Raw genomic sequence first — 123280 nt, 5'->3', positions numbered from 1 at the left:
GTGCACGAGTTAGCACGTCTAGCTTTTTGTTGTTGTTATTATTGTGATTGCCTAGGAAAGAAATTGTTCTACTCTTTTCACACTTAACCTTATCCATCTCCTCTAGCCTTTGAGCTATATATTATATCCCATCTCTCTTCAACCCATTTCTCCCCAGTGCCATACTCTTTCCAGTATAAAATTATGCTCAAGCATTCCATTTCTTAAAAATATCAGTACTGAGATCCTGATTATCTCATTAGTTAATATTTAACTCTAACCCTATCCTGACCATAACCCTGCCTTATTCTTGTCCTTCCATTATGACATAATGTTGGTAACTCTAAGTAGTTTCTCAGCTGCTACTGGAACTAAAGTGCGGAATTCATATTTGAATGGGATGGTAATTAAAATCTACTAACTCCGAGATGCTATGCCTCTATAACTAAAGACTCTACGATTAATGAAAGTAGAATTGTCTCCTCATCATTAAAAATGAGTTTAGGGACATCAGAAAGATGGTGGAACAGGAAGCCATGGACTTTCCTTTCCCCTATGGAAAGGAAGCAATTCATGGACAAATTCAGCAACAATTCATGGACAAGTTCCTTTTGTGAGAAATTTAGAAACTAATTGCACTCCAGGAAAACATAAAACCATACTCATTGAAGCCAACAGGAGATTCAAGTTACCTTCTTGCTGGAATCTCAGTCCCTAGCACAGTGTCATACAACTGGGAGGAGAACCCCCATCCCAGCTTTCAGCTTCTCTTAGGGGAAGGGAAAGAGTTGGTCCAAATGAAAAGCACCCCAAATTTTCTGTGGGGCCTCCCCAGAAGACTGACTTCAGTTTTTCCAGTCTTAGATTGCTGATGGGACCAGCACAATCTAATTGCCTGTAGAAAAATAAAGACGGTGACTGGGGCTAATAGTCACCATAGCTCTTCCCCTAGCTGAGCACAGAGTGAGTGGGGGAAAACCCCTGTCTCCCAGCTCCTTCCTAGGGAGGGAAAGAGTGGGTCCATGTGTCCAATGCCCCAACTTTTATGGGGGATACACAAAGGACTGGCTTCTTTCAATCTTTCATGACTCAGAGTACAGATGGAAGCTGGCAAAATCTAGTAACCTAGGGGTTAGTGAGAACAGAGATGGAGGTTTGGAGGTAACCTACCTCCTCCCCTGGCTCAGTACAGAGTGAGTGGATGAAAAACCCCAGACCCAGCTTCTCCTTGGGGAGGGAAAAATTTGGATGGAGTGTTCAATGATCCAACTTCTCTGAGAGATGCCTGAGGGACCAGCTTCCATCTGACTTGTTCTGGTGCACTGGATGCTTGAGGGCTGCAAAAAAAACAAAGAAAGTGGATTGGACAAGCAGGAATGTTTGAAAGACCCTTAGAGTCTCTGGGCAGGCTGACCAGTGGGGGTCTTTTCCTGTATGAGGCCAGTCTATGAAAACTAGGAGAGGTGGCTGATTTGTCTAATGCAGTGACACCAATACAGAGAATCAAGAAAGATGAAGAAGCAGGCAAATATATTTCAAACAAAGGAACAAGAAAAATCTCCAGAAACTGACCCTAGTGAAATGGAGATATATGGTTTACCTCACAGAGAATTCAAAATAACCATCATAAAGATGCTCACCGAGGTCAGGAGAACAACGTATAGAGAAAGTAAGACTTTTAACAAAGAGATAGAAAATATAAAAAAGTACCAAACAGAAATCATGAACCTGAAGAATACAATAACTTAGCTGAAAAATTCACTAGAGAGCTTCAATGGCAGACTAGACAAAGCAGGAAAAAGAATCAGTAAACTTGAAGATTATCATTGGAAATTATCCAGTCAGAGGAGAAAAAAAAAAATTGAAAAAAGTGAGAAAGTTTAAGGGACTTATGGAACAACAGCAATAGGATTAATGTATGCATTGTGGGAGTCTCAGAAGGAGGGGAGAGAGAAAGAGAGAGAAAGAGAGAAACCAGAAAGCTTATTTAAAAAAAATGAACCTTGACTGAAAACTTCCCAAATCTGGGGAAGGAAATGGACATCTAGATCTAAGAAGTGCCATGGATTACAATAAAGATGAATGAAAAACAAATAAACAAACAAACACTGAGACACATTATAATCAAATCCTCAAAAATCAAAGACAAAGAGAAAATTTGAAAGCAGCAATAGAAAAGTAACTTGTCATTTACAAGGGAACTGTCCTAAGAGTACAAGATTTCTCAGCAGAAACCTTGCAGGCTAGGAGAGAATGGGGTGATATATTCTAAGTGATGAAAGAAAAAAAAAAACTGCTAACCAAGAATACTATACTCAGCAAATTTTTTCTTCATAAATGAAGGAGAGATAAAGTCTTTCCCAGACAAATAAAAACTAAGAAGTTAATCATCGCTAGACCTGCCTTACAAGAAATGCTAAAGGGAATTCTCAAGTTAAAATGACAAGACACTAAATAGCAACATGGTAGTGTAAGAAAGTATAAAACTCATTGGTAAAGGTAAATATGTAGACACATATAGATTACTTTAGTACTGTAATGGTGTTCAGTAATAAAGTATAATTGTTATACTTTTAATTCAAGTATAAAAGTTAAAATGCAAAAGCATTAAAATAACTATAAAATATGTCAATAGATATGTAATATAAGTAGATGTAAATTGTGACAACAAAACATAAAGTGGGGGGGGAGGAAAAGTGGTGAGTTTTTGTATGTGATTGAACGTAAGTTGTTATCAGCTTAAAATAGACTATTGTAATTATAAGATATTTTATGTAAGCCCCATGATAACCGCAAAGAAAATACCTACAGAAGTTATACAAAGGAGAAAGAGAAAGGAATCAGCATATCAATGTAAAAAAAATCAAGAAAACAAAAAGGGAGATGGCATTAGAAGAAAAGATAAAAGAACTACAAGACTAACAGAAGACAATTAAAAATGGCAATAGTAAATCATTTCTTATCAATAATCACTTTACATGCAAATGGATTAAACTCTTTAATCAAAAGACATAGAGTGACTGAATGGAAAAAAGCATGACTCAAGTATATGCTGCCTAGAAGAAACTCATTTTATTTTATTATTTTTTTAAGAAACTCATTTCTGACTTAAGGATACACATAGGCTTAAAATGAAGGAATAGAGAAAGATATTTCATGCAGATGGTAATCAAAAGAAAGCAGGGTAGTTATATTTGTATCAGACAAAATAGACTTTAAGTCAAAAATTTCATGAGAGACTAAGAAGGACATCCTGTAATGATAAAAAGTCAAGTCATTAGGAAGTTATAACAATTATAAATATATGTGCAACAAAAATCAGAGCACCTAAATATATAAATCTAACATTGACAGAACTGAGGCTGAAATAGACAACAATACAATAGGAGACTTCAATACCCCACTTTCAGTAATGGAACGAATATCCAGAAAAAAGACCAAAAAGGAAATATATCTAACAGACATATACAGAATATTTAATCCAATAACAGCAGAATATACAGTTTCTCAAGTGCACACAGAACATTCTCCAGGAGAGATCACATATTATGTCACACAACAAGTCTTAGCAAATACAGGAAGTCTGAAATTATAACAAGTATCTTTTCTGACCACAATGGGAGGAAACTAGAAATCAATAATGGAAGAAAAACTGAAAAATTCACAACTATGTGGAAATTATAAAACATATTTTTTAATTAAAAAAAATTTTAAACATGTTTATTGCAGTATAATGGCTTTACAGTGGTGTGTTAGTTTCTGCTGTATAACAAAGGGAATCAGCTATACGTATACATACATCCCCATGTCTCCTCCCTCTTGTGTCTCCCTCCCACCCTCCTTATCCTGCCCCTCCAGGTGGACACAAAGCACTGAGCTGATCTCCCTGTGCTATGTGGCTGCTTCCCACTACCTATCTACTTTACACTTGGTAGTGTATATATGTCCATGCCACTCTCTCACTTTGTCCCAGCTTACCTTTCCCCCTTCCCGTGTCCTCAAGTCCATTCTCTATGGCTGCGTCTTTATATCTGTCCTGCGCCTAGGTTCTTCAGAACTTTTTTTTTTTTTTTAGATTCCATATATATGTGTTAGCATACGGTATTTGTTTTTCTCTTTCTGACTTACTTCACTCTGTATGACAGTCTCTATGTCCATCCACCTCACTACAAATAACTCAATTTCATTTCTTTTTATGGGTGAGTAATATTCCATTGTATATATGTGCCACATTTTCTTTATCCATTCATCTGTCGATGGACGCTTAGGTTGCTTCCATGTCCTGGCTATTGTAAATAGAGCTGCAATGAACATTGTGGTACATGGCTCTTTTTGAATTATGGTTTTCTCTGGGTATATGCCCAGTAGCGGGATTGCTGGGTCATATGGTAGTTCTATTTTTAGTTTTTGAAGGAACCTCCATACTGTTCTCCATAGTGGCTGTATCAATGTATATTCCCACCAACAGTGCAAGAGGGTGCCCTCTTCTCCATACCCTCTCCAGCATTTATTGTTTGTAGATTTTTTGATGATGGCCATTCTGACTGGTGTGAGGTGATATCTCATTGCAGTTTTGATTTGCATTTCTCTAATAATTAATGATGTTGAGCATCCTTTCATGTGTTTGTTGGCAGTCTGTATATCTTCTTTGGAGAAATGTCAATTTAGGTCTTCTGCCCATTTTTGGATTGGGTTGTTTGTTTTTTTGGTATTGAGCTGCATGAACTGCTTGTAAATTTTGGAGATTAAACTTTTGTCAGTTCCTTCATTTGCAAATATTTTCTCCCATTCTGAGGGTTGTCTTTTTGTCTTGTTTATGGTTTCCTTTGCTGTGCCAAAGCTTTTAAGTTTCAATAGGTCCCATTTGCTTATTTTTGTTTTTATTTCCATTTCTCTAGGAGGTGGGTCAAAAAGGATCTTGCTGTGATGTATGTCATAGAGTGTTCTGCCTATGTTTTCCTCTAAGAATTTGATAGTGTCTGACCTTACATTTAGGTCTTTAATCCATTTTGAGTTTATTTTTGTGTATGGTGTTAGTGAGTGTTCTAATTTCATTCTTTTACATGTAGCTGTCCAGTTTTCCCAGCACCACTTATTGAAGAGGCTCTCTTTTCTCCACTGTATATTCTTGACTTCTTTACCAAAGAAAAGGTGACCATATGTGTGTGGGTTTATCTCTGTGCCTTCTATCCTGTTCCATTGATCTATATTTCTGTTTTTGTGCCAGTACCATACTCTCTTGATTACTGTAGCTTTGTAGTGTAGTCTGAAGTCAGGGAGCCTGATTCCTTCAGCTCTGTTTTTCTTTCTCAAGATTGCTTTGGCTATTTGGGGTCTTTTGTGTTTCCATATAAATTGTGAAATTTTTTGTTCTAGTTCTGTGAAAAATGTCAGCAGTAGTTTGATAGGGATTGCATTGAATCTGTAGATTGCTTTGGGTAGTATAGTCATTTTCACAATGTCGATTCTTCCAGTCCAAGAACATGGTATATCTTTCCATCTGTTTGTATCATCTTTAATTTCTTTCATCAGTGTCTTATAGTTTTCTGAGTACAGGTCTTTTACCTCCTTAGGTACGTTTATTCCTAGGTATTTTATTCTTTTTGTTGCCATGGTAAATGGGAGTGTTTCCTGAATTTCTCTTTCTGATCTTTCATTATTAGTGTATAGGAATGCAAGAGATTTCTGTGCATAAATTATTTATCCTGCAACTTTACCAGATTCATTGATTAGCTCTAGTAGATTTCTGGTGGCATCTTTAGGATTCTCTATGTATAACATCATGTCATCTGAAAACAGTGACAGCTTTACTTCTTCTTTTCCAATTTGGATTCCTTTGATTTCTTTTTCTTCTCTGATTGCTGTGGCTAAAACTTCCAAAACTATGTTGAATAATAGTGGTGAGGGTGGGCATCCTTGTCTTGTTCCTGATTTTAGAGGAAATGGTTTCAGTTTTTCACCATTGAGAATGATGTTGGCTGTGGGTTTTTCATATATGGCCTTTATAATGTTGAGGTAATTTTCCTCTATGCCTACTTTCTGGAAGGTTTTAATCATAAAAGTGTGTTGAATTTTGTCGAAAGCTTTTTCTGCATCTATTGAGATGATCATATGGTTTTTCTCCTTCAATTTGTTAATATGCTGTATCACATTGATTGATTTGCGTATATTGAAGAATCCTTGCATTCCTGGGATAAACCCCACTTGATCATGGTATATGATCCTTTTAATGTGCTGTTGGATTCTGTTTGCTAGTATTTTGTTGAGGATATTTGCATCTATGTTCATCAGTGATATTGGCCTGTAGTTTTCTTTTTTGTGTCATCCTTGTCTGGTTTTGGTATCAGGGTGATGGTGGCCTCGTCGAATGAGTTTGGGAGTGTTCCTCCCTCTGCTCTATTTCGGAAGAGTTTGAGAAGGATAGGTGTTAGCTCTTCTCTAAATGTTTCATAGAAATAGCCTATGAAACCTTCTGGTCCTGGGCTTTTGTTTGTTGGAAGATTTTTAATCACAGTTTCAATTTCAGTGCTTGTGATTGGTCTGTTTATATTTTCTATTTCTTCCTGTTTCAGCCTTGGAAGGCTATGCTTTTCTAAGAATTTGTCCATTTCTTCCAGGTTGTCCATTTTATTGGCATATTGTTGCTTGTAGTAATCTCTCATGATCCTTTGTGTTTCAGCAGTGTCAGTTGTTACTTCTCCTTTTCATTTCTAATTCTAGTGATTTGAGTCTTCTCCCTTTTTTTCTTCATGAGTCAATTTGTTTATCTTCTCAAAGAACCAGCTTTTAGTTTTATTGATCTTTGCTATCGTTTTCTTCATTTCTTTTTCATTTATTTCTCATCTGATCTTTATGATTTCTTTCCTTCTGCTAACTTTGGGGTTTTTTTGTTCTTCTTTCTCTAATTGCTTTAGGTGTAAGGTTAGGTTGTTTATTTGAGATGTTTTTTGTTTCTTGAGGTAGGCTTGTATTGCTATAAACTTCCCTCTTATAACTGCTTTTGCTGCAACCCATAGGTTTTGGGTCATCATGTCTTCATTGTCCTTTGTTTCTAGGTATTTTTTGACTTCCTCTTTGATTTCTTCAGTGATCTCTTGGTTATTTAGTAGTGTATTGTTTAACCTCCATGTGTTTGTATTTTTTTACAGATATTTTCCTGTAATTGATATCTAGTCTCATAGCGTTGTGATCAGAAAAGATACTTGATATGATGTCAATTTTCTTAAATTTACCAAAGGTTGATTTGTGACTCAAGATATGATCTATCCTTGAGAATGTTCCATGAGCATTTGAGGAGAAAGTGTAATCTGCTGTTTTTGGATGGAATGTCCTATAAATATCAATTAAGTCCATCTTGTTTAATGTATCGTTTAAAGCTTGTGTTTCCTTATTTATTTTCATTTTGGAAGATCTGTCCTTTGGTGAAAGTGGGGTGTTAAAGTCCCCTATTATGATTGTGTTACTGTCGATTTCCCCTTTTATGGCTGTTAACATTTGCCTTATGTATTGAGTTGCTCCTATGTTGGGTGCATAAATATTTATAATTGTTATACCTTTTTCTTGCATTGATTCCTTGATGATTATATAGTGTCCTTCTTTGTCTCTTGTAATAGTCTTTATTTTAAAGTCTATTTTGTCTGATATGAGAATTGCTACTCCAGCTTTCTTTTGATTTCCATTTGCATGGAATATCTTTTTCCATCCCCTCACTTTCAGTCTGTATGTGTCTCTAGGTCTGAAGTGGGTCTCTTGTAGACAGCATATATATGGGTCTTGTTTTTGTATCCATTCAGCCAATCTATGTCTTTTGGTTGGAGCATTTAATCCATCTACATTTAAGGTAGTTATGGATATGTATGTTCTTATTACCATTTTCTTAATTGTTTTGGGTTTGTTATTGTAAGTATTTTCCTTCTCTTGTGTTTTCTGCCTAGACAAGTTCTTTAGCATTTGTCGTAGAGCTGGTTTGGTGGTGCTGAATTCTCTTAGCTTTTGCTTGTCTGTAAAGGTTTTAATTTCACTGTCGAATCTGAATGAGATCCTTGCTGGGTAGAGTAATCTTTGTTGTAGGTTGTTCCCTTTCATCACTTTAAATATGTCCTGTCACTCCCTTCTGGCTTGCAGAGTTTCTGCTGAAAGATCACCTGTTAACCTTATGGGGATTCCCTTGTATGTTATTTGTTGCTTTTCCCTTGCTGCTTTTAATATTTTTTCTTTGTATTTAATTTTTGATAGTTTGATTAATCTGTGTCTTGGTGTGTTTCTCGTTGGATTTATCCTGTATGGGACTCTCTGGGATTCCTGAATTTGATTGACTATTTCCTTACCCATATTAGGGAAGTTTTCAAGTATAATCTCTTTAAATATTTTCTCAGTCCCTTTTTTTCCCTCTTCTTCTTCTTCTGGGACCCCTATAATTCTAATTTTGGTGTATTTAATGTTGTCCCAGAGGTCTCTAAGATTGTCCTCAATTCTTTTCATTCTTTTTTTCTTTATTCTTCTCTGCAGTAGTTATTTCCACTATTTTATCTTCCAGGTCACTTTTCCATTCTTCTGCCTCAGTTATTCTGCTATTGATTCCTTCTAGAGAATTTTTAATTTCATTTATTGTGTTGTTCATCATTGTTTGTTGGCTCTTTAGTTCTTCTAGGTCCTTGTTAAACATTTCTCGTGTTTTCTCCATTCTATTTCCTAGATTTTGGATCACCTTTACTATCATTAATCTGAATTCTTTTTTCAGGTAGATTGCCTATTTCCTCTTCATTTGTTTGGTCTGGTGGGTTTTTACCTTGTTTCTTCATCTGCTGCATATTTCTCTGTTTTCTCATTTTGCTTAACTTACTGTGTTTGGGGTCTCCTTTTTGCAGGCTGCAGGTTTGTAATTCCCATTGATTTTGGTGTCTACTCCCAGTGGCTATTGTTGGTTCAGTGGGTTGTGTAGGCTTCCTGGTGGAGGGGACTAGTGCCTGTGTTCTGGTGGATGAGGCTGGATCTTGTCTTTCTGCATGGCAGGACCACGTCTGATGGTGTGTTTTGGGGTTCTGTGAACTTATTATGATTTAAGGCCAGCCTCTCTGCTAATGGGTGGGTTTGTGTTCCTGTCTTGCTTGTTGTTTGGCATAGGGTGTCCAGCACTGTAGCTTGCTGCTCGTTGAGTGGAGCTGGGTCTTAGCATTGAGATGGAGATCTCTGGGAGAGCTTTTGCCATTTGATATTACATGGGGCTGGGCGGTCTCTGGTGGACCAATGTCCTGAACTTGGCTCTCCCACCTCAGAGGCTCAGGCCTGACACATGGCCAGAGCACCAAGGCCCTGTCAGCCACATGGCTCAGAAGAAAAGGGAGAAAAATAAATAAATAAATAAATAAATAAATAAATAAATAAATAAATGAATGAATGAAATAAAATAAAGTTATTAAAATAGAAAAAGATTATTAGAAATAAAAAAATAAAAAAGCAATTAAAATAAAAAGGAGAAAGAAAGAAGAGAGGAACCAAACCAAAATACCAATCCACCAATGATAACAAGTGCTAAATGTATACTAAAAAACAAAAAAACAGGGCTTCCTTGGTGGCGCAGTCATTGAAAATCTGCCTGCCAATTCAGGGGACACGGGTTCGTGCCCTGGTCCGGGAAGATCCCACATGCCACGGAGCAACTAGGCCCGTGAGCCACAATTACTGAGCCTGCGTGTCTGGAGCCTGTGCTCCGCAACGGGAGAGGCCGCGACAGTAAGAGGCCCGCGCACCGCGATGAAGAGTGGCCCCTGCTCGCCGCAAATGGAGAAAGCCCTCACACAGAAACGAAGACCCAACACAGCCAAAAATAAATAAATAAATAAATAAATAAAACAAAAAAAACCCAAAAAAACAAACAAACAAAAATACCAACAGTCAGAACCCCAGGACAAATGGCAAAATCCAAGCTATACAGACAAAATCACACAAAGAAGCATACACATACACACTTACAAAAAGAGAAAAAGGAAAAAAAAATATAAAAAATAAAAAAGGAAGAGGGGCTTCCCTGGTGGCGCAGTGGTTGAGAATCTGCCTGCCAATGCAGGGGACACGGGTTCGAGCCCTGGTCTGGGAGGATCCCACATGCCACGGAGCAACTAAGCCCGTGAGCCACAACTACTGAGCCTGCGCGTCTGGAGCCTGTGCTCCGCAACGGGAGAGGCTGCGACAGTAAGAGGCCCGCGCACCGCGATGAAGAGTGGCCCCCGCTCGCCGCAGCTGGAGAGAGCCCTCGCACAGAAACGAAGACCCAACACAGCCAAAAGTAAATAAATAAATTAATTAATTAAAAAAAAAAAAAAAAAAAAAAAAAAGAAGAGAGCAACCAAATCAATAAAGAAATCTACCTATGATAACAAGCTCTAAATACTAAACTAAGATAAACGTAAGACCAGAAACAAATTAGATGCAGAAAGCAAACCCCAAGTTTACAGTTGCTTGCAACGTCCACTGCCTCAATTTGGAGATGATTCTTTGTCTATTCAGGTATTCCATAGATACAGCGTACATCAAGTTGATTGTGGAGATTTAATCTGCTGTTCCTGAGGCTGCTGGGAGAAATTTCCCTTTCTCTTCTTTGTTCACACAGCTCCTGGGTTTCAGCTTTGGATATGGTCCCACCTCTGCATGTAGGTTGCCCTCTGGCGTCTGTTCCTCACCCAGACAGGAGGGGGTTAAAGGAGCTGCTGATTAGGAGGCTCTGGCTCACTCAGGCCGAGGGGGATGGAGAGGTACTGAATGCCGGGCGAGCCTGAGGTGGCAGAAGCTGGTGTGACGTTGCAACAGCCTGTGGCACGCCTTGTGTTCTCCCGGGAAGTTGTCCCTGGATCACGGGACCCTGGCAGTGGCGGGCTCCACAGGCTCCCAAGAGGGGTAGTGTGGAGAGTGACCTGTGCTTGCACACAGGTTTCTTGGTGGCTGCAGCAGCAGCCTAAGTGTTTCATGCCATCTCTGGTGTCCGCGCTGAAGCCGTGGCTCGCACCCATCTCTGGAGCTCATTTAGGCAGTTCTCTGAATCCCCTCTACTCGTGCACGCCAAAACAATGGTCTCTTGCCTCTTAGGCAGGTCCAGACCTTTTCCTGGACTCCCTCCCAGCTAGCTGTGATGCACTAGCCCTTTCAGGCTGTGTTCACACAGCCACCCCCAGTCCTCTCCCTGGGATCCGACAGAAGCCCGAGCCTCAGCTCCCAGCCCCCGCCCGCCCCGGCGGGTGAGCAGACAAGCCTCTCGGGCTGGTGAGTGCTGCTTGGCACTGATCCTCTGTGCGGGAATCTCTCCGCTTTGCCCTCTGCACCCCTGTTGCTGCTCTGTCCTCCGTGGCTCCACAACTTATCCCCCGTCCACCCCGTGTCCCCCTCCAGTGAAGGGGCTTCCGAGTGTGTGGAAACTTTTCCTCCTTCACAGCTCCCTCCCAGAGGTGCAGGTCCCATCCCTATTCTTTTGCCTGTGTTTTTACTTTGTTCTTTTGCCCTACCCAGGTACGTGGGGAGTTTCTTGCCTTTTGGGAAGTCTGAGGTCTTCTGCCAGCATTCGGTAGGTGTTCTTTAGGAGCTGTTCCACATGTAGATGTAGTTTTGATATATTTGTGGGGAGGAACGTGATCTCCACGTCTTACTCCTCCGCTGTCTTGAAGGCACCCCCCACACAACATATTATTGAGCAACCAATGGGTTGATGGAGAAATCAAAAGGGAAATCCAAAAGTATCTTGAGAGCAACAAAAATGAAAATCTAACACACTAAAACTTACAGGATGTAGCAAAAGCTGAGGGAAGTTCATAGTGTTAAATGCTTACATTAAAAAAGAAGAAAGATCTCAAATAAACAATCTAGCTTTACACTCGAGGAACTAGAAAAGAAAAAGACACTAAGCCCAAAGTTAGCAAAGGAAGGATATAATAAAGATTAGAGCAGAAATATATGATATAGTATTTAAAAGCCAAGATCTGGCCATGGCATGACCTTGCCCACCAGCAGGCTGTCGTCAACTCCAGTGTTCTTCTCCTGCATGGATGGATGCCCTCCTGGCCCACTTAGACTCTGACACTACATGTCAGGTTCCCTGGCATGGGCTCCAATAACCCATGCCAGGCTGTGCTTCCCCATAATCTCCTTCACATGGATGCCCTCTGAACATTGCTCAATCTTTGACTCCCCACACTGGGCCAACCCCCGGTATAGATACTTTCCTCATGCAATCTCCACATTGTTGGCCTCCTTAATCTGTTCAGATAATGATACCGTACAGTAGTCTGCTTCTCTGGGTAGATGCCTCTTTTACCTTGGCTAGATTCATCCTGCTCAGGTTCCCCATGACTACCTCCTAATTTCAGCATAAATAACTATATTTTTAAACCCCTACTAATGGTTTTAGAACAGAATTAGTCAGGAAAGGAAGGAAAGGGAAAGGGAAAGGGACAATTGTTCTCACTAGAATTTATCCCTAGTCCCAGCTTCTGCTTCCGGTGCAGACCAGCCTTACTCCATGTTGCCTGCTCGCTGAATCATGCATCTTGCTCGTTCATCATCATGTCTTACTAATTCCTACTTGTGGTTTGCTTGGCCCCTGTCTGTGCTCACTGAACATCACCTTGGCTTAAACTCTTCCAGTGCTGTAACCCCATCTCATCACCAATGTGCTAGATAGCAGTTCAGGGTCAGGTCCCTTCTGATTCAACATGCTTCTGCAGCAATCACACTGTTCTCAGGAGGAAAAGATTGGATGAGTGACACCAAACCAAGAATCATCTCTGAAGGGTGGTTGTTGAAACCATAGGTGTGGAGGAGGTTGAGAGTGAAGAAAAAGACAACTAGATATACCTTGGGAAGAGTGTTTATGTGTTTATGTTTAGGGAACAGGAGGAGGAAGGAAAAAGGGAGTTAGAGAAGGGATAACTTGAGCTAATCTACAGCCTGGAGAAAATGGAAGTAATTGCTCTAAGTAACTAATTTCTTAAGGAGAATTTGACTCAATGCTGTGTCCTTAAAAAATTTAAATTGGAAGATTAATGGTGTTATTATAGACCTGGAGTAAACTAAGAAATATGACATTATATAATGACTTGTTATGGTAAGAATGACTCAGTGGTTTGAGTCAAGCCAAGTGATTCATCTATACAGCCTATAAGACCATCTGACAACCATTTGGCCTGGCTTTGGAGTTCAGGGTCAGTTAAAGGGAGACTTGCCTTTTCTGTTTTAGTTAACTTTTGGGTGGATCGTTTGATAATAATAGTCTTGTGAATGCATTACAAAAAGCCTTGTGGGAGAGAGCCTTTGGAAAGCATAGAGCTGTCTCTTGGATTGCTTGGCTGAGTTTATTTGCTGAAAGAAACAAACCTTTGCCTAGGCAAGGTCACCTTTGCCTAGGTGACCTTGCTCAGATTGGGAAATTCTCTGGAAACATGAGTAGCATGTATGCTCATTTTATTTACCACTATATCCTCAGCAGCTAACACAGTGCCTGGCATATTGCAGATTTTTGATAGGTATTTGTAAAATGAATGAATGAAAGGAGATTGTTCTTCACGTCTTTGAGAAGTCATCATATGATGGTGAGAGAAACCATTACTGAAGTTTTTTTGAGATAACTTTGGAAAGATGGTCACGGCTTAAAAATTTTCCAAGACAATCCTCAAGGAACATTAATATGTAACATATTAAAGATTTGATCTGCAACAATGACTTTATTTACTGTGCATTCCGTTCATAGAAATAGATACTATTTTTTATTGTGCTTATAATTTAAACCTCTCCTAGAAGGTCAAACAGTAAATCACCAAAGAAACAAGTAACTGCATAAAATACAATATTTGGAAGTCCTTTTTAGAAGCAAATAGATGCAAGTGGATGTACACCATCCAGAAAGACAATTGTGCTGATTGGCTCTCCCATGACCCTGTGCCCTGCCCACCCCCCCAACATAGTAAAATTTTAAATAACTATGGTAATAAAACTGCAGCCATTTATAAGAAAATTATTGCAGTGATTAAGTAGTTCAGTAATAACATGTCTTCCAGATGGATTAATGAAAATTATTGTGAGATGGTCTTTCCATCACCAATTTCTTTTCACCCCTATGTTACATTAACCAAACTACCTTTTCAGTAGTTTGGGACTTACCTTTTTAAGAAAACAGCATTCAAACAAATCTTTCCCAAATGGGAATAAGGGAACTAACATTTATTTAGCTTATACTCTATTCCTAACAGTAGGCTATTTAATCTTAAAAGATTTATTTTTCTATTAAGTGAAGCACAGATAATAATTAGTGGATATGTTTCATTAAAGGAAATTAGTTGTAAAAAACCCTAATGATTAAGAGCTAGTGCTCAAGAGCAGACAGACCTGGGTTTAAATACTGACTTCTCTCTTTTCTAGATGGGCTTTTGGACAAGTTATCTAATGTTTCTTAAATTTACACATCAATAAACTGGATTTAATAATATTGCTTACTTCATTGAGATGTTTGTAGCATTCAAAGAGATAATGCATATAAAGCACTTAGCTTAATACCTGGCACATAAGTGCTCAATAGAAGGATTTGCTACAGATTTTCTTCAAATGCTCTGCTCCATTTAAATGAATCAACTTACATGCAACTTTCTAGGAATTCATATATTAGATGTCATGCAATGTGTATAGAAGAATTATATTTTTTATTAAGTTTAACCCATGGACATGTGGTTCTCAATGCAAATAGGATGGAGAAGGGGGAACTGCTTGCCAGGGGATGACTTTTGGAAATGTGTATGTTGTTTTTGGTATTCACATACTGTATAAAGATCTCAGGGTGAATGAAGTCTACCTTCCACAAAATAAAGAACAGTGTTATTTAGCATTGCCTTTGTCAAGAGTGTAGAATGATAGCCAGTTTCATAAATGGCAGCAATGCTCTCTTCCACTTAGGCATTTAGAGTGAAATATTGATAAGATTTGGGATACAGTATATGTTCTTATGAAATTACTATTTTTAATCATCATAACAATTTGGAATGATGTCTGATGAAATCAGTGGTTGACCAGAAGATTAATAATTTGTTGATTTTCCAATAGAGGAAAAAACATTTCCAAGATTCTTACATGTAAGGTTCATTTTTTCCATTCATAATTTATTCAACAAACTTTTATAGAGTGTCTGTTATATTTATTCTGCTTTGTTTAGTTAACATCTAATCCAATGACTGGTGCATATTGGGTGCGTAACAAAGGTAGTCTGAATGATGGACTGAGGAATGAGTGGGAGGTAAATAATATGCCTTGTAGGAGCTTATACACCAGTGGGTCAGATAGACGGTTTGGAGAACAGAAAAAAAGGTCTCTTTGAGAACGTCTTTTATGTCTTTTGTTTTTGCTTTAAACTTTACTATGTAATATGAAGCAGGGTAAATATGCAAATTCTAGAATATTATACACAGAGATAGTATTAATAGGCCTGGAACAAAGCCCTGAAATCTACATTATTAGCAAGTATCCCAGGTAATTTTTATGCATGTAGCAGGCTTTGAGATAATATCTTAGTCCTTGTATTAGATCCAGAGAAAAGTATCAAAATTATTTTCAAATTACTTTCATATTTCCTTTTCATTGCTGCTACCAACAATAAGAACAACAAAACAAACCAAAACAAAACACCCTTAGATTGCCCCAGGGAAGGGAGAGAGGGGAGAAATAATACAAGGGATTTTGTTGGCATGTGGAAGTATTTCTGAATCCAGGAGAATATGCTCCTAATCTCCTCAGTTGGATCCCCTTGGGGATGAGCATGGTGACATAGGGGCAAGCCTCATATTGAGCCATTTCTGCAACCTTTTCTGTATTATTTTCTCCATCTTTCTAGGGGGAGAAATTGTTGGTCATATCAGTTTTTACGGAACTGATGACAAGGGGCACAAAAGGCACTGAAGGCTTATCTTAACCTTTTCCTGACTTTCTGTTTCTCTACCTGTGGTTAACATTAAGAACAACTGGACCCTTAATGGCTATAGATGCTGCAAAGCAATCCACATAAGATGCGATGTTCACATAAACAACTTCTGCAAAAGGAAAGATACATGCTTACACAAAGGGACAGGCTCAACCATTTGAGGAACTGATAGCGAAAAAAGACTTTGACTCTTTCCTATCACTTGGTATCACTTTACACAGTCTAAGCGTAACAATGTTTTTTAGTTTTCAGAGTGCAAAAGCTTGAGCACACCACTTGGAAAGAGGATGAAATCCAAAATTTCAGTTTATCCAGGGACCCAGTTTTATTTGAATATTTTGGGGGAGACACTGAGTATTGCTTTTTAACATTTTGATTGTGACAGAGGGATTGTAGTGACTGAGTAGAGCTGGCCTTGGTGAATCCTAGTTTACAGTGGAGTCAACCATGAGTGCTAGAGCATTCACCCTACAGTATCTAATCTTTTGGAGATTAGGCTTCATATACCCTCAGTGTTCTGTTGGATAAAGACTAGGGAGTTTTGGCTGGAGGGGCAGTGCTGCTGGGCACCACTTTCTGGGCAGAGCAGAAACATGAAAGTAGATAAACCTCTCAAGTGGAACATACAAGGCTATTCGGGGTGGTGGTGGCAGTTGAGTCTGTCCAGCAGATTATGAGCCAAGGAAGACTGCTGCTGAAGCCAGTAGTAAAGTTGGGACCAGGAGCACAATGGCAGAGATTGGATCCTTGCTTCAGATGCTACCATGAGCATTGGATGAGAACCAGTGGGAAAAGATATTCCCTCAGTATTACACTTTGTTGTAAGACCCTGTGCAGTATCATGCATTATCCCAAGGTATTAGAGCCCTTTCTATAAGCTTTTTCAGTTCAAATTCCTAGCCACTTCCTAGGGGACAAGGCAGTCCTGGAATGCTGGGCTGGGACTGGTTTTAGAAACTACCACACCATGGACCTGGAACCATTGTTTTCTTTGCCTCTTTCAGCATTAGCTTTCTAAAGGATGAGGTGGATTTTCTCTCTTTTATTGTTTACTTTTATTTTTATCCATGTAAAATTCACATAGCATAAATCTCAGCATTTTAATATTTTAAAGTGTACAATTCAGTGGCACTTAGTACAGTGATATTAGTATATTCATAATGCTGTGCAGCAATTACCACTATCTAGTTCCAGAACATTTTCCTCACTCCAAAAGAACACTGTAAACCCATTAAGCAGTCATTCCATTTTCCCCCTTCCCCCATTGTCTTCCCCCAATCTGCTTTCGGTTTCTATAGATTTATGTATTCTGGGTATTTCATGTAAATGGAATAATATAATATGTGGCCTTTTGTGTCTGACTTCTCTCACTTAGCATAGCGTTTTCAAGATTCATCCATATGGCATATATCAGTAATTCATGCCTTTTAATGATCAAATAGTACGCCTTAGTATGAATATACCACATTTAAAAATTCCATTCATCAGTTGATTGACATTTGGGTTGTTGCCACTTTTGGTTATTGTGAATAGTGCTGCTGTGAACATTTGTGTACAAATTTTTGCCTGAATACCTGTTTTCAGTTCTTTTGGGTATAGGCCTAGGAGTAGAATTGCTGGATCATATGGTAATTCTATGTTTAATATTTTTGAGAACAACAAATTGTTTTCTGGAGTGGCTGCACTATTTTGCATTCCCACCAGTGATGTATGAGTGTTCCAAATTTTCCACATCCTCACTCAAACTTATTTTCCATTTTTAAAAATAATATTCATTCTAGTGTCTAAAGTGGTATCTCATTGAAGTTTTGATTTGCATTCACCTAATGACTAATGATGTTGAGCATCTTTTCATGTACTTCTTGTCTATTTGTATATCTTATTTGGAGAAATGTCTACTCAAGTCCTTTGTCCAATTTTTAATTGAGTTGTGTGCCTTTTGTTGATGAGTTGTGATAATTCTTTATATATCTAGTTACTAGATCCTTATCAGCTATATTATTTGTAAATATTTCCTCCTAGTCTATGGATTGTCATTTTACTTTCTTGATAGTATCCTTTGATGAAGAAAATTTTTTAATTTTGTTGAAGTCCAATTTATCTATTTTTTTTTCTTTTTGCATGTGCTTTTGGTATAATATCTAAGGAACCATTGAAAAATTCAAGGCAATGAAGTTTGACTCTAATGTTTTCTTCTAAGAGTTTTATACTTTTAACTCTTACGTTTGGCTCTTTGATCCATTTTGAGTGAACTTCTGTGTATGGTGTGAGGTAAGGACCTAACTTCATTCTTTTGCATGTGGATATACAGTTGTCCCAGCACTATTTTTTTATTTTTTATTTATTTTAATTTTAATTTTAATTTTATTTTATTTTTTTAACATCTTTATTAGAGTATAATTGCTTTACAATGGTGTGTTAGTTTCTGCTTTATAACAAAGTGAATCAGTTATACATATACATATATCCCCATATCTCTTCCCACTTACATCTCCCTCCCTCCCACCCTCCCTATCCCACCCCTCTAGGTGGTCACAAAGCACCGAGCTGATCTCCCTGTGCTATGCGCCTGCTTCCCACTAGATATCTATTTTACATTTGGTAGTGTATATATGTCCATGCCACTCTGTCACTTCGTCCCAGCTGACCCTTCCCCCTCCCGGTGTCCTAAAGTCCATTCTCTATGTCTGCGTCTTTATTCCTGTCCTGACCCTAGGTTCTTCATGACCCTTTTTTTTTTTTTTTTTTAGATTCCATATATATGTGTTAGCATACGGTATTTGTTTTTCTCTTTCTGACTTACTTCACTCTGTATGACAGACTCTAGGTCCATCCACCTCACTACAAATAACTCAATTTCATTTCTTTTTATGGCGGAGTAATATTCCATTGTGTATATGTGCCACATCTTCTTTATCCACTCATCTGTCGATGGACGCTTAGGTTGCTTCCATGTCCTGGCTATTGTAAATAGAACTGCAATGAACATTGTGGTACATGGCTCTTTTTGAATTATGGTTTTCTCTGGGTATATGCCCAGTAGTGGGATTGCTGGGTCATATGGTAGTCCTATTTTTAGTTTTTGAAGGAACCTCCATACTGTTCTCCATAGTGGCTGTAACAATTTACATTCCCACCAACAGTGCAAGAGCATTCCCTTTTCTCCACACCCTCTTCAGCATTTATTGTTTGTAGATTTTCTGATGATGGCCATTCTGACCGGTGTGAGATGATATCTCATTGTAGTTTTGATTTGCATTTCTCTAATAATTAATGATGTTGAAAGTTCTTTCATGTGTTCATTGGCAATCTGTATATCTTCTTTGGAAAAATGTCTATTTAGGTCTTCTGCCCATTTTTGGATTGGGTTGTTTGTTTTTTTGATATTGAGCTGCATGAGCTGCTTGTAAATCTTGGAGATTAATCCTTTGTCAGTTGCTTCATTTGCAAATATTTTCTCCCATTCTGAGGGTTGTCTTTTTGTCTTGTTTATGGTTTCCTTTGCCGTGCCAAAGCTTCTAAGTTTCAATAGGTCCCATTTGTTTATTTCTGTTTTTATTTCCATTTCTCTAGGAGGTGGGTCAAAAAGGATCTTGCTGTGATTTATGTCATAGAGTGTTCTGCCTATGTTTTCCCCTAAGAGTTTGATAGTGTCTGACCTTACATTTAGGTCTTTAATCCATTTTGAGTTTATTTTTCTGTATGGTGTTAGGGAGTGTCCTAATTTCATTCTTTTACATGTAGCTGTCCAGTTTTCCCAGCATCACTTATTGAAGAGGCTGTCTTTTCTCTATTGTATATTCTTGCCTCCTTTATCAAAGATAAGGTGACCATATGTGGGTGGGTTTATCTCTGGACTTTCTATCCTGTTCCATTGATCTATATTTCTGTTTTTGTGCCAGGACCATACTGTCTTGATTACTGTAGCTTTGTAGTATAGTCTGAAGTCAAGGAGTCTGATTCCTCCAGCTTTGTTTTTCTTTCTCAAGATTGCTTTGGCTATTCGGGGCCTTTTGTGTTTCCATACAAATTGTGAAATTTTTTGTTCTAGTTCTGTGAAAAATGCCATTGGTAATTTGATAGGGATTGCATTGAATCTGTAGATTGCTTTGGATAGTATAGTCATTTTCACAGTGTTGATTCTTCTAATCCAGGAACATGGTATATCTCTCCATCTATTTGTATCACATTTAATTTCTTTCATCAGTGTCTTATAATTTTCTGCATACAGGTGTTTTGTCTCCTTAGGTAGGTTTTTTTTTTTTTTTAAATTATTTATTTATTTATTTATTTATGGCTGTGTTGGGTCTTCGTTTCTGTGCGAGGGCTTTCTCTAGTTGCGACAAGTGGGGGCCACTCTTCATCGCCGTGCTCAGGCCTCTCACTATCGTGGCCTCTCTTGTTGCGGAGCACAGGCTCCAGACGCGCAGGCTCAGTAGTTGTGGCTCATGGGCCCAGTTGCTCCGCGGCATGTGGGATCTTCCCAGACCAGGGATCGAACCCATGTCCCCTGCATTAGCAGGCGGATTCTCAACCCCTGCACCACCAGGGAAGCCCCCTTAGATAGGTTTATTCCTAGGTATTTTATTCTTTTTGTTGCAATGGTAAATGTCAGTGTTTTCTTAATTTCACTTTCAGATTTTTCATCATTAGTGTATAGGAATGCAAGAGATTTCTGTGCATTAATTTTGTATCCTGCTACTTTACCAAATTCATTGATTAGCTGTAGTAGTTTTTGGTAGCATCTTTAGGATTCTCTATGTATAGTATCATGTCATCTGCAAACAGTGACAGCTTCACTTCCTCTTTTCTGATTTGGATTCCTTTTATTTTTTTTCTTCTCTGATTGCTGTGGCTAAGACTTCCAAAACTATGTTGAATAATAGTGGTGAGAGTGGGCAACCTTGTCTTGTTCCTGATCTTAGTGGAAATGGTTTCAGTTTTTCACCATTGAGGATGATGTTGGCTGTGGGTTTGTCATATACGGCCTTTATTATGTTGAGGTAAGTTTCCTCTATGCCTACTTTCTGGAGGGTTTTTATCATAAATGGCTGCTGAATTTTGTCGAAAGGTTTCTCTGCATCTATTGAGATGATTATATGGTTTTTCTCCTTCAATTTGTTAATATGGTGTATCACATTGATTGATTTGCGTATATTGGAGAATCCTTGCATTTCTGGGATAAACCCCACTTTATCATGGTGTATGATCCGTTTAATGTGCTGTTAGATTCTGTTTGCTAGTATTTTGTTGAGGATTTTTGCATCTAAGTTCATCAGTGTTATTGGCCTGTAGTTTTCTTTCTTTGTGACATCTTTGTCTGGTTTTGGTATCAGGGTGATGGTGGCTTCGTAGAATGAGTTTGGGAGTGTTCCTCCCTCTGCTATATTTTGGATGAGTTTGAGAAGGGAAGGTATTAGCTCTTCTCTAAATGTTTGATAGAATTTGCCTGTGAAGCCATCTGGTCCTCAGCTTTTATTTGTTGGAAGATTTTTAATCACAGTTTCAATTTCAGTGCTTGTGATTGGTCTGTTCATATTTTCTATTTCTTCCTGCTTCAGTCTTGGAAGGTTGTGCATTTCTAAGAATTTGTCCATTTCTTCCAGGTTGTCCATTTTATTGCCATATAATTGCTTGTTATTTTTTATTTTTAAAAATTATTTTATTTTATTTTATATTGGAGTATCATTGGTTAACTTTGTGCTAGTTTCAGGTGTACAGCAAAGTGGTTCAGTTATACATATACATGTATCTTTTCTTTTTCAAATTCTTTTCCCATTTAGCTTATTGTAGAATATTGAGCAGAGTTCCCTGTGCTATACAGTAGGTCCTTGCTGTTTATCTATTTTAAATATAACAGTGTGTATGTGTCACTCTCAAACTCCCAATCTATACCTACCCCTCTCCCTTCCCCCTGGTAACCATAAGTTTGTTCTCTAAGCCTGTGAGTCTATTTCTGTTTTGTAAATAAGTTCATTTGTATCATTTTCTTTAAGATTTTGCATATAAATGATATCATATGATATTTGTCCTTCTCTGTCTGACCTACTTTACTCAGTATGATGATCTCCAGGTCCAACCATTTTGTTGTAAATGACATTATTTAATTCTTTTTAACGGCTGAGTAATATTCCATTGTATATATGTATCATACTTTCTTTATACATTCGTCTATTTATGGACATTTAGTTTACTTCTATGTCTTGGCTATTGTTAACAGTGCTGCGATGAACACTGGGGAGTATGTATCCTTTTGAACCTTGTTTTTCTCTGGATATATGCCCAGGAGTGGGATTGCTGGATCATATGATAATTCTATTTTTGGTTTTCTGAGGAACCTCCATACTGTTTTCCACAGTGGCTGCACCAATTTACATTCACACCAACAGTGTAGGAGGGTTCCCTTTTCTCCACACCCTCTCCAGCATTTATTGTTTGTAGAATTATTGATGATGGCCATTCTTACTGGTGTGAGGTCATATCTCATTGTAGTTTTGATTTGCATTTCTCTAATAATTAGTGATGTTGAGCATCTTTTCATGTGCCTCTTGGCCATCTGTATATCTTCTTTGGAGAAATGTCTATTTAGGTCTTCTACCCATTTTTTGATTGGGTTGTTTGCTTTTTTGATATTGAGACAAATGAGCTGTTTGTAAATTTAGGAGATGAATCCTTTGTCAGTCACATCGTTTGCAAATATTTTCTCCCTTTCTGTGGGTTGTCATTTCATTTTGTTTACAGTTTCCTCTGCTGCCAGCACTATTTATTGAAGAGACTCTTCTTTCCCTGTTCCGTGGTCTTGGCACCCTTGTGGCAAACCAATTGACTATAGATGTATGGGTGTATTTCTGTATTCTCAATTATGTTTCATTGATCTATATGTCTATACTTATGCCAATATGCTAGCTGCTTTAATTAGTGTAGATTTGTAGTAAGTTTTAAAATTGGGAAGTGTGAGTCTTTCAACCTTGTTCTTTTTCAAGATTGTTTTGGTTATTTGTGGTCCTTTACTATTCCATATAAATTTTAGAATCAGCTTTTTCATTTCTGCAAAAACACTATTGGGATTTGGTTGGCTTGCATCGAATCTGTAGGTCACTTTGGGAAATAGTGTTATCATAAAAATATTGTCTTTGAATCCATGAACACACATGCCTTTTCATTTATTTAGGTCTTCTTTAATTTTTTAGCAATGTTGTGTAGTTTTCAGCATGCAAGTCTTGCATCTATGTGCTTAATTTTACTCCTTAGTATTATGTTCTTTTTGATGCTATTGTAAATGGGATTATTTTTTTAATTTCCTTTACAGATTGTTCATTGATGTGAAATATAACTCACTGTCATTGATCTTATATCCTGCAAATTTGGTGAATTAGTTTATTCATTCTAGTTGTTTTTTGTGGATTCTTTGGGATTTTCTATAGATAATATCATGTCATCTGTGACTAGAGATAGTTTTCTTCCTTTCCAATTTGGAAGTCTTTTATATTTTTTCTTGACTCATTTTCCTGGCTAGAATTACTGGTACGATGTTGACTAGAAGTCAACTAGAAGTGGTGAAAGTGGGCATCCTTTCTTATTTCTGATCTTAGGGGGAAAGCTTTCAGTTTTTCAGTATGATATTAGCTGTGGGCTTTTCATAAATCCTTATTATGTCAAGGAAGTTCCCTTCTATAGTCCTAATTTTTGAGCATTTTTATTATGAAAAGGTGTTAGAGTTTGTCAAATGCTTCAATCAAGATAATAATGTATTTTTCCCTTTTATTTTATTTATGTGGTGTATTACACTGATTGATTTTCATATGAGGAAATACCTTTGCATTTTTGGGATAAATCCCAGGTGGTCATGGTGATTAATCCTTTTATTATACTGCTGTATTTGATTTGTTACTTTTTAGTTGAGGATTTTTGCATCCATATTCATCAGGGATCTCGGTCTATAGTTTTCTTTTCTTGTGATGTCTTTGTCTGGCTTTGGTATCAGGATAATGCTGGACTCATAGAATAAATTAGTAAGTATTCCTACCTCTTCTATATTTTGGAAGAGTTTGAGAAGAATTGATGTTAATCGTTCTTCAAATGTTTGGTAGAATTCACTAGTGAAGGCATCTGGTCCTGGGCTTTTCTTTGTTGATAGATTTTGGTTACTGATTCAATCTAGTGGCCTTTCATATCAGCTTGAAGGGCTACCATTAGCATTTCTCATAGGGAAGTTCTATTGTTAATGAACTTCCTCAGTTTTTGTTTATCTGGGAATGTTTTAATTTCTCCTTTATTTTTAAAGGATAATTTTGCTGTATATAGAATTCTTAAGTGACAGTTCGGTTTGTTTGTTTTTGTAACTTTTGCACTTAAAAATGTCATCCTATATTCTTCTGGCCTCCTTTGTTCCTAGAAGAAATTGGTTGTTAATCTTACTGAGAATTCCTTGTATGTGATGAACCCCTTCTCTCTGGCTGTTTTCAAGATTCTCTTTTTATCTTTTTCTTTGGCAGTTTGATTATAATGTGTCTGGGTGTGAATCTCTTTGAATTTACACTGTGTGGAATTCATTGACCTTTTTGGATGTGCAGATTCATGTCTTTCATCAAATTTGGGACTTTTCAACCATTGTTTCTTCAAGTATTGTTTTTTCCCCTTTCTCTCCCTCTTCTCCTTCTGGGGCTACCATTATGTATATGTTGGTATGCTTGACGATGTCTTACATGTCTCTTAGACTCTGTTTATTTTTCTTCATTCATTTTTCTTTCTGCTTCTCAGACTAGATAATCTCAACTGTGCTCTCTCCAGGTTTGCTGATTCTTTTGCCTGCTCAAATTTGCTGTTAACCCCTTTAGTGACTATTTCATTTCAGTTATTGTACTTTTCAGATCAGAATTTCTTTTTGATTCCTTTTTATAATTTCTATCTTTTTATTGATGTTCTCTATTTGGTGAGACATTGTTCACTTGAGTATATCTTTTTACATTTAAGACAGTTGATTTAAAATCTTTGCCTGCTAAGTTCAATCTCTGGGCTTCCTCAGGGACAGTTTCTGTTAACTTATTTTTCCCTGTGAGTGAGACATACTTTTTCTTTTCTTTGCATGTCTTGCAACTTTTTGTTGGCAAAGGAGCATATTAATATCATAATGTGGCAACTCTGGAAATAAAATTCACCCCCTCTGCTGTGTGCTCCCTGTTGTGGTTGTTGATGTTTGTTTGTTTAGTGAGTTTTCTAAACAATTTTTATAAAGTCTGTATTCTTTGTTGTGTGTGGCCATTGAAGTTTCTGTTTCATCAGCTAGTGATTTGACAGAGAATTCTTAAAATACTGCAATTTATCAGCTTCTTTCTTCACTAAGTATTCCCTTAGTTGTTGTAAGTTTTTGATTAGTTTCCAGAGATCCAAATAAGGTAGTAATACTTTTTGGAGGGATGGAATTTTGGATTTTCCTACTCTGCCATTTTTGTTGGCAATACCTGTTCCTTCTTTTCTTTTTAATCAGGAAAAGGTGTCCCCCCCCCCCCCATATTAGTCTGAATAATGGCCACCAAAGATTGTAAGGGAAAAAGTGTCTTTGCAGATGTAATTAAATTAAGAATTTTGACAAAGGAAATAGTCTTGGATTATCCAGGATTATATCACATGTATCCTTATAAGAGGAAAATAGAGGGAGATTTTAAGACACACCTTGAGGGACTTCCCTGGTGGTCTAGTGGTTAAGACTCTGTGCTTCCACTGCAGGGGGCCTGGGTTTGATCCCTGGTTAGGGAACTAAGATCCCACATGTCACATGGCATGGCCAAAAAAAAAAGATACACCTAGAAAAGAAGGCAATCTGACCACAGCAGCAGTGATGGGACTGTTGTAACCACAAGGAAAGGAATGCCAGCAGCCCTAGAACCTGGAAGATGGAAAAACAGATTTTCCCCTAGATCCTTTGGAGGGAGTGCTGCTCTGCTAACACCTTGTTTTTGGCTCAGTGAAACTGATTTCAAACTTCTGGCCTCCAAAACTGTGAGAAAATAAATTTCTGTTGTTTTAAGTCACCAAGTTTGTGGTAATTTTTTACAGCAGCTCTTGAAAACAAATACCCCTTCCCCCAGATTACTGAGCTATTCCTCTATGCCCACTTTCCAAAGGATGCTGTCTTTAGTGATCCCAAGGCGATTTTTTTGACCTATATATAATTTTACTTCACACACACATACACACACACACACACACACACACACTGTAGCTATAACTGGCACTTCCCTTGCTAAAGAAGAGAAAAAGAAATATAAATTTAATCTTTGGCTTGGCATCCTTCCCATAGGGCTTCCCATTACATAACCTATATATTTTCCAAAAACTAGAGGAAGATGTAATATAATTATTTAGTATTTAGTCTCATTTAAAAGAAGCCCAGTTCAAGTCAAGGGTTTCTATTTCATTCAGACAGTATGTAAAAGTATAATTATAATTCAGTGTGATAACTAGAGGAATCCAAAAACCTGTGGAGTCACAGAGAAGGAGTCACTTAGTGAAACTAGAAATGACCTCTCAAAGATCCCCATTTGAGGCAAGTCTAAAAGGATGCCAGGAGTTTGCCAGGCAGAGAATGCCTGAATATGAAACACTATGTGCAGAGGCAACAAATCATGAGAGGGTGTGACGTGTTTGAAGGATATAATGGAAAGTTTTATTTGGCTGGAGGGTAGGAGGTAGGGAAAAATGGATGAAATACTGCTGGAAAAGTAGGTTGCCATCAAACTGAGGAAGTCTTGTATGCTGTGATAAAGGATTTAATGATTATTCTGTAGGAAACTGGCAGCAAATAGAAGTTTCAAAGCAAAGAAGGAAGATTTTGGAGGTGATATGGGCAATGGACTGGATCAGAAAATTAGAGGTAAGAGAAAGAACAGCTTGAAGTAAAACATTGGTAATGGGGGTCAACTTGGGGATTAAACTTGAGAAACAGTGCTGCATAGAATTGACAGTGACTAATTGGATTTGGGGTAGAGATAAAACAGAGGATGACATTGAGGAAGAAGTTGATAATACTGTATGTTGGCTAGTGTGTTACTATGGTCTTAGGCCCCCCCCACCCCCCAATTCATATGTTGGAATCCTAATGCTTAATGTGATGGTGTTAGGAGGTGGGGCCTCTGGAAGGTGATTAGGTCATGAAAGGTAGAGCCCTTATGAACGAGATTAGTACCCTTACAAAAGAGATCCCATAGAGCTCTCTTGACCCTTCTACCATGTAGTTATACAACAAAAAGCCTGGAACATGGAAGAAGGCCCTCACCTAATCATGCTGGCACGCTGATCTCAGACTTTCAGCCTCTAGAGCTTCCAACCTTCCTGAGAAGTAAATTTCTGTTTTTATAAGAAATACAGTCTGTGGTATATTATTGTAGCAGCCCAAACAGATTAAGACAAATGCATAACTTAAATACCAATTGTTAGTGTCTTTCGACTTACTTGGAAGGTGAGGGTTGAGCACGAATTTTTTTTTTTTTTTTTAATCAACATAACTGGAACTTGAAAATCCAGAGCATGAAAATCAAAGTAACTACTATTACTGACTGATCTAGTGCCAGAGAGTGATAGATAAATGCTTGCTGTCAAGACTCACTTATTCTTATCATTCACAATCTCAAATAATTATGTACTTGTATGTGGGCCAAGAGCTGTGAAATGGATTGGGGAGCCAAGGCCAAAACGTTCAGTTGAAGGACAACTGGTCATGTATGTATTTGTCAATTAAAAGAAATAATAGTATGTCATTTTAACAGGATGGTTACAAACTCTCAAAAAGTTTTGGAGACTATTTTTACAACACTGGCCATAGGAGGAGAAATATATCATAGTTGCTGAGGTTGTTTGAGTTTTCTCTATTATATTTGTTATGTAGGTGGAAAAAAATCTATGAAAATTATCGTATCAGAGTAACTCACATTGGAACATAGTTTTTTTCTTTATAGAATAAAATACATATTATTAATAAAAATATGATCTTATATATTGCTCCTTTTACTACCCAATTTTCAAATCTCATAATTATTTCTAAAAATTCTTTCCCTTTCCATATCTCTGAAGAGATTTAGCAGTGGAGTGCCTGATCATTGTTTTGTGATACTTGATACTATTGACATCCTATTAGTTTTATAAGCTAATCTTCACTATGGAAATCAGATGCCTTGCCATAAATAAGAAAAATTTAATTGAAATTGATAATATATTTGTTAAAAATCCCTGAAGGTATCTTAGTGATTTGTGAAATATGGTCATCCAAAAGTGCTGGCCACTTTTATTCAGTTATGGAGGTACTTATATATATGACTAGATTCTCACTGTATAATTTCCTATTGCTGCTGTAACAAATACTACAAACTTAGTGGCTTAAGCAACACACATCTATTATCTTACAGGTCTGGAGGTCCGAAGTCCAAAATGAGTATTGTATCTAAAAATTAAGATGTCAGCAGGGCTGCATTCCTTCTGGAGGTTTTAGGGAGAATCCATTTTCTTGCCATTTCCATCTTCTAGAAGTTGCCCACATTCTTGGGCTCAAAGGCCCATTCCTCCGTCTTCAAAACTAGCTGATCAAGTCCTTCTCATGATGTCATCTCTCTGGTTCTGACTCTTCTGCTTCATTCTTCCTTGTTTAAGGGCCCTTGTGACTACACTGGGCCTACCCAGATAATCCAGCATAATCTTTCCATGTCAAGGTCAGTTGATTAGCAATTTAATTTTCTCTGCAACCTTAATTCCCTCTTGCCATGTAACATAACATATTCACAGCTTCTGGGGATTAAGATATATACATCTTTGGGAGCCATTATTGTGCCGACCACATCCACCAAAATAGTTTTTAATGTAAATTTGGAATGAAATTACGCAAATGTAAACAGACATATGTGTATGCTACTGCTCAAATCCATATTCTGTTTAAGAAGATCATTGGCTAGCTAATTTAAAAAACAGTCACTAAATTCTGGTATTAAAGTGTGAAAATAATGGGAGAAAACCAAACAGGGAGAAAAGGTTTTGAAGCTAGTCATGTAGAGTTTTATAGTTTTGACACCCATATTACAAGTGTTTGTGTCTGTTTACTTGACTCCACTAGAGCTTCTGTGGGGCAGGGTCTACATCTTACTTCCTTTTCTAACATGTTACATAATGAATGAATTTTATTTATTATTACTTATTTTTTCCATTTAAAATATTGATAATTGTTATAATGACATTAAAATGTGTCTCTTTATCTCCCAAGATGTAATATACTTTTGGGCCTTGTTAGATAATCAACAGGGTGCTAAGTGCTAAGGAATAAGGTAGAGGGTGGGCAGAAAACAAAATGCTTAGTAACAATCCCAGACTTTAAGGAGTTCATGATTGAGTGGGAGATGTAGATGCATAAAGATGTTTAAAACCTGCACGAGGAACACTATGTGAGGATGTGAAGAGGGAACACAAGTGGCCAACTCTTCCTGGGGCACTCAGGGAAGGCTTTGCAGGGGGACTGACAAGTGACCTAGGTCTTCATGGAGAAGAGAGTTGGCCAGGCAGAGAATGGGGTCAATGACATTCCAAGCAGATGGAAAATCAAAGGCAAAGGAAGGCAGGTGGGAAAGAATGGGAAACTATGTTGCATGTAGTATTTGAATAGAAACAAAGGATGTCTCAACAATGAAAATACAATTTATTGTTTATTAAATGTCAGCAAATTAAAAAAGAAGTCTTATTTAGACTGCTACCAGACGCACTAAAAATTTTATGTAAATTAATAAAAGGAAAATACCCAAATAATACAAATACAACAGACAGATATGACAGAACAATGGTGGTATAGAACGATCACTTCATTTTGGCACTAACCAGCTCTGTGACCTCGGGCAAGTTAATTACTTAGTAAAATGAAAGGGCTGGAATAGATGTATTTTAAGATTTTTTTTCTAGGCTAACATTCTGTGAAGCAAAACAAACAACTGACTCCAGAGTTTTTCTTTTTGACTGAGAAGTCTGTTAAAGTTAATTAAATCATTTAGACTAGCTCACGTGTGTGGAAGCAAACACAGACGTTTTGTTTATCATTTTCATACGGCCTATTGGTAGCCATCACAGGCATTTTGCCGGGAAATTTCCCCTCAAAATAATGCAGAGAATAAAGAATTGAAACGATATGTTGCAATGACACATCTGTTAGGGTGGTTTTCATGTGTGTGAAAAATCTAATTTATCAAGTCTTCTATCATCTATTCTACTTTCATCCTTTCTTACAGATCAGTGTGCCTTCACGTGGGGAAAGCTCTGTCAAGTATATTTTTATCTTGCTTGGGTTTGCTATTTAACATTTTTTTTTTCCTCGAGAGACCATGAGACAGGTAGAACAAGTGGTTTTTCTGACAGCTGGCAGATCTTCACATGTGCCAAATTTTCTTCTATTTTAGCTCTTAGCTGCTTCTTTTTTTCCTTAGCGCCCCCTGCAGGCTTCTTGACAATTTTTTTTGGCCTTTTACCTTCGTGCCTGTAAACTGGACAGAAATTTTTCACTGAGAACATTGTACAAAGGCTGATGGCCTCGCTACTGCCTATAATAGATGGTTATATCTCAAACAGCCATGGTGATAGCTTGTGGGATATTTTCAGAGGAGTCTCTCATGAAGATCTGTGTCACTTCTACTGGAACACCTAAAATATAATTTCGTGAAGGAAAGCCCAGAAATGTAATTGTTGTTAATAAACAATAGCCTTTCACAGTTATCACTGCAGATCTCATTAGTAATAGAACACGTCTTTACCGCCGCAAATAAACAAGAATACTGAGTTATATGTTTTCCAAATGTAAGTAGGCCCTGTAAATGGACTACTGTCACCAAATGACCTAGACTAATTTAATTACACCCTGATTTTAGGTTTCTTCGAATTAATGAATGATAGCTGTTGAAATGAAATATGTCTTAGACCAATCCAGGCCACACAAATAGACTTTGTTAAACAAATCTTTATTAGCTAGCAGGCATAGTATGCTTCATAGATCCTGTGCTGATAAAGGCTCAGGTTTCTGATCTTTCTGGTGCTTTGATACTACCTTGCAAGAATGGTTCTCTCAAGGCAGACAGGATGACATTTTGGAGGCAGGATTCTGATTCTCTTAGGGTTGTTATTAGTCAACCAAAAATTCTCTAATAACAGGGCCATTTAGAGATCAAGCCATAGGCACCATCCTGAGGGGCTGAAGCTAAAGGTCTCACTAGATTCTTATACTCTACTCTGTTCATTCAAGGTTGATGAATGTTTCTGAAATATTTAGCCAATCCACATATCACGAATTCTTTACATTCACCAAATGAAGATGTATTTCTAACATTCACTCTGCTAACTGACAAGCCACTGATTTCACCAATAAGATCTTATTCTTGACATGAAATATACGAATTAATAAAACATCTGCTGATGATCAGTGAAACTGGTAACAGGAGCACTTGTAACATCTACTTTGGGAGTATGGCCTTAAGGGTATAAAGCTAGCTGGCCTCCTCTGGAGTACAAATTCCTGATTAAAGCACTGAATTGTACCTGGCTTGTAATCAACCCAATAATGCTATATCACATGATACCAATATCACACCATCTATGCTGAAGTCCTTTAAAGAAAATTACAGACAACCACTCAATAGTACCCTGTGTATTAGTTTCCTATTGCTGTTATAACAAATTACCACAAACCTAGTGGCTTGAACAATATAAGTTTATTATCTTACAGTTCTGAAGGTCAGAAGTCCAAAATTATCTTGCTGAGCTAAAACCACGGTGTTGGCAGGGCTGCGTTTTTTCTGGAGGTTGTAGCGGAGAATGTTTCCCTGCCGTTTCCAGCTTCTAGAGGCTACCTTCATTCTTGGCTCTTGGCACTGTTCCTCCATCGTCAAAGCCAGCAATGGCTGGTCCAGTCTTTCCCATGCTGCACTATCCTGGTTCTCTGCTTCCATCATATTTCCTTCTCTGACTCTTCTGCCTCTTTCTTCCCTTATAAGAGCCCTTGCGATTATGGGACCCACCTTGATAACCTAGAATAATTTTCCTGTCTCAAGTTCTTTAACGTATCACATCTGTGAAGTCCCTTTCACAAGTTGTGGGGATTAGGATATGGACATCTTTGAGGAGTCGTTATTCTGCCGGTCACACCCTGTTAATATGCTAAGTAATTTTCTTAAAGATTTTAAATTTAACATCAATCATGGAATCCTATAGTGAGAATAGAAAAGACATGGTCTTTGGACCTGACGGATACTGGTATAAATTCTGGCTCCTTACCTAATAAACTGTAAGACATGGGAAAGGAAAATGGAATAATGAATACCTTGAAGAGTTGTCATGAGGATTAAATAAAAGTAATGGATGAAAAGGGCCTGGCACATAGGACACACTAAATAAATTGTAGCAAAAGGTAGCTGTCATGATAATTAACAGAATTTTAGAGCTGCAAAGAACCCCAGAGATCATTTCAACCTCTTTCAGCAACAGAACTACTTTTTGATAGTGTCAAAAAAAGTCTTATGTAGAGTCTCATGAAAAGCCTTAATCTACAAAAAAGATAAAAGCAATAGATGGATCCCTTAGGTGGAATAAGTTTCCTTCTCCTCTGTGTCCTCATCATCCCTCTCCTCCCTTCCTCTGCATTCTCCTTTTACTCTTCCTTTCCTTCTCCTCTTCCTTTTTTTTTTTTTTTTTTTAAAGATTTGATTGATTGATTGCTATGTTGGGTCTTCGTTTCTGTGCTAGGGCTTTCTCTAGTTGCGGCAAGCGGGGGCCACTCTTCATCGCGGTGCACGGGCCTCTTACTATCGTGGCCTCTCTTGTTGCGGAGCACAGGCTCCAGACGCGCAGGCTCAGTAGTTGTGGCTCACGGGCCTAGTTGCTCCGCGGCATGTGGGATCTTCCCAGACCAGGGCTCGAACCTGTGTCCCCTGCATTAGCAGGCAGATTCTCAATCACTGCGCCACCAGGGAAGCCCCTCCTCCTTCTTTTCTTCTTCTTCTTCTCCTTCTGTCTCTCTTTTTGTTTTTTTGGCTGATAATCCTTTGCTGTTTCAGAACCCTTGTTTCTATAGTCCAAGGATAATAGCTTGAAAACCATGGATCTAGTCTGATTTCTCATTTTGCACTGGAAGGAAAAGAGGCCCGGAGAGGTTAAGTGACTTCCAAGGTTGCACAGCTACTTAATGGAACACGAGGTATCAGAATTTAGTACTCTTGATTCTTAGTCCAATGCTCTCTCTCTATATCATGTTGGAGGTGGGGTAAGTTAGACTGACCAGAAAGCTTTTAGAGAAATGAAGAATTTTAGGATGTTTAGTTAAGACTAAATATTCTAAAATGATGGCAAAAATAAAAGAGGCCTACCTCCTATCACAGAATCTGGTTTTGTATGTTGCAAAAACAGTACGCAGAAGTACAGAATTTGGCACTTCATCAGCACCGCGTAAAAGGAATGTTGTTTGTGAGATGTACTAGATTAGAAACAGCTTCTCTCTGGCATAACAGTGTTAGAAACTTTGTCTGAAGTCTGGGGTTCTCCACAAAAATTTATAGTTTTGAATTTGGGTTCCAGAGAGCCAGGGCTCCCATGTAATTCTCAGAACACACTGGGAGGACAAGGCAAGTGCTAGCAAAGCAGAGTGTGGCTGTCATTAGGGAGACCAGATGTCTTTGTTTTCAATTTCCCTTTCAATTCTGGGGTCAGCGTTCTCTCTCTACCAGGTGCTCTGAGGTATTACAAAAGAGACAGAATTAAATGGCTGCCAAATTATGCTATAAAAACAATTTTAGTCCAGCCCATTCCTGAAACACAGAATTTCTTTCCTTTCAGACTTAAAATTCAACATTCCAATGAAACAGTGTGGCCCTTGTCCAAAATTCATGCAGAACTAATATGTTGCTAGTTTTAAAATCAATGTTACTTAACTCTAAGATACACAATATTTAATTATTTCATGAATGAGCATAAAAGCAAACACTGAACTATATTTCTTCCTGGTCACATTTATTGTGATATCTTGGGGTTATACTTTAGGTATACAAATGAAAGTATGTCTATTATCTGGACAATAAATTTAGTTCATAGTAAAGACTCAGAGCAAAATTGCTTAGTTCAGGTTATTCAAAGGCACAAATATTATAGATGATGGTTGGAAACTTCAGCAGGAAAATTAATGGTTAAGTTAATTTCCTTGCCAAAAGAAATTGTTCATTTCATACCCCCATCCCCCCAAATCATATATCCATAATCTACCCACTTGATTTTTTGTCTACTTTTTATTCTGACTGATTTCATTGTTTGTGTCACTTACTACTGATGAATTGTCTGGGAGAGGTGGCTGGTGAGAAACTTGAGTCTTTTTAATATTTATCAGTTTACAATATTGATTTCTCTTCAGGAGCAGTCAGCTATAGTAATATAATAGCAAAAGGATAGGATTTAGTTTTGTAAGGCTTGGTTAGAGTTCTAGCTTTAATGCTTATTAGCCTTAGTGACCTAACAACTTTAAGAAAGTTTTCTTAACTGCAAGATAATATGTGCCTTGCCGGGTTTTGGGGAGTATTAAGTGATAGTGATGTGAAAGTGTTTTGTGAAGTATTATAGAATGTTAATCTTTGTTTCTCTGATATATGCCAGATACCTCTCTACTGTGCCTTTTTTCCATAGAAAATGAGCAGCTACATGACCTATTACTTTTATCTTGGGATGGTGACAATGTTTCCTATTCCTTGTGTGTGTGTGGCCTGCTTCATGTTTCATGTAGAACTGGCTGTTGCCTCTTTTTTGAAGGTCTGAATTAGTCTTCTGTGGGTAACATTGTATTCTTATTCAATTATTCCAGTGCTACAGAGTTTCTTCACTTCTTTCAACTTGCAGTGAAAATTTCTACTCACCCACAACTTGACTTTGACTTTTGAATCTTGTCTGTCTCCCTGGAATCATTTTCTTTTGGCTTTCTTTCTTGAATGATTTCCTTCATCCTTAGGAAGAACAATTCAAGATGCATATGAAGCAGAAGGGAAAAAGCCATCTCAGTAAAGCTATCAAATGGTTTATTATAGAAATTAAAAACAGCAATTGGTTCAAGATGGTGGAGTAGAAGGATGTGCGCTCACTCCCTCTTGTGAGAGCACCAGAATCACAACTAACTGCTGAACAATCATTGACAGGAAGACACTGGGACTCACCAAAAAGATACCCCACATCCAAAGACAAAGGAGAGGCCGCAATGAGATGGTAGAAGGGGCGCAATCAGAATAAAATTAAATCCCATAACCGCTGGGTGGGTGACTCACAAACTGGAGAACAATTATACCACAGAAGTCCACCCACTGGAGTGAAGGTTCTGAGCCCCATGTCAGGCTTCCAAACCTGGGGGTCTGGCAACAGGAGGAGGAATTCCAGAGAATTAGATTTTGAAGGCTAGCGGGATTTGATTGCAGGACTTCGACAGGACTGGGGGAAACAGAGACTGCACTCTTGGAGGACACACACAAAGTAGTGTGCACATCAGGACCCAGGGGCAAGGAGCAGTGACCCCATAGGAGACTGAACCAGACCTACCTATTAGTGTTGGAGGGTCTCCTGCAGAGGCGGAGGGTGGTTGTGGCTCACCACAGGGACATGGACACTAGCAGCAGAAGTTCTGGGAAGTACTCCTGGCATGAGCCCTCATGGAGTCCGCCATTAGCCTTACCAAAGAGCCTGTAGCCTCCAGTGCTGCGTCGCCTCAGGCCAAACAACCAACAGGGAGGGAACTCAGCCCCATCCATCAGCAGACAAGCAGATTATAGTTTTACTGAGCTCTGCCCACCAGAGCAACAGCCATCTCTACCCACCACCAGTTCACCCCATCAGGAAGCTTGCACAAGCCTCTTATATAGCCTCATCCACCAGAGGGCAGACAGCAGAAGCAAGAAGAACAACAATCTTGCAGCCTGTGGAATGAAAACCACATTCACAGAAAGATAGACAAAATGAAAAGGCAGAAGACTATGTACCAGATGAAGGAAAAATATAAAACCCCAGAAGAATAACTAAATGAAGTGGAGATAGGCAACCTCCCAGAAAATAAATTCAGAACAATGATAGTGAAGATGATCCAGGACCTCAGAAAAAGAATTGAGGCAAAGATTGAGAAGATGCAAGAAATGTTTAACAAAGACCTAGAAGAATTAAAGAACAAACACCAAGAAGAATTAAAGAACAAGAAAACAGAGATGAACAATACAATAACTGAAATGAAAAATATACTAGAAGGAATTAATAGCAGAATAACTGAGGTAGAAGAACAGATAAGTGACCTGGAAGACAGAATGGTGGAATTCACTGCCACGGAACAGAATAAAGAAAAAAGAATGAAAAGAAATGAAGACAGCCTAAGAGACCTCTGGGACAACATTAAACACACCAACATTTGCTTTATAGGGGTCCCAGAAGGAGAAGAGAGAGAGAGAAAGGACCTGAGAAAATATTTGAAGAGATTATAGTCGAAAACTTCCCTAACAGGGGAAAGGAAATAGCCACCCAAGTCCAGGAAGTACAGAGAGTCCCAGGCAGGATAAAGCCAAGGAGAAACACGCCGAGACACATAGTAATCAAACTGACAAAAATTAAAGACAAAGGGTTAAAAGCAACAAGGGAAAAATGACAAATAACATACAAGGGAACTCCCATAAGGATAACAACTGATTTCTCAGCAGAAACTCTACAACCAGAAGGGAGTGGCACAGTATATTTAAAGTGATGAAAGGGAAGAACCTACAACCAAGATTACTCTACCTAGCAAAGATCTCATTCAGATTTGTTGGAGAAATCAAAAGCTTTACAGACAAGCAAAAGCTAAAAGAATTCAGCACCAGCAAACCAGCTCTACAACAAATGCTAAAAGAACTTCTCTAGGCCGGAAATGCAAGAGAAGGAAAATACTTACAATAACAAACCCAAAACAATTAAGAAAATGGTCATAGGAACATACAAATTGATAATTACCTTAAAAGTGAAAGGATTAAATGCTCCAACCGAAACACACAAGCTCACTGAATGGATACAAAAACAAGACCCATATATATGCTGTCTACAAGAGACCCACTTCAGACCTAGGGACACATACAGACTGAAACTGAGGGGATGGAAAAAGATATTCCATGCAAATTGAAATCAAAAGAAAGCTGGAGTAGCAATACTCACATCAGATAAAATAGACTTTAAAATAAAGAATGTTACAAGAGACAAGGAAGGACACTACATAATGATCAAGGGATCAATCCAAGAAGAAGATATAGCAAGTATAAATATATATGCGCTCAACATAGGAGCACCTCAATACATAAGGCAAATGCTAACAGCTATAGAAGAGGAAATCAACAGTAACAAAATAATAGTGGGGGGCTTTAACACCTCACTTACACCAATGGACAGATCATTCAAAATGAAAATTAATAAGGAATCAGAAGCTTTAAATGACACAATAGACCTGAGAGTTTAATTGATATTTATAGGACATTCCATCCCAAAACAGCAGATTACATTTTCTTCTCAAGTGCACATGGAACATTCTCCAGGATAGATCACATCTGGGGTCACAAATCAAGCCTCAGTAAATTTAAGAAAACTGAAATCATATTAAACATCTTTTCCAACCACAATGCTATGATATTAGAAATCAATTAAAGGGAAAAAAACAAAAAACACAAACACATGGAGGCTAAACCATACATTACTAAATAACCAAGAGATCACTGAAGAAATCAAAGAGGAATACCTAGAGACAAATGACAATGAAAACACAATGATCCAAAACCTATGGGATACAGATTTGCTCTAGAGGAGAGAAGAGGTATCCTACATACAAAGTACCTAGGTAGAAATCCACCACAGAGTTGACACACACTGTTGAAAATTATAATTAAGATATGAATAAGAGAATCATAAAAGAACTACCATTTTGAAATTATATTAAGAGACTATCTGAACAGACAGAAAAAAGTGATTAATGTGCCTCTAATTCAAAATATAAGATAAGATTGACATTAGGTTGGGTATCTTAATTCATGAGCACTCTGTCAAGAGTCAAGACATACACTGGAAGTCTTCTTAGGCTAAACCAACAACATCTAATGAGGAATGTATGACTTGTGTTGCTGACAGTTTCATTTCCCAGTAGGTATGAGAACTGACCTGCTAAATGAGTAGTTTTAACAAGAACTGCATGACAAACTGACCCTGTCAATCTTAGTGTCTTTTCATGTCCAGATCTCTGCGTTCATAAGATAAACTTTAGCTATAGGAGAACTGAATGTTTGAAGACACATCAAATAAGATAACACACGGGAGGGAGGGGCAAGATGGCGGAAGAGTAAGACGCGGAGATCACCTTCCTCCCCACAGATACATGAGAAATACATCTACACGTGGAACTGCTCCTACAGAACACCCACTGAACGCTGGCAGAAGACGTCAGACCTCCCAAAAGGCAAGAAAATCCCCACGTACTTGGGTAGGGCAAAAGAAAAAAGAAATAACAGAGACAAAAGAATAGGGACGGGACCTGCACCAGTGGGAGGGAGCTGTGAAGGAGGAAAGGTTTCCACACACTAGGAAGCCCCTTCGTGGGCAGAGACTGCGGGTAGCAGAGGGGGGAAGCTTCGGAGCCACGGAGGAGAGCGCAGCCACAGTGGTGCGGAGGGCAAAGCGGAGATTCCCGCACAGAGGAGCGGTGCCGACTAGCACTCACCAGCCCGAGAGGCTTGTCTGCTCAGCCGCCGGGGCGGGCGGGGCCTGGGAGCTGGGGCTCGGGCTTCGGTGCTAGCCGGGAGGGAGTCCGGGAAAAAGACTGCAGCTGCCAAAGGGGCAAGAGAATTTTTCTTGCCTCTTTGTTTCGCGGCGCGCAAGGAGAGGGGATTCAGAGCACCGCCTAAACGAGCTCCAGAGACGGGCGCGAGCCGCGGCTATCAGCGTGGATCCCACAGCAACAGGGACGCAGAGGGAAAAACGGAGAGATTCCCGCACAGAGGCTCGGCGCCGAGCAGCACTCACCAGCCCGAGAGGCTTGTCTGCTCACCCGCCGGAGCGGGCGGGGGCTGGGAGCTGAGGCGCGGGCTTCGGTCGGATCCCAGGGAGAGGACTGGGGTTGGCTGCGTGAACACAGCCTGAAGGGTCTAGCGCACCACAACTAGCCGGGAGGGTGCACGAGAAAAAGTCTGCAGCTGCCGAAGAGGCAGGAGACTTTTTCTTGCCTCTTTGTTTCGCGGCGTGCAAGGAGAGGGGATTCAGAGCGCCACTTAAACGAACTCCAGAGACGGGCGCGAGCCGCGGCTATCAGCGCGGACCCCAGAGACAGGCATGAGACGCTAAGGCTGCTGCTGCCGCCACCAAACAGCCTGTGGGCGAGCACAGGTCATTCTCCACACCGCCCCTCCCGGGAGCCTGTGCAGCCCGCCACGGCCAGGCTCCCGTGATCCGGGGACAACTTCCCCGGGAGAACGCACGGCGCGCCTCAGGCTGCTGCAACGTCACGCCGGCTTCTGCCGCCGCAGGCTCGCCCCGCCTCCTCCGTACCGCTCCCTCCCCCCGGCCTGACTGAGCCAGAGCCCCCGAATCAGCTGCTCCTTTAACCCCGTTCTGTCTGGTTGGGGAACAGACGCCCTCAGGCGACCTACATGCAGAGGCTGGTCCAAATCCAAAGCTGAACCCCGGGAGCTGTACGAACAAAGAAGAGAAAGGGAAATCTCTCCCAGCAGCCTCAGAAGCAGCGGATTAAAGCTCCACAAACAACTTGATGTGCCTGCATCTGTGGAATACCTGAATAGACAACGAATCATCCCAAATTTAGGAGATGGACTTTGGGAGCAGGATATATTAACTTTTCCCCTTTTCCTTTTTTTTTGTGAGTGTAGATGTGTATGCTTCTGGGTGAGATTTTGTCTGTATAGCTTTGCTCTCACCCTTAGTCCTAGGGTTAGGTCCGTCCGTTTTTTTTTTTTTTTTTTTTGGCTTAAAAAATTTTTTTTTCCCTAATAAATGTTTTCTTAATAATTTTTTCCTTATTTTCTATTTTTAAAAAATTTTTTAATAAGTTTTTTCATATTTTTTATTTTAAAAAATTAAAAAATTTTTTTTCTTAATAAATTTTTTCTAAATAATTTTTTTCTTATTTTTAGTATAAAAAATTAATAAATCTATTTTTAAAAATTAAAAAAAATTTTTTTTTCTTAATAAATTTACTCTTAATAATTTTTTTTCTTATTTTTTATTAATTGCTTTATTTTATTTTATTTTATCCTCTTTTTTTCTTTCTTTCCATTTTTTCTCCCTTTTATTCTGAGCCGTGTGGATGAAAGGCTCTTGGTGCTCCAGCCAGGCATCAGGGCTGTGCCTCTGAGGTGGGAGAGCCAACTTCAGGACACTGGTCCACAAGAGACCTCCCAGCTCCACGTAATACCAAACGGCGAAAATCTCTCACAGATCTCCATCTCAACATCAAGACCCAGCTTCACTCAACGACCAGCAAGCTACAGTGCTGGACACCCTATGCCAAACAACTAGCAAGAGAGGAACACAGCCCCATCCATTAACAGAGAGGCTGCCTAAAATCATAATAAGGCCACAGACACCCCAAAACACACCACCAGACGTGGACGAACCCACCAGAAAGACAACATCCAGCCTCATCCACCAGAACACAGGCACTAGTTCCCTCCACCAGGAAACCTACACAACCCACTGAACCAACCTTAGCCACTGGGGACAGATACCAAAAACAACGGGAACTACAAACCTGCAGCCTGTGAAAAGGAGACCCCAAACACAGTAAGATAAGCAAAATGAGAAGACAGAAAAACACACAGCAGATGAAGGAGCAGGGTCAAAACACACCAGACCTAACAAATGAAGAGGAAATAGGTAGTCTACCTGAAAAAGAATTCAGAATAATGATAGTAAGGATGATCCAAAGTCTTGGAAATAGAATAGACAAAATGCAAGAAACATTTAACAAGGACGTAGAAGAACTAAAGAGGAACCAAGAAACGATGACAAGCACAATAAATGAAATTAAAAATACTCTAGATGGGATCAATAGCAGAATAACTGAGGCAGAAGAACGGATAAGTGACCTGGAAGATAAAATGGTGGAAATAACTACTGCAGACCAGAATAAAGAAAAAAGAATGAAAAGAACTGAGGACAGTCTCAGAGACCTCTGGGACAACATTAAACGCACCAACATTCGAATCATAGGGGTCCCAGAAGAAGAAGAGAAAAAGAAAGGGACTGAGAAAATATTTGAAGAGATTATAGTTGAAAACTTCCCTAATATGGGAAAGGAAATAGTTAATCAAGTCCTGGAAGCACAGAGAGTCCCATACAGGATAAATCCAAGGAGAAACACACCAAGACACATATTAATCAAACTATCAAAAATTAAATATAAAGAAAACATATTAAAAGCAGCAAGGGAAAAACAACAGATAACACACAAGGGCATCCCCATAAGGTTAACAGCTGATCTTTCAGCAGAAACGCTGCAAGCCAGAAGGGAGTGGCAGGATATACTTAAAGTGATGAAGGAGAAAAACCTACAACCAAGATTACTCTACCCAGCAAGGATCTCATTCAGATTTGATGGAGAAATTAAAACCTTTACAGACAAGCAAAAGCTGAGAGAGTTCAGCACCACCAAACCAGCTTTACAACAAATGCTAAAGGAACTTCTCTAGGCAAGAAACACAAGAGAAGGAAAACACCTACAATAACAAACCCAAAACATTTAAGAAAATGGGAATAGGAACATACATATCGATAATTACCTTAAATGTAAATGGATTAAATGCTCCCACCAAAAGACACAGACTGGCTGAATGGATACAAAAACAAGACCCATATATATGCTGTCTACAAGAGACCCACTTCAGACCTAGAGACACATACAGACTGAAAGTGAGGGGATGGAAAAAGATATTCCATGCAAATGGAAATCAAAAGAAAGCTGGAGTAGCAATTCTCATATCAGACAAAATAGACTTTAAAATAAAGACTATTACAAGAGACAAAGAAGGACACTATATAATGATCAAGGGATCGATCCAAGAGGAAGGTATAACAATTGTAAATATTTATGCACCCAACATAGGAGCACCTCAATACATAAGGCAAATACTAACAGCCATAAAAGGGGAAATCGACAGTAACACAATCATAGTAGGGGACTTTAACACCCCACTTTCACCAATGGACAGATCATCCAAAATGAAAATAAATAAGGAAACACAAGCTTTAAATGATACATTAAACAAGATGGACTTAATTGATATTTATAGGACATTCCACCCAAAAACAACAGAATACACATTTTTCTCAAGTGCTCATGGAACATTCTCCAGGATAGATCATATCTTGGGTCACAAATCAAGCCTTGGTAAATTTAAAAAAATTGAAATCGTATCAAGTATCTTTTCCGACCACAACGCTATGAGACTAGATATCAATTACAGGAAAAGATCTGTAAAAAATACAAACACATGGAGGCTACACAATACACTACTTAATAACGAAGTGATCACTGAAGAAATCAAAGGGGAAATCAAAAAATACCTAGAAACAAATGACAATGGAGACACGACGATCCAAAACCTATGGGATGCAGCAAAAGCAGTTCTAAGAGGGAAGTTTATAGCAATACAAGCCTACATCAAGAAACAGGAAACATCTCGAATAAACAACCTAACCTTGCACCTAAAGCAATTAGAGAAAGAAGAACAAAAAAACCCCAAAGCTAGCAGAAGGAAAGAAATCATAAAGATCAGATCAGAAATAAATGAAAAAGAAATGAAGGAAACAATAGCAAAAATCAATGAAACTAAAAGCTGGTTCGTTGAGAAGATAAACAAAATTGATAAACCAGTAGCCAGACTCATCAAGAGAAAAAAGGAGAAGACTCAAATTAATAGAATTAGAAATGAAAAAGGAGAAGTAACCACTGACACTGCAGAAATACAAACGATCATAAGAGATTACTACAAGCAACTCTATGCTAATAAAATGGACAACCTGGAAGAAATGGACAGATTCTTAGAAATGCACAACCTGCCGAGACTGAACCAGGAAGAAATAGAAAATATGAACAGACCAATCACAAGCACTGAAATTGAAACTGTGATTAAAAATCTTCCAACACACAAAAGCCCAGGACCAGATGGCTTCACAGGCGAATTCTATCAAACATTTAGAGAAGAGCTAACACCTATCCTTCTCAAACTCTTCCAAAATATTGCAGAGGGAGGAACACTCCCCAACTCATTCTACGAGGCCACCATCACCCTGATACCAAAACCAGGCAAAGATGTCACAAAGAAAGAAAACTACAGGCCAATATCACTGATGAACATAGATGCAAAAATCCTCAACAAAATACTAGCAAACAGAATCCAACAGCACATTAAAAGGATCATACACCATGATCAAGTGGGGTTTATTCCAGGAATGCAAGGATTCTTCAATATACGCAAATCAATCAACGTGATACATCATATTAACAAATTGAAGGAGAAAAACCATATGATCATCTCAATAGATGCAGAGAAAGCTTTTGACAAAATTCAACACCCATTTATGATAAAAGTCCTGCAGAAAGTAGGCATAGAGGGAACTTTCCTCAACATAATAAAGGCCGTATATGACAAACCCACAGCCAACATTGTCCTCAATGGTGAAAAACTGAAACCATTTCCACTAAGATCAGGAACAAGACAAGGTTGCCCACTCTCACCACTATTATTCAACATAGTTTTGGAAGTGTTAGCCACAGCAATCAGAGACGAAAAAGAAATAAAAGGAATCCAAATCGGAAAAGAAGAAGTAAAGCTGTCACTGTTTGCAGATGACATGATACTATACATAGAGAATCCAAAAGATGCTACCAGAAAACTACTAGAGCTAATCAATGAATTTGGTAAAGTAGCAGGATACAAAATTAATGCACAGAAATCTCTTGCATTCCTGTATACTAATGATGAAAAATCTGAAAGTGAAATTAAGAAAACACTCCCGTTTACCATTGCAACAAAAAGAATAAAATACCTAGGAATAAACCTACCTAAGGAGACAAAAGACCTGTATGCAGAAAATTATAGGACACTGATGAAAGAAATTAAAGATGATACAAATAGATGGAGAGATATACCATGTTCTTGGATTGGAAGAATCAACATTGTGAAAATGACTCTGCTACCCAAAGCAATCTACAGATTCAATGCAATCCCTATCAAACTACCACTGGCATTTTTCACAGAACTAGAACAAAAAATTTCACAATTTGTATGGAAACACAAAAGACCCCGAATAGCCAAAGCAATCTTGAGAACGAAAAATGGAGCTGGAGGAATCAGGCTCCCTGACTTCAGACTATATTACAAAGCTACAGTAATCAAGACAGTTTGGTACTGGCACAAAAACAGAAATATAGATCAATGGAACAGGATAGAAAGCCCAGAGATAAGCCCACGCACATATGGTCACCTTATCTTTGATAAAGGAGGCAAGCATATACAGTGGAGAAAAGACAGCCTCTTCAATAAGTGGTGCTGGGAAAATTGGACAGGTACATGTAAAAGTATGAAATTAGAACACTCCCTAACACCATACACAAAAATAAACTCAAAATGGATTAAAGACCTAAGTGTAAGGCCAGACACTATCAAACTCTTAGAGGAAAACATAGGCAGAACACTGTATGACATAAGTCACAGCAAGATCCTTTTTGACCCAGCTCCTAGAGAAATGGAAATAAAAACACAAATAAACAAATGGGACCTAATGAAACTTAAAAGCTTTTGCACAGCAAAGGAAACCATAAACAAGACCAAAAGACAACCCTCAGAATGGGAGAAAATATTTGCAAATGAAGCAACGGACAAAGGATTAATCTCCAAGATTTACAAGCAGCTCATGCAGCTCAATAACAAAAAAACAAACAACCCAATCCAAAAATGGGCAGAAGACCTAAATAGACATTTCTCCAAAGAAGAGATACAGATTGCCAACAGACACATGAAAGAATGCTCAACATCATTAATTATTAGAGAAATGCAAATCAAAACTACAATGAGGTATCATCTCACACCGGTCAGAATGGCCATCATCAAAAAATCTAGAAACAATAAATGCTGGAGAGGGTGTGGAGAAAAGGGAACACTCTTGCACTGTTGGTGGGAATGTAAATTGATACAGCCACTATGGAGAACAGTATGGAGGTTCCTTAAAAAACTAAAAATAGAACTACCATATGACCCAGCAATCCCACTACTGGGCATATACCCTGAGAAAACCATAATTCAGAAAGAGTCATGTACCAAAATATTCATTGCAGCTCTGTTTACAATAGCCAGGACATGGAAGCAACCTAGGTGTCCATCATCGGATGAATGGATAAAGAAGATGTGGCACATATATACAATGGAATATTACTCAGCCATAAAAAGAAATGAAATGGAGGTGTTTGTAATGAGGTGGATGGAGTTAGAGTCTGTCATACAGAGTGAAGTAAGTCAGAAAGAGAAAAACAAATACAGTATGCTAACACATATATATGGAATCTAAGGGAAAAAAAAAAAAAAAAAGAGGTCATGAAGAACCTAGTGGCAAGATGGGAATAAAGACACAGACCTACTAGAGAATGGACTTGAGGATATGGGGAGGGGGAGGGGTGAGATGTGACAGGGTGAGAGAGTGTCATGGACATATATACACTACCAAATGTAAAATAGATAACTAGTGGGAAGCAGCCGCATAGCACAGGGAGATCAGCTTGGTGCTTTGTGACCACCTAGAGGGGTGGGATAGGGAGGGTGGGAGGGAGGGAGATGCAAGAGGGAAGAGATATGGCAACATATGTATATGTGTAACTGATTCACTTTGTTGTAAAGCAGAAGCTAGCACACCATTGTAAAGCAATTATACTTCAATAAAGATGTTTAAAAAAAAAAAAAAAAAAAAAAAAGATAACACACGTAAAACACTTAGTATAAGGTTTTAGATAAATACTAAATTACTTCTTAGAGCTCCAGTGTATCGCAGTGTACATGAGAATGTCAATGTTTCTAGATCTTTGACTTTTAAGAAAGTCAAAGTATTTTGTATTTAACAAAACAAAATAATTTCCTAATTTGTTAAATATAAAATATTTTGTTTAAATGTCAATTTATTTGAAAGTTAATAAAGATAGATTTTTAAAATAGGTTTATTGGTTCCTTCTTTCTTTCCTTCCTTCTTTCCTTCAATTTCCTTCTCTTGAACTTTATATATTTTTCTATTGTTGTGTCTATATTTTCCAGCTGAGTTTTAAAACCCTTCATATAGGAAGCTATCAAACCTTTATGAAAATATTAATTTGCAAACATTTTGAGAGTTTGTCATTTTCCCGAAAATTTTGTTTATATGACATTTTCTGAGGTACAGAGGTTTTAATTTTTAAGTATGCAATTTACTTTCTTTATGATTTCTGCCTTTGGTGCCATGCTTAGGAAGGCCTGCTTCTACCTTATTTTTTTTCTTTTTTAATTTTTAATCTTTTGGCAAATATTTGTCTACGGAAGCGTAATGCTTGTGGGTGTTATAGAAAGTAGAATTTCTCAACTATCTTTTTGTTTTTAACATCTTTGTCAAGCAAAGTGAAACTTAGACTAGAAATATGAAATGTTCACTAGAGAGAGAAAACAGATTTTCAGGAAGAGTGAAGAAACTGGTTAAGTGACTTCTAGTGGTTTCCTTCTTTCCTTTCTTTTTCTTTTCTTTTCCTCTTTCTTTATTTCTTTCCTTGATAAATTAGGCCCTAGTATTCTAAGACAACCAGCCAAACAAACTGAAAAACCCCTCTTATTTTAGTTTTCTTTGAGTAGTCTTTGAGGTACTAGAGCAGATAGAATGGCAATGAATAAACATGGTTTTGATTTTCAAAGGGGCAGAGGGAGAATTTGTGGGTGTTAGATGATCAGTTTTGTTTGTGTCATTAAAAGAGTGCTTGCAGCAAAGGAAACCATAAACAAGACCAAAAGACAACCCTCAGAATGGGAGAAAATATTTGCAAATGAAGCAACTGACAAAGGATTAATCTCCAAGATTTACAAGCAGCTCAAGCAGCTCAATAACAAAAAAATGAACAACCCAATCCAAAAATGGGCAGAAGACCTAAATAGACATTTCTCCAAAGAAGATATACAGATTGCCAACAGACACATGAAAGAATGCTCAACATCATTAATCATTAGAGAAATGCAAATCAAAACTACAATGAGATATCATCTCACACCGGTCAGAATGGCCATCATCAAAAAATCTAGAAACAATAAATGCTGGAGAGGGTGTGGAGGAAAGGGAACACTCTTGCACTGTTGGTGGGAATGTAAATTGATGCAGCCACTATGGAGAACAGTATGGAGGTTCCTTAAAAAACTAAAAATAGAACTACCATACGACCCAGCAATCCCACTACTGGGCATATACCCTGAGAAAACCATAGTTCAAAAAGAGTCATGTACCACGATGTTCATTGCAGCTCTATTTACAATAGCCAGGACATGGAAGCAACCTAGGTGTCCATCATCGGATGAATGGATAAAGAAGATGTGGCACATATATACAATGGAATATTACTCAGCCATAAAAAGAAATGAAATGGAGTTATTTGTAGTGAGGTGGATGGAGTTAGAGTCTGTCATACAGAGTGAAGTAAGTCAGAAAGAGAAAAACAAATACAGTATGCTAACACATATATATGGAATCTAAGGGAAAAAAAAAAAAAGGCCATGAAGAACCTAGTGGCAAGATGGGAATAAAGACACAGACCTACTAGAGAATGGACTTGAGGATATGGGGAAGGGGAGGGGTGAGATGTGACAGAGTGAGAGAGTGGCATGGACATATATACACTACCAAATGTAAAATAGATAGCTAGTGGGAAGCAGCCGCATAGCACAGGGAGATCAGCTCGGTGCTTTGTGACCACCTAGAGGGGTGGGATGGGGAGGGTGGGAGGGAGGGAGATGCAAGAGGGAAGAGATATGGGAACATATGTATATGTATAACTGATTCACTTTGTTATAAAGCAGAAACTAACACACCATTGTAAAGCAATTATACTTCAATAAAGATGTTTAAAAAAAAAAAAAAAAGAGTGCTTGTTGTGACCTCTAGGAACCAGTGTGCATTCACAAAACTAGCTCATTTTGTGTAACAGGCTTATATTAATGCTTTCTTTTGTATAAAAAAGTAGAATAGAGACATGGTGTGTTTCTCACAACATTTTTATAGACATGTAGGAGAAATTTGACTTAGATGTTTGTTCCACTAGATGAATGTGTAACTAACAGAGTATACCCAAAGTAACTGTAAATGTATTGATTTGAGCTCAAGGGAAATAGTGGCAAAATTCTTCTACTGGTTTTAAACTGTTCAAATTTTGTCAGTGACCTCAGAATATGTATTTGATAGAAATTGAATTTGCATTAGATAAGTAGTAGGAATGTATTGTGTGAAAGAATTAACACAAAAACATAAACAAGATCTATTAAGATGATATTCAATGAAAATCAATGTAAGTTTTATATTTTTTTCACTAAATAAATTACACAACTGTTAGATAAGGAAATATGACTAAAAATGACTTAGCAGATGTCAATAACTTCTATGTGAATCAACATATGGTCACCAAGAAAGCCAACTCTGTTAATCATTGCATCAGGAAAATTATAGTGTCCAGAATAAGGGAAGAAGTAGTCGTGCCTTGCTTAATATTGGCCAAATTACACCTAACATGGTGTGGTGCCATGTGGTATTAAATAGAGATTGATGCATAGTAAGAGGGAAAATGACCAGGATGGGAGAAGTAGAAACCATGACTCATCATCATGGCTGATTCATGATTATTCTTATACACAGAATAACACTACACATGGGGGTGAAGGTAGGTACAAAAGATGACAGCATCACTGTGAATGGGAGGAATAAAGAAAAGCTAGCAGTGCTTCTCTTCCTGTTTTGGTGCGGGGAAGAATAGGTAGGAGTCATCATTACAATTTGAGAGTTCAGGATAATTTGTGAGGACTGAATGAAATAATTTATAAAGCGCAAAACCTAACAAATGCCTGGCACACAGGAAGCATTCAGTAAGTGATGGCCATTATTAGGATTTGATTGTTGCTATGTAACCATATGGTGTAGGATCAGAGCTCCTTAGGATGGCTTGGCTGCTTGAGGGGGTTATCTTATTCAGCGAGCACAAAGTGACTGGATTAGGGCTCAAGCCTGAACAATTTTCTGAGAAGTGGGGACAATTCTCCCATCAGGGTCCTCTAATCCCCATCTGCCCTGCCAGTCCAATCCTTCCGGTCCCGACCCTTTGGAAACTCGTAGACTAGTGGTGCAAACAACTATCCACACTTGTAACATCATATATGGGTGATACCTCTCCAGGCTCAATTACCTAACAAACTTTTCCCCCCTGTTTGCATTTTCATGCTGCGGCATTTACATTGCCAGTATAATTAGAGAAAGGAGTGGTGTTATGGGTTGAATTACGTTCCCCAAGTCCTAACCCTTGCACCTGTGAGTGTGATCTTATTTGGAAATGGGATGTTTCAGATATGGTTAGGTTAAAATGAGGTTGTACTGGGTTAGGGTGGGCCCTAATCCAATATGATTGGTGTCTTTATAAGAAGAGGAAAATTCGGACACAGACAGACACAGAGATGACGGCCACGTGAAGACGGAGGCAGAAATTGGAGTTGTGTTGCCACAAGCCGAGGAATGCCTGGAACTACTACAAACTGGAAGAATGATCCTGTAGAGATTTCAGAGGGAGCATGGCCCTGCTGACACTTTGATTTTGGATTTCTAGCCTCAAGAATCATGAGAGAATTAGTATCTTCTGTTTTTTTTTTTTTTTTTTTTAACTCTTCATCTTGTTTATTTAGTTACTCATTTGGTTCCCCAGATTGCAAGCTGTTTGAGCTCAGGAATTCTTCTTTTTTTTTTTTTTTTTTTAACATCTTTATTGGAGTATAATTGCTTTACAATGGTGTGTTAGTTTCTGCTTTATAACAAAGTGAATCAGTTATACATATACATATGTTCCCATATCTCTTCCCTCTTGCATCTCCCTCCCTCCCACCCTCCCTATCCCACCCTTCTAGGTGGTCACAAAGCCCCGAGCTGATCTCCCTGTGCTATGCGGCTGCTTCCCACTAGCTATCTATTTTATGTTTGGTAGTGTATATATGTCCATGCCACTCTCTCACTTTGTCACAGCTTACCCTTCCCCCTCCCCATATCCTCAAGTCCATTCTCTAGTAGGTCTAGTATCTTCTGTTTTAAGGTTACCAAGTTTGTGATATTTGTTAGAGCAGCCCTAGGAAACTGATACAGGTAAGAAATACAAAATATCCAGAGAAGAAATGGATAGAAATAGAATTTCATAATTAATTAAAAAAATGAGTATTAAGGCTGAAGGTGTTTTTTAAAATTATTACTACTTTTTTTTAACATCTTTATTGGAGTATAATTGCTTTACAATGGTGTGTTAGTTTCTGCTTTATGACAAAGTGAATCAGCTATACATATACATATATCCCCATATCCCCTCCCTCTTGTGTCTCCCTCCCACCCTCCCTATCCCACCCCTCTAGGTGGTCACAAAGCACCGAGCTGATCTCCCTGTGCTATGTGGCTACTTCCCACAAGCTATCTATAAAATTATTATTACGTTTTAAGTCTAATAGGTACTGCTTGTGGATGATGAAAGCTTTAATTTTCAGGTAGGATAATAGAACTACTGTGACTCTTGGCATTTGAATTTTGGATTCTCTTGCATTAGAACGATTGCTCCAGTGAGACTAATAACAAGGCCTATGTGCTTCAGAGCAGGACTTCATTACTTCAGGAAATGGATGCCAACAGAATTTATTTAATTGCTGCTTGATACAAGCATGATGACAAAGCTGAAGTTAGCCCAATTCAAAATTTCTTTAACAAAAAATTGGTGGTGGTTAGTGGGAACTCTCTTTCACTTGGCAGTGGAAAGGAAAATCTTCAGTTGATCGGGTTCTGAGTAGGCGACATTTTCAAAGGAGATACCTTTGATTCACGATCGGAGACAGCTGACTCCATTGCACATCAGAAGTAGGCTAGAGCTTCTTGTTGAGGCTCAGCTGTCTGATTTTCCCAAAAGTTTTTGGTGATGGCTTATTGGTGTGTAGAAAGGTATGAAGGCCTACGAATGAAAGGTGGAGGGGCACACTCATGAGAACGCTCACCTGTTGTAGTTGGTTGGAGAAGAGACATCATCAGGAGTGGAGAGCAAGCCTGATTTTCAGCTACAGAGAATTGTCATACTTCAGTTCCAAAGCTAATTTGCTTTTAGCTGGTAATCGAGCTAAGCCACTGTGATGTTGTGTTTGGGTTGAAATCCAATTACTGATGTTTTGCTCTACTTTGCAAATTCTAGTTAATGGCCTAGAGTCAGTCTTGGAAACAACCTGAGAAAATATCTAGTGCAATGTCAGAAAACTGAGGCCAAGGAGATGAGGTCAAGTTTATGTTGTCACATTGCTGAGTTTAGAAGCTGTTCTCTTAGCTTTCAGTGCAAGCTTTATCCATTATTCAGTGGCCTCTACTTTTCATTCATGATTACAAAGCCTTTATAGTCTGTCAGTTAACCATATTATCATGTTGTATGGACACAAATGTGAAAATGCATCTTTTTTGGGGGAAAATTTTATTATGACATATGCATGATATTAATTATTATTAATTATGATTGAAATTAAATATGTGAAAATTAGTTCTAACTGTATCATTATTTTTATGACCTCTTACACTATCATAAATAAAATTGCATATAAAATCACTAAGTATGGTTGTGTTTGGTATCCAGTAGGTGGTCAAAATGCATTGATTGAATCTGAATGTTGTGGTCAAATTTGTTATTTGTTTTACTTTCTTCTTCTTATAAATGGTAAATTTCATAGTATCTATTGGGCTGATATGCAGACTTCCTTAATGATGATAAACAAACACAGTAAAATTTATTGAAGCTTTGGTGTTAGGTAGGCACCAAGTAAATGCTTAACATACGATGCCTCATTTAGTCTAATCACAATGTGATGTAGAGATATGATAAACACTTGTGTTTTGAGAAAGATGTAACCGAGGTTTAGAGAAGTTAAATAATTTTCCCAACACCTAAGAGAGTGTGAGGTATCCAGAATTTGAACCAATGTTATACCCCAGAGTTCTTGATGGTACCCATTCTACCATATTGCCTCCTATGGATCAAAAAAATATATGAGTTATACATACACTAAAATTTTTTTCTTTCTTTAAGGTTAGCATCTTAATGGGTTTGAATTAAAATTTTTACTACTGAGAAGTGACCCTTAGGAATAAGTTGATATGGTTCTTAAGTCATTTCATTCCTAATTCACTTTCTAATAAAGTCATTTTCAAAGATTCTTCATTTAGTTTCACACACGCATACCCATGTACACACATATACGTACCTATCCCAAACAAACTTTAAAGTCTTTTCTCTTTTTTTGATTCTTGTGAAGATAACTTTTATGGCATATACATTTTTTCTACTAAATGTCAAGAACTTAATTTGATAAAATTATATATATCATTAAAATAAAGATATTTGTTAACTTGTGGGTCAATAATCATGTAATTTTTAAAAGTTTTATAATAACACATATATTTGATAGTATAGAAGCCTAACAAAGGTTTTTAAAATGATATCCTAAAAATGAAGACAAGTTTTACACTTTCAGAGTCAGACATTAGGATAGCACTATGCATAAACGTTTTTATAGGCTCATTATCTTATTCAAGTGTGTATTCACCTATCATAAAACAAAATAACAGCTACATTAAGATGTGTTTTTGTGGGCAAAGACGTGATAAAAAAGAATTGTTGTGCCTTTCCATTCATCTTAATGACGGCTATTGCCAACATAATCTAGTGATTAGAAACTGGTCTTTATGATGGTCAGGAGAAACATTTTGTTTGAAAAATAGTTGTTTTGGGATCTGCAAATAGACACAGTCTCCATGTGTATGTTATTTAAGAGGGCTTGGGCAAACATTTTTTGGGGGACTGTCCCACAAAAATTTTGGAGTGTCCCTTTGGAGAGCGAAATCTGCCAATCTTACTTTCTGGTTTTTATATGAAATCTGACTGCAAGTAAAACCACTTTAATCCCGCATTTTTTGTTTTTGGTTTTCTGTGATGAACAGCTCTGTGTTGTTTCATCAAAAACTTGCCATACTTATTAGGGGACATTTCCTCTTTCATGTAACTTTTTTCACACATTTTTTGACACTAGAATTTTATCAATTTTTTTCTTTAAATTTGTTTTTTTTTCAATACTTTCATTGTTAGATCCCATCTAAGGAGTAGTAGTTCTTACTTTTCTATCTGCCTTGTGGTTAGGATTATATGGATACATTTTTTATAATCAGAACAATAGAATAGAAGTTCAGGAGAACTGATAATCCTGGAAATGACTAAAGAGATACTTAAGTGCAAGCATACCATGTGGTTAAATTATTTATCATTTAGGTTCCTTTAAAAGGCTGTTCTCTGCTGACGGTATTGCTTCTCTTCTCCTTTCTTTTTTTTATTCCCCCAAATATAACCTTTATGGCATATACTTTTTTTCCTACTAAATGTCAAGAGCTTAATTTGATAAATTATATATATCATTAAAATAAAGTTATTCATTTGTGGATCAATAATTATGTAATTTAAAAAAAGTTTTATAATTAACAAATATATATGATAATATAGAAACCCAGCAAAGTTTTTTTTTTTTAATAATTCTTTTTTTTAAATTAAAAAAATTTATTTATTTATTTTTGGCTGCGTTGGGTCTTTGTTGTTGTGCACGGTCTTTCTCTAGTTACGGAGAGCGGGGCTACTCTTTGTTGCAGTGCACCGGCTTCTCATTGTGGTGGCTTCTCTTGTTGCGGAGCACGGGCTTCAGTAGTTGTGGCACACGGGCTCTAGAGCGCAGGCTCAGTAGTTGTGGCGCATGGGCTTAGTTGCTCTGCGGCATGTGGGATCTTCCCAGACCAGGGATCGAACTGCATCCCCTGCATTGACAGGCGGACTCCTAACCACTGTACCACCAGGGAAGTCCCCATCAAAGGCTTTTTAAAATGATATCCTAAAAATGAAGATAAGTTTACATTTTCAGAGTCATATATTAAGGTCATTCTTTTTTAAAAAATTTATTATTTTTTTAATTGAATATAGTTGATTTACAATGTTGTGTTAGTTTCAGGTGTACAGCAAAATGATTCAGTTTTATATATATATATATACACACACACACACACACACACATATATATATACATATATATTCTTTTTGGGATTCTTTTCCCTTTTAGGTTATTACAAAATATTGAGTTTAGTTCCCTGTGCTATACAGTAGGTCCTTGTTGGTTATCTATCATTCTATGCATTAAAGCTTCCCCCAGACTTGAGTGAACTCTGGACAAGAATAAGCGGGGTAAGAGAAATTGGCTGATTATAGTGAGCTTGAATTTTATATCAATACAGAAAGCTTATGGGAAAAACAAACAACAAATAAACAAAATAATATCAGGTAGTGGTGAGTTAGGAACATGAAACCAGAGGACTTGATGGAGAGTGACTGACATTGCATGGCGGGTACTCTTGATTGGATGGTCCATGAAGTAGGATTGCCAGATAAAATATAGTAATCCTAGTTAAAGTTGAATTTCAGATAAACAATGAATTTAAAAAAAAATATGAGTATGTCCCAAATATTGCACAGGATATACCTATACTTAATATTATTTATTGTTTATCTGAAATTCAAATTTACTTGCAAGACCTGTATTTTTGCTAAATCTGGCAACTCTACAAGGAAGGTCTCTCGAGGAGGTGATGTTTGAACTGAGAGCTGGATGATAAGGAACCAACTGTCGAAGGATGAGCAAGGAAAACATTCCAGGCAGAGAGAACTGAGGGCAAGAGTCAGGAGGTAGAAAGAGCTTGGTGTTTCAAGAAAAACATAATTTACTGTGGTTGGGTAACTGACAAAGAGGAAGGTGGCATGAGATGAGGTTGGGAAAGTAGGCAAGAGTAGACTAAGCAGGTGTTGGGCTGCACCCTGCAGGCCTACAAGGCCTGTGCTTGCCTAGCTTCAAGACAGAAGAGCCCAGAGTCAGCAACAGAGACATCAATGGTTTAATGGATAGAGGGATCTTACATGTCTGAAGCAAGATCCTGGAGCGACACCCCACCGTGTGCGGGGGAAGGCGGGCAGGACATGGTGGCAGTCTTTGCTGGGGGGGCGGTTGGGGGAAGGGGAGATTACCAGTTATAGGGGAACTGATGTCAGGTGGGCTCATTAGTTACCAGGGAAACTAGCAGAGGAGCACGCCCCTCACTGTCCCTTTGATAAGAACAATCACTAGGCCTTCTAAATTGGGGAAAATTTGGATTTTATTCTAAGTGCTGTAATTAGCCACTTGAGGGTTTTAAGCCAGGGTATTGTGTGGGTGTGAGTGGGTTGTGTATGTGTAGGGAGGATGAGGATGATGTATGTGGCGTAATACTGATTTGTGGTACAAAAACGTACTCTAGAGAATGGATTGTAGGGCATCAAGTATGGAAGCAGGGAGGCTAGTGAGAAGGTAGTCACAGTGACCCAGGCTGGAAAGGATGGTGGTTGGAGATGGAGAGAAATGAAATAATTCTGTATCTGCTGTAGGTAGAGCCAACAGAACTTGCTAATGGACTTGCTGCTGTGGTTAATGAAAAGAGAGAACTCCACCTCCACTTAGCATGAAAGCCCATGGCCCAGTGTCTGGCACTTATAAGCACTCAATAAATGTCAGTTTTATTGGGCTTATTGTATATGGGGAATTAAAGTTATTTATAGTAAAATCCGTAACAGAAATGCCACGGACTTACTAAGCTCTTTCAGCAATTTTACGTTAAGAGAAATTCTCTATGTAACCTCATCCTGTAGTCTCAAATTTCTAAGGCTTTGAGGCAAATTCATAAAGTAATATATTTCAAGGTACAACAGCTGATTATTTACTCTATCTTTCTGAGCAGTGATTCTCAACCATGGAGCAATAACATCAGATTTTGTGGTGAGATGCATGTATGGCTTGAAAAGTACCTAGATTTACACCTGAAAATGAAAAGGAAACCTGTTGCTTTAATAACACAAATTACAAAAAACCAGAATCTTAGTTTGTTTGGATATAGAGAAGTCACAGTGATTCTCAATTAGGGCATTCTCTCCCAAGGGGGACAATATCACAACTTTTGGAGACAAAAATGTTTAGTCAGCTGTGTTCCAAGAGGGAGTTCAGGGCATTCCTACCTTGTTTTCCAAGATAGAGAAGCTCTGGCCTGGCCAAGGGCAAAATGGAGTTACCAAGGTCATATCATGGGTCTTTAATACAAGGGTGTACAATACAGTCAAACGTCTTTCTTTTTCATGATTCATTCTGCTGCCTTTCCTGTCTCCCATGCCTTTGGTGTCTAGGGAGCCTACAGGGTCATCCTGCTTTGGATGATAGAGTAAAGTCTTAGGGAGAAGGGTGCTTTCTGTTTTCCTGACTTTTCTTAACATTAGAGCAAAAAGATCCTAATAGCCAAGAACTACCAAATGTGGCTAAGGGTAAAGGTGTCATGGGCCAGGTTACTAAAGATTTACTTTTAGTCTAGATCTTATTCTAAATGGGTCAGAGAGATTCTTGAAGTCCACAAGGCACAGCTTAGCTCAACAAAGAAAAGGAGCTGATAGTAATTTGGTGTTGAAATCTTAGCTAAAATAGAGCATCCATTTACCTAGAAAGTCCTTAAGTAGTTTGTAAAGCAGACTGTAGGATTTAGAGTCTGTCCTGGTTTTGAGTCCCAGCTCAGTCACATTTAACTGGGGCGTTGAACAAATTTCCCAGCTCTCTGAGCCTTAGTTTGGTCATTTATAAAATGGTAATAACAATGAGCATCCTCAGGATTGCTGAGAGAATTCAATGAGAAAATGAGTGTGAAGGCTCTTAGCACAGCTGTGCCTGCTCTGTATTGGGCACTCAATAAATTGTTGCTATTATTATTATAACTTGGCTGAGTTCCTAGTTAAAGTTCTTTCTTGGTGTCATAAGAAAATGAGACTTTCAGAAGTTGATTGGAAGAAAAGATTTCATAAATAAGTTTGGGGTAACATATCTTATAGAAAATACACAGATGGGAAAAAGAAATAGGAACCTCAGTCTAAAGATGTCCCTTAGGGAGACTTTCTATGGGAGTGACTCTCCTGCGTTACATTCCATGGTTGATGGAGGGAGTACTAGAAACACAACTTTAGGGTAGAATCAAGAATTTCAACAACATATCTGCTTTGTTGTAAACCATCTTGTGAGCTTAAGAATGAGCATAAAGTGACCTCAGGGGACACTTCTGTTACTTTAAAGGAAGAAATACAAAAGTTGTATATTATTTGAATGTCAAGACATTTGATACTGTTTGTATTTTAAGATCCTGGAGAGTACTAGAAGACATCATTGTAATATTTAGTACACATTTTCAGTGGAGTGGCCCTTTGGGAATTGTAGCAGAAAGTACCAGGTGCCTACTAAAAGTCATTCCACTTCTAGTAGCAGGACATAGAGCGGCACAGCTACTATGCTTTCCAGCCTGTGGTTAGGCTGGGTCATATGACCATGCTGACTCCAGTGGGATCTGAACAGAAGTCATGAGTGATACTTCCAAGCCTGGCTCATAAAATCTTTCACAAATGCTCCTCCATGGGCTTTCCCATGAGATCCCATGGGATGGTGACATCCAGAGCAACTATGGAAACCTTATGTTGAAGGCAGCAGTGTTTCCGAAAGCCGAGGTCCCTGAATGACTGGATGGAAAACGCCTAACACGTTCCTGATCTTTCCAACCTGTTGCCCTGAACTTGAATGAGAAAACAAACAAGAAACAGTGACAAAAATTCCACTGTGGTTGAATCATTATATTCTAGGTTTATTTGTTTGTACTTTCATGTACTGTAAACTTTTGGTCAAAATGGTGTGTTAAGTTCATTCTTTGGAATCCACTATCTGCTCCAAATATATAACAAAGATAGAGAAACTATATTGAAAATATTAAAAAAATACAGACTTTGAAGCAAAATAGGCAGAAATGAAAAAGAAGAACAGGTGAATATGGAGAAGAACAAACTGGGAATCTTGGAAATAAAAACTGTAATTATTGAAATAAAAATCCAACAGAGAGGATAAAGTCTACATTGGTCTTAACTGACAAGAGAATAAATGGTTTGGAACACAACACTGAGGAATTCCACCAGAACACAGCACAGAGAAACAATGAGTTATAAAAATATAAAAAGCAGTTTAAGAGGAATGAAAGTTACATTGAGGAGCTTTAACATACATCTAATAGAAGTCAATAGTGAAAGCAAAATTTGCTAAAAATATGTGAATAAATGCAATTAATTAGCGACTGTGAAAATAATACAATAAGAAATAATAAGAAGAATGTGAAAAGAAGCTCTAAATAATAATAAGATGATGAAAGAGGAGTCCAGTGGGTAGTCACATCATGTTAAGCTCTTGTTTAAGTGCTAGTCAGAGATACTAAATGAGTCTAATTTTAAATGAACATTTATAGTGAAGTATTAATTAAGGTAACTCTAGCTGTGGAAAATCAGTGGTTCAACCCAATCTATTTCTTGATAACCTATATTCCAATTAGGGGCGGAGATAGTTTATGGGATGTCTCTGTTCCACATTATCATTCAACAAAGCAGACTCATAAATGCTTTATCTTCAACACAGGCTTTCAGAAAGTTCCCTAGGGCATTGACATATAGCTGGTAAGGAGTGGGGGTGGGGGGAGATGGAGGTTCTAATGGACCGAGCTCAGGAGTGGCACTCCTCACTTCTACACACATTCCACCAGCTTGGCTAGCACTCAGTCCAGTAGCCCTACCTTCCCAACTTCAGGGGAGGCTGGCAAAGATAGCTGAGCTGTGTGCCCAGCTGTGAAGGAGAATAAGTTTTATGAACAGTTAGCCAGTCTCTGTCACAGTATGTATTTCAACAATTAAAAGTAACACCCAGAGTAGAGTTACAGTCTGTAACTTCCAAACCTGTAGAGGGAGAAAAGGGACCATAGAAATCTTTATTCACCCAATAGAAGGCAGGAGAGGGGAAAAAGAATCAAGGAAAGAAGATGGTAAACAGAAAATGCAAAATAAAATGGGAGAAATCACTCCAAAAATGTCAGTAATCATGATAAATGTAAATATAGTAAACACATCCATTAAGTCTGTGTGATTGGATTAAAACAATCCCGTACTATGTGATTCTTATAAGACAATATCCAAAACAAACCCACACATGAAGTTTGAAAATTAGAGGCATGGAAAAGAGGTACTAGGCCAATACTAACAAAAAGAAAGTTCAAGAAACAATATTAATCTTATACAAAACAGAATTTGAGGCAATTTTTATAGAAATAAGGAAAAGTTTGTTGAACTAAATAATGTTTTCATTTTTTTCCTTGATGAAAATTATCTCTGAAAATCAGACTTCTAAGAAGGGGAATCACCCTTTTAGAAATAAAATTTTCTTAATTGAAAAATGTTCTGAAATTTTAATGTTCCCACACTTTTGGCCAATAATCACTGTTACCTATGAAAGGTGAAGAAGTCTAAACAGTACCTAAGAGCCCATTAAATGCAGAAAACCCTTGTCTAGTCTTCTCATATGACTAATCCATCCTCTGACTCTGGTTGGAATAAAGTGACCCCAATTTAAAAAATTAAATATTACCAGTGGCCCCAATTTTTAAAAATTAAGTATTCTGAGTAAGTTAAATATTACCCAGAATAAATATTATACTTTGGTCATAGTCATAAGATTGACTGTCAAAGTACAATCCAAAGACGCTGAGTCAGGAGTAGGATTCATGTTTGTGTTTAGAAAGAGTCAATTGAAAAGCTCTGGAGAAACGCTACTTTACTATTTTTCCACCAGGAATTGGCTGCTCCTCTGTGGGCAACTTTAGACTACATTTAAATATGCACATTAGTCATTTTACTAAGTAGTTCATTTACAAATACATATTGGCACTACAGTAAGTCCCCTACATACGAATGAGTTCTGTTCCAAGAGCACACTCGTAAGTCCAATTTGTTCATAAGTCCAGCAAAGTTAACCTAGGTACCCAACTAACACAATCGGCTATATAATACTTACTGTAATAGGTTTATAATACTTTTCACACAAATAATACATAAAAAACAAACACAAAAACAAAGAAAACATTTTTTACCTTACAGTATAGTACCTTGAAAAGTACGGTAGTACGGTACAATAGCTGGCATACAGGGGCACGTTCAAATCTTGGAAAGTTTGCAACTTGAAGGTTCGTATGTAGGAGACTTACTGTATATGCCAAACACTGTTAAGAACTGGGTGTACAAAGACGGTGAGGCCTGACTCTTTCTCTCCAGGCACGGGTAGACCAGCGTGGGAGACAGATCAGCACGTGGCAGAGCAGTGTGGGAAATGCAGTGCTTGCACTGACACGTGATGTGGGTGAAGAGGCAGTGGTTTCTACATGCAGAAGCCAAACAGGCTGTTGAATGGATTTACCAGATTAGCTTGATTCCTACTATCTTGCTGCTGATTTTCAAATTGATAAATAATAAAGAAAATGAAGTGGGCCATGCACAAATATCTAGGAAGTTGCTCATAGAAATTTTTTTGACTAGCTCTTTAGAATCAAAATAAGTCAGTTTAAACAACCTCTGTCAGTTAAGACTTTTCTGAAGACTACAGCTACAAATGGCAAACAGACATCTTGGGAACAAACTGACTAGTACATATGAGCCTTGTTTCACTTGCTTAGGTTAGTCATTGTTTCTCATGTTTTGAGGTCTCAAACAGCCACGTGAGTCAATGAACCACATGTAACCAAGGACAGAAGGTTCTAGTTGAAGGCTTTTTTTTTTTTTTTTTTCTTTCACAATAGTAAAACAAAAGATTGAAGGACAGGACCTTAAAGATGAGAGACAGAAAGAGAAAATATTTCTTTACCTCATCTAGATACTAAAATGTCCTTCCTCTTGCAACCTTTATCTACTTTCAGAGATGCTTTGATGACATGAAATGTACTTATTCTGCTGGAGGACTGTCTATTTATTGCTGTGTAATAAACCACACCAAAACCTAGTGGCTTAAAACAACACTATTCATTTTGCTTAGAAATCTGCCATTTGGGCAGGGCTTGGCAGGGATGACTGTTCTCTTTTCCACATGATGTCAGCTGGGGCAGTTTGACTGTGGCTGGTGGATCCTCTTCCAAGATGGGTCATTCCATGGCTAACAAGCTGGTACTGATTGTTAGCTGGTAGCTCAGCTGGGAAACAAGGCTGGGGGTCTTGTTTCCTTTCTGTGTGGGCCTCTCCTTTGGGATGCTTGGGGTTTCTCAAAACATGGTATCTGAGTTCCAAGAGCAAGTGTTTCAAGAGACAGGAAATAGAACTGCTAGTCTATTAATTAAGGTCTGGGCCCAGAAACTGTCAGCTTTTCTTCCATAATCTATGGGTCAAAGTAGATACAGAGCCTACCCACATTCAAGGGGAAGGGTTATAGACCCCACGTCTCTATTGGAGGAGTGTCAAAGTATTTGTGGACTCCTATAATAGACCATGAATGTCAAGCCCCGTCTTGTTTCTGTCACTATTAAGCATGATAAGAGTCTTGGGACCAAACACATTGGAAGGACAGAGACATACAAAGGAATAGATGAGTGAAAAAGATAAATCCAGATACAGCAGGCTTTTGCAGCCATAAATGTTTTTGCTGCAGTTTGATTAACAATACTCTCCCCAAGGAACACTACTGCTTTTGCTGTTGCAGGGATATAGGGACAGGGGTAAGGGGTTTCAGAGATTTCTCTCAGGTCATTTTCAGTGAACTCATCATCTAGAAGTTGCTACCTTTGACCTGTCTTTCTTTCTACACTCTTATCTTTGTTAACTTCAGATTCTAATTTTTTTCCTCCTATTTATTGCTCTGTGCTCATTTCTCAGACTCGGATGATTGTTTTTTTCTCTGTTTGTTTAGTCTGCACAACCAACTCTATCCTTCCCCCCCCTTTTAAAATCTTCTCTCCTCACATCTACTTTTCTGTAATTTAAATAAATTACAGATGTGGTGAAAATGTTTGGCCTCCTAATTTGACTCTCAAAGAACATATTGAGAAGACAAATGACTGATTTAAAATGCTTTATCATAGGAAAAACAAAAACAAAAACAAATGGGAATATCTTAGCATCTTGAGCCAAAAACCATTTTTTATTAGAATCATTTATTTGGTCAGGCAACCTGATACTACTGTATACCTAAACAAACTTTCAGCTTTTTATTTGCATCTTCAAGATCCATGTCAGTTTTAAGTTTATCAAGACCATAAAGAATATTTATTTATTAATTATTGAAGTATAGTTGATTTACAATATTGTGTTAGTTTCACATATACAGCATAGTGATTCAGTTACATATATAAATATTTAGATTCTTTTTTATAGGTTATTACCAGATATTGAATATAGTTCTCTGTGTTATACAGTAAATCCTTGTTATTTATCTATTTTATATATAGTAGTGTGTATCTGTTAACCCCATACTCCTAATTTCTCTCTCTCCCTCGGTAACCATAAGTTTGTTTTCTATGCCTTTGAGTCTGTTCTGTTTTGTAAATAAATTCATTAGTATTATTTTTTAGATTCTGCATATAAGTGGTATCATCTAATATTTGTCTTTCTCTGTCTGACTTACTTCACTTCATATGATATTCTCTAAGACTGTGAGGAGTTTTTGTCAATTGTGTCAGAGCTCTTGCCCACATGGGGATCTTAAATTAGTCCACACATAAAATTAAACTAATCTTATATTAGTCTAAAAATTTAAAAAATTCTTGAAAATACTGAATAATTATCTTAAAGCTTTTCATTGATATGTTCATTTTTGGATACTTACTTTGGTCTTAATTTACCAAAACGACTTTATAATTCATTTCCAAAGAAGAAAAAAGTAATCTTCTTCCTGTCTCCATTTTCCTCATTTCTTTCTTAAATAGCAAATAACACAAAAGCAAAAAGATAGCAAGATAACAAGGTTATTTCACATTATTATTTGCTGAAGTTCAGGTTCTAGAAGTACCTGTTCCTATCTTCTTGCTACTTATGTGCAAAATGGAAGCCCTTAGATTGGAATCTTGTAATAGATTTAAGATCCCTATTAGCTAAAAACACACTTGTATTATTTTTCTCTGGACAGCTTACACTCTGGCAGCACATGAGACTACAGTTGATTGGCTGTATAGGGGAACAAGTATCCCTGGTTAAATCTATTCCACAAGTAAAGACTGGAGCCGGGCCTGGGTGATAATTAGATCCAGCACTGAGCACTTGTTATACAAATTAATGTCATTGGCAAAGTTCAACATTCTCCTTAGCTAAATAAAACTCTAATGTTAGAATATAGGAAAAAATCATGTCTTAAACCATATATCTTTTAAAATATAATGAACAGGATAAGATTTTTGCAAATATATACAAGTTGTGATTGGTGAGAAGATCATGCATTCATTCACTTAGCACATATTTATTAAATACCTATTTGAGGTAGTTTTGGGGCTTTCATTGGAGACCAGTAAATAGTATCCCCTCTCTTGATGAGGTTTTGAACAAGTTAATTCAGCAAATGGTCAAATATTTATTGGTTGCCTATTATGGGCCAGGCACTGTTCTAGAAGCTGGGATACAATCATTCAACAAAATAGACACATATTCCTGGTAATACGGTTAGTTACATTCTACCAACGGTAGATAGATTGAATACAGAGGATGATCTTTATCAGTAATAAAGTTGGAAGAAGTAGGTTAGTGTGAGACTGAAATTGTCTGTACATTGAATCCTAGGATCCATCAGACTTTTATACACACCCAGTCCCAGGCAGTGCCAGACTAAAATAGGCCTCCTCATGTGGGTGCAGACCTGTGCCTAAAGCTAGCTCCTAGAGGAAGGAATGGGGGAGAATGCCAAATTCTTCTCAAATTCATCAGTCCGATAAGCCATTCCTTCTCCCTTGGGGTGAAGTTAGTCAAGGCGAGAAGTGAGGTACATTTTAGGGAGTGTTAGAGGTGTAGGGCAATCACGTTTCCTTCTAATTCTAGTTGTTGGGGGTTGTGTTCTTAATTGCTCATGATGGACTGTGAGAACTCCAAGGCCAGCGAAAAGCGAGGGGCAGCAAGCTTCCACTGCAGTGAATCACACAGATAATGGCAATTTTCAACAAAACGTCTCATTTTTCTGGTCACATCAAATCTATGATGTTTACTAAGTAGCTATGATGAATAGGTTTTGTGCTGGGTGACAACAGGGGCAGTAGAGATATGACAGCTACACATTTCAGCCCTCAAGGAGCTTCCTCTAGTGCAAAGACAGACAGACATTTACCAATAACAAAGCTATGGTAGAATCTGGAAAAAAGTGCTTCTGGGAAGTATTTTGACAATAGGAATTGTGAAGCCTTCATTTAGGAATGCATTCGAGCTAGACCTTGAAGTTCCAGAGTAAATGTTATCTTTTCCATGGAGGCTGCTTTGATTCCCACAGGAGAAATCAATCTCTCTTTCCTCTAAATCCCCACTGCAATCTCTTTAACATCTCTTATTGCACTTATTATTCTTATACCTTATCGGTTAATTAATTGTCATGAACCCATTATTTCTCCTTTACGCCGTAAGCACATTAAAACCAGGAAACATGTCTCTCACACAGGCTGTGTTCAAGAAACATCAAATGAATAAGTAAACTTACAATGGAGGTAATCTGTTGAAATGGTTACTAATATCTCTCTCCCATAATTTTTTATTCTGATGGAAATTGAGGTGGTGACATCTTCATGTCTCACCCTGTGTGTGGACAGACACACAAGAAGAGGTTACTCCTATCACTTGTTTGTCTGCCTAGTCCGTGCATTCGAATGTTCATTTACCTACATGGTTGTTTGTTATTTTCTGAGTATCTGTCACTTATGGCCCTTCATATAGGATAGGGAGAACTTCTGCCAGAATAATTATATAGAACTTGATCCAGAAAGAGATAAATAAGAGCTGTATATTTTTGCAGTTGCCTTCTATGAAGAGTTTGGGACTATGGAATGCCATTATGCTTTTTCAATTCTTGTTATTTGTGGCTCTTTCTGAGATTTTATGGGCTATGCATGATTTGAATAGCACAAATATAATGAGAAACAGATTATAATAGTGCAACTAAATTTTTTAGAGAAAACTTATCTGTAGCTGTTTCTTCCAAATTCTAAAGTCTATTGCCATTAAGATAACTGTGAAAGATTTGCTGCAGTATTTACTCAGGGGTCCAAAATCACAAACAAACAATGTATGAGTGGCACTTTAGAATCCCAAAGGATTCTAAATTTTCAAGGGCTTGAATGTGTGACTGAAGACTTGGCAGGACCAATAACCAGTGCCGGAAAATGCAGAAATACTGAAAACCCCATTTCCATGCTAGCTTTCTTACTGGTCTGGTCATCTTTGTAAGTGTGGCTCTGGTCTGAGCTGGCAAAACTTGTCTGGGTTTCAGTTTACTTCTGAAGTTCAATGTTTCAATAGTGTGGTCTGGCTCCTGCTAAACTGCACTGAGAATTTTGGATGAAACTCCTTAGGTTTGAGGCTATGTGAATCAAATCTGATGAAAAGGCATATTGACAGTGCTTTGCTTGTTTCTTTTCAAGGTTTCCCTAGCCCTGCGGTAACTGTAATTCCTGCTATGCTGGGTGTAGTCTTCCATTCTCGCTTTTATTCACTACTTGAGTTCTCCGTTAAAGAGATTTTTAATTGATTATATATGTGCAACCTCTCATGAAGATGCCTTAGTTAGGTACTCTATGTCCTGTTGGCATGGAACTCAAATATCACTTTCCAATGCAAAGTGAACATTTTCCAGGATAACTTGGAATCCTGGATGATTCTGTGGGACACTTAGGAGAACTCATTAGAGTGGAAATTATTAACTACAGAGCAAATTTAGGAGGCTTGTGGTTTGATTAAGTTAAGATGCTCCAAATAACGAACCCAAAGAAACGCACATCAGGATTCCCAGGCTTCTAAGGAATCCCCAGGTCTCTCTTGCATTTATGATATTACTCAGTACGAACCGTGCGCCTGCAGTTTGCAGTGCGTTAGAGCAGTGGTACTCCATTAGGGGTGATTTAGGCCCCCAGGGGACATTTACGATGTCTGGAAATATTTTGGGTTGTCACAACTGGTAGCGGTGGGGGGTGGAGGTAATGGGTTGAAAGTGGCATCTAGTGGGTAGAGGGTGGCATCTGGATGCTGTTAAACATCCCAAAGGGCCCAGAATAATCTCCCCCAACCCCCAGATTATCTGACCCGTCATGTCATACTGAACTAGGAGTAACCCTGGTCTAGAGCTAACTAACAAGTAATCCTGATTCTTGTTCTTAATGAGTTTTTATATTATAGGAGAGAGAAGGAGAGAGAGAGAGGAGAAAGTGGAAAAAAGACTTAGTGGGACATTTTAAGAAGTAGTAATTGCAGTTAAGATGGTATTTCTCTGAGGGAGAGTGAACAAGCCAGCTATGGGTCTGAAAGATGCCTGCACCTTCGTGGGGTTATAATGAGTTCAGGCTAGTCTTCATGTTGTAAGTTTAGAAAATTAAACTTCAACAGTTCGTCAAGGGCAATCAGACATCTGCAAAAGCTTTCACTTTGCTGCAGTAGTCAGTCATTTAAATTGGACAATTTTCAATGTAAATATGCATTTCCATGCTGCTTTTTTGAGTTAAACACCATTGCGGTGGAAGGAATCTACGAAGGGAGAGAATTCTACTAAATGGGATAATTACCAAGATGAGAATATATTTTTCAGATCTCAGCTCTCAGGCTACATAACTAGTTGCCTGATATTCAGCATATATTCAGAAATATTCAACACAAATTTGGGGGCATTTACAATGGGTCAGACACTGCAGAGGCTCCATTGGGTTTTAAATGTGTATGTTTTAACCATAGGTACACAGTAAGTCTCCGCCTTCACAGAGCACCATGGCGCGAAGGAGCAGGTACTGAAGGAGGGGTACGACTGGAAGAGCTCTATCCTGTTGGCTGCATGGGCCTGAAGGTCTCCATACCACGGCTCTTATCCTGCATCTCCTCTTTATTCCCACCGCCACCCCTCCCCAAGTCTTCCCTCTTATTACCTTTCATTTACCACTAGAGTTCAGGTTTCCTTTTTGGTCCTCCATAGAAATAGAACCTAATATAAATTAACCTTTTTACACATTAATTTTGAGCCCGTTGGTCCTCCGCTCGAAACCCTTCAACTGTAGGGCATGCCTACACAATAAAGTCCTAATTCCTGTCATCTAATAAATGCTCTATCCTGTCCCTAATTTTTCTTTCAAGCATGTATTTTCATTGCTCTTCACATGCCTTAGGCTCCAGCCAGACAGAACCACCTGCCATTTTCCTGCATGTTCTACACTGTCCTGCCTTGGGGATTTTTCCTGTTCCCTGTGTAAAGGTCACCCCGTTCCCCATCATTGCCTGTACATGTCCTACCCTTTCTTCAAAGATCAGGTCAAACACACTACCCCCAAATCTCTTCAGCTGGAAGTTCTTTGCCTCCTCTGAACTCTCCCTCCTCTGAAATTCTTTTCCCCCCATGATACAAAATACTTTTTGCTCTTGATTTATGAGCAAGGAATTTATGTTATACCTTCAGAAAAAAAGAAACTTCTGTGAGAAGGCGAGAGGCAACGTGGTATAGAGCAGTGCTTCTCAAAGTTTAATGTACATCAAATCACCTGGGAATTTTCTTAAAACCAGGTTCTGATTCAGTAGGTCTGGGCTGGGGCCTGAGAATCTGCATTTTTAACAAGTTTATTTCCATTTCTCTAGGAGCTGGGTCAAAAAGGATCTTGCTGTGATTTATGTCATAGAGTGTTCTGCCTATGTTTTCCTCTAAGAGTTTGATAGTGTCTGGCCTTACACTTAGGTCTTTAATCCATTTTGAGTTTATTTTTGTGTATGGTGTCAGGGAGTGTTCTAATTTCATACTTTTACATGTACCTGTCCAATTTTCCCAGCACCACTTATTGAAGAGGCTGTCTTTTCTCCACTGTATATGCTTGCCTCCTTTATCAAAGATAAGGTGACCATATGTGTGTGGGCTTATCTCTGGGCTTTCTATCCTGTTCCATTGATCTATATTTCTGTTTTTGTGCCAGTACCAAACTGTCTTGATTACTGTAGCTTTGTAATATAGTCTGAAGTCAGGGAGCCTGATTCCTCCAGCTCCATTTTTCGTTCTCAAGATTGCTTTGGCTATTCGGGGTCTTTTGTGTTTCCATACAAATTGTGAAATTTTTTGTTCTAGTTCTGTGAAAAATGCCAGTGGTAGCTTGGTAGGAATTGCATTGAATCTGTAGATTGCTTTGGGTAGCAGAGTCATTTTCACAATGTTGATTCTTCCAATCCAAGAACATGGTATATCTCTCCATCTATTTGTATCATCTTTAATTTCTTTCATCAGTGTCCTATAATTTTCTGCATACAGGTCTTTTGTTTCCTTAGGTAGGTTTATTCCTAGATATTTTATTCTTTTTGTTGCAGTGGTAAACGGGAGTGTTTTCTTAATTTCACTTTCAGATTTTTCATCATTAGTATACAGGAATGCAAGAGATTTCTGTGCATTAATTTTGTATCCTGCTGCTTTACCAAATTCATTGATTAGCTCTAGTAGTTTTCTGGTAGAGTCTTTAGGATTCTCTATGTATAGTATCATGTCATCTGCAAACAGTGACAGCTTTACTTCTTCTTTTCCGATTTGGATTCCTTTTATTTCTTTTTCTTCTCTGATTGCTGTGGCTAACACTTCCAAAACTATGTTGAATAATAGTGGTGAGAGTGGGCAACCTTGTCTTGTTCCTGATCTTAGTGGAAATGGTTTCAGTTTTTCACCATTGAGGACAATGTTGGCTGTGGGTTTGTCATATACGGCCTTTATTATGTTGAGGAAAGTTCCCTCTATGCCTACTTTCTGCAGGACTTTTATCATAAATGGGTGTTGAATTTTGTCGAAAGCTTTCTCTGCATCTATTGAGATGATCATATGGTTTTTCTCCTTTAATTTGTTAATATGCTGTATCACGTTGATTGATTTGCATATATTGAAGAATCCTTGCATTCCTGGAATAAACCCCACTTGATCATGGTGTATAATCCTTTTAATGTGCTCTTGGATTCTGCTTGCTAGTATTTTGTTGAGGATTTTTGCATCTATGTTCATCAGTGATATTGGCCTGTAGTTTTCTTTCTTTGTGACATCTTTGTCTGGGTTTGGTATCAGGGTGATGGTGGCCTCGTAGAATGAGTTGGGGAGTGTTCCTCCCTCTGCAATATTTTGGAAGAGTTTGAGAAGGATAGGTGTTAGCTCTTCTCTAAATGTTTGATAGAATTCGCCTGTGAAGCCATCTGGTCCTGGGCTTTTGTTGGTTCGAAGATTTTTAATCACAGTTTCAATTTCAGTGCTTGTGATTGGTCTGTTCATATTTTCTACTTCTTCCTGGTTCAGTCTTGGCAGGTTGTGCATTTCTAAGAATCTGTCCATTTCTTCCAGGTTGTCCATTTTATTGGCATATTGTTGCTTGTAGTAATCTCTCATGATCCTTTGTGTTTCAGCAGTGTCAGTGGTTACTTCTCCTTTTTCATTTCTAATTCTATTAATTTGAGTCTTCTCCCTTTTTTTCTTGATGAGTCTGGCTACTGGTTTATCAATTTTGTTTATCTTCTTAAAGAACCAGCTTTTAGTTTTATTGACCTTTGCTATTGTTTCCTTCATTTCGTTTGCATTTGTTTCTCATCTGATATTTATGATTTCTTTCTGTCTGCTAACTTTTGGGTTTTTTTGTTCTTCTTCCTCTAATTGCTTTAGGTGTAAGGTTAGGTTGTTTATTTGAGATTTTTCTTGTTGTTTGAGGTAGGCTTGTATTGCTATAAACTTCCCTGTTATAACTGCTTTTGCTGCATCCCATAGGTTTTGGGTCATCGTGTTTTCATTGTCATTTGTTTCTAGGTATTTTTTGATTTCCTCTTTGATTTCTTCAATGATCTCTTGGTTATTAAGTAGTGTATTGTTTAGGCTCCACGTGTTTGTATTTTTTACAGATGTTTTCCTGTAATTGATATCTAGTCTCATAGCGCTGTGTTCAGAAAAGATACTTGATACGATTTCAGTTTTCTTAAATTTACCAAGGCTTGATTTGTGCCCCAGGATATGATCTATCCTGGAGAATGTTCCATGAGCAGTTGAGCAGAAAGTGCATTCTGTTGTTTTTGGATGGAATATCCTATGAATATCAATTAAGTCCATCTTGTTTAATGTATCATTTAAAGCTTGTGTTTCCTTATTTATGTTCATTTTGGATGACCTGTCCATTGGTGAAAGTGGGGTGTTAAAGTTCCCTACTGTGATTATGTTACTGTCAATTTCCCCTTTTATGGCTGTTAGCATTTTCCTTATGTATTGAGGTGCTCCTATGTTGGATGCATAAATACTTACAATTGTTATATCTTCTTTTTGGATTGATCCCTTGATGATTATGTAGTGTCCTTCTTTATCTCTTGTAATTAGTCTTTGTTTTAAAGTCTATTTTGTCTGATATGAGAATTGTTACTCCAGCTTTCTTTTGATTTCCATTTGCATGGAATATCTTTTTCCATCCCCTCACTTTCAGTCTGTATGTGTCCCTAGGTCTGAAGTGGGTCCCTTGTGGACAGCATATATATGGGTCTTGTTTTTGTATCCATTCAGCCAGTCTATGTCTTTTGATTGGAGCATTTAATCCATCTACATGTAAGGTAGTTATAGATATGTATATTCCTATTACCATTTTCTTAATTGTTTTGGGTTTGTTATTGTAGGTCTTTTCCTTCTCTTGTGCTTCCTGCCTAGAGAAGTTCCTTTAGCATTTGTTGTAAAGCTGGTTTGGTGGTGCTGAATTCTCTTAGCTTTTGCTTGTCTGTAAAGGTTTTAATTTCTCCACTGAATCTGAATGCGATCCTTGCTGTGTAGAGTAATTTTGGTTGTAGGTTTTTCCCTTTCACCACTTTAAATATGTCCTGCCACTCCCTTCTGGCTTGCAGCGTTTCTGCTGAAAGATCAGCTGTTTACCTTATAGGGATTCCCTTGTATATTATTTGTTGTTATTCCCTTGCTGCTTTTAATATTTTTTCTTTGTATTTAATTTTTGATAGTTTGATTAATATGTGTCTTGGCATGTTTCTCCTTGGATTTATCCTGTATGGGACTCTGTGCTCTTCCTGGACTTGATTACCTATTTCCTTTCCCATATTAGGGAAGTTTTCAACTATAATCTCTTCAAATATTTTCTCAGTCCCTCTCTTTTTCTCTTCTTCTTCTGCGACCCCTATAATTCGAATGTTGGTGCATTTAATGTACTGCCAGAGGTCTCTGAGACTGTCTTCAATTCTTTTCATTCTTTTTTCTTTATTTTGCTCTGCAGTAGTTATTTCCACTATTTTATCTTCCAGGTCACTTATCCTTTCTTCTGCCTCAGTTATTCTGCTATTGATTCCTTCTGGAGAATTTTAAATTTCATTTATTGTGTTGGTCATCATTGTTTGTTTGCTCTTTAGTTCTTTTAGGTCCTTGTTAAACCTTTCTTGTATTTTCTCCATTCTGCTTCCAAGATTTTGGATCGTCTTTACTCTCATTATTCTGAATTCTTTTACAGGTAGACTGCCTATTTCCTCTTCATTTGTTAGGTCTGGTGGGTTTTTACCTTGCTCCTTCATCTGCTGTGTGTTTCTCTGTCTTCTCATTTTGCTTAACTTACTGTGTTTGGGGTCTCCTTTTTGTAGGCTGCAGGTTCTTAGTTCCCGTTGTTTTTGGTGTCTGCCCCCAGTGGCTAAGGTTGTTTCAGTGGGTTGTGTAGGCTCCCTGGTGGAGGGGACTAGTGCCTGTGTTCTGGTGGATGAGGCTGGCTCTTGTCTTTCTGGTGGGCAGGTCCATGTCCGGTGGTGTGTTTTGGGGTGTCTGTGACCTTATTATGATTTTCGGCAGCCTTTCTGCTAGTGGGTGGGGTTGTGTTCCTGTCTTGCTAGTTGTTTGGCATAGGGTGTCCATCACTGTAGCTTGCTGGACGTTGAGTGGAGCTGGTTCTTGGTGTGGAGATGGAGATCTCTGGGAGATTTTCACCACTTGTTATTACATGGAGCTGGGAGGTCTCTTGTGGACGAATGTCCTGAACTCGGCTCTCCCACTTTAGAGGCACAGGCCTGACAGCTGGCCGGAGCACCAAGACCCTGTCATCCACTCGGCTCAGAATAAATGGGAGAAAAAAAGAAAGGAAGAAAGAAAAAACGTAAATAATATAAGATAAAATAAAGTTATTAAAATAGAAAAAAATTATTGAAAATAAAAAAATTAAAAAGTAATAAAAAAAAAAAGAAGAGAGAAACCAAACCAAAAAACAAATCCACCAATGATAACAAGTGCTAAAAACTATACTATAAAAGAAAACAAACAAACAAAAAACAAACGGATAGACAGAACCATAGGACAAATGGTAAAAGCAAAGCTATACAGACAAAATCACACACAGAAGCATACACATACACACTCACAAGAAGAGAAAAAGGAAAATATATATATATATCTTTGATCCCAAAGTCCACCTCCTCAATTTGGGATGATTTGTTGTCTATTCAGGTATTCCAGAGATGCAGGGTACATCAAGTTGATTGTAGAGATTTAATCTGCTGCTCCTGAGGTTGCTGGGAGAGATTTCCCTTTCTCTTCTTTCTTCGCACAGCTCCTGGGGTTCAGCTTTGGATTTGGCTCCGCCTCTCCGTGTAGGTCACCTGAGGGTGTCTGTTCCCGCCCAGACAGGAGGGGGTTAAAGGAGGGTTAAAGGCTGATTAGGGGGCTCTGGCTCACTCAGGCCGGGGGTAGAGAAGGGTACGGAATGTGGGGCAAGCCTGCAGTGGCAGAGGCCGGCATGACGTCGCACCAGCCTGAGGCACGCTGTGCATTCTCCCGGGGAAGTTGTCCCTGGATCACGGGACCCTGGCAGTGGCGGTCTGCACAGGCTCCCGGGAGGGGAGGTGTGGATAGTGACCTGTGCTTGCACACAGGCTTCTTGGTGGCTGCATCAGCAGCCTTAGCGTTTCATGCCCATCTATGGTGTCTGAGCTGATAGCCATGGCTCAAGCCCATCTCTGGAGCTCTTTTAGGCGGTGCTCTGAATCCCCTCTCCTCGTACACCCCAAAACAATGGTCTCTTTCCTCCTAGGCAGTTCCAGACTTTTTCCCGGACTCCCTCCCGGCTAGCTGTGGCGCTCTAGCCCCCTTCAGGCTGTGTTCACGCAGCCAACCCCAGTCCTCTCCCTGGGATCTGACCTCTGATGCTCAGCCCCAGCTCCCAGCCCCCACCGGTCCCAGCAGGTGAGCAGACAAGCCTCTCGGGCTGGTGAGTGCTGGTCGGCATCGATCCTCTGTGTGGGAATCTCTCTGCTTTGCCCTCCACACCCCTGTTGCTGTGCTCTCCTCTGTGGCTCTGAAACTTCCTCCCCGCCACACCCCGTCTCAGCCAGTGAAGGGGCTTCTAGTGTGTGGAAAGTTTTTCTCCTTCACAGCTCCCTCCTAGTGGTGCAGGTCCCGTCCCTATTCTTTTGTCTCTGTTTTTTCTTTTTTCTTTTGCCCTACCCAGGTACCTGGGGAGTTTCTTGCCTTTTTGGAGGTCTGAGGTCTTCTGCCAGCATTCAGTAGGTGTTCTGTAGGAATTGTTCCACATGTAGATGTATTTCTGATGTTTTTGTGGGGAGGAAGGTGATCTCCATGTCTTATTTCTCTGCCATCTTGAAGGTCTTCATATGCCTGGCACAGTATTAGATGCTGAAGATACAGGAGTGAATGAGGTGGATGATGTACTTTGCCCTCCTGAAGTTTATATCCAGTTGTATTTATATCGAGTGGAGCATATAATTTCCTTGTCTCAATTCTCTCACCTGTGGAGGGAGAAGAGACAGGCACTGCGTCCCACTCACTGCGCTCTCGGGGAAAGCGCTCTACCTCCTCGGCCTCGTGAGGGCCTTGCACTGGCACCCAATCCATTTTAAGTTAGTTTTTGTGTATGGTGTGAGAAAGGGGTTCAACTTTACTCTTTTGAATGTAGTTGTCTTAGCACCATTTGTTGAAAAGACTACTTTTTTCATAATCAAAAATCAACTCAAGATGGACTAAGGACTTATCCATAGATCTGAATCTATGTAATTCTTAGAAGAAAATCTTCTAAGAAAATCTTTATGACATTGGTCTTTACAATGATTTAATGGATAGGACCCTAAAAGCACAGGCCAAAAAAAAAAAAAAAAAAAGCAAAATTAGACAAGTGGGACTACAAACAAATAGTACATAATTCCCCTTATATGAGGTATCTAAAATAGTCAAACTCATAGAATCAGAGAGTAGAATTGTGGTTGCCAGGGGTGAGGGGGGTTTATATACTATCCTTTTGCTAGTATGTTAGCTGTTTTAATTACTGAAGCTTTGTAATAAGTTTTGAAATTAGGGAATGATACTGTTTTTGTTTTTTTCTTTCTTTCACCAGATAAATTTGTCTTTCTTCAGATTCTATTTTCCTTTCTTAGATTGTATGTGGTGGAGCCACAGAAGTGTCTTTAACTGTCTGAGAGGGCTCTTGGTGTAGGTGCGTGGAGAGAAAGGAGAGCATTTGTGATATTACTTGCAGTTCTTCACGCTCCAAATCTTTGAGTTAAAATTAGATACAGTACAATGAGAACTTTATGTTTAAACATTTGCAATACACTACAAGTTTTTTGTTCATGTATGTTTATTCAGCCATGATCCTATTTCTTTAAGATGGATTCCTTGAAAAATAATGGCTGAATCATAAGATTTGTATATTTAAAAACATGATAGGACTTCCAAAATACCATTACCAATTTTTACGTGGACTAATGATATATGAAAGACTAACAACAAGGCCAGCAATGATGTTTTGAAGGATTTTATATGGATAACACAGAGTCACTGAGTGATGGAAAGAGCAACACTGTCAGCAACAATGCAGCAATCAATTCCACATATGGTGCTATTTTAATTCACAAATGATCATTGAAACCATGCTTTGGCTCATGTCTCCTCTCTTCCCCTCCATTTCCTTGTGAAGAGTGACTTACCTGAAGTAGGTCTTCTTCTTCTGATAAATATTCTCATTATCTCTAGGTGGTTTTTCCTGACCCTTTTCCCAGAATGAAGGATAACCACTTTTGTGGTGCTTTCTTCCCCTGTTCTGTAGGCTTTAGAGTTGTCTAGCATAATATATTTCTCTTATTTTGTTCCAGTTACTTGCTTACAGACTTACTTGTCTGTAAGTAAGAACATAGGCTTCTGTGTGTTATTTGAATGCATTTCTAAAGAAAGGAAGGTTTGGCTTTTTCAGAAGTGGATTTAGTTTAGAAATTGTGTGGTTTTTACAGACTGGAAAGGTGACTGAGGAAATAGCAGAAACATTAGTCAAGAGATAAGATGAAAGATCATTTCTTAAGCTAGGACTTAAGGAATACTCTAGAGCTAAAGTTCAAAAAACATCAGGATTTCTGATGTCTTTACTAGTGGGGTAGAGAAGGATGAGGCAGGCTTAAGTGCAGTTTGAAGCAAACTTTAATAAAAATGAAGCAAGAGAAAATAATTAAAAATCTTTCTATTATTATTATTATTTTCTATTATTTTTATATTGATAGAAAATAGTCTTTATTATTTGATTATATGTATATATAAGTGTCAAAATAGGCTCCATAACTTTATCTTTCTCCTTCGTTCTCTCATCAACCACTGGGAAAGTTTGGTTACACATTCCATGCTGATTTTCCTTAAGTATTTTGGATTCTTTGTCGATGATGCAGTTTGGTGTTCTCATTAAATGGAAATTTCTCTTGACAGATGGATAAATTTTATTGCCATTGACCTATTTATGATCTTTTAAGAGTGCCTTATAGGAAATGTGGAATTAGCAGCAAAGTTAAAGAACTAGCATCCAAACGACTCAAGACTATTCAAAACTGTTTAAGATAGTTCAAGCCCATGGAAAGAGGGAAGGGGGCTGTTAGATTCTTTGATAGATTAATGATTATCTAAATAATATTAAAGCTTCTATTAGTGCTGTTTGATTAGTTCAGGCAGCACACATCCCCATGCGGATGACTAGTACCTCATATTCTTAATAAAAAACCAAAACAACCTTCTCCCTAAGATCTTTTCTGAATATTTTGATTCCCACTGATTCTTGCCTATTTCTACTCCCATAGCACTAACTCTACCTATTATTACACCCTTGCTCTGGATAGACGGGTTTTTTTTTTTTGCTGTTTTCTGTTTTGTGAGTGTGCCTCATGTCCCCAGTGAAAGATAGTGAATGCTTCCTACAAATAGCATTTTTACTTTGACACCTCACCGTGCCTAACATGGTGCAAAGCATAAAGTACACTTTCAAGAAATACTTGTTGAATTGATTCATTCATCTGGACACATAGCAAAGTCTATATCCTCACATGAGATTTTTGACAATACAAAGCCTCTTCCAAACTTCAATTTCTTTGAAGGAATATGGAAGAAAAGACACCTAAACAATAAGACCTCAATTAATTTGGATTTTTGTGAGATAGAAGTTGTTGATAACCCTGGATAATCTACTGAAAACCCATTTTGTTGAACACCTCTTAAAAATGTGCTAATTAGTTTTTCTGCCTTAATACTTGTCATCATATGTATATAAGTGAATATTTTTGATTATTGAATTTTTTTTCTTAGAGTTCGGTTAGTCCAAGGCCCACGAGGAAACTGATGGTCACAGAAATTAAATTCATATATATCCCATAATTTAAAGAAAACATGTATCCTTGAATGTTTAATATTAAGAAATTAAGAGAGAGGTTTTCATTCATTCATTTAACAAATACTTGCTGAGCATCTACTATGAGCCAGACATAATTCTTGGCCTTTGCCATCCTTTCCCTTGTGAAGCTTATATTTTTGTCAAGGAGAACAGACCATAAATGATAAACATATTAAATAAGTAAATTATTTCATACATTAGAAGGTGATAGTCATGGAAAAACACAAAAGTTGAGATGTAAAAGAGTATTTTTGCCTCTGGGGGTAAGGTAAATATAATGTTAAATAGATGATTTGGTGCAGGTATTATTTGGTTATAGCTTCAGAATATAGGTTATAGTCGTTCATTCATTCAGTAATTTAGCAAATATTTATTGTCTACTACTAGAAAATAAATAAAGTGACTATAATACATAATAAAGTGACTACTATATTTAGTCACTTTAGGAAAAAGGGACTATGGTCCTTGGCGGAGCTTGCATTTTAATGAGACAGATAAACAAACCCACAGATACGTATATAATTATGTATTGTGTTAAATGCTATGAAAAAAATGACTGGAAGCATCCATTTTATGTTGGGGATTGGGGAGATCCAGGCTCTCTGAGGCTCATAGGACATAGAAAGTGGAGCGAAGTGGAAGGATGCCTAACAGAGCAGAAAGCAGAATTCAGATGTGAAGGGTTGCTTGTTTGTGTTTGTGGAAGATTTGAGTAGTTAGCACTGAGAACAACTTAATTTGCAGGATAGCGAGTTTATTCATTTGCAGGAGAGGTCCACATGTTTGGTGCTTCCCTTTGTCTTTCTTCCACCCAGAGCTCCTTCAGTGTCTGAGATGTGGAGTACAGTGTTCACTCCGGCCTGGAGATCAACCACAGGAGAGAAGTGAACTGTGTGGCATCCTTATGCTCTACTTAGAGGGAACACGGCCTGTAAGGAGGCAGGTGAGGCTTGGGGCTCACTCCCTGTGTGACTTTGGGCACCTAACTCCCCTGAACCTGTCTTCTCTTCAGAAAATAGAGGTGGTAACGGAATGCTGAGTCATTAAGATAAAGGCTGTTTTCTGCTGTATCCCCAGCGATTGATATGGTGTCTGGTACATGGTTGATGTTTAACAAATAGTCCTTAAATGAATAAATATATTTGTGTAGCATGTTGAGGAGAGCAGTTGGGTTTATGTTTTATCTCTAAATGCAGCGAGCTCAGTGCCTTCCTTGCTCTGAAAGCAGCCAGGTTGGGAAATGGATGGCTTGTCTGACGGGCTGTCTGGCTTTGTTTTGGCTTATGGTGAGCTCTCATAAAAAATGGAAAGGACTCTTTCTCTTTCCACTCTTGTCTATTAAAAGAACTTGAAAAATCTAAATCCTTGGTCTCTTAGGATCTTATAAAGAATCCAAGTGGCTTAACAGATGTGAGAAGCTCTGGAAAAAAATTTTTTTTTTAAATTTATTTATTTTGTTTTTGGCTGCATTGGGTCTTCGTTGCTGTGTGCGGGCTTTCTCTAGTTGCGGCGAGCGGGGGCTACTCTTCGTTGCGGTGCGCGGGCTTCTCATTGCGGTGGCTTATCTTGTTGCGGAGCACGGGCTCTAGGCACGCAAGCTCAGTAGTTGTGGCACGCAGGCTCAGTAGTGGTGGCGCACGGGCTTAGTTGTTCCACAGCATGTGGGATCTTCCCAGACCAGGGCTCGAACCCGTGTCCCTGCACTGGCAGGCGGATTCTTAACCACTGTGCCACCAGGAAAGACCAGGCTCTGGAAAATATTAGACACTTGGGTCAAATGGTGTGTCTTGACTTTCTTCCTGAACACCTTTCTCAAGGTGCAGCTGCCTTATGTAACACAAAGGGCCTCACCTTTCTAGCCAGTAAAATCTAGATCCCAAACATCGTCTCATCTCACTTTTTGTAAGAACAAAGGAGCCTTATTTAAAGGCTTCTAGAAGGACATGCATTTTAAAATTTCTCTTTTCTAACAGTCTTTGTTAGTCCACTTGAAGTTTGTAAGGATATAGAGAGTGTAGCTGACTCTGATTGATCCTATTTTTGCTTATATAATTCATAACGGCCATCCTATTGTAGTTTGGCATGGTTTTGTTTTACTGTCAGTCAGTATTTATGTAATAATTTATAATGGAAAAGTGCTTTCCAGCTATTTATTATGGAAGCCTCTGTTATCAGTGACAAATAGTTCTAGGAGACTGTTCATAACACAGATCTGTCTGCTTACTGGTGTCAGCTTAGAGTTTGCCAACACTCTCTAAAAGACATATTCAGGACAATGAGTTTTGTGTTTTTTTTGGATAGTCATGGGATTTTCAAAACTTTTGGTAAACAATAGATTCTTTGGGTACACGTTTTTGTATTGGGCAAGAAATGATGTGGAGGTGATATTGGAGGATTCAATTAATTCTAGATAGGAAAATGATGAAGTCTCTTTTAAAGTCAAATATCTGGTAAATTACAGAAATTTCTAGAGTTAAGTGATTGTTTCCCAAGGCAGCCCACTGTGACTCATCAGAACAGTGGAATATTTAAGCTTTGGAGTCAGATAAGCCTGTTTTCAAATCCTTGTTCCAATCACCTACTAGATGACTAAATGAGAAGGAAGCAGTCAAATTAATGACACTGGACTTCTCACTTTGACATTGGGCAATCAATCTACTTAAGGCCCTGAGCCTGAATTTCCTCAGTTGTAAAAGAGGATGGTGTTCCTTTCCTTGAAGAGGGATCCTGGTGGGGATTAAATGGGGTAAAGCCCAGAACAGTGCTTGCCTGTAGTACTCATTGACTCAGTGGTTCCTCTTCTTCTTCTTTTTTTCTTCTCTTACTATCTCTGCCATCTCACAAAGAAATAGCAAAAGACAAGAGGTTAAATGGTGAAGGAGGTCAAAAGGTTACAAAAAAAAAAAAAAAAAGAAATCTCCTGGCTGGAAACCTTCCCAGACACCCAACTTTCTCGCTTGAAGTGCATTTCTTCTTTTCTCTTTGAAAATTAGCAGAGGAGAATTTGTCTCAATTATAAACCCCATCCTGGTGGGAAGTGTAGAGTGTTCAACATTGACACAGAATGTTCTAAATGCTTGGTGTGCAAAGAGGACTGTGCCAGCAGCTGGGGCTCCTAGCGGTGAAAAGCAGATAACTGGGGGAGGGACAGGTCACACAAAGGAATTTCCATGGACCCTGTGCTGGGGGGACATGTAAACTGACCTGGGACTCCTCTGTGCCAAGACTTAGGGAGAACTCTCTATGGAGCTCATGGGGCTCTCCATAGGAAGTAAGGGTGCTAGAGCTGCATTCCTGGAAGTCACGTGCCTCATTCCTTATTAAACCCCTCTTCTCCCCTCATTGACCAAAATTGCGGGGGGCTTGGTCAGTTCCTACCATGAGACACAAGGGAAAGCCAAACTGGCCTTCTCTTTTGGACAATGACTCAGAACTCAGGAATGTATTCATGCTTTTAATAAAGACATCGAGTGCCTATTATAGAGTAGTCCAGTTTCAGGCCTAGGGTATGGAGAACTAAACTGCACATAGGCTGCCTTCCAGGTGCTTCCCTTCTGGAGGAGACAGACACATAGATACATTGGGACCTAGTGGGAGAGGAGGTCAGAACATGGAGAACTTTGTGGGCCTCACTAAGGGGCCTGTCCTTTGTTCTCTGAGTGATAGGGAGCCACAGAAGTGTTTTGAGAAGAGAAGTAGTTTGGTGGGGTTTTCATTTTCAAAAGGACTCTCATAAGGGCTTGTTAGGAAGATGGTTGACTTGGACTCATCATGGAGGACTCCAGCCTGGCTTGGCCCATGAGTGCCACCTTCCCTCCCTCCTCCAGCTGGACCAGGTGCATCTGTTCTGCACTCACGCTGCACCTGGATTTCTCCCTGCTACAGCGCTTATCCTCATGTAGGGTCACCTGTTCTCCTGTTGTGTCCCTCGCTAGAATGGCAGGCACTAACTCATGCTTATCACTCTCTCCCTGATGTCCAGCACGGAGCCTGGAACACTGCTGGTGCTCACTAAATGTATACACACATTTTAAAAAAGAATGTCAGATGGAACTATTGCAGAAATGCAGGAAAGAGAAAATCAGGGTCTGGGTGAAGTAGAACCATGACAGAGGGAGGATGGAAGGAGGGAAATGCAGGGTGGTGGGAAGCCCCAGTGATGGGTCAGCGCTCCTGGTGACCTGTAGAGCAGGGGCGAGGGTGCAGCAGGCCTCAACTTCCTGTTCCTCTCCTGCTTTTCTCATTTGTAAAATGGGGGTTTTAATGCTACTCGTGGAGATGTTGTGGAGATGAAATGAGAGTGTACAATGGAAGCCCAGTGCCAGTGTGACTGGTGGCTGCTGGCTGCCTCGGTTTCCCCAGTGTGATCAGTCTCCAGACCACTGGGAGCTGAGGAAAAGGGAAAAGCACAGTTTGAAGGAGGTAAAATTCTCTCTTCTAACTTCTGTGCCTCCCTCTGTGTCTATGAGATCAGTCACTGTCCTGGGGAGACCACGTCAATGAAATAAACATTCTTTCCTCTCACAGGCCCCTGGATCCTCTGCCCTCAACAGCTAATCCTTTCTAAAAGATGACAGGTTTATATCAAAAACAATTCTGAAAAATTCCAACCACTCTATGAATGAATGGGTGAATGAATGAATGAATGAGTGAATGAATGAATGAATGAGCAAATGGCCTTTAGCCTGAGCCTTGCCATTTATCATGACCTAAGACACCCTCCCTCCCCAAGCCTCAGTTTCCCACCCTCTAAATGAGCATTAGGCTGTATTCTGCACAGATTTGTTTCAAGAATTCAGTTAGATAACACACGTGTGAGCACCTCCAAAATTCTAACGTAATAGAAATGTCTTTTTATCATCTTACATCATATCCCCCATAGATGGCACACAGAAGAGGCCTTTGGCTGAATGCTGAAAGCATAAACGGTGCCTAATTGATTTACTTATCGTCCCATATCTTGTTATATAAAGAATTTGCATGCCAACAGGTACCCGTGGGGTGGTGGATCCCAATGAGGTGGGTGGTGTTACTGGCTTCACAGGCTGCCCCCCTTGGCCAGTGTTTGACCTTCACTGGTTTTCACCAGTTTGGATGCTGACACGGCTCCTGCTGAAGGAGGCATCTTCCCCCAACTTCCCCACCCTACACGGCAGAGATGAGGTTTCATAGCTGTGCCCGTCTGTGTGCAGGCTGCGCCCCCTTCCCCCCCATTTAGCATCCCCTCTGTACCAGAAAACACCAATTCATTTCTGTGAGGGGATGTTCAAGAGATGGCACTTGAATGAGAGTGCAGTGAAGGCCCGCCAAAACAGCACAGGGGCTGGAGCCTCTCCGATGGGGTGACAAGCACAGCTCCACTTCTCCCAGCTGCTGGAGGAAGTAGTGGGGCTCCTGAATTTCTGATGCCACGTCAACCCACCCACTAATTTGAAGGTCATTTGTTTATATCAAATTCCTCTTTTAAAATGTAGACATCCTTGGAGGGTAAATCCGAATGGTCATTCACATCCTGATGAAATTAAATTTAGTTATATACTTTTTAAAAAAAGAGGTTAAATGGGTAATCTAAAAATAATTTCCATACTGGCTAATGTGGTGTTCCTAAATTTCCTTCATTTAAATGTTGTCAAGAAGAAAATTTTATTAGAGGCCAGTTCATGAACAACCCTTGATTAAATGAAAATTGCAATGTTTCTTAAACTCTTTGGAAAGCCTGGATTAAAAAAATTTCAGTGTGGCATGGCAAGGTGTGTCAGTAGTTAACTGAATTTAAACAAAGAGTTTACCATGATAGGCAGCTGGTTGACAGGCAATTACATGAAGAGTTTACCATTTTAGGGCATTGCTAATGAAACAAGTTGTAATAATGGATGGCCCATTGGATTACATCATTATGGATACTTTTGGGGTAACTATGAAGACAAATTTTCTTTTATTGGAATTGTTGTGGACTAATTGGGGACTTCAAACTGTTAAGGAGAGTTGTATGCATACAAATATGAGGTTTTAGCTTTGCAATAGAATTTAAGGTCATTTGGCTGTAATATTTGCTACCTCATGGCTCACCAGGGCTAATTTGTCTGATCTGGCCAGTTGCATTTTTATCCTCTTTCTCCTTCATTTCTATATGTGTACACCTTACAAAGTCTGTGTTCAACATACTAGGTGCTCAACCCTAAAGGGAAAGATCTTTCAAGTAAGAAAAAGACCTTTCTTTGGCCTTGTGTATGAAAAGCTCTGTTCCCTTGTTAGAATTAACAAACAACTCAATATGAAAACAAATGAGTTGTTTATTAATTCTACTAATGGACAAGGGGACGTTGTACCAAGGCAGGAAGAAGGAACTGAACAAGTATTTAAAATCTATACTGGGACTGGCAGAAATGAATTCTGACAGCTCCATGGACTGGTGAGACTGGGGCGAGGGGGCAGTTGTGAAGAAATAGGGCTCAAAATGGGGAGAGAGAGACTTGGAGAGAGTCTGGGATAGACTAGTCAAGACCGGACACTTAGATCACTTCGCACAATTTGTTGTAATTACTTGTATAATACATGATTGTGAATTGGTTGTGACATTCAGTTTGTAAGAAATATCATATTTCTCTTTGTTAAAAGTCTAGTTTCCAGTTCCTTCTCCAAGGTTGGCAAGAGATACAGTTTCAGATATTTTTTTGAGATTCCTTGCTCTTCCTTTGGGTTGAGTCAGGGCCCTTGGGCTTATGCAGTACAGGACAAATGGGGGAGAGATCAGGGGTTTGTTATGGTCACCCCTGAGAGGCTCTTGTTCCAGACTTCTTGTGGTCCTTTCAAAGGCAGAGACTCTGCTGGTTACCCACTTACTTCCTGCCATGCTGTCTTTGAGGCCGAGGTGCTTATTGCCAACGTTCTTAGGTATTCTTGTATCCACCTCCATCTAGGTGTTCTGCCACATCCAGGGTGTTGGGCATGAACTGGCTGTAATCACCTCTCTTCTTTCCTTCCTTATTCCCTCCATGGCCATCCCCCACTCCAAACTTTGGGGTTTGACTATTGCCCCTTTTCTGCCAAGCATCAGTTTCTGTGTCAATCACCCTCTCAGCTCATCTGGCTTGGTTTTTTTACTTGGCTTACACATTCAAATAAACATCAATCTTTGTTTGTAGACAAAGAGCTACAAACTCTGGAACACAGAAGTCTGCTCCTATAAAAGGAAGATCAACGTAAGTTTTGCTGGTGAGTCCACAGAAACAAACAGACAAACAAACAAAATATATATACATATAAATTTAAAAATTAAGGCATCAATTAATTTCTCACTAACTCATCTTTTTAGACTTGTTAATTGTATGCCTTTCTTATTATTCTTAGGTCTGCTAAGACAGCAACTATATCTCCATGCATACCATTGTTTCTCTAGTACTGAGCATGTTGCTCAATAAATATAAGTTTAAAGAAGAACAATCAGGTAAGCTGACTGGGGTCATAAGGTCATAAAATAAAGAATCTTCTCAGGAAGTGTTAAGGAGAATTAAAGTTCTATTGACTTCTAGAAGTTTAGAACCTGAAATAATGAAGAAGGACCTGGGGACCTGACTGTAATCAGAAGAGAACTCTGCTTCTCCAAGGAACCAGAAAGCTGAAATAAAGTGTGATCTAGATATAGGGCAGAAGAATGACTTACCTTCAAAGCTTAAGGAAGGTCTATGATAAGCAAGATTGAAGATCAGGGAAAGGTTGAAAGATGTGCATGCTCATTTCAAACATTTACCAAGCTGAGTGAGTCATTTTCATGTATATGTTTGTTCTATAGCTCATTTCTATAGAAATTTTGCCTTCTGTATTCATTCACCATAGTAAAGTGGAGTACACTCCTAAAGCAGATATAGGACTAGAGGAGAAATCAGTCCCTGAATCCTTTTATGATTAATAGTAACTTAACAGTGACTGTGGTCACAGAAAATTACTATGAGAACTATTTGTCCTAAAGGAATTTGTTTTGTCATTTGCTAAATTTATATTTTCTATTTAGATGCTTGAGGAAGTAGCAAAAGAAAGTGTGCATTAAAAATTTTTATCTGTTCACCTGAACAGAAAATATTTTGTCAGTATTTACTATGTTCAAGGACTATAAAATCTTTTAAGATGTCATTGCTACAATCTAGTATTGATGAAGGTGGTGGTGGTGGTAATGGTGTGGTATGATAAAAAGGAGGGGTTAAGCCAAGTGTAGAAAAAACTATAAAATAAGGTTCTATGATAAGGCCACATAGGTAGGATACACAATAAGACATTCACAAGAAGGAGAGATTGTATTTAACAGAGTGATCATGGAAAATTTGACAGAGGAAGGGGCAATGATCTAGCTATTGAATGATTTTAATAAGTAGAAGTAACAAGGGAGAAGGCAGAAAGGTATTTCAGTTAGAAAAATAAAATGGCCTTATCTCTAGAATAGCTTTGTCTTCTTCCAGTTAATCAACTGAGTAAGCATATTGATAGTGGTGTGTGGTTGCCCCACTGTGATTATTACCTTGTATTTATATACTGTGAATTTCAAAGCTTGGTTGGCATAATTTCCCTACTGTTATGAAGGTCTAGAAGTGGTTTGTGGTCTTTTGGAAGGGCAAGATTTCCCAGAAAAAATAGTGGTGAGATTCTTAGGTTTGGAAAGTACTAGACATGCATTTTTTCTCTGGTTTTGAGTGATTCCTTTTAGTTAACTGACTGATCTGGGAAGATGGCTGTTATTCTATTCCATGCTTTGGACTCTTCTGTTTGAACCTCATCCTGCAGAGGTCATATCTTAGGATTTATTACTCTTTCCCAGTCAAAGAAAACAAGATCTCGCATTACATGCCTTTACTTTTTTTGTTGTTGCTGTTCTTAGCGGCTTTATTCATAATAGCCCCCAAATAGAAATAATGCAAATTTCCATCACCAAGGGAATAAATAGATTGTGGTATATCCATGTAAGAGACTATTCCTCAACAATAAAAAAGAATGAACTAGTTAGTTTTAGACATACAGCAAAGTGATTCAGTTATACATATATATATTCTTTTTCAGATTTTTTTCCATTATAGATTATAGGATATTGATTATAGTTCCCTGTGCTATACAGTAGGTCCTTGTTATTTACCTATTTTATATATAGTATCAAACACATTTCTTAATCTCTCTGAACCCAAATTCCCTCAGGGGTCACCCCAAATGAGTTGGGGGTAAGGTAAATTTTCTTTTTTGAAATATATTGTGCTAGAAAATGGGAAGTTTTACAAATTTGAATACACAAATATTTAAAATAACTTTATGTACTTAAAGAAAATAATAAAAATAGGAAGATATTTATGACAACTATGATAAAGCAGTATAATTCTTAATATATCCAGGGTGTATAGAAATTGGTGATAAAAGTTCTGAGATCTCAGTAGTGGTTGGTTAAAGGGCATGAACAGAAAAAACTTAAAAGAAGAAACATGAACAACCAGTAAACATGTGGAATAATCATTGGTACAGCAAATAATCAAATAAATAAAAACTAAGGCAAGAATGAGGCTTCATTTTCACCTATTAAATGCATAAAGATTAAAAAGTGATAATATTCTAATATTTAAGGAGGAAGTGGAAGAGGCAATTGCCTACATTTTTGAAAGACAGCTTGGTAATATACATCATGTTTTGACCCATTCTTTTTTCATGGCTCATATTTACTCCTGGCTTCATGCTTCTCCCTCTCTTGGGAATATATCCTAAGGAAATAATATTTAAAGAACAAACAATACGTCCATGCCACTCTCTCACTTTGTCCCAGCTTACCCTTCCCCCTTCCCTTGTCCTCAAGTCCATACACTACCAAATGTAAAATAGCTAGTGGCAAGCAGCCACATAGCACAGGGAGATCAGCTCGGTGCTTTGTGACCACCTAGAGGTGTGGGATAGGGAGGGTGGGAGGGAGAAACAAGAGGGACGGCATATGGGGATATATGTATACATATAGCTGATTCACTTTGTTATACAGCAGAAACTAACACACCATTGTAAAGCAATTATACTCCAATAAAGATGTAAAATAAAATAAAATAAAATAAAGAACAAACAACAGAGAAAATAAAAGTCTTACTCATATTCACTGAAATGTTATTTGACTTGGATTCAGAAAAATCTGGACTCTATATTTAAAATATACATAAGGAAAAAATCCAAAGGAAGTACATTGAAATATTAATTCTATTTATCTTTGATAGGGTACTATGGATGAATGTTCTTTCTGTATTTTTATTTATTTATTTATCTGTTTATTTATTTATTTTTTAATTGACGTATAGTTGATTTACAGTGTTGTATTAGCTTCAGGTGTACAGCAAAGTGATTCAGTTAAACATATATATCTATTCTTTTTCAGATTCTTTTCCCTTATAGGTTATTACAAAATATTGACTATAGTTCTCTGCGCTACACAGTAGGCCTTTGATAGTTATCTATTTTAAACATAGTAGTGTGTAAATCCCGAATTCCTAATTTATCCCTTTCCACTTTCCCCTTTGGTAACCATAAGTTTGTTTTCTATATCTGTGAGTCTATTTCTGTTTTGTATATAAGTTCATTTGTATCATTTAAAAAGTTTTATATTTTCCAATTTTCAATTCCATTAAAGAAAAAAATACATCATGCCACATTACCAGAAAAATTCAAGTATATGTAAAGTGGTTTGTTGTGAAAACTAGTTTTCATTTTTTTTTTATTGGTAAAATATCTGATTTCATTAAGAATATCTCATGCTGGAGTTCACGAAGAGAGTCATCTAAGATGGCAACATAGGAGGCTCCTGAGCTCCACTCTTCCCATGGACACAGTGAATGTACAGCTATGCGTGGAGAGATTCCCTCTGAAGGAGATCCAGAAACAAGCTGGGCGACTCCTACACATCTGATGACTGAGAAAATACCCACATAGAAACACATAGGAAAGGCTGAGGCACACTCTTGTCATGAAACCCACTGTCAGCAGAGCACCATACAATTGGGAGGGAACCCCAACTCCCAGCTTCTCTCTGAGGAGTGAAGGGTTTGGACCCCACATCCAGGGCCCCAGCTTTTAAAATTCTTACCAGAAGGGCAGACTCCCAAAATATCTCGCTCTGAAAGCCAATAGGGCTTGTGTCTCTGGGACCCATAAGACCAAGACAAACAAAGAAGCAATTCTTAAAGGGTGCGCGAGTACTTAGTCAGAAGATAGACCATATTGCAGATTCCTAAAATGGTCATTCCTGAGTTACATAATGCATTGTTTAGGAATTGGTTGGAATATTTTTGGTATATGTTATTTTTATGATTTATCAGTGTAGATGATGGGAAGTGAGTTCATTGTCTTCAGTGACCCTAAGTTCTCTTTTTGTGCCTGTTAGCATTTCATTCCTGTGTCCCTAACGTAGGCACTCTGTGTTCTCATATATAGCCTCCAGCCTCTTCCAGGTAAGAATATTTCTTAAAGGACCTCTAGACAGAAGGCACTGGAACTTAACATGACAGAAAAAATTGCTACTGGTGAAATTTAGGGATTTACAGGTGTTAATGGACTGAATGTTTGTGTCCTCTCAGAATTTAAATGTTGAAACTCTAATCCCCAGTGTGATGGTATTTGGAGGTGGGACCTTTGAGAAGTAATTAAGTTTAGATTAGAATTGTCATGATGGGATTGGTGGCCTTAGAAGAAAAGGAAGAGAGTGATCTTTCTCCCTCTGGGTGCAGGCACTGAGGAAAGACCATATGAGGACATAGCTAGAAGGCTGCCCCCTGCAAGCCAAGAAGAAGGCCCTCACCAGACACTGAATCTGCTGACATTCTGATCTTGGACTTCCCATGCCTCAGAAATGTGGGGAATAAAGGTCTGTTGTTTAAACCACTCGGTCTAAGGTATTTTGTTATAGCAGCCTGAGCAGACTAAGACAGAGGGGAAAACACCTTTTGGCTATGGTCATTTTTGCTTTCCTTTTATTCCTTGGGACATGTATGCTGTTTGTCTACTCTTATTTCTTATATTTAACATGTCTCTTCCTGAATGTTGGAAATATTTCTTGTAACCAACCAAAGTCCTTTTTCCCTGGCATTGTGTTTATATTTTTTTAACTGATGGGTTCTTTGTTCCAGAAGCAATTCTTGGATTACTAAGCTCTATTTGTTTATAAATTATCTTATTTGTTTGCCAAGTCAATTGCCTTCTGGGGCAACCCATTTTAGTATTCAATAAGTCTTGATTAATATCATTTGCAAGTCTCTCCCACAATATGGTTGTGTCCACACATGCAAGTAAATTTGACTGAATTCAGCAAAACATGTAATGGTGAATCACTGGTTTGATGGCATGTTCAAATTATTGGCTGTTGGATTTAGTCCTGTGTGGAAATGACCTGTCAGAATTGTTAGCTTACATAAACATTTTATTGAAAGTTTTAAAAAGTTTAAAAAGTATTTATCAAAAATAAAATTTGCTTTGGCACCTTAATCTACCTAACCTTGCTAATAAATTTTAGAAACATGTAATAAGCTTCTTAACATTGTCAGTTTTGTTTTACACATACAGCAAGAAAGATCAGTGTCTATTTTTTTGTCTTTGAACTCATTTGGACATGTTGTCATGAAGAGTGATTCAAAAAAACATGATAGGCTTGTATAGAACAAACCTTAGCTTGACCTATGTGAAATTACTATTAGGTTATTTTTGACTTACAAAAATGGCAACAAATGTTACTAATAATTATTTTCATAGGCTCACTGATTTTCCCTCTCTGAATTTAATGGTTTCATCACAATTTGGAGATTAAAGCACTGTTGAAGCTCATTCACTTTTTGAAGTCCACTGGGTCAGTAATGGGCTTCTGCCATTGTCTGGTTAACTGATTTGTCACATTTTTGTATTCATAGTGCATACATATCGGTAAAAACATATATTTGGTTTTTGGAGGGTAGCTGTTTTACTTTTCAAGAATGGACCTACCTGTTTTGCAAATTCAGGTCAAAATGAAATGTGCCAGTAATAATTTGGACACCTTAAGTTTGCTAAAGATCGATAGTTCTCATTCCCTGTGTCCATTGGGCAGGTTTTATGAATGATCTTGTATTCAGTCCAGTTCATGAGGGTTTATTGAGCTCCTGTCGTATGCTAGAGAGTGAGCCAGGTGCTGGGAATACAAAGATGACGAGGATATAAATATGTGAAAATAGTGTCACAAATTGCAGCATTGAGGGTTAAATAAGGTTAAAGTACATGTGTGAAAAGTCTCCACAGTCATTCCAATAACAATGAATTAATTCAACAAATATTCACTATTTATGAAGCCCAGCCATAAGCCAAGCACCATGTTAGGGGCTGTGTATCCAATGAGATAACAAGACACCATTCTTCTTGGTCTCCTGGAGCAAAGCACTTAAATGATAACATATTTGGCAATATACAGAAGGCCCTTTGTAATTGTCTCCAATTTGTTTTGCTCACTGCTGCTGGAGTGGGTGCTCTGAAACAGGAATCTGATTATGTCACTCTCCTTGCTTAACAACCTGAGTGACATTCTTGTTGCCTAACAAAAAAAGGTCAAATTCCTTAGTATGCTTTTGCACTCTGATCCTAGATTAATTTTCCAGTTTCTACTCCTTCTCATGTGTCTTAGGCTGTGGCCAAACAAGAATACTGCTGATCCCCAAACATCATGTGCTTTTAAGCCTATCTGCCTTTGCTCACATGGTCCCTTTTACCTGGAGGGTCCTACCCCTCGTACCTGCACACACGCATCCTCCACACTCATTCTGTCGGCAAACTCCTACTCATATGTCACTACTTCAATGACCTCCCAAGCATAACTCACTGTGTTTCTGTAGCAATTTGTCTGCTCATCTACTATGTAATTTATTATAGTTATTTTCATGTCAGTCTCCTGGGCCAGATGACAAGGTCTTTGAGGGTTCTAAACTGGATGTATATTAAGCTTAATTATCTCCAATGCCGGAGTTTCCTCCATCCTACTTCCTAGCCAATTGCTTTTGTTTCCAAATACAAGGACAAAATTGTGTCCCACCTTTCCAAGAACTTCTAAATACACAATCTCGTTACAAACTTAGAACTGCTTTGTGGAACATTTAGGGCAAGTAGAATTGTATTCAGTTCACAGTCAAGGAATCTGAAGCTAGGATCTGTGAAGTGCTTGCTTCAAAATAAGAAAGTGCTGGGATCAGGATTGTTTACATTCTCAGCTCTGTCCATTCACATCCATTTTGCTATCTGTCTACACCAAAAATTCCTTAGAATTACTTTCTTTTTTATAAAATTGTAGCCATAACAGAAGTGGAACCCAAGCCATGGCTTCTATACCGGACTGAATAAATATTGACTGAACAAAATAGGATTCCTCTCTGTAGTCCTCGTTTGCAGGTAAACCAAAAGCATGGGTAGTCATGGTGGTGGTTTGTGCTGACTCTACCAGGTGGTATTATTGGTCTCTCTCTGGCTGTAGCCTATGGTCCTGAGCACTCCTGGCTGTGAGCTGTGGCTTCCACTATTGCTGCTGCCCTCCTTCTCTTGCCTTAACTCCAGCGCTGCTATCTGTCACTATCTCCTCTTCTGCCACTGCACCTGAAGCAGTGTTGGTGGCCCAGTTCTCAAAACTGGGGAATATTCTTTGAGAGCAAATGAGGTTTTGGGCCCACAAAGGGTAGCTAAGGACATTGGATGGGCCTCACTCTTGTGGAACTCAGTCATCACGCTCTATTAGTGATCAATTTAGGGGTGCATCTGAGTCTTTTGACATCCTTTTACTTTAGAGTGAGTTTCCTATATTTTGGTGGGTATTTCCTACCCAGATTGGGGTAACTCTTGTTGTGCTTAGTGTACTAATCTTGAACATCATACCACAGACCTCTTCATTATTTTTCAAAGGAGCTTTAGGGGTCTGATACATGTAGATTTTTCATTTAATTTTATTTCAACCAACATTTATTGAGCACCTATATGTCTCAGGCACTATGCTAGATTGTAAAGTGTCCTATTTAATTTTCTTGTAGTTGCAGGGTTATCCCCATTGGCCCTCTGTTACAGATGAGGGAACCTAGGATCAGAAAGTTCAGTAATTGGCCCAAGGGAACAAAGCAGAGCTGGGATTGAAACTCAGGCCTGTCTGATCCCAAAGTCTTCGTTCTTCCTGTTGCCTCTTGCTGCTTCCTGGTATGAATGCCACCACGATCCACAGTTACTTAAGATTTCAGAGGATTTAACAAGCTAGAATGACATTACCCCGAAGCTAGCATTTGAAGAGTTTACTGGGAGAATATTCTTGCTATCATTGCCAGTGCCAGTAGAATCTATAAGATTTATAAGACATGATAAATGCCAATAGAAGACAGCTCCCTGTGCATATTTAATTTTGTTCTCCCTCTTTAGCTACAAATATAAGAGAAAGAAAGACTATTTTTTACAACTTAACTTTCTAAATGACTTAGACATCCTTGGAGGCTTCTTATTTTCTCTTCTCTCATGAGTCCTCTAAGGACTAACATGTTAAAAATTATGATTATTCTTTCCAGATGTTGGAGTTTTGATTGCAAGTAGAATAGGAGTAGCTAAGAGGTGGTGGAGCTGGCGTTGCTTTGTGGAAAATGTTCAGACAACACACGAAAACCTGCCAAGTCTCTTGCAACGTTTTATTTGTATTGATATGTGTTTGGCTCCATCAGCTCTGCTTGAGGTTGTGAGGCTGATTGGAATGACCAGACAAAAGAGCTCTGGGGGTATTCCTTCTCATTCCACTACAATTCCTGAGTCCTGAGCAGATTAAAGATAGTAACGGTTCTGCAGTTAGGTAAGAGATTGAACAAAATAAATACCATCGGTGAATAAATGTTAAGTATCTTAAGAAATTGCTTAAATCAGGAAGTAAATGAAAAATCAGATTGGAAGGAAAATCAGAGAATTTAAATGAATGTGTGCCCCTAAAATTACCACTATGTGATTTAAGAAAATCATGGATTCATTATGAAATCATTTAATTTTATCTTCTGCCTTAAAAAAACAGCACTTCAAGTCTTGTTCATTTTTGTACTTCATGGAGATTCCACGCCTGCCCTAAGAATATGCTTCTATTTATTTCAGGGGTAACTGCTCAGCTTGCCTTTCCATCTCTCTCCTAATGGGAATCAACTTTTGAACGATTCATGTTTCCCCTGCAGAATTACCTTGTCAGTCTAGAAGCTGACATATATCAGTAAAGCTGGTGGCAATTTTGACCATGACTATATTCCCATTTTTAAGTAAAAGACATTTCGTACTTTCCATTTGTTTGTCACTCAGTTTTGATCTGGTTTCCAAAGGTGCCTTAGTTTTTCAACCATGAGACAGGAGAGCAGGTGTCACAAGGTGGTGTGGATGTGTTCAGCTGATGCTCAGAGAGGGAATTTCTACATGAGATTCCTGCATTTTGTTCTTAGGTTTCTGTTATACAAGAGACAAAGTAGGAGAGAGAAAGGAACTATATATGATCAGTCCAAACCTTAAACTATCAAGGTGAAGTTTTGTCATTTGAAAATTACCTTCAGTTTTTTCAATATTGGGAAATTATTCTGTGTAAGAAAATCAAACTGCAGAAAAATTTTTGGGTGTATGGTTTTGTTGGAATAGTGGTTAGCTAATTCCAGACATCTCTTTGGAGTCTCTAGGAATTCTGGACCCGAGAAGAAAGAACAGTTTGAAAAACAACTTTATAAATTCAATTTTATTAACAGAAGTCTTCCAACAGAGGCAAAAGGAAAGACTTTGGATTTGAATCTAGGTTTGTCTAGGTTTGAATCCTTGTTTGAATTCTAGGTTTTGAATCCTTGTTCTGCTACTTACTAACCTTGTAAACTTGGCCTGATTATTTCACTCCTGGAGCCTTAATTTCCTTGTCTGTAAAACATCGAAATGAATACATACCTTTCAGAATTATTATGAGAAATCGATGTATGCAAATATAGACCAGAGAGGGCCTCCCAATAACTGAGAAATATTTTAAAATAGAATGTGAAAGTTGTTATCATATAGGTTAAATTTGCACTGTGAAGCATGATAGTCACACAAGGCCAAAGATTACTGCTCCGCAGCCTAAAATATGCCTGTGACTCTTCTTCCTTGTTGCTATAGCTATAAATGAGAATGCTAATATCTGTCATTATTGCATTCTTACTCTGTACTAGGTATTGTATAAACATTGTGCCGTTTAATCTTCAAAACTATCCTATGGAATAGTTTATGTGATTCCAAACAACAAGCTTAGCTGAATTTAAAGTTAAAAATATAATTTACTCTGTCATTATACAGACATAGCCATTGGCTTTTTATAAATATGTTAGGCTACATAAATACTCCTCACAGACTTTAGAAATTGTGGTTCTAGTCAAGTGGGGAAAGACTCCAGGAAAAATTGAGTTGCAAATAGAACCTGAATGTTTTATTTATTCATTTTTTAAAACAGGGATATGTTTGAAAAGAGAAATTCTAGGACCTCCCCATCCAGGTTGCCAGGACTGTGAACTCTATGAGCTGAACGGTGTCAGTGAGCTCGTGAGGAAGCCGGCAGCTGCTTCCACCTACTCAGTAACGAGCACAGGTGCTTGAACGAGGTGCTTAATACTAATTAGTAGGTATTTAACACAGTAGGTACTTAATGATGCTTACTGAATGAAATTTTGTAAAATAAACAAATGAGTTCTTAATATGGAAAAGTATACCTCCTTAAGATAATGTTTTTCCCAGATGGATAATTTTAAAGTTTTCAAAAACTGTTTTTTTGGAGGACATTCTTTTATTTTCAAAAACTTTTTAAGTACTTACATTTTAAAGTTATTCTGAGTCTTCCCACCTGAACATTTGATTTTGTCATTTTTTTAAATCTGGAAAATTTTTTAAAATGTGAGAAAAATGCATATGTAAGAAAATCTCATATTTAAACCTTAAATTAAAAAATCTTAAATATAAGTATATGAAATGCTGTGATTTCTAAAACTAGCTATATTATGAGTAGCCTAAGGAAAAGAAATGATGAAATTTGAAACATTTCAATGAGCTAAAATTCTGAATGCATTGAAAAAAATCCAGTTTTTATGTTTTCTGTTAATGTTTTCTGGACTATAGACAGTAAAATAAAAAGGATAATAAAAATAACTAGTTTTACAGTACATAATGTTCTAAACCTTGCAAATTGCTCTGTATGCATTATATTTCTCAATCTTCATAACAACCCTGTCAAGCAAGTATTGCTATCCTTCCCATTTTACAGATGAGAAAACTGAAAGTCAGATGACTTGCCCACACATCCGGCAAGTGGCAGAAACAGGTTTAGATCACAGGTCTTTTTGACTCTACGTCTTGTAATTCTGCTTGTCTGTTGTGCCCAGAGCTCAGCCTCAGCTTGGTGGGCACAACTCCTGTAGGAACTGGTCCCCAGAGTGTGCAGAGATGATGTCATTAATCAACATATTGAGCCCAACTAGCAAATAATTTGTCCCCCCTAAAGTATCAAAATTATTTGCTCTTGCAGAAAGATCATCCATATCCGTTCTCAAGAGAATCAGATGAGGGAACTCCAGGCTTAAAAAAAAAAAAAAAAGGATATGTGCAAAAAATCAACATCTCCATTTTGAAACTGAACTTAAAATTTTTGTTTCTGAACTGTTACAGAGTCAAGCTGAATCCTGAGGAGCCTCATAAACTTCAGAGTTCATTTCCTGATTTAACATTGTTGCTTAGTTCAGGCATTCTCAAGAAATACGACTATTTGGTTATTTTCTCCTTGTGTAGCTAGACCAAACTATGGTGCGGATACAGTTTGGAACATGTAATAGTACCTGAAAACCATTCAGGAGGCTTCATTCTTCCAGCTTAATTAACGCAAAATTGTGATTCCATTTGTCTTATCCCAAATGGATCTTGTGTAAGAGCAAGGAAATTTAAATGCAAAAATGATTTTTATGCAACATTAGCATGAGGTTTTCATTATACCAAAGCAAACATTAAAATTAAAAGGACTACACAATAATAGTAATATATGGATTTCTCCCTCACTGTATTTACAATGTCTTTCTTTATGCTACATTACCCTCTATAATATTGATATAACATATTTCAAATAAAAAACAATAATGGGATAGTGAGGAGAGGAAATTCTACTTTTTGCCAGTGTAAGGAAGGTTAATTTTGAAAAACCCAAGTAAATGTCTGTTTATACCCATTCAAGTATACTTTTCTCTAAATGTATTCAATTAGCTAAACCCAATTGCCTATCTTGTATCTTTGCACCTTCATTTTTATAATAATGTGAATGGAGTCAATAATCTTATCTGCTTCCTGTAGCAAAAACCAAGTAGAATAGCCAAAAAAATGTACGGTATTTTAATAACTGCTGTCAAAAATGGCACTTATGTTTATTTGGCTATGTGATTGGAGAGGACTAAATGGATTTATAAACTTTCCAAAACAAGCACAAACAAAACAAAACAAAACAAAACAAAACAAAAAACCAACCAAACCAAACCAAAACAAAAAAACTTCACCCTCAGGCTTAGCAAAAGCATGAGACTTCAAGCCTAATAAGTAATTATTTTGGAAATTTATGTTTCAAAAAGAGGAATGGGGCAAAATGCAAACACCATCACAGCCATAGCTAATTAAAAGCAGTTGGTGAATGAGCTGATTTTGGCAAAAAGAAGTGAGTTGCAACACTTGAAGTGACTGGTGTAGAACTCAGAAAGAAGTCCAAAGAAGTAAATATTTCTTTGCTTTTTGGGCAATTTACTTTAGCTAGACAACTCTATGAAGGATGGTAGTATTCAGAAGGTTGTTCTCTTTGAGATAAGCAGATTACCAGCCTTTTAAGGCAGCAGTGTTCTCTGAAAAAACAAACAAACAAACAAACAAAAACCCTCTGGAGCTCAAAAGACGTTGACTCTCTAAGCAATATTTTTTCCCAAGGAGTGGTCTACACAATTAGGTACAATTATTTAATTTTTTAATAATTCAACTAATTTCACTGAAGTGTGATAATACTCAGCGCTGGCAAGGGGGGAGGGAAGAGGCTCATGGGAGGACAAATTGTTAGAACCTTTTTGGAGGGCAATTTGTTTTTTTATTCTCCTATTTTTTAAAAAATTTGTTTTGGAGTATAGTTGATTTACAATGTCGTGTTAGTTTCAGGTGTACAGCAAAGTGAATCAGTTATACATATATGTATCTCCACTCTTTTTTAGATTCTTTTCCCATAGAGCCCCTTCCAGAGTACTGAGTAGAGTTCCTGGAGGGCAATTTGTTAATACTATCAAAGCCTTAATGTGTGTACACATTTTGGCTCAGTGATTTCATTTTTAGGGAGTTAGGCAAAAGACACATTCATATAAACATTCATTAAAAAAGAGTCAACTTTTGTCAACTCTATGTCAACTAACAAGTTAAAAAAAATAGGTCCATCTATTTTAAGAGAATTCTATGCAGTCAGGTTCTGAAAAAGGTTTCTTGACATGAGAAATAATTATAATATTTTAATATGCTGCTAAGGGGAGAAGAAACAGACCAAAATAAGTATACAGAGTAGATACCATTTAAATAAAAATAAAATGAATGTATCACCTGGTGTGGGGGGAACTTGATAGGATGCAAACCACAATAGGAAAAATATAATTAATTTGAAAATGACTTAGATTGCCTTTACCTGGGTTGGATTATGAACTCCTGCTGGAGTTGGGAGCCTGTGTTGGAAGCAGAATTTTCTGAGTTGACTCAAAGATACATCTGTGTGGTTACTACCTATAGAATCACATTTGGAGTGGTCCAAACCTAGCTTATGTTTGAGAAATACGTTTTGTATCAGATCATGAATTAGATTAATTTAGAACACTTCTATATGAAAACTCTCAAATGATTAAACACCAGAGACATTAAGTCCAAAAATTTGTGTGTGTGTCTCTGGTGTGTGTGTGTGTGTGTTTACAATGTGGGATTTTGCACTCTATAAATAATGTCACCAGTGCTGTCCGTTATATACCTCCTTTGGCTGTGTGTTTACTGCTTCTGGCCGTCAACTTGTCAGCCACTTTGGTTTAGGGTAACTGCCATCGTTTTGATGGCACATTCTTAAAACCACACGTGTCACAAGCTGTCTGGTACTGACCTACAGAGTGCTAATTTTGCTTTTTAAAAATTAGCTTGAGGTCTTTTGTGTTTCCATACAAATTGTAAAATTTTTTTGTTCTAGTTCTGTGAAAAATGTCATTGGTAGTTTGATAGGGATTGCACTGAATCTGTAGGTTGCTTTGGGTAGTATAGTCATTTTCACAATGTTCATTCTTCCAATCCAAGAACATGGTATATCTCTCCATCTGTTTGTATCGTCTTTGATTTCTTTCATCAGTGTCTTATAGTTTTCTGCATACAGGTCTTTTGTCTCCTTAGGTAGGTTTATTCCTTGGTATTTTATTCTTTTTGTTGCAATGGTAAATGGGAGTGTTTCCTTAATTTCTCTTTCAGATTTTTTGTTGTTAGTGTATAGGAATGCAAGAGATTTCTATGCATTAATTTTGTATCCTGCTACTTTACCCAATTCATTGATTAGCTCTAGTAGTTTTCTGGTAATATCTTTAGGATTATATATGTATAGTACCATGTCATCTGCAAACAGTGACAGTTTTATGTCTTCTTTTCTGATTTGGATTCCTTTTATTTCTTTTTCTTCTCTGATTGCTGTGGCTAAAACTTCCAAAACTATGTTGAATAATAGTGGTGAGAGTGGGCACCCCTGTATGGAAACACAAAAGACCCTGAATAGCCAAAGCAATCTTGAGAAAGAAAAATGGAACTGGAGGAATCAGGCTCCTTGACTTCAGACAATACTACAAAGCTACAGTAATCAAGACAGTATGGTACTGGCACAAAAACAGAAATATAGATTAATGGAATGGGATAGAAAGCCTAGAGATAAACCCACGCACATATGGTCACCTTATCTTTGACAAAGGAGGCAAGAATATACAATGGAGGAAAGACAGCCTTTTCAATAAGTGGAGCTGGAAAAACTGGACAGCTACATGTAAAAGAATGAAATTAGAACACTTCCTAACACCATACACAAAAATAAACTCAAAATGGATTAAAGACCTAAATGTAAGGCCAGACACTATTAAACTCTTAGGGGAAAACATAGGCAGAACACTCTATGAAATAAATCACAGCAAGATCCTTTTTGACCCACCTCCTAGAGAAATGGAAATGGAGACAAAAATAAACAAATGGGATCTAATGAAACTTAAAAGTTTTTGCACAACAAAGGAAACCATAAACAAGACAAAAAGACAACCCTCAGAATGGGAGAAAATATTTGCAAACGAAGCAACCGACAGAGGGTTAATCTTCAAAATATACAAGCAGCTCATGCAGCTCAATATCAAAAAAACAAACAACCCAATCCAAAATTGGGCAGAAGACCTAAACAGACATTTCTCCAGAGAAGATATACAGATTGTCAACAAACACATGAAAGGATGCTCAACATCACTAATCATTAGAGAAATGCAAATCAAAACTACAATGAGATATCACTTCACACCAGTCAGAATGGCCATTATGAAAAAACCTACAAACAATAAATGCTGAAGAGGGTGTGGAGAAGAGGGAACCCTCTTGCACTGTTGTTGGAATATAAATTGATATAGCTGCTATGGAGAACAGTATGGAGGTTCCTTAAAAAACTAAAAATAGATCTACCATATGACTCAGCAATCCCACTACTGGGCATATACCCTGAGAAAACCAGAATTCAAAAAGAGACATGTACCCCAATGTTCATTGCAGCGTTATTTACAATAACCAGGGCATGGAAGCAACCTAAGTGTCCATTGACAGATGAATAGATAAAGAAGATGTGGCATGTATATACAATGGAATATTACTCAGCCATAAAAAGAAACGAAATTGAGTTATTTGAAGTGAGGTGGATGGACCTAGAGTCTGTCATACAGAGTGAAGTAAGTCAGAAAGAGAAAAACAAATACCATATGCTAACACATATATATGGAATCTAAAAAAAAAAAAGGTTCTGATGAACCTAGGGGCAGGACAGGAATAAAGACGCAGATGTAGAGAATGGACTTGAGGACACGGGGAGGGGGAAGGCTAAGCTGGGACGAAGTGAGAGAGTAGCATTGACATATATACACTACCAAATGTAAAATAGATAGCTAGTGGGAAGCAGCTGCATAACACAGGGAGATCAGCTCGGTGCTTTGCGACCACCTAGAGGGATGGCATAGGGAGGGTGGGAGGGAGGCTCAAGAGTGAGGGGATATGGAGATATATGTATACATATAGCTGATTCACTTTGTTATACAGCAGAAACTAACACAACATTGTAAAGCAATTATAGTCCAATAATGGTGTAAAAAATTTAGCTTGGATACGAAATCATGATGGCATGAAGGGTTTCCCATGCCAGTAGGTAAACAAAGACATGAGCTGCCCTGGTGAATCTCAGCATTCCAAATTGTCATGGGAAATTACTGTGCTCTTCCTAGAGAGAGAGTAATTTTTCTGCTCCAGTGTGTACTTTGTGTACTCCTCTTGAAAAGAAGTGGCAGGATCAGCATTGGTGGCGGAAGCCAGACAGCCAGAAATGAAATGGCCATGCAGTGAACAATGAGGCAGATTTTCTTTTACTAACCTTCACATAAAACTTGTCAGGTAGCTTGTAGAAACTATTGACTGGTTCTGTGAATTCTACTTCTGTTTCTAATGATGTATTGAAAGTTCTTGTACGTCAGTGTATTTATGTCAGTGTGTTTGTTTATAAAAACATATTTTACTTTGAAGCAATCTCAAATTTATAGAAAAATTGCAAAAAGAGTACAAAGAATTTTTTTCCTAAATTATTTGAGAGCAAATTCTCCATCACCCCTGGATACTTTAGTGTATTTCCTACTACTGCCAACATTCTCTTAATGAACCACAATAAAACCATTACATTAGGAAATTAACACTGATACATTACTACCATCTAACCCTCAAACTCCATTTGAGTTTTGTGAATTATCTTGAAAATGCCCTTTGTAGCAGAACGATCCATGTGAAAATCACAAGTTGCATTCAGTTGTCATGTGTGCCTCTTTAGTCCCCTTCAGTCTTTTTTCAATCTTTTTTTGACTTTCATGACCTTGAAAATTATAGGGAAGTTATATTGTGCAAAGTCCTCAATGTATATTTTTCTTGTGTTCTATTTATGTGTCTTTGGCAGGAATATTACAAAAGTGGTGCTGGGTTCATCTCATTGTATCCCATCAGAATTTCTATTTGTTCCATTATTGATGATGTGCTCATCAATCATTTAATGATGTTTAATCATTTGATTAAGGTGGTGTATGCCGGTTTATCTTTGTAATTACTCTTTGTAATTAATGAATGTTCTATAAAATGGTCCTTCGAGAATAGCTAGACATCCCTTTCCTTAACAAACTTTTTTTCTCTCTCTCTCTCTTTCTTTCTTTCTCTTTCTTTTCCTTCCTTCCTTCCTTTCTTTCTTTTTCTTTCTTTTTCTCTCTTTTTCTTCCTCCCTCCCTGCCTTCCCTCTATCATCTATCTATCTATCTATCTATCTATCTATCTATCTATCTATCTATCTATCATCTTGTTTTCTCTATTTCTCAGTATAGTCTCATGAATTCTTATTTTATTCAAAGGTTATAATCTATTTCTATCACTATTTACTTTGAACTTAAATTATTCCCTCATTTGATCGGGGGAATCTTCTTCAAGCTGGCTCCTATGTCCTGTTGACAGCCCATTATCCTTTGAACACATCTGTACTTTCTGGCACAAGACGAGGTTCCAGGTTCATTTTTTACTTTCCTTGCCTTAGTCCTGGAATCATCCATTTCTCCAAGGACCTCTGATTCGTTTCATTAAAGAATGGTATTTAGAAACCAAGATCTTGGTGCTAAGTAAGCTCATTGTTACTATTATAATATTGCTGCTCCCAGGCCCCTTATGGCCAAAGCTGGGAAATATATAATATTATAATTATATATTATGTATTTATTTGTTATATAGAATATATAATTAAAATATTATATATTCTTTATTTGTTTATATATATAATATATATAATTATATATATTCCCCAGCTTTTTCCACTCAAGGTGCCCAGGGGTAGCAACAAATGAGTTAATATATATTTTTTACATCCATATTTTTCTATTTCCATCTAAATGTTGAAACTGTGAGTTCACAGATATATCTCCAGTTCCAATCTAATACCACAAGAATCATTCTAGTTTTTTCTCTTTCCATATTTGTAACTCCCTTCACCAACTGTGAGAAATCTAGCTCCCAATATCCTCAATATATTTATTTATTTGCTCAATTCTCCTGTGTATAACCCATCTCCCACTGCCAACACTCCTTGCGTTGGTGCTCTATTTACCTTGCTTAGACATCTCACTCTGCTTGGGCTTTGACACTGTGTGCTGTCATATACACAGAGACCCTCCTCATGCCATTTGGACAGCTTGCACCTGGCCATCCCTCTACACAGATACCTTCCTCACCGTGCTCAGGCTTTGACAGCCCACTCTGGGATGTCTCCTGGTAAGGACATTCTCTTCACTCGTTTCAAGGCTCCATCACCCCAAACTGGGCTGCCACTATCACTGCTTCCCTAGGTGAACATCCTCCTCCTTTTGCTTGGGCTCCAGTTTTCCATGTGGGGTGCCACCATGTGCCATAGCCCCTGTGCTGATGCTTACCTTGCTCAGCCCCACCTAAGAGCTTTTGGAGAGAATTGTTCAGGAAGGAAAGGGAAAGGCAAAAAAAGAAGAAGAGGAAGAAGAAAAGTTGGTTTATACAGTTTGCCTTACAGGTAATGTAGTGGGGCAGAAACTGTGAAATGAGAAAGACACTGTCAGATGATCTTAAGGAATGAGTTTAGTAATGGCGTAGGATGAGTATTGGTTAGTAGTAAAGCAAAGGCCTGCCAAAAAGAACATAAAAAGTGGCCAAGGGGCATTCTGTCTCTGGACTACTTTGACTTTCTTATTAGATGAAGGGGGAAAACAGAATGTGAGTGGCTTGACCAAGCAAGTTCTCAGGATGATGGCCCAGGAGTAAAGGTTCTATGGATAATTTCATAGCAAGTTTAGAAGAATAATTGTTGTGTACTTATTATTTGTTAGGAACTTAAGTTATATTATTTAGCAATTTCCTTGATAGGGGGGCATTATTCTATCCATTTTACAAAACAGGAAACTGAGGTTTGTAAAGGTTCATCAATTTGCTAATGATCAACGAGGGGTCTGAGCCAGGACTCAAATCCAAGTCTGACTGACTTCTATAATCATTCTTTATTTTATTGACCATGATTAAGCTTGTTAATTTAGGAGAAGTGATGATGATAGTTAAAAAAATTTTTGTTTGACTTCTCATGGATTTGTGTACAGGTGTATCTGAGGTTCTGAACTCTCAACCAAGTCAGTCTGGAAAAGTGGATTCTGGAGATGCTGGAAAACTTCCTAGTCCTTACTATAGCTCTTCCATCATGGAGAAGAAAGAATCTGAGAAGAGAGGTTGAGAAGGTTACATATCAACTCTAAGGAGAGAATGATCCAGAAACACAGCAGGTAGGAGTGGGGCCCAGGAAATGAAGCTTTATTTAGATTGGTATCTTAGAACAATCAATCTGCATATGGAGGATAATTTGTCCCCAACATGGAAGCTGTAGAAAGAAAGAGCTAATATGTATTTGTATCATTGCCTTGTCTCAATTTCAAAGTCCCCCTTCCCCCTTTTAAACTTCTGTTGGACAGGAGACAAGTGAGATCATGACAATTTCAACAAGTATTTATGTCTGCGATTAGGTGATGTCTCTTGGAGCATCGAGAACCTGCCATTTTGTCAGTGTTTTCTCTACATCTGCATTGAAACTGAGTATAAAGTTATTCTGGTGACCTGTATGTCACATAATATCACAGACTCCCTGACTGCTGTTTGGCCATCAGCATTACAATGGGGAAAACATACTTCAGTTTTCAGAATCTTGCTATTGTCTGATGTTGGTACCTGTTGTTGTAATCATTCAGTTGGTATGTTTTAATCTCCTATAATAAATAGAATAGGGGTTTGATTTTATAGTTTCCCTTACATAAGCAACAGTAAATGAAACATGATTTATGCAAAAATAAATTCGTGGCTCTCTTTTCCCCAATCATTAAGAATGAAGACTTCATAAATGAAAATCTAAGCCTCATCCAGAGTTAGTTATAAAATGAATTCCACCAGACTACCTAGCCCACAAATTTGTGAAACTTTGTAGAGTCTTATAGAATGTTTGGAACCAAGAAGCATAGAAGAGGACAGCCAGCATGACTTTAGCTCCAGGGGGAGGGAATAAAACCTAATGGCAGCTTCTCAAAGTCCCTTTCATTTGCTGTGTTCACTCAAGTGATCTTTATTTCTGATGATGTAATGCCACATAGTATTTACATTATCTTTTTATAAGAGGCACTCATTGCTTTTCAACATAAATTTTCACTGTGTGCCCGGGTAGGTGAGCAATAAACAGCACTGCCCATATTGTGGGCCTTGTCTGTATGAAGGGATGTGGAGAATTGAGCAATTAACTGCTTTTTTTTTTTCCAAGTTAGAAAGTTAAAATACTTATCTAGTAAAACAAGCTAAGTCTATTTATTTGGAGGACTATATTAAATTTTCTGTAAATTGTAAAGTTCTAATATGGTTATTGCTTTTGCCAGAGTGCTGGACCCTGCTATGAAGATGGGGTAAATTTTATAGCTGAGCTTCATATTGGTAATAAACGTTTGGACCATTTAGTGTTAAACATAAAAACAATTACTCAGCTGCCTGAAGAAAATAGTATGACTGCATGGTGAAAACAGGTACTTGTTAAGTAATTATAATATATTCTAGAGAAGTGGGAGATAGGGCCACCACTTAGAAAAATAAGATTGTGCTCACATTTTGCTTTTTTGTTTAGCAAATTATTTGGTATCCTAGACACACAGAATATTAAGGAGTTAAACTAAAATATTGCAGGATAGAAAGCATTTTGGATTATTAAAGGGTTTAAAAACTATTAATATAGGGAAGAAATAATTATTATATTCAATTACATTCTTAAGTGAATTAAGAGATTCTATTATTATTGGTATTAATGATACATGGATGGACATTGCTGCAGTTACATTGGTTTAAATCTCAAACATATTATAATATTTTAGTACTTGGCACAGTGCTGTGCACCTATAGAAGTTTGATGTTTCTTGAGTTTCAATAAATATATATCCAGTAACTATTTAGACAGCTTAATGAAGGTTAAAACTTGAAAATGTATGCCAGAAGCTTGCTCACTGTCAATGAGAATTCACTTTAAAAATGTTATTAACAAGTCTGAAATCAAGAATTTTTAAGTAGAAAGATAGAGGACCCATATTATATTAATGAATTAGAAGTTAATATGGGTCTTAAGAAATAAAAATATTTTATAAACACTCTTCACAGAAGAGTTTTGTAAGTATACAAATAGGTTGCCAAAGAGGAGTTTAAACTTAGAATACAAATACGATTGTATAGCCAGAGAGTCCATCTAACTTACTGTATGAGTATTGTAATTATAGGAAGAAAAGTCTACAGAAAAAGAAAGAGGAAAACCATTAGGTGGTCTCCATGGGTCATGGAGCTTAGAGTGGGAATAACACCGCAGACTTAAACTTCAGAGCGGACCAGCGAGATAGGTAAAGAAAGTTGTCCTAACACTCCGATTCTTCAGGGTTCCCCAGTGGGCACACTTGTTTATGTTGTGAGTCATTGACTCAGAATTCAGTGTTGTATGGAAAAGAAAACAGTAAGAACAGCAACCATTAAATAACACGAGGCATTTTCATAGTGTTCTCCCGGCTCCTTTCAGGAAAGCTCCAGCCCATTGTCCAGGGAAGGATTCTTTTATCTCCCCTCTGGGGATTTTTCTTCAGTTCCTAACCAAGCAAACTATTGTGTGCATTTCCCCTTCACATAAAAGAAAAAAGAATGAAGATAGTCACCCATCCTCCTTAATGCTTTCAACCGAATGAACAATAACAGTTATTGAAAGGGTAGAGGAAAAGGGGAAGGCAAGCCCACTCACCTTTCTTTATGAGGGATGGCACTCTTAAACGTTGGCCTTTCTTTCTCCCTAAAGAGACACCAAAAGGAAGGCATCTACTGGAATGTAAGTTAACTAAGCTCATTAGTCTTTAGTCTTTGCGATAAGCCTTGCTGCTTTTGACTTGTGAGAGGATAGAAAAGCTCGGCTGAAGCAGTAGAAAGTTAGGGACCTACACTTCACAGCCATCTCTTAGTGATCCAAGAATTGAGTGTAAACAGGATGAATGGAGTTTACTACGACCGAGACAAGCATTAAGTGACTAAACAGCTGTACGTTTACACATTTTCTTCTTACGCGTACGAGGGACTTCATGCACTCGCATACAGCAGGGGAAGGGAACTAACTAATTAGTGTTTGTTCTGTGCCGAGTTCCATGGCAGACATTTTATTTAAATTATTTCTTCAACTCTAAAATACCTGTTAGATTATTACAGGGCGTTGCTTATTGAATTATTACAGGATTGCTGTGAGGATTAAATGAGATGAAACTGGTAGTATATGGTACATTAGATTCTCACAACAACCCTATAGATCTCGACAAGGTTAAAGTGACCCAGGCAATGTCACACAGCTAGAAAGTGGTCAAGATGGTGTTCGAATCCAGAACTGATCCCACAGCCCTCACTCCTGCCGCTGCACTACACGACTGTAAAAGAGTGCATTTGTCGGGTAGTTGTTTGTGACTCGTGATAAGAGGGATCTTGGGCCAGAAATTTCAAGAAAAGCTTATTACTGTTAAACAAAATCTATTCTGAGGAATAATTTGTAATTCCTGGGAGAAGTGTACTTTTATGCTTTTTCTACTCTTGAAGTACAATGGTTAACAAATTGTTTAATTTCATCTTTATACGCTGAGTGCTGCAGGCACGCTGTGTTTTCCCACTGGCAAAGTGTTTCCAAATCTGTATCTATGGAGATTAAATTTGAGGAAAGTTGACAGCCCAAACTTTGGGTTATGAATGTGACACTTATTTGGGAATTTTGTGATCTTATGATGATAAAGTAATTTCTCTAAGCCTGCATAGGTGGAATCCTTGAAATAGTTTCTTTTTTTTTTTTTTTAATTTATTTATTTATTTATTTTTGGCTGTGTTGTGTCTTCGTTTCTGTGCGAGGGCTTTCTCTAGTTGTGGCAAGCGGGGGCCACTCTTCATCGCAGTGCGCGGGCCTCTCACTATCATGGCCTCTCTCGTTGCGGAGCATGGGCTCCAGACGCGCAGGCTCAGTAGTTGTGGCTCACGGGCCTAGTTGCTCCGCAGCATGTGGGATCTTCCCAGACCAGGGCTCGAACCCGTGTCCCCTGCATTGGCAGGCGGATTCTCAACCACTGCGCCACCAGGGAAGCCCTGAAATAGTTTCTTGATGGGAAAGAATGGTATGCTCCACGGGCAGAAATGTGAGTAGAATTTACTATTCATAGAGCTGTCAGGACTGTGCTTTTTAGTCCTAATATCTATTTGTGGTATTTTTTGATGCAAACATTAGGGTAGGTGCACAAATATCAGGTGAAATTATAAAGAGCTTAAGGATGAAATACTTACGATGACAAAAGTGATGGTTAGGCCATAGTTAATTCACTGAGGTATATCCTTAATAATAACACTTAATTTTAAGTTATCTAACACTACCTATCCTTTCTATCTAGTTAATTTTATGATACTAACATATTCTGGAATATAAGCTCCATATGGATGGAGATTTTTGTCAGTTTCAATCACATCTGTATCCTTAGAACCTAGAAGAATTAGTAAGTGTCCAATAAACATTATTTAAAAAAAGAATGAAACACTTAGGCAAAGGGATAGAAGGTTAAGAAGTTGAACTCTAGTAATGCAGGAGTAGAAAGAATTCTCATCAGAGGAACAAAATATTAAAGGGATAAACTATTTTTAAAAATTAATTAATTATTTCTATTGAAGTATACTTGATTTACAGTGCTGTGTTAGTTTCAGGTGTACAGCAAAGTGATTCGGTTATATATATGTATGTATGTATGTATTTATATATTTATAAAAGAACATATATATATTTCCTTTTTCAGAGTCTTTTCCATTATAGGTTATTACCAGATATTGAATATAGTTCCCTGTGCTATACAGTAGGTACTTGTTGTTTATTTTATATATAGTAGTGTGTATCTGTTAATCCCAAACTCCTAATTTATCCCTCCCTTGTGCCCTTTCCCCTTTGGTAACCATAAATTTTTTTTTATGTCTGTGAGTCTATTTCTATTTTGTAAATAAGCTCATTTGTATAATTTTTTACATTCCACATATAAGTGATATCATATGATATTTGTCTTTCTCTGTCTGACTTACTTCACTTAGTATGATAATCTTTAGGTCAATCCATGTTGCTGCAAATGACATTATTTCATTCTTTTTTATGCCAGAGTAATGTTCTATCTATTTATCTATCTATCTACCTATCTCACATCTTCTTTATTCATTCATCTGTTGATGGACATTTAGGTTGCTTCCATGTTGGCTATAGCATATAGCACTGCAGTGAACATTGGGGTGCATGTATCTTTTTAAATTAGATTTTTTGTCCTTTCCAGATATATGCCCAGGAGTGAGTGGGATTGCTGGATCATATGGTAACTTTACTTTTAGTTTTTTTAAGGCTCTCCATACTGTTTTCCACAGTGGCTGCACCAATTTACATTCCCACCAACAGTGTAGGAAGTTTCCCTTTCTTCACACCCTAGCCAACATTTATTATTGGTAAACTTTTTGTTGATGGCCATTTTGACTGGTGTGAGGTGATAACTCATTGTAGTTTTGATTTGCATTTCTCTAATAATTAGTGATGTTGAGCATCTTTTCATGTGCCTATTGGCTATCTGTATGTCTTCTTTGGAGAAATGTCTAAGTCTTCTGCCCCTTTTTTGATTGGGTTGTTTGTTTTTTTGATATTGAGCTGTATGAGCTGTTTGTATATTTTGGAAATTAATCTAAAGGCATAAACTATTAATGTAGGAGTAGAAGTAATTTTATAGAATTAAATCTTCAAATGAAATATAACAATTTTATTATTGTTGGTATTTATATTACAGAGAGGCAAAGAGCCTCTCCAAACGATCAAAGATAATTTGCGTAATTCTTCCAGGTTATTCAGAAGAAAAGATGAAAAGGATCATACCACAATGTCAAATGTTAAGTTTTAACGTTTCATTTAAAAAAAAGTGTGTGTCTGTGTGTGTGTGTATGTGTGTGTGTGTGTGTGTATGTGTGTGTGTGTGTGTGTGTGATGGGGCAGGTGAAGGAGAGAATGGAGGGGTAAAGGATGCATTAAGATATTTTAATTATCTCCCTTGATTACATCTTATTTCAGGGAACTAGCCATCAACAATGCCTTTTTGTCAATTTTGTCTAGTGTCTTTTTGGTTTTAGCATTATCAGTGACAATATGGTGCTGCACTGTTACTTCTTCATTTAATTATTGTTTACCTTTACCTATGCTACACAGACTTTACCAAAGTTGTTACTTTTTCTCAGAGATCAAATTCTTTAAACATTAAACATACATAATTTTTTTTCACTAATAGCATGTAGAATAAAGGAAGTAAAAAGACGGGGAAAAGGTAGAGTAAGGGATCAGCAAGAAAATCTCCCTAGTTTTCTATCTTCAGGTTCTAGGAAAAACATGGAACTTCCTTAATTTGTAATTAAAACACAAAAATTTGCTAGCTTTTATATTTTGATTATTTTGAGGGTCTAAGTTTGGGGAATAAGGAGAAGCTCTAAGTAAATCCATAGAAAACAATTGCCTATTTCTAGGAAAAAAAGCTTTAAAATTATTAACGACTTTAGACTGTTTATAAAATGCCTCTGTGGACGTCGAATAGTTCTTACAAAACAAAATTTTGATTATTTGTGTATAAATAAATTAGAAACATATGAAATAAATTTCACATAAAATACACATGACTTCAAAAAAATTGTGTAAAAAGGTACTTGGCAAAACTTATTTGGGGTTTGGTAAAGCCACAGACAGTTGAAAAATATCTGGAAATAATCACCAAACCCAAAGTGTTCCTAAGTTAGCCCATTCCTTGGAAACTTTTTACTGTAATGATGTCTGATGATTGATCATTTATTTCTTTTACTAAAGAAAAGCAATTCAATTATGAGAAATGTAAGGGAGATCAAATTTTCTTTTTCCAGTGAGTTGCTAGAATTTGAAAACCCAATAATTTAACAGGCATGTTGTTTGCTTGTTTTTAAAAATCTGCAGCAGTGCTATTATTAGAGTTGAGCTATAATATTCAAGAATTAGCCTCTTTCCATTCACACCTCGTGTTTCCTCTTAAAGTTTGAAGAGAACTTTAGAGTTCATCTCATCTGTCTCTTGATCGTTCCCTGCCTCCTGCTCTTCCTCCTCCTCTTCCTCTTCTCCTACTCCTCTTTGTCTTCCTTTGGTATTTCATTGTTTTTCTTGGGTATATCTCAATAACCGTATCCTGGGTTCCATGTTGGGAATCACAAAGTAGGCAAATGTCAACCTTAGTCCCCTTCCATCCCAGCAAACTTATTGCTCCTCTATAATCCTTAGCTTCTCTCCAGATGCTCAGTGTTCTGTAGCCGTGCCTACTCTACACTCTCTGTCATACACTTATTTAAATCCACCACTGTGGAGTTCCCAAACAATCCTCTCATCAAAGTTTACCTTGTGGACAGCCAGCATCACACTGGGGAGAGGGGTGTTGGAAATGCCTTGTATTATTTAATGACGGTTGCTCACATTACTTTGTTGAAAAAGAAAAATGGCATTAGACTTTAGTTGGAGAGTTTCTAATAAGTTTCTCTTATGACTGTTGGTGCAAGCAACAGAATTCCATCTGAGCTAGAATAAAGCAGAAAGAGGATGCATGGACAGCTCATGGTGCCCAAGGATTACGTAGTAGTTACATCTAGAACCAGGGGCTGTAATGCTATCAGGCTTTTTCTGTGTCTTTCATTAACTACTCTTTGGAGGAGTCTGTATCATCTTTCTCTCCTGCAGGTAGGTTTCTACTTCTTTGGTCTACATGGAAGAACATGGCTCATATAGTTTCTGAGTTTACTTATAACAAGGTCAGCCACCAGAAGAAAGACTAAATTTTTCTTTTGTTCCAAATTCTAAATTTTAGGGTCAGAACTCTTACTGGTCAATCTTGGTTAAGGTACTTACTCTCATACTGGTCAATTGTGGCTAGGGGACGGGAGTCATATGCATAACTGTGACTCCTGGGAGCTATTTTTTTCACCATGCAGATGAGGCTAGGTGGATGTGAGGAATGATGGGGCTCAGAAAAAGAGGGGCTGGGGGACAACCCCAAAGATACACACTACAAAGATTGCTCACGTTTAAGTGTTAATTTTCTTGATAAAGAAAAGAAGGGTATTTCTTATTTATATATTATTTACTTGAAAGAATGGATTTCTAATGTAGATTTTATTAGGCATTACAAGCTGGTAGAGATGAATAAAGAGAAAGGAGATGTATAATGATGCTTTTCATATCACACTTGCAGATAATTACACAGTCCATGTAAAAAATCTTTTGTTAAAAATTTGTTCAGGTTTTAATTTTCCTTGTTGGAAAAAAGGTCCAGAAATATTCTGATACTCTCATTAATGGTAGGACATTATCCATTCTGTTCCTTGTATAAACATTTAATGAATACCTACACAGTGTGTTAGGTAAGAACACAGAAATGATTAAGATAGTATTTACTCTGAAGGTGCCCATAGTTCATCAGGAAGTCTAACATTAAAAATATCACACTATATCATGCTAAGTACAATAATAGAAGTATGTACCAGGGACTGTGGTGGCATAAAGGATGGAAAAATGCAATGATTTTATGTGGATCAGGGGAAGCCACAGAGAATGAAAAAGAGTTCTGCCAGGAAAAAGAGAGGAGAAAGGGTGCTTTAAGGCAAAAGAAATATGATCATAGGCATAGATTTGTGAGACAACAAAGTCTGTGAAGAGAACCCAGACAAGACTCCGAGTCTAAAGAGGTAGAAGTAGCTTATGAGTATTCATTCCCCTTCCCTCCTCCCCAATTCTTACCTTAGCTAGATTAATATTACTCCCTCTATACCCCTGCAAGCTGACTTTATTTGGAACCTTCAGTGTTGCTCAGCAATCATACCTTATTTCTGTAGTATACTCTCTTTCACTCTCTTAGACAATTATTTCATTACTTCTCCTCTTTCTTTAAACTTTGAAAATTTCCTCCTCCATCCTGCCTGACCTTACTTTCCATATTACTAAGAAAACAGAAGCATTCTGCAGAAAACATCCCCAAGCTCCCATTTCTTCCACTCACCTAAGCATATCTGTACACATAGACTCTCTGTCCCCTGTGTGACTATGGATAAAATGTCCATGCTCCTATCTGAGGCTAATCTCTCCTCTTGTACATGAGGAGACATCACTTGATTAAGACACCCCTTGAGCAATTTTCCCTTCTCTCTTTACTGGATCCATTCCCAGTAGCACAGAGATGGGCTGTTTTTTCCCCTCCCACCTTAACAAAAACAAAACACCAACCAAAAGACACCTCTCTTGATCCCACTTCCTCTTTGGCTGTTGCCTCATTGCCACATTCTTCTTCAGAGTAAGTCTTCTTGAAATAGCTATCTATACTTGTAATCTCTGATACCTGTTGTCCCTTTCTGTTTTGAACCCACACCATTCATGCTTTTACTCTCATCAGTTTACCCAAACTGCTCTTGTCAAGGTTACCAGTGACTGCCATGTTGCTAAATCCAATAGTCATTTCTTAACGCTTATCTTTCTTGACTCATTAGGACCACTGGACACAGTTGATCACTGTCTTATCTTTCAAACCCTTGTTTGACTTGAATTCTAGGACATTACACTCACCTGGTTTTCCTCCTTCCCTAGCCACTCTCAGTCTTGTTTGGCTTTTTGCTCCTTATCCTCTCAATATCTTAACTTTGGAGTGCTCCATGGCTCAGTCCTTAGATCTCCTCTCTAACTAGAGTTACTGCCTTGCTGATCTCATCTGGTCTCATGGATATAAACATCAGCTATATACCCTTACTTAAGATGTGTCTCTTTTTATTTTTTTTAAATAAATTTATTTATTTTATTTATTTATTTTTGGCTGTGTTGGGTCTTCGTTGCTGCACACGGGCTTTCTCTAGTTGTGGCTCGCGGGCTCTAGAGTGCAGGCTCAGTAGTTGTGACGCACGGGCTTAGCTGCTCCGTGACATGTGGGATCTTCCTGGACCAGGGCTCGAACCCATGTCCCCTGCGTTGGCAGGCGGATTCTTAACCACTGTGCCACCAGGGAAGTCCCTAATATGTGTCTCTTTTTAAAAGAGACTGGTTTGATAATCATTTACTTGGAATATTTTGGTACATTTAATGTAAATATTGATATATAGCGGTTAAATATCTTTAATTCAGTCAACTTTTAATTTGTTTTCTATTGGTTCTAACTGTTCTATGTTCTTTTCTCTCTCTCTCTCTTTTTTAACCATTTTTGGGGGTTAATTAAGGAATTAATTATGATAATTCATCTCTGAATTATCTTGTTAGTTATCCATTATTTTACTATAGTGTTAGTGGTAACTCTGCACCATACATCCTTGATTTGTTGAAGTCTAATATTACTTACATCATTTTCTGAATCTTAGAACACTGTAGCTCCATTTACTCACCTCTTTCCTTTTGTGCTACTATTGTTGTGCATTTTAACTCAATGTATTTTTTAACCCCATAAGAAATTATTATTTTATAAGGCCAGTATTAATTTAGATTTATGCATGTATTTACTCTTTTTATTGCTATTTCTTCTGCAATTACTGGGCTTCCACCTGAGATAATTTTCCTCTGCCCAAAAAATTATCTTTAGTATTTTCTTTAATGTAGATAATGAATTCTTTAGTGTGCTGGTGATGAATTCTCCAAATTTTTGCTTTTCTGAAAGTATCTTTATTTCATATTTATTTTCAAAGAACGTTTTTGCTGAATATAGACTTCCAGGTTGACAGTTATTTTCTATCTGAACTTTGTATACATTATCTCATTGTTTTTTGAGAAGTCAGCAATAATCTCTGGAAGCTTTTAAGATTTTCTCTGTTTTTTTTTATTTCCAGCAATTGTACAATGCCTAGGTGCCTAAGTATGCTTTCCGTTGTAAATATTTATCCTGCGTGTGGTTTGTAGAAATTCTTGAATCTATAGCTTGATGTCTTTTACCAGTTTTGGAAAATTATCAGCTATTGTCTCTTCAAATATTACTTCTGCTCAGTTCTTTCTTCCTCTTTTCTTTTTGGAGCTTCAATTACCTGTGTATTAGACCCCTACACCTTGTCCATTTGTCTCTCTTTGTATCAATCTGGATATTTTCTTCTGATTAATCTTTCAGTTCATAAATTTCCTCTTCAGCTGTGTCTCATGTGCTGTTAAACTCATCTTAATTTCAATTATTGTATTTTTAAAATTTCTAGAATATCTATTTTTTTCTTTCCTTTCACTTTCCTTATATTTTCTATCTTTTCATTTAATTTTGGAACATATTAATAACAATTACTTCCAAATACTTTTTCTAACTCCAAAATTTGGATCTCCCATGTGCCTGTTCTGTGTAATTTTTTCCCCTTAGTTTGTGGTCAGTTCCCTTCTTCTTTTTTCCTTTAAAAAAAAAAGTAACTTCTGGACATATGTACTAGTTTGCTAGGTTTGTCATAACAAAATACCACAGACTGGGTGGCTTAAATAACAGAAATTTATTTTCTCACAGTTCTGGAGGCTGGAAGTCCAAAATCAAGGTGTTAGCAGGTTTGGTTTCTCTTGAGACCTCTTTCCTTCACATGAAGACAGCTGCATTCTCACTGTGTCCTTATATGGTCTTTCCTCTGTGCATCCCTGGTGTCTGTCTATGTCTTAATCTCATCTTCTTATAAGGACCCCAGTCAGATTGGATTAGGGTCCACCCTCACAGCCTTGCTTTAATTTAATTACCTTTTTAAAGGCCCTACTTCCAAATACAGTCACATTGTGAGGTACTGGGAGTTAGGCTTTAAACATATGACTTTTGGGGGATACAATTCAGCCTAACAGTACTGTTTATGAAGAATTGTAGAGATAAGTTGAGGCTCTGGATAATGTTGTCTTCCTTCAGAGAGAATTTACTCTTCGTTCTGGGAAGCTGTTAGGGGCAGACCTCTTTAATTCAGTTAAGGGTTGTGCTGACTAACAGCTGGTCTTCAGTCTTGGTAGGGGCTGATTAGTTCCACTTTACTTCTGCTTCTAAGGTATATGCTTCCAAGGGCCCACTTGAAAACCTTAACTGTTTTCCAGGACCCCTCCTTCTTAGTGGGCCCTGAGTTTCAATTTTTGTCTCTCCAGACCTTCAGCTGCAGGTTGTGAATCAGTAAATGACTCATGAGGAATAGCAGTATCAAATTCCAGGTTAATTCCTCTGTGTTTTCATTCTCTTGAGCTTCTACTACTGGTAGCTTACTGATACACTCAAGTAGATTTTTAAAAAATAGTAATATGTCCAGATTATTTTTTTTGTTCTCAGCAAAAAGGTAGGTCTGAAACAAGCCAATCCATGGTTTCTAGAAGGAGAAATCCCAGTCCAAGTCCCTGAAATTAATTATTTGAATACTGATGTACCAAAGGATCAATCAAATGACCAAATTCCTAATTTATCTTTTACTAAATGCCTGTGTTTCTTTAAAATATTTATAAAGTTTAAAAAAATTTATATTGGCTAGGATAATATTAATACTTTTAATAATTTTTAGCATTTTTGAGAATGTTAGGTATTGATGTTTACATTTTTTTCTCATAACAATTTTTTAAAATTAATTTTTAATGGAGTACAGTTGCTTTACAATGTCGTGTTAGCCTCCACTGCACAACAAGATGAATCAGCCATACACATACAGGTATCCCCTCCCTTTTGGACTTCCCTCCCTTTTAGGTTACCACAGTGCATTAGGTAGTGTTCCCTGTGCCATACTCTATGTTCCCATCAGTTGCCTATTTTATACATAGTATCAGTAATGTATATGTGTCAGTCCCAGTCTCCCAATTCCTCCCACCCCACCGCTTTCCCCCTTGGTATCCATACATTTGTTCTCTATGTCTGTGTCTCTATTTCTACTTTGCAAATAAGATCATCTATACCATTTTTCTAGATTCCACATATGTGCGTTATTATATGATATTTGCTTTAATCTTTCTGACTTACTTCACTCTGTATGACACTCTCTAAGTCCATCCACATCTCCTTCATAACAATTTTTAAAGGAATGTTGAGTTTGTCTCTTTTCCAACTCCATGCTGAAATGGATCAGGGCAGAGGTAGGGACCCTCTACTAGAAAAAAGGAGAGTCAGTCTCAGCGCCATCTTAGCTGCCTGGTCTTGAGAGTGGGGAGACTAAGGAGCAAAGAACCAGGGGAGGGAATGGGGGCACGGAGTGAGGTTGGAGGTCTAAGGAGGTTAGAGTCTTGGATTTACACATTCTTTTGCTGGAGAACCATACATTTTTGAGAACTTTATAAAAATCCAAAGGAAAAAGTTATTGGTTAATACATAAATTTGGTAAATTTGACAAATTGGAATTTAGCTAATTGATCCTTAGGCAAAGTAGCTTTCTGCAATTGTTGACATTAATTAGGGTGCAGGATCCTATAATATAGACTCCAAAATATGGGAGCTTAAAGAAGATTGAAATGGATATTTCTTTCATTTAACACTATGAGCCCAATGTTGATAGAGCAGCTCCTTGATATTTAGAAGCCAGGTTCTTCCATCCCAAGATCTTGGCCTTGCCCAAATGGTCAAAGAAGGACCAAAGCTCAATCACAGTATCCACATCCCAGTGGGGAGGACAAAGCTGGGACAAAGGAGGGCACATTTATGCATTATAAAAACATGGAGCAACCTACAACAAAGATTACTCTACACAGCAAGGATCTCATTCAGATTCGATAGAAAAATTAAAATGTTTACAGACAAGCAAAAGCTAAGAGAATTCAGTACCACCAAACCAGCTTTACAACAAATGCTAAAGGAACTTCTCTGGGCAGGACACACAAGACAAGGAAAAGACCTACAATAACAAACCCAAAACAATTAAGAAAATGGTAATAGGAACATACATATCAATAACTGCCTTAAATGTAAATGGATTAAAAGCTCCAACTAAACACATAGACTGGCTGAATGGATACAAAAACAAGACCTGTATATATGCTGTCTACAAGAGACCCACTTCAGAGCTAGGGACACATACAGACTGAAAGTGAGGGGATGGAAAAAAGATACTCCATGCAAATGGAAATCAAAAGAAAGCTGTAGTGGCAATTCTCATTCAGACAAAATAGACTTTAAAACAAAGACTATTACAAGAGAAAAAGAAGGACACTATGTATTGATCAAGGGATCAGTCCAAGAAGAAGATATAACAATTGTAAATATTTATGCACCCAACATAGGAGCACTTCAATACATAAGGAAAATGCTAACAGCCATAAAAGGGGAAATCGACAGTACCAAAATCATAGTAGGGGACTTTAACACCTCACTTTCATTTTTCTAGATTTCATTTTAGACAGATCATCCAAAATGAAAATAAATAACGAAACACAAGCTTTAAATGATACATTTAACAAGATGGACTTAATTGATATTTATAGGACATTCCATCCAAAAACAACAGAATACACTTTCTTCTCAAGTGCTCATGGAACATTCTCCAGGATAGATCATATCTTAGGTCACAAATCAAGGCTTGGAAAATTTAAGAAAATTGAAATTGTATTAAGTATCTTTTCTGACGACAATGTTGCAAGACTAGATATCAATTACAGGAAAAAAACTGTAAAAAATACAAACACATGGAGGCTAAATAATATGTTACTAAATAAACAAGAGATCACTGAAGAAATCAAAGGGGAAATCAAAAAATACCTAGAAACAAATGACAATGAAAACACAATGACCCAAAACCTATGGGATGCAGCAAAAGCAATTCTAAGAGGGAAGTTTTTTTTCTTTTTTTTTTTAAACGTCTTTTGGAGTAAAATTGCTTTACAATGGTGTGTTAGTTTCTGATGTATAACAAAGTGAATCAGCTACATGTATACATATATCCGCATATCCCCTCCCTCTTGTGTCTCCCTCCCACCCCCCCATCCCACCCCTCTAGGTGGTCACAAAGCACCGAGCTGATCTCCCTGTGCTATGTGGCTGCTTCCCACTAGCAATCTATTGTACATTTGGTAGTGTATATATGTCCATGCCACTGTCTCACTTCATCCCAGCTTACCCTTCCCCCTCCCCGTGTCCTCAAGTCCATTCTCTACGTCTGTGTCTTTATTCCTGTCCTGCCCCTAGGTTCTTCAGAACGATTTTCTTTTTAATTCCATATGTATGTGTTAGCATATGGTATTTGTTTTTCTCTTTTTGACTTACTTCACTCTGTATGACAGACTCTAGGTCCATCCACCTCACTACAAATAACTCAAATTCGTTTCTTTTTATGGCTGAGTAATATTCCATTGTGTATATGTGCCATATCTTCTTTGAACATTCATCTGTCGATGGACACTTAGGTTGCTTCCATGTCCTGGTTATTGTAAATAGTGCTGCAATGAACATTGTGGTACATGACTCTTTTTGAATTATGTTTTTCTCAGGGTATATGCCCAGTAGTAGGATTGCTGGGTCGTATGGTAGTCCTATTTTTAGTTTTTGAAGGAACCTCCATACTGTTTTCCATAAGGGCTGTATCAATTTACATTCCCACCAACAGTGCAAGAGGGTTCCCTTTTCTCCACACCCTCTCCAGCATTTATTGTTTGTAGATTTTTGATGATGGCCATTCTGACTGGAGTGAGGTGATATCTCATTGTAGTTTTGATTTGCATTTCTCTAATGATTAGTGATGTTGAGCATTTGTTCATGTGTTTGTTGGCATTCTGTACATCTTCTTTGGAGAAAGTTCTATTTAGGTCTTCTGCCCATTTTTGGATTAGGGTTGTTTGTTTTTTTGATATTGAGCTGCATGAGCTGCTTGTAAATTTTGGAGATTAATCCTTTGTCAGTTCCTTCATTTGCAAATATTTTCCCCCATTCTGAGAGTTGTCTTTTTGTGTTGTTTATGGTTTCCTTTGCTGTGCAAAAGCTTTTAGGTTTCATTAGGTCTCATTTGTTTATATTAGTTTTAATTTCCATTTCTCTAGGAGGTGGGTCAAAAAGGATCTTGCTGTGATTCATGTCATAGAGTGTTCTGCCTATGTTTTCCTCTAAGAGTTTAATAGTGTCTGGCCTTACATTTAGGTCTTTAATCCATTTTGAGTTTATTTTTGTGTATGGTGTTAGGGAGTGTTCTAATTTCATTCTTTTGCATGTTGCTGTCCAGTTTTCCCAGCACCACTTATTGAAGAGGCTGTCTTTTCTCCATTGTATATTCTTGCCTCCTTTGTCAAAATTAAGGTGACCATATGTATGTGGGGTTATCTCTGGGCTTTCTATCGTGCTCCATTGATCTATATTTCTGTTTTTGTGCCAGTACCATACTGTCTTGATTACTGTAGCTTTGTAGTATAGTCTGAAGTCAGGGAGCCTGATTCCTCCAGCTCCGTTATTCTTTCTCAAGATTGCTTTGGCTATTCGGGGTCTTTTGTGTTTCCATACAAATTGTGAAATTTTTTGTTTTAGTCTGTGAAAAATGCCATTGGTAGTTTGATAGGGATTGCATTGAATCTGTAGGTTGCTTTGGGTAGTATAGTCATTTTCACAATGTTGAATCTTCCAATCCAAGAACATGGTATATCTCTCCATCTATTTGTATCATCCTTAATTTCTTTCATCAGTGTCTTATAGTTTTTTGCATACAGGTCTTTTGTCTCCTTAGGTAGGTTTATTCCTAGGTATTTTATTCTTTTTGTTGTAATGGTAAATGGGAGTGTTTCCTTAATTTCTCTTTCAGATTTCTCATCATTAGTGTATAAGAATGCAAGTGGTTTCCGTGTATTAATTTTGTATCCTGCTACTTTATGAAATTCATTGATTAGCTCTAGTAGTTTTCTGGTAGCATCTTTAGGATTCTCTATGTATAGTATCATGTCACCTGCAAACAGTGACAGCTTCACTTCCTCTTTTCCAGTTTGGATTCTGTTTGTTTCTTTTTCTTCTTTGAATGCTGTGGCTAAAACTTCCAAAACTATGTTGAATAATAATGGTGAGAGTGGGCAACCTTGTCTTGTTCCTGATCTTAGAGGAAATGGTTTCAGTTTTCCACCATTGAGATTGATGTTGGCTGTGGGTTTGTCATATATGGCCTTTATTATGTTGAGGTAAGTTCCCTCTATGCCTACTTTCTAGAGGCTTTTTATCGTAAATGGGTGTTAAGTTTTGTTGAAAGCTTTTTCTGCATCTATTGGGATGATCATATGGTTTTTCTCCTTCAATTTGTTAATATGGTGTATCACATTGATTAATTTGGGTATATTGAAGAATCTTTGCACTCCTGGGATAAACCCCACTTGATCATGGTGTATGATCTTTTTAATGTGCTGTTGGATTCTGTTTGCTAGTATTTTGTTGAGGATTTTTGCATCTATGTTCATCAGTGATATTGGCCTGTATTTTTCTTTCTTTGTGACATCTTTGTCTGATTTTGGTAACAGGGTGATGGTGGCCTCATCAAATGAGTTGGGAGTGTTCCTCCCTTTGCTGTATTTTGGAAGATTTTGAGAAGGATAGGTGTTAGCTCTTCTCTAAATGTATGATAGAATTCGCCTGTGAAGCCATCTGGTCCTGGGCTTTTGTTTGTTGGAAGATTTTACATCACAGTGTCAATTTCAGTGCTTGTTATTGGTCTGCTTATATTTTCCATTTCTTCCTGGTTCAGTCTCGGAAGGTTTTGCTTTTCTAAGAATTTGTGAATTTCTTCCAGGTTGTCCATTTTATTGGCATATCATTGGTTGTAGTAATCTCTCATATCCTTTGTATTTCTGCAGTGTCAGTTGTTACTTCTCCTTTTTCATTTCTAATTGTATTGATTTGTGTCTTCTCCCTTTTTTTCTTCATGAGTCTGGCTAATGGTTTATCAATATTCTTCATTTTTTCAAAAGAACCAGCTTTTAGTTTCACTGATATTTGGTATTGTTTTCTTCATTTCTTTTTCATTTATTTTTAATCTGATCTTTATTTCTTTCCTTCTGCTAAGTTTTGGGGTTTTTTGTTCTTCTTTCTCTAATTGCTTTAGGTGTAAGGTTAGGTTGTTTATTGGAGATGTTTCTTGTTTCTTGAGGTAGGATTTTATTGCTGTAAACTTCCCTCATAGAACTGCTTTTGCTGCATCCCATAGGTTTTGGTTCATCGTGTTTTCATTGTCATTTGTTTCTAGGTATTTTTTCATTTCCTCTTTGATTTTTTCAGTGATCTCTTGGTTATTAAGGAGTGTATTGTTTATCCTGCATGTGTTGTATTTTTTAAAGATGTTTTCCTGTAATTGATATCTAGTCTTGTAGCATTGTCGTCGGAAAAGATACTTTCTATGATTTCAATTTTCTTAAATTTACCAAGGCTTGATTTGTGACCCAGGATATGATCTATCTTGAAGAATATTCCATGAGCACTTGACCAGAAAGTGTATCCTGTTGTTTTTGCATGGCATGTCCTAAAAATATCAATTAAGTCCATCTTGTTTAATGTATCATTTAAAGCTTGTGTTTCCTTATTTAGTTTCATTTTGGACGACCTGTCCACTGGTGAAAGTGGGATGTTAAAGTCCCCTACTCTGATTGTTTTACTGTTGATTTCCCTTTTATGGCTGTTAGCATTAGCCTATGTATTGAGGTGTTCCTATGTTGGGTGTATAAATATTTACAATTGTTATATCTTCTTCTTGGATTGATCCCTTGATCAGTATGTATTGTCCTTCTTTGTCTTTTGTAATAGTCTTTGTTTTAAAATCTATTTTGTCTGATATGAGAATTGCTACTCCAGCTTTCTTTTGATTTCCATTTGCATGGAGTATCTTTTTCAATACCCTCAGTTTCAGTCTGCATGTGTTCCTAGGTCTGAAGTGGGTCTCTCGTAGACAACATATATACAGGTCTTGTTTTTGTATCCATTCAGCCAGTCTATGTCTTTTGGTTGGAGCATTTAATCCATTTACATTTAGGACATTTATTGATATGTATGTTCCTATTACCATTTTCTTAATTGTTTTGGGTTTGTTATTGTAGGTCTTTTCCTTCTCTTGTGTTTCCTGCCTAGAGAAGTTCCTTTAGCATTTGTAGTAAAGCTGGTTTGGTGGTACTGAATTCTCTTAGCTTTTTCCTGTCTGTAAAGTTTTAAATTTCTCTGTCGAACCTGAATGAGATCCTTGCTGGGTAGAGTAATCCTGCTTGTAGGTTTTCCCCTTTCATCACTTTAAATATGTCCTGCCACTCCCTTCTGGCTTGCAGAGTTTCTGCTGAAAGATCAGCTGTTAACCTTATGGGGATTCCCTTGTATATTATTTGTTGTTTTTCCCTTGCTGCTTTTAATATTTTTTCTTTGTATTTAATTTTTGATAGTTTGATTAATATGTGTCTTGGCGTGTTTCTCCTTGGACTTATCCTGTATGGGACTCTCTGTGCTTACTGGACTTGATTGACTACTTCCTTTCCCATATTAGGGAAGTTTTCATCTATAATGTCTTCAAGTATTTTCTCAGTCCCTTTCTTTTTTTTTCTTCTTCTGAAACCCCTATAATTTGAATGTTGGTGCGTTTAATGTTGTCCCAGATGTCTCTAAGGCTCTCCTCAATTCTTTTCATTCTTTTTTCTTTATTCTGCTCTGCAGTAGATATTTCCACTATTTTATCTTCCAGCTCACTTACCAGTCTTCTGTCTCAGTTATTCTGCTATTGATTCCTTCTGGAGAATTTTTAATTTCATTTATTGTGTTGTTCATTATTGTTTGTTTGCTCTTTAGTTCTTCTAGGTCCTTGTTAAACGTTTCTTGTATTTCCTCCATTCTATTTCCAAGATTTTGGATTATC

At 37.8% G+C, this 123280-nt stretch overlaps 2 long non-coding RNA genes across 2 annotated transcripts; both read left to right on the top strand.

Annotated features, from left to right (window-relative positions):
- Window positions 1-11484: 11484 nt before the first annotated feature.
- LOC133088461 (uncharacterized) lies at window positions 11485-73524 on the top strand. The gene is made up of 3 exons (XR_009700520.1): window positions 11485-11533; window positions 67119-67168; window positions 73424-73524. It is a non-coding gene; the product is annotated as an uncharacterized LOC133088461 (long non-coding RNA).
- Window positions 73525-77872: 4348 nt separating this feature from the next.
- LOC133088460 (uncharacterized) lies at window positions 77873-84433 on the top strand. The gene is made up of 3 exons (XR_009700519.1): window positions 77873-77990; window positions 84193-84262; window positions 84398-84433. It is a non-coding gene; the product is annotated as an uncharacterized LOC133088460 (long non-coding RNA).
- Window positions 84434-123280: the final 38847 nt, after the last annotated feature.

Source organism: Eubalaena glacialis, chromosome 3 (assembly GCF_028564815.1).
Source record: "Eubalaena glacialis isolate mEubGla1 chromosome 3, mEubGla1.1.hap2.+ XY, whole genome shotgun sequence".
Lineage (NCBI taxonomy): Eukaryota > Metazoa > Chordata > Mammalia > Artiodactyla > Balaenidae > Eubalaena > Eubalaena glacialis.
The sequence above is the reverse complement of the archived record's forward strand: the minus strand, read 5'-3'. Positions and strand labels throughout refer to the sequence as shown.